Here is a 144,179-nt window from a genome sequence, read left to right on the forward strand (position 1 = left end):
ATTTATATATATAAATGTTCTGAGATTTTTTTGTTTTGCGTAACTTTTTTTTTTCACGGTATGTTATTTATATATATAAATGTCCCGAGATTTTTTTGTTTCCCTCTTGTGTAATTTTTTTTTCAAGGGATGTTATTTTATATATACTCCGCGCAGAGCCGTTACACAAATTCTATTACGTGCTTCGTTTTCTTACCAAGAAGTTCCTTTGTCCCCTTGTACACGATTCGAGTTTTGTTCTCGATTAAGATAGATAGCTTCTGGTCGGATAACATGTTAGCATATCGATCTGGTAAAAATAGACTGTATTGTGCGTTGAGCAACAGACGCACCCTGGGACCATACTGGGTAGAAACAATTGAACCGGAAGTTATCGTGTAAGGTTTGCCGACTTCCAATTCCTGAATTTTTACATACTCTACTGACAAATTTAGCATTTGTTTTAATGCTTGGAGGTCACTCATTTTTTCAGTCGTCATATCGAAGGAGAGAAATTTTCAGTGTGTGTGTTAGAGAAATTTAATTTTTTTTTCACGATGTGTGTTATTTATATATACCGAAGATTATTTTTTTCACCATGTGTGTTATTTATATATATTTTTTTTCACGATTTGTATCGAAGATTTTTTTTTGTGTGTGTGCGTTAGAGGAAGAAAGTTCGTGCTTCGGAAAACGCGATGATGTGCGTGATGATTTCTTCAGTTTTCTGTTTGGACTTACGCCAATCATCAGTATATCGTCTTCTTCCCTGCCTCGCCTCGTGCAGTTCGTCCATTCTCTTGTTTAATTTTTCCCCTGCAGCCGAAAGAAGAGTGTCGAGATCATCGCACCTCATTCCACTGATCTCCCGAAGATGGTCCTTGATAAGCATTTCACAGGGGATACGAAATTTCGGAGTTGTTCTTGCTACGTATAAAAGTTTCCCTACATCTTCGCAAGCGTGTTTGAATATTTTACATAGCAGTTCGGGTGGTAAGTCGGTTATGCAAGACATGTTGTTATTATTTTTTTTTACTGTATGTTATTTATATACCCCACCCAAGTTTTTGTTTCGTGTTCATGGCTATGGTGGTGCCCAGTGCCGCAACTCTTTCTCCCAGCGATGCGTCTCTGCTGACGAATCTTTCGAAAGCTGCGTGCTCTAACTTTCTGTCTGCTTCGTGACGTGCATCCAGATCGGTGCGAGTGGTGTTGTAAGCGATGTCGTGATCTTTGCATGCGGCGTCCAACGGATTCACACCCTTGTCTCCTCTCTGCAATCTTTTCTCGAGTTTGGTACCCGGTCCGCAGTACTGGTAGCCAGGTAAATGCATCTCGAAAGGTAACTTGTTGATGATGTCGTTCACGAGTCCCTTTCCTTCGGCCACGTTCCAGAATCTCGGAGGTAGCGTGTTGATAATTTTAATGAGGTACCCTATGCCCTTGTCGTCGTTCACGATGGAGTTGGAAAGTTTGGCGCTGATCATGTCCACGATGCCAACCTTCTCGTTGTAGAAATTACGATTGCCTGCATTCTCCTCTCCTGCAATAACCAACAACCTGTCTATGAGTTTTCTCACGTCGTCCACCCAAACGAATTCTTTGGGTAACGTGTTGTAGAGTTTGACGCCGCTGCCTGTTTTGACCTGGTTCCATATCGGTTTGATGAGATTTCTGTACTTCTCACCGCTGCTCGATTTCACCCTATTCTGCGAGGCGTCGTTGTTCTGGTACAAGGCATCCGTCATGATCAAAATTTCCTTGTAACTCTGGTAATCTTCGTCGGTGTAATCTTTCGGCTGCTTTTTGGCAACGAGTTCCCACAGTCCCACCGTACCCGGATACCTGTTCCAACTATCCTTCTCGCCTAAATTAACTTTAATGTCGTTGCCTTCGAAGGTCACCTTCGATTTTCCAATCTTCCAAACCACACCGCCGCCTTCGTTGCTCTCCATGCTCGGATACAATCCGAACACTTCATCCTTGTCGAATTTCCCCGTGCTCAGGTAGTCTCGTGCCAAAGGTCCCAACTCGATCTTATCCAAAGACGACGACGTGCTACCTATGGCTCGACGTCGTGCCGGTACGTCCTTCAGTTCGAACGGCGTCGAAGGAATGCTCGAAATGGGCGTGGGTACGGTGTAACTTTTAGCTGCAAGTGGTACGAGTTCGTTGATCAAATTTTTATTTTGTTCCGTGACGCCTTTAATTTCTTTACCTAGATCGCTGATGGCGTCGATCACAGGTTGATCTTGACGTTTCTTCTCTTCGTAGAATCCGCGATTCTCGGATTTCCAACCTTTGAAGCGTTTCGCGAGGTAATCGCGAAGCTTGAGATTTTCGTCTTCGATTTTTCGTTTCGTCATAACGTTATTTATACACGTCGTTTCTCACAACGTTGCAACGTTTAGAAAGTCGTTGATTTTGTTTCTGTATTTTCCGTCGTTGGGTTTCCTCGTCATGTCGATCGTCGCGAATCCGAAATCGTCACTGTTCCAACAGTGGGAGCAGCAGCGTTCCGAAAATTGATTGTAGTTCATGTCTCCGCCTACGTAGTCATCGTACGCGTGCTTGAGGTTGGTGTGATCTTGACGAAACAAACATATGAAATTAGCATTGTCACGTACTAACTGTTTTGGAATTTTGGAAAACGTTTGAGCTAGGAAGAAGCAATCCATTCCTTTGTGACGACCTTGTGTGAAAAAGTTGCGAATTTCATTTTGATTTTCCAGGATGACATCGTCGAACACAACGACTGAATTTTCACGACAATCGTCGAGTGGTTTTATTTCCGAAGAGAACGTTGCAATGTCCAGACCATCGTACAGTTTCATCAGTTGCTGGTATTTAGATTGCTCCAAACTTTTCGAGAACACGTACAGGTGCCTGTTCTTCCAATCTAACCAATTCGGTGCGAGGAGAAAATTGTCCACGAGCAGTGTCGTTTTCCCACACCCCGAAGGACCTACGATCAGACAGCGGATGCTGTCGGGGAGCAACTTGCCGTTCCTTTTCTTTTTTCGATTTTCCGAATCAGGTAGACGTTTCACGACATTCCACGCACTCATAGAATCACTTCGTTTGAATCGATCCAACTCGTGTCCGGAAGTCCCAGCCATTTCACCAAAAGTTTGTCGCCTCTCTTACGCAAAACTTTTTCGATAAGGTACGTGTCGGGGTATTTAGTTTTAGAGAGTTCCTCCTCGTAGAAGCGCCCCAATAAAATTTCACCGCCACTGTCCTTTATTATATACGTGTGGCGGTTTCCGGGTAGAACTCGAACCACGGTAAAAAGTTCCGTGCTCCAGTTTCGTGTGAAACCCCTGTCGAACGTTCGCTTCAATTTACTAACCCTCACCTGGTCTCCAATTTTGTATTTAGGTTTTTTTGTCGTGGGAGTGTACTTTGGACAGTATACTGTAGAAATTAAACGCTGCTCGTCGGACTTGGTAACGTCAGCTGGCTTCATGCCTATCGTTCTGTGTACCGTATTATTATAGGTATCGACGAGTTCCGGCAGAATGTCGACCCATTTGTAATTTCCCCGAAGCGTGAATCGTTTCCACATGTGTGTTTTCAAGGTTCGATTAAATCTTTCCACGATGCTGGCTTTGATGTGACTGAAGGTCGAATAATGTCGAATGTCATGTTTTTGAATAAACTTTTGGAATACAGCATTGTAAAATTCTTTACCGTTGTCTGTTTGCAAAAACCGTGGTCGTCTGTTGCTTTTGCGAAAAATTGTCTTGAATGCTTCCGTGACGCACGTCCCCGTTTTGGCCTTCAAAGGTAGAGCCCATGCGAATTTCGAAAATGTGTCTATGACTGTGAGGAGGTACTTGTTGCCCTTGTTCAATTTATGTACGTTTTTTAGATTGCCGCTACTCATCTCCACGAGGTCACTTTGCCAGAGGTCGTCGATGCCCTTGGTCACCACCGCCAAACGTTCGTAGTTGCGGCGTGCAGGTTTATGCAATTCTTGGACGATGGCTTGCCTAGACATTTTTTTAGAGATTACGTTTGAAGAGAAGCACCAGCGTGATGGGATTCAAAGAGGGGGGCACTTCGCTCGTGTTTTGAATGATCAGCTTATCGCCGGCACTCACGTCGAAAACGGTAAGATCTTCGTCTTCGTGTATTTCATATACGTTGCGCGTTTCGTTCCAACGTGCCAGAGGAATGTTTCCTGCTTTCTGGACACCACGATTCGATATCAAGGTCATGGTGGGAACGCTAGCTTTTCTGCCGTGAGACCAGTACGAAAATTCATTTATCTGAATCGTGCCATCGAGAAGAAACTTGTAGTACGGATGATAAGGATGCAACATGTACAGTTTGTTACCTTCGACGAACGTGGAGATTCTCTGTTGATTGGGTACGCTGTTGATTTCGATGGCTTGCAGAGAATGCAGTTTAGCGAATTTAGTATCGACGCTAACGAGGTTGCTGTGAAGCTGTCCCAGTGTATTTTGTACGGGCAACAAATATTCGACTATGGTATCCGTTACTGTGGAAAATGACGGTTTGATTTTCACTTCCACGTTCAACTGCTTGAAGTTTTCGTTGAGTTCTTGCAACTTGGCACCGAAAGAGGCCAGCGTCGATTCCTGCGTGGATTCCAGCACTCCAACTTGATCTCTGATGTTGACGACAATACTCTGAAGGTTCTCGACTTGATTCAATTTCGAGCTTTTCTCGGTGAGATCGTTCACGATGCTTCGCATCTCGGTAAACTGCGTGTGAAGATCGGCGACGCTCTGCGAAGTGGGCAGCGTCGACACCAGCGAAGCAAGTTCGTCTCGAATCTGTTCCACGTTCGCCGTTTCTGTTTCCAGTCGTTTCAGCATACGTGATATGTTTCTTTTCAAAGCATGTAATTCTTTGGAGGTGGGGAGATTGGCCACCCTACTCTCTAGATCGCTCAACGAACTTTTGATGTCGCTCGATTCGGATAGTGCCGTCACCGCCGTTTTCAATTTTTCCAAATCTTCGCTCGAAGGTACGCTCGTCCGTAACGATTCCAAGTCACCCTGTATGTTGTCCAGTACATGATGAAAATGGGCAAGGTTCGATTCGACGTTCAAATTTTCCAAATATTCCATCTTCTGCTGGACCGTGCTTAACGTGTCTTGAATGCTCGTCAACGCGCTCGCTTCAGCGTGAATATTTTTAATTTCTTCGTTGATCAACTCCAGAGACGCCTGAAGCGTAGCGATGGTGGTTTGAATGTGTTTGAAATCTTGATAAGCCTCCAATTGAATTTTTATGTTCGCGACGCTTTTACCGATAACCTGCAGTTCGTCCGACGATGGTAGGTTCGTCATGGTATCTTCCAAAGTCTGCAACTTGGATTTAATTTCTTCCAATGTGGTGGTGAATTCTTCTTGTAATTTGGAAACGACGACGTGCAAGCGTTCTACATCAATATCCTTCACAACGGTTTGAAGTTCAGAGAAATTCTTTTCTATTGCGGAAGTTCGTTCTTCGATTTCGAGTTTCAATTTTTCCAAATCTTCATTTTTCGATTGAAATTGCTGTAATTTGGCCAAATCATTTTGAAGCGAATCCACACTCAACTGTATATTTTGAACGCTGTCGTAAGAAGGTAGGTCAACATAATTTTTTATGAGCGTTTTCAGTTCGGAATCGATTTTCAAAATAGGGTCGAGACATTGTGTTTGGAGCGTAGCGATCTCCGACTCTAAACTTTTGTTTAAGGTCTCCTGCAAAGCGATCAAATCGCTCCTCAACTTTTTAATTCGGACATCCAACATAAGAATCTCTTCTGCATGGTCTACACGCATAGTGTTGCCGAAAATGTCGTTAGGCATTTTTGGTTAACGGTTATTTATAATAGGATAGACGATTCGCAATTCTACGAAGAGAGGAATAAGTTTGTCGTAATCTCCTAGGAGTTGAACGTAAAGACAATCTCCTGCAGACACGTCGTACGCCATGTTAGAAAGTACCTTGTCGTGCTTTATTCGAAAAATGTTCTTGCCGCTAGATATTTTGATTTTTCGCCCTTCGTTCTCGGGATTCACGGTGATCCGAAGTTTCCCGTCAATCGGAATTTCGTAGAAATGTAAATTGTTGTTGAAGACGTAAAAAATTTTGCCCACGTCCTCATCCAATTTCGTCCAAATGCTGTTGAGGTGAATAATCAACAGACCGTTGAGTTTAGTTAACATGGAAGGTAGATCTGTCGTCGTGTGGTGTACATTCTCCATGTTGGTTTGTTTTCGGAAACCAAAGAGATTCATGCTGGTTATTTAAGAAAAAATTGAGATCGTATCTAATATAAATAACACCGCAAATTAGTAACTTCATTTATGGTAGATCGTTTATGCTTGGGGTCTAATATAAATAACACCACAAATAGTAACTTCATCTATGGTAGATTATTTATGGTTGGAGGTCTAATATAAATTACACCACAAATAGTAACTTCATCTATGGTAGATCATTTACGGTTTTTTTTGGGGGTTTAATATAAATAACACCACAAAAAAACGTGCAATTTTTAGTAACTTCATCTTTTTTTTCTTAGCAAAAAAAATGGAGAAGAAGGAAGCGAAACGTGCATGTGACCACTGTGGGAAATATATATCTATTTCAAACTTGGGTAGACATCGGAAGAATGTGCATGGGGAAGGATCAAGTAAGAGAGAGCTCGATGTTGACGATCAAGCGCCACGAAAAAAGCAGAAGAGTGCCGGCGAAAGTATTCGAAATATTTTAACCAAGGAGACTTTCCAATCTGAAGAAACATCTGATCTAAACAACTTTTTTCATTCGGTCAAAAGCAAGTTAATTTCGTGTATCACCGAAGCTTTGTTGCAATGCTCGTTGAAAATCCACCTCATCGTTTCCGTCATTTACGAAAACGTAAAAGAAGAGCGAGAAACTTTCCATCATTACACTGGTGTAAAGAGTCTCCACGCCGCCGACGTCGATGAGGTGGATGCCATTTGCAACCAGATGTTTGACGCTTTGTTGAACAAGCACGAGACTTTCCAACAACGTGGTTCGGGTTGGACACTTTGCGGTTCGCCTCACACTTTAACTTTGAAGGTGGCACGATACAACCCGATGGGAGCATCCAGCTTCATCGATTTGCCTCTGGAAATAGCCAGTAAGAAAGCCATCATCAACATTCAAAATGAGGATAATAGATGCATTTTGTGGTGCATCATTGCCGATCATCACCCAGTCAATGATTACAAACATCGTTTATACCACTACAACAAGCCAGAATATCTCTCAGAATTTGAAAAACCTATGGCTGGTATTAATTACCCTGTAAATCTACGAGACATTAGTAAATTTGAGGCACAGTACAAGATAGATAAAAACGAAAGTATAGCAGTACACATCTTCGGATTAGACAAAAACAACACCATCTACTTTCTCAGACATAGCAACATTAAAAGTAATCGTGTCATCAGATTACTCCTGATCGAAGATGATGATAATTATCATTATTGTCTAATTCAGAATCTTCCAAAATTAATAAGAAGTCAAATTACCACACATCAACATAAAATTCAAGTATGCGACAGATGCCTGAGTATATTCTACGGTCGAGGAAAAAAGAATGCTGATAAAGAACTCCAAGATCATCATGAAATGTGTAGTAAACATCCGGCTACGGCTATCAAAATGCCTTCTCATGACATGACATTTTCCAACTACAAGGCGTTACTCTGGCATCCCTTGGTGATATGCGCCGACTTTGAAAGTTTCCAACTTCCACTCGCCATCTGCGAACCGAATCCCAGCGTATCGAGCACCACCGAAATTCTACATCACGAAGCCTGCGCTTTTGGATTGATGGTCAACAACACAGGCAATGTTATTTTACATCGTGGCAATGATGCTCCACAAAAATTCGTTCAAACCTTGAAACAGATGGCCATACAATTCGCTCCTCTACTAAGAGAAGACAAACCAATGGAGCCTCTTACCCAGGAAGAGAAGGAAGCATACGACCTTGCCTCTCAGTGTGATGCGTGCGAATATAACTTCACCCTCGAAAATGTCAAAGTTCGCCACCACAATCATCACACGGGAAAATATGTGGCCCCCCTGTGTAACGACTGTAATATACAAATCAAAAACCGAATTTTATTCCTGTATTCATTCACAATTTGGAGGGCTACGACGTCAAAATCTTCATAAAGGAGATGGGATGCGACGCTCAACCCATTAGCGTCATAGCTCGCACCAACGAGAAATTCATTTCATTCAGCAAGATGGTGGACGTTGGAAATGGCAATCACATAGAAATTCGCTTCTTGGACTCCTACAACTTTCTGTCTTCGAGTTTGGCAACACTTGTGTCTCAACTCACCGACAATGATTTGGTCGCCACCAGGAAATGTTTTGGCGACCAACATTTAGCACTGTTGAGACGCAAGGGTGTTTACCCCTACGAATACATGACGGATGCTTCCAAATTCTCAGAAACATCGTTACCACCGAGAGAAGCATTCTACAGTCATCTTAGCGACACCTGTTGCACCGAAGAGGACTACCATCATGCTCAGCTCGTCTGGTCTACATTCTCTTGTCAAACCATGGCCGACTATCACGATCTGTATCTGAAACTGGATGTTACGCTATTGAGCGACCGTTTTCATCTCCATCGCTCGAGAGGAATGGCAGCATATGGTTTGGACCCCGCTTTCAGCTACACCACACCGGGTTATTCTTGGCAGGCGATGTTAAAATCCACGAAGGTGAAGATAGAACTCATCAAGGACGTCAATCAACTTTTGTTTGTCGAAGAGGCAAAACGTGGTGGAATCGTCCAGTGTCCCCTTCGATACGTCAAAGCCAACAATCCATATGTTGTCGATTTCGATGCAGGGAAACCGACAAACTTCTTGGCATACTGGGACATGAACAACCTGTATGGTTATGCCATGTCCGAGCCTCTGCCCATCGGAGAATACGAATGGATGAGCGAGCAGGAACTTCAAGATTGTTTAGAATGGAGCAAAGATCATGAAAATGGATGTTTCCTGAAAGTAGATTTGGAATATCCTGCATCGCTTCATCAAGAACACCATGGATTTGCGATGGCACCTGTGATGGAAACGGCTCCGGAGAAGAAGCCGATGCTCACCTTCAAGAGCAAAGAGAATTACGTGGTGCATTATCGTCTCCTACTATTCTACCTCCAGCATGGATTGGTTTTGAAGCGTGTGCACTCAGGATTGAAGTTTAGACAGACCAGGTGGCTAGCACCCTATATCGACGGCAACACTCAACGTCGAGCATCAGCTTCTTCTTCCGCAGACAAAGACTTATACAAATTAATGAACAACAGCATCTACGGCAAGAGCATGGAAGATGCCAGGAAAAGAAGAAATATCAACTTGGTCTCCGACCCGAAGAAAATAAACAAGCTCGTCGCTCAGCCCACGTACAAGAACTTCACGATACTAAGCAACACGTTGGTATTGATTGAACGTGCTCTCCGCCACATAACATTCGACAAACCAATCGCCGTGGGAGTCGCGATCCTCGAGTTGTCGAAGCTGGCCATGTACAAGTTTCACTACGACGTCATGAAACCACGCTATGGAGAGGCGATCGAGGTGGCGTACACCGACACGGACAGCTTCGTGTACAACATCCGCACCGATGATCTATACGAAGATCTCAAAAGCATGAGCCAGCATTTCGATTTCTCCAATTATCCGAAAGATCACACTCTCTTCGACGACAGCCAGAAAATGACGATCGGGAAGATGAAGGATGAACTCAACGGCCGCATCATCACAGAGTTTGCTGGCCTTCGAGCAAAAATGTACGCCATCAAAGTTCAAGATGAGACCGAAATAAAGAAGGCAAAGGGGGTGGGGCGTTCCAGCACAAACAAACTAACCATAGAAGATTACAAGTCATGCTTGTTCATCAAAAAAATCAAACGCATGACCGAACATCGGATCACGAGCACCATCGATCAGCTGCATACATCCACGATCAACAAAGTGGCGCTTGATCCCCACGACACCAAATTGAAGCTGCTAGACTGCAACATCCACACCCGAGAATGGGGATACCATGACGAGGAAGAAATCTGCTCGCAACATTAGACTTCTGCATCAAAAAAATACGTATTATTTTTTACCCCACTTTTTTTTTTAAAAAAAACCAATCATTCACACTTATTTTTTGCATTCACTCTTTTTTTATATTTTTCTATCTTTTTTTTAAAAAAAAACAATCATTCACACTAATTTTTGCATTCACACTTTTTTTTTATATTTTTCTATCATATTATGTACACTATTTTTGAGGATATTTTTTTTTCTTTCAGATGCTGCCCCCTACGGAAACTTTTTTAGTTCTTACACATTCTATTCTTAACCAAAATTTTTTCTTCTCTTCAATCATAAAACACACACATTACACACGGAGGTCCTCTGTAGGGGGGTCATGGGGGGGGTTAAAAAAAACAACCGTGAAACTCTACAGAGGCACGGCTTTGTTAGCCGTGGCCATTAGAACTGTGTTGGGTACCACGCACCCCTGGCGGGATATTTTTTTTTTGGGGGCCAGGGATTTCCTTAACAAAAATAAATTTTGATTATCACACACACACATTGTAGAAAATCACACCTGAGAGTTTTTAAAAACAAAAAACATCATAGCAGATTACGCTGAGAGCAAGATCGTGGTAGATTACACTGAGGAAGCTTACACTAAGAAGAAACAGCAGCCTTATAGCAAAATATCGTAAGTCAATTCAAAAGTAGGTCAAAAAACGAGTTAGCATAAGAGCTAAATTTGCAGAGGCTAAAAAAATAGCTTAAAAAGTGATGCCAGAGCTTTTTCTGTTCATTTTTTCTCTCATTGTAGGTTAGTTTAGTGCGTAAAACAGATTACGCTGAGACCAAAAGCCTATTAGCAGGTCGTGGTAGATTACACTGAGGGGCGCCTTACAGTAAAGGAGGCAGCCTTATAGGAAAATATCGTAAGTCATTTCAAAGTAGGTCAAGGGCGAGTTAGTATATGAGCTAAATTTGCAGAGGCAAAAAATAGCTTAAAAAATAATATCAGAGTTTTTTCTCTCCATTTTTCTCTCATTGTAGGTTAGTTTAGTGCGTAAAACGTCGTAAAATAAAAAATAGGTCAAAGGGCCCAGCCAGAATGAAGGAGGTGGCAACGCTTGAGGCTTGCCTTACAGCGTTGCCAGCTCCTTGCTTTAGGTTAGGCCAAGATAAAAACCTTGGTGATTTTTTTGAGTGAGGAGTTGGCAACACTGCTTGAGGCTCATGCCTTACGAGTAAGAGGTGGCGCCCTTATAGGAAAATGTCGTAAGTCATTTCAAATGTAGGTCAAAAAAACAAGTTAGCATAAAAAATAGCTTAAAAAGTGATATCAGAGCTTTTTCTCTCCATTTTTCTCTCATTGTAGGTTAGTTTAGTGCGTAAAACGTCGTAAAATAAAAAATAGGTCAAAGGGCCCAGCCAGAACGAAGAAGGTGGCAACGCTTGAGGTTTGCCTTGCAGCGTTGCCAGCTCCTTGCTTTAGGTTAGGCCAAGATAAAAACCTTGGTGATTTTTTCGAGTGAGGAGTTGGCAACACTGCTTGAGGCTTGCCTTGCAGCGTTGCCAGCTCCTTGCTTTAGGTTAGGCCAAGATAAAAACCTTGGTGATTTTTTCGAGTGAGGAGTTGGCAACACTGCTTGAGGCTTGCCTTACGAGAGCAATCCATTAAGGCGAGAAAGTAGGTCAAAGGACAGGCCCAGAGTCGCCCATTCCACCTACTATGCTGGTTATTTAAGAATACGGTCAAAGTTTTTTTTTTGTAATGACTGTCAAAGTGTTTTTTTTTAAATGACTAACAAAATAATTTTTTTTTTTTGTTTTGTTTTTTATGAATCTTCTGTTGAAGATGGGCATATGTTGCAGGTTTTGTTTTCTGCTAAGCGATAGTGCCCCCACGGCAGTGTGTGAATTCCGCACTTCAGGATGCACCTCTTATCATCGTGCGCATCCAAAGCAATCTTCCTGACAATGTTGGTTGTTAATTTATGGTTGACGCTCTGGATTCGATACTCTTTTCGTAGAACAGGTGAGCGAGTTTTCAGGCATTCAACATAATTCTCGAATGCGAGATGCTTTTGTACAACCTGCCTACCTACACCCTTGGCCTTCTTGGTGACAGACCCCTCGGCCCGAATTGCATAGGCTTTGGCCCGAAGTCCAGCAAACTCAAGAATAACATCCCCGTCCTTCTCGTCCTTGTGTTTACCGGGCTCTTTTTTGTTTCGGGACGGGATGCCGTACTGGTTCGGCTGGGGATAGCCTGATGTGTCGAAAAGCTCGATGAAAGGTGGAATCGACGCTATATCCTTATATGCATCAACTGTGCGAACATGGTAGACCAAGCTGTCCGTATCTGTATATAAAAGAGAAATGCCACGATCATAATGTTTGGACAGTATACCATAATGTGTCTCAAACATATGCAACTTGCTCAAGTCCAGAATCGTGGCAGTAGTTGTATTGACTGTATTATAAGGACCACTTACAAGTGTAGAAAGGAAGAGCTCTTCTCAAGCAGATTTGCTTACACTTAAAACTAGCTCAACATGAGCATATGAGCTGTTTGCTCAAGTGTGGAACCCCCTCTAATCCAAGAATTTTGTAAAAATGCCCTCGGGAATTTCTCAGAAAGGAAGAGCCCCTACCAAGCAGATTTGTTTACACTTAAAACTAGCTCAACATGAGCATATGAGTTTTTTGCTCTAGTGTGGAACCCCCTCTAATCCAAGAATTTTGCTCAGAAAGGAAGAGCCCCCTCAGATTGATTTGCTCATACTTACAAAAGGCACTTCTGTGAGATTGTTGTCTATAAACTTGTCAAAAATTGATATTTTTTGGCTACACCTGAAATTATGCTAAACCCATACCTACCCATACATATTTATTTCAGGTTTAAGTTCAATTGGACCTCAGCCTCAACTTGCATATCCAATATTAAAACAATGCAATTCTTCTAGAATTGCTCCGTGACTCTCTCATTTCTTACATCATAAACATATGATTTTTCTCCTATGAGAATAACACTACATATGGTGTCATCAGGTAATGCCTCATGGAATTCACAGATAATTTTAATATTTGTTCTGTCATTCACCACAACCTGTTTTCTTCTTGAAGCATTGATTACAAACATGGGTCTCTGTGCTTTGAATTCATCTGGTGTGTAATACATTTCAGTATTGCCAGTAGTGACCCTCTTGAAAGCCGAAAATGCTTCATATAATTTAAGGAAATCATCCTTAGACATGTCTAAATTATAATTTTCTCTAGGAAATACCTCATTTCTGCCATTTTTAAGATATATGTTCTTGATGTTGCAGCTATCAAATTTGCTTGAATTTTTTTCCTGATTGTTGTGTCTCCCAGTCTGAAACAATACTACCACAAAATCAGGCATGTCATATTGTATGCTGGAGAATGAATTTGTGGCATCAAACTCATAATATGTACCAGATGCGGGCTTCTGTACGCATTGATATGTATAAAATTGCAGAGGAATCTGTGGATTTTTTATTATATCAGCTTTGTATTTAAGAGCATAACTGGCCTCGTATTCAACAACAGGGATTCTTAGCTCCATAGTCTGAATAATGCATTTGCCTGCATCTGGTAGGGTATTGGGCAGAGCTTCTCCTGTAGGGTTTATTGCACTGTACCTCATCAAAGCATTGTTATCATTTGCAGCTCTTCTAAATGTGATTCTTAAACCACCCTTCCACATAATTTCTTTGTAATCTGAGAAGAATCCTGGCAATAGGCGCATGGGGAACAGCACTGTGTGGTTTTTAGATAATATTTTCTCACCAGCTTCAAATCCCCCGATTTTGTAGTATGAAGCCTCGGTTTTGGATAATTTTCATGTGGCCAAAGCTGTGGAGGTAATGCCGGGATAATCCACTCTGTTTATAACAACGCCATGCTTTCTGATCTCAATTTCAGAGAATAGATGCGGCACAAAATTATCTACCAATCTTATATTTGAATTTGCCGGATAATCGGTACCATCGAGCTTTACAACATCAAATTTGATGTATAAATCTGCTCTGTGGGGGTGTATAAATCCATCCCCTACATCAAGATCAACCTCAATCTCTGTGTTGGGTTGATTTAAATTTGCAAATGTCCTCCTGTTTGGAGGGAATGATTGTAGCTCATAACTCTCAATATTTTCCATTGTATGTATTTTTATTTAAATATTAATCTCTATGATTGCAGTTGTCGTGGCTCCAGCAAAATCAACTAATTCTTCTTTTTCATTAGTGACCATCAATTCAATATTATCTATTCTATTATGACACACAGGAAAATATAATGTTGGGGATGGATTGTAGATGATGGGCTCCATAAATTCAGAATTAGGTTTGAATGTTGCAATGATGCCTGTTTGTTTGTGAGAGCCTATGCCATTTGATTTGGTGATCATACCCTCAGCCACATTGCAGTGAATATTCAGAGTCTCTATGGCTAAGAATTTGGGTATATTCATAGCAGTGTGTTTGATGCCTGGTTCAAGTTTTGTGTTGTTCTCAAATCCTAACAGCTCTCCTATAGTAGCCAGATCCACTGTTTCTGTGGCAGATACAATTTCTACTCTGTGAGTGACAGAATTTTGACTTAACACTATACCTCTGGGTAATTGAGCATTTAGAGTGGATAGATTATACTGCCCTGGAGTAATGACAATTTTTTCATCCCCTACTGCAATTGTATTGTTGTGGTGTGTAATATTAGGGATCAGGTACATGCCGTAAAATGCTCTGAGAGCTATTGTTTTGGGATACACTATGTCATCATGCAATTTGAGTTTCAATATTGAATTTTGGCTGGTGAGATGAAATACCCCCATGATGTTTCAGATACCACAAGGCTTTTTGAAAATTTTCAATTGATGGTTTATTTATTTGAGACATATATCTAAGAACAGATAAACACAAATGTCCGCAATTAACATCTTTGAAATTTTGAACACGGGCATTATTGTAATAAAGATTAGGTGATTTTAGATATTTTATTAAATTTTCAGGTGGAACACCTCCAAATGAATCAAACACAAATGCCTCATTTTTTAAATATTTAAGATAACAGATCCAGTGAGTGCCTTGATTTTTGAACTCATCCAAATTAACAATGCCACACTCTTTGTTGAGTGGTTGTTCTGGCAAAGAATCAGACATGTACACACCTCTAAAATGTTTGATGCCCAATGGCTTGATTAAAGCTTCAATATCTTGGTTTGTAAGCGGCTCTTGTTTTTTTTAAACTTATTCATGGCTCTCTTAACACCTTTGCCTTGTTTCTCCATTGCCAGGTTATGGCGCTTCTGCTCATCTAATTCTGCCCTATTCTTCTTGGCATCTATTACTGTTTTTGCTATGGCAGCTGAACCCCCAGCCAAGCTCCCAACAGCCCCGAGAGCAGCTAAGATAGCAGGGATAGTAAATATAAATCCCCCCACATGTGATTTTTTTCTTGATTGCTGTAATTTTTTTAATTGGGGGGTACTAAGCAACAATTTCATTCCATGGCCCTTTGCAATACAAGAATTTTTTTTCTTGCGCTGCTTTTTTGTTAAAAGACTGTCAATAGTTTTAAGAGATTTGAGACCTGCATAAGGTATTTGATACATAACACCCTTGGCCTTCATTGTAGGTTTATTATATACATATTCACAACCCCCACCCCAGTTTTTGTTTGGTGCTCATAGCTATGGTGGTTCCCAATGCTGCTATTTTTTCACTCAAAGATGCATCTTTGCTTACAAATCTGCCAAATGCAGCCTCTTCTAATTTCTTGTCTGCAACATGTCTCTTGTCAAGATCAGAATGTGTGTTGTATGCAATATCATGGTCTCTACAAGCAGCATCTAGGGGATTAACACCAGGATCACCTCTGTTTAATCTATGCTCCAATTTTGTGCCTGGACCACAATACTGATAGCCTGGAATATGTAGTTCAAATGGCAGTTTGTTTATAATGTCATTAACAAGGCCCCGACCCTCAGAAATATTCCAAAATTTGGGGGGTAGAGTATTAATAATTTTTATGAGATATCCAATCCCCTTAGTGTCATTCACTATAAAATTAGACAATTTTGTGCTTATCATGTCCATAATTCCAACCTTTTCATTGTAAAAATTGTTGTTCCCAGCATTTTCCTCCCCAGCTATCACCAATAACCTATCTACAAGTTTCCTGACATCATCAACCCACACAAATTCTTTGGGCAGGGTGTTGTATTGTTTGATTCCACTGCCAGTCTTAATTTGTGACCATATGGGCTTGATTAAATTGTTGTATTTTGCCCCACTGCTCGACTTGACTCTTTTTTGTGTGGAATCATTGTTCTGGTATAGAGCATCTGATTTTATTAATATTTCTTTGTAATCCTCATAATCCTGATCTGTATAGCTGCCAGGCCTTTTCCTAGTCATCAGTTCCCATAATCCAGGTGTGCCGGTGTACTTAACAAAAGCACCTTTTTCTCCAAGTCTAGATTCTGAATATACAATTATATCATCTCCCATAAATGTTACTCTGAAATTGCCAATTCTATGAATAATGCTGCCATCAAGCTCTGTGTCAGCATATAAGCCAAAAACCTCATCTTTATTGTCTTTAGGTGTTGTTAAATATTTTTGAGCAAGAAGACCCAATTCAATAGGATCCTGACTAGCCTCAATTCTTCTAGGAGCAATAGGACTAGGTGTATGAATACTGGAAAGTGGGGTGAATGGATAATCTAATATGTTCCTAGCAGCTACAGGTACAAGCTCTGTGAGCAAGTTTTGATTTTGCTCTGTAACAGTTTTGATATTCTTACCTAAATTATTAATAGCATCAATTACAGGCTGTTCTGTTTGTTTGTGTTTTTCATAAATTCCTCGGTTCTCTGATTTCCATCCCTTAAATCTTTTTACAAGATAATCTCTTAACTTATGATCATCAATGATTGGCCTTTTCATGTTTATTTATGTTTTAATGTCTAGAAAATTGTTGATTTTATTTCTGTATTTGCCACTGTTGGGTGTTCTTGTCATATCAATTGTGACAAACCCATAACTGTCCTGGTTCCAGCACTTGCTGCAAATCTTGGAAAAATCATTGTAGCTCAAGTCACCACCTACATATTCATCATGTATGTGTTTGAGGTTGGTATGGTCTTGATGAAACACACATATAAAATTGCTGTTGTCCCGGATTAGTTGCTTGGGTATTTTTGAAAAAGTCTGTGCCAGGTAGAAGCAATCAATATTTTTGTGCCGGCCCTGTGTAAAGAAGTTTCTAACCTTGTTTTGATTATCCAATATAATGTCATCAAACACAACAACAGAATTATCGAGACATTCATCAAGTGGCTTAACATCTGGTTCAAAAGTGGCAATATCCAATCCATCATAAAGCTTCATCAGCTGCTGATATTTTAATTGTTCCAAGCTCTTAGAAAAAATATACAAGTGCCTGTTTTTCCAGTCTAACCAGTTGGGTGCCAATAAAAAATTATCAACTATTAGTGTAGTTTTACCACAAGCAGATGGCCCAACAATAAGACACCTAATATTATCAGGTAACAATTTGCCATTTCTCTTATTCTGCTGTTCAGGTTCTGGGAGCCTTTTTATAACATCCCAGGTGTTCATATTATTATTTTGTTTGCATCGATCCAGCTGTTTTCCGGATGACCCAGCCATTTGACAAATAATTTGTTGCCTTTTCTGCGGATGATTTTTTCTATGAGATATGTGTCAGGCTGTTTAGTTTTGCTGAGTTCTTCTTCATAGAACCTGCCTTTGAGAATTACTCCTCTGTGATCCTTTATTATATATGTGTTAAGGGTCCCAGGTTTAACTTGAACCACTGTAAATAATTCAGTGCTCCAGTTTCTTGTAAAGCCTCTCTTGAATAAGTGCTTATATTTGCTTATTCTTACTTGATCCCCCACCTTGTATTTGGCCTTTCTTGTTGTTGGCTGGTATTTAGGATAATAAACAGTGCTGATCAATTTTTGCTCATCAGATGAAGTTACTTCAGAGGGTTTCATGTTGATTGTGGAATGGACAGAATTGTTATATTTATGTAGAAGTTCTGGAAGAATATTAATCCATTTATAATTACCCTGCAGTGTAAATTGTTTATACATAAGATTTTTTAAGGTTCTGTTGAATCTCTCTACAATTGAGGCTTTGAGATCACTGTAACTCGAATAATGTTGTATTGCCTGGCTTTTAATAAATTGTTGAAACACTGAATTATAAAATTCTTTGCCATTATCTGTTTGCAAATAGCGCGGGGATCTTCCACTCTGATTGATGATTGTCCTGAGGGCTTCTGTAACACATGTTCCAGTCTTGGATTTGAGTGGCACAGCCCAGGCAAACTTTGAAAATGTGTCTATTACAGTGAGTAGATACTTGTAGCCCTTGTTGATTTTGTCTAAGTTTTTCAACTGCCCACTTGCCATTTCAATCAAGTCGCTTTGCCATAAATCATCTATGCCCTTTGTGACTACTGGGAGTCTCTTAAAATTATGTCTGGCCTGTCTGTGTAATTCATCAACAATAATTTGTCTAGACATAATATGTAAACAAGAATATTGCAACTATGGGGTGTTCAGCAGCTGAGACTGCAGGATTTTCTAAATATAATTTGTCCCCTATCTGTATTTTAAATTCCAGAGTGCCATCATCTTCAGTATAGGGTGTTTCTAATGTATTGGGGTCTGTAAAATCCTCTAATTCTACACTGCTGATTTTCACTTTGTTGTCAGCATTTGTTATTGATAAGGTGGGGTAGTGGTGTGCCTGTGGCTGAAGCCAATATTTGATCTTGATTGGTCTCAATGTGCCCCCAACAAAAAACTGGTAATAAAATTGTGCAGGGGACAGCATATATATTTTGCCACCTGGTGTAAATGGAGAATCATATTCTTTGTTGGGGATGCTGTACAATTCAAGAATTACTGAATGTTTTGGATTCTCGATTATGCCAGTTATTTCCTTTTCTGCTGTCAGCAATCTGCTTGTTACAGATTCAAGGTGCTCATTGATGGTCCTAACAACATCATCATGGCCTGGCTTGATTTTTATGTCCACAGCAAGTCTCTTGTATTGCTGCACAATTTCTTGAAGCTGGGTGGCAAAAACAGACAGAGCATTTGCTTGATTGGATTCCATGGTCCCTAGCTGTTGCTTGATATTAGCTACAATTTGTTGCAAATTTTCAACAACTGCCAATTTTGAATTTTGAACAGTAAGATCATGGACCTGTCTTCTGATATCCTCAAACAGGGCATGCAGTTCATTAATATGTTGATTAGTTGGTAGAGTGGCCACTGTCTGAGTGAGATGTTTGATCTCTGCTTGGATATTTTTGATATCTTCTGATTTCAATATCCTATTCACTGCCCTCTTAATATTTTTAAGTTCCTGTGATGTGGGCAGATTTGAAACTGTATTTTGCAAAGATTCAAGTGCCAATTTTACATTGTGTAATTCAGAAGCATCAGCCACATTTTGCATAGCATTTTGGAGCAGGGCTATATCTGCCTGAGAGGGTGTGGATTGTTGTAAAATTTCAAGCTTTGTTTGGATATCATCGATCAAGTGATGAAAATGAGATAGTTCAGATTCAGTGTTGAGGTTTTCAAGCTTTGTGATCTGTTGCTGGACACTGACAAGGGTATCTACAATCCCGGGCAATCTGGATTCAAGTACATTTGCCAAATCACTTTGCACTGCTGCTATTGTACCTTCAAGATGGGTTATGGAACTTTGAATTTTTCCAAAATCTTCATATGTTTCAAGTTGCAGCTTGATGTTTGCAACACTCCGAGTTATTGCATTCAAAGCTTCAGAAGAGGGCAAATTGTTCATAAAATTTTCAAGTGTCTCAATTTTTTCTTTAACCTCGGCTATGGCATTGTTCAGAGGGTCCAGATTAGGTATTTGGAGTGACTGAATCTGTTCCATTAGAGTGGAAATCACTAGATCAAAATCTTCTTGTGATTTTATGCTTTTGACAATTGTTTGGAGCTGTGCCTGGACATTATTTATCTGCTCTTCCAATTGTTGTTTCAATTGCTCAGAATTGGTGGCCTGGGTCTTAAATTTGGCTTGAAGAGCTGCAACAGCTTCTTCCAAACTTTGAAAATTATCCAATGTCGCCAGATCAGTATATTTCTGAAGCAGCAACTTGAGTTCAGAATCAATTTTAAGAAGAGGGTCCATGCATTGTGATTGCAAATTTGTAATTTCTAATTGAAGACTGGCATTGAGTGTGGTTTGTAAAGCTTGTAAATCACTTCTTAATTTCTTGACTCTGACATCAAGCATCAAAATCTCATCACTGTGATCTTCATGTCTTGTATGGCCAAAAATATCATTAGGCATTTTTGATTTAGTAGTTATTTATTATAGAGTATCTGATTCTTAATTCTATAAAAAAGGGTATAAGTTTGTCATAAGATCCAGGGACCTCAATATATAAGCAGTCACCAGCAGAAACAGTATAAACAGTGCCAGAAACCATGTTTGAGTGCTTAATTCTGTAAATATTTCTCCCTACTGAAATTTTAACATCACCCTCAGGGGTTGTAATAAATTGCAATTGCCCACCTACAGGTAATTGGTAATGATTTAAATTATTGTTAAATATGTACAATGTTTTGCCTGTTTTATCATCAACATCTGTAAATATGCTGTTCAGATGAATAATTAACAAGCCACTCAGTTTAGATATGATATCAGAAGAGGGTTGTGGTGCTGGCAGCTCCATAATAGCCCGTTTTTTGAACCCAAATAAGTTCATAGGCATGTTTATTTATTTCAAATCATGCTCTGTGATTGGGCATTGATTGCCATTTTTCAAATCACAATGACCCCATGGTAAAGTATGTATGCCACATGATAAAATGCATCTCTTATCATCATGTGGGTCCAGAGCCACTTTTCTTACAACATTTGAAGTCAATAAGTGATCCACACTCTGAATTCTGGATTCTGATGTTTTGATTAAACTCTGGGATTTGAGACAATTTTTATAATCTTCAAATTGGAGCTCTTTTTCAACAGTCACTCTGCCAATGCCCTTGGCCTTTTTGACAACAGCACTACATGTTTTAAAACTATACATCTTGGCACTTAACCCAGCAAATTCCACAATAACATCACCAAGTGTCTCATCTTTTAACTTGCCAGGCACCTTTTTGTTGTGGGGTTGAATATTCAAATGGCTTGGCAATTCACTGGTATCAAAATATTTAAACAATTCAGGCTGGGCCATATCTTGATAAACATCTTCTGTTTGAATATCAAGAACAAAACTATCCGTGTCCATGTATATCAATTTTACTCTATCACCATAAAAAGGTTTGAACACATCATAATACAATATTAACATATGTAATTTGGACAATTCCAATATTGCAGCCCATACATAAATAGGTTTATCAAACTTAATTTTTGTTTTTTTCATGTTGAAAAGTGCCATATTTTCATCATAAATTCTTCTGTAATTGAAATTAGGCTTTGCAACCAATTTTTTGCTCAGGCTGGGGTCAGTAATTATTTTAACATCGGTATGTTTTCTGACATTTTCAATTGTTTTGCCATATACAGAATTAACCATCAATTTAAACAAGCCCTTATCAAATTCGCTCTTTGCAGACGTTCGAAGCTCTGTATTTGTATTAATGTATGGTTTCAACCATTCTGAGTGCCTGAACCTCAAAACTTTCCCAAGTTTGGTCACTTGAACACCATGTTTCATCAGGAACTGGAGGTTCTTGTAATATATGACATAACCCTGTTTTGGATCCAGTGTCATCATCAATTTCCTCTGTTTAGAGCCAGGTGAGCACTGAACCTCAGGAATTGGGGGCAGATCAGAAAATTTCTTGTGTAAATGATCTGGAATTGCCAGATCAACCTCTAAGAATAGGCCACACTCACTATCATCAAAACCCTGAAGATCCTCAATATTAAAATTTTCAACCCACTCAAGCCCTGCAGATGGCAGTTTTTGCATCATGGCATGACCATAGAGGCTGTTGGCATCCACATACACTATATAATTTGATGGCCGTGCTGGATCATAATCATCACGCATATATTTGTTATTTGCTCTGGCATATCTCTGAGAACATTGCACCATGCCTCCTCTTATACGTTGCTCCATAAACAGATACATATCTTGATCCTGGATCAGATCCAATGGCATTTTAGTGTTTAAAAACATTGCATCCCATGCTAGGCCCGGGGCACTGAAAAAATACACTGGGTCCAGTCCATAATTTTGCATACAAGATTTTCTGAATGCCTGCAATATATCTGCTAAGAGGGTCACATCAAGTTTCAAATATGCCATGTGATAATCACCAAATGTCCGGCATTTTAAATTGTTCCACATCAATTGGGCATGGTGATAATCATCATCACTGATTCCAGATCCTCTGATTTTGCTGTAAAACTCTTCTTGTGGTGGCAGGGAACATTCATCAAATTTAGAAAAATCTGTAACATAATCATATGGATATACACCCTTTCGCCTAATTAATTTCAGATCCTGATTTGGAAACAATGCACGTGTGATTTTGAATTGATCATCAGATAATTGAGTGGCCAGTGTAGCCAGGCTAGCAGATAAAAATCTGTAAGAATCAAGAAATCTCATGTGAATAGGAACACCATTAACTTTAATTGTTTTGCTAATAGATATATATTTCTCATCATTTTCAGCTAAAATATTTAAATTCTGCTTCTCAAACCCCTCGTACCTGATCAAATGATGGAAATCATAATTGGATGCTCCATGGCAAAATATGGGGATAAATTTTGGTCTCTTGATCTTAATATTACAGCTATTACACAGGGCCATTAAGAATTTACCATCTGTATGAGAATGGTGTTTCACCTTGATATTTGTATCTGAAAATTCAGAATCACATACCGGGCATTTTTCTGCTTTGTTGAAATCCTCAATCTGTTTCTCTGTTAAAGGCAACATAGGCTTTGATTTTAATAAGATGTTAGATGCTATGTCACGGCACTCATTTTCTATTTTATGTGCAAATATTTTGATGGCATCTGGCCCCAAGTATGAATATTCTTTACTAACAGTACCATCCTGTACAACCACATAACAAAAGCTGGAAGGTTCATGTAGCTGGTATGGTGTAATAGAAGATTCTTCAGGATCTGGATTGCAGAATGCAAGAGATTTGAGGATTGATTCAAAATCACAGACAATATATGCTGGGTGTTCCAACAAGGCTTCAAATTTTTTGAATTTGGCATTTTCATTTGGATTGGGCATCACCATATGAACAGGTTTATGATTGCCACAGTATTTCAGATGCTCAATTAATTTGTTCTTAGCAATTTCTGCACTCTCTTCACGAACCCCCCTCACCATTTTTTGACCATAAAATACAGTTAAGCATCTTCTGCACAACTTAAATATTATATTAGATTTGTCTAGTTGTGTTCTCACTAAAGCTTCAAGATTATGTTACAGAGTGTAATGATTTGTGCCATCCTCTTCAATTAAGAGCAGATCAATCGGGACAGCAGAATCAGATTCATCATCAATTGCACTGATTCTGAGAGGTTCTATTGAGCAATTGCCAGTGGAGCAAATAAATACATTAATAGATAATTGTTTGCCATTGATATGCCTGGCCCCTTTTTCAAATTTATCAATATTCTGAACAGACATTGGATATTCTAAACCCTCTATTGCATCGTCAAAAAGATGTTCATGTTGTTTGTAATAATTTATTCTTTCAGGATGCCTTGAAACTGGAAACAAAGCAGCTAATATACACCACAAAAAGCATTTCTGGTCGGTATTTTTAATATTAACCACGGCTCTTCTGTTTTTAATATTATCAGGTAATGGCAAATATGTAGAACCTTGTAATGGGCTGAATTCAGAAATATTAACATATAACCTGTGTGGAGAGCCACATAGGCTCCATCCAGACTCTTTTCCAGCAAATTCAGAGTGTTTAATATTTAATTGCTCTATCAAACTGCTTATTATTCTGTCTGAATTTGTATTTGAATATACAGGTACAGTTTCTGTTATGTGGGGCTGTGTAAATTTTGTGCCATTTGGTTTCTTATATTGTACATACAATTTGAGGGAGAGCTTATAAAAGCCATTTTGTGCATTTAGAATTGCTTGCAGATCAGGATTTATACTGTTCAAAAAATTCTGAATACCACATCTTGGCTCTGATACAAACCGATAATCCCTAAGTTGGGCATTAAAACTGCTATGGATGGGTGGTGCATAGCGTGGCTGCTTTGCTGCTCTGGCATTAAGAGGTGCTTCATGCCTCCTTTTCAGACCAGATGTGGATGCTTGTGGGGGCAATGTTGATGACTGTGCAGAACAAGTATTTTTATGTGTATATGTGAAGTATTGCATGTTATATTTTCTATTGCATTTGGGGCAAATTTTTGTGGGAGTTCTGTATTTGTCTGGGTTACAAATCTTTTGGTGTCTGGCCCAATTAGAGCTAAATATATTTTTATTGCATTGGTCACAATATTTTTGATTCGGCATTTTTGTTGTTGGTTTATTATATATATTTCCTGGGCTTCAATTCAAAATTCTATGCTGGATCAGTTGGGTTCAGCACTGTACTGTATGTATGTGTGTGTGTGTATGTATGTATGTGCATGTGTGTATGTGTGTTAATATTTCTCGCTTTGGTATTTATATAAAATTTTCTGGGTTTTAAATCTAATCTCTATGCATATCTTATGACAAGTTGTAAGGCCAATAGCCCACAAGTGGAAAATTCATTCACACTGACCTAGCACAAATGCCTGCACGAACATGCATATCTTGAATGGCAATGACCCAGCACTGAGTGTTATGTATTGATTTTTGTATAACAAGCTGTGACAGATATAAGCCTGACCCCAAATAACAACAAACAAACTAAATATAATAAATATCAGGCAACAATATATATTTAATGAAATCAAACAAGCCTGTAAGTATGAGGAGCACTGTAAAAACACATCTGTTCTCCTCAGCCACTCTCACAATATTAGCTGATGCAATATTGCATCAAAGCTGCAACACTCGGGAATTTCTGTAAGTACTGGCGCTGGGGAGAACATGCAAAATCAATACTACCGTCTCGGGAATTGTACACACTGACACAGAGGGGAATTACTTGACATATAATGTAAGAACTGAGAGAGTCACGGAGCAATTCTAGAGGAGCTCTGCATATTGCATTGTTTTAATATTAGATTGAACCTGGGGTTCAATTGAACTTAAATTAGAAGTAAATATGTGCGTATATGGGTGTGTATGTGCGTGTCTATTGGCTTAATTTCTGGTGTGGCCAATTTTGACAAGTTTATGGACAAAAATTTGGCTGATGCAATTTTTGTAAGTATGAGCAAATCAATCTGAGGGGGCTCTTCCTTTCTGAGCAAAAATCTTGGATTAGAGGGGGTTCCACACTAGAGCAAAAAACTCATATGCTCATGTTGAGCTAGTTTTAAGTGTAAACAAATCTGCTTGGGAGGGGCTCTTCCTTTCTGAGAAATTCCCGAGGGCATTTTTACAAAATTCTTGGATTAGAGGGGGTTCCACACTTGAGCAAACAGCTCATATGCTCATGTTGAGCTAGTTTTAAGTGTAAGCAAATCTGCTTGAGAAGAGCTCTTCCTTTCTACACTTGTAAGTGGTCCTTATAATACAGTCAATACAACTACTCGTGGCACCAACATAAATTGGCTTTGTCAGGTGCACCACAGGTTTATCCATGTGGACCAGAGCCAACTGCTCATTATAAATAGTCCTCGATTTAAACAACGGGCTTGCAATCAGCTTACGACATCGCTTCGCATTGGTAACCAGCCTAACGTCCACGCGATTTCTCACGTTCTCCATCGTTTTACCGAACACAGCATTGTTCATCAGCTTGAAGAAGTTTTTGTCAAGCTCCGAGGTTGCAGCGATGCGGTGGTCGGTATTGGCTTCGATGTAGGGTGCTAACCAGTTACCTTGCTCGAACCTGAGGATGCGATGAATTTTACCAATTGTAACACCTTGCCTCATCAACCAAGCAAGATTCAGGTAATGTAGCACATACCTCTCTTTGGGCTCAACATCCATGATGAGCTTGGGTTGATTCGAGTTAGGTAAACGCTTAAATTCTGGAGCAGGTGGTAACTCGCTGAATACATCATGGAGCTTCTCGGGGAATTTAATGTCCACCTCGGCAAAAAATCCGTATGTACTATCTTCGAAATTTTTCACGTCGAAATCCGAAGGATTAACCCACTCGAATCCCTTGTACGGAAGTTTCTGCTTCATGGAAAATCCATACAGGTTGTTTACATCTGTGTGGAGGATGTAGCTTGTTGTTTTAGATGGATCGTAACCGGTGGCCATGTATTGATTGTTAGCACGTGCATAGCGTTGCGTCACCTGGACCATACCGCCTCGGATGCCTCGTTCCAAAAAAAGTAACTTTTCCACATCAGTAAGAAGCTCGAGTTTAATCCTGGTCATGAGCAGCATGGCCGACCATGCCAGTCCGGGGAGACTGTAGAAGTAGGCAGGGTCTAGGTGGTAGATGTTTATTGCTGTCGCGCGAAACGCCTGCAAAACATCCGCGAGAAGCGTCACGTCAAGCTTTAAATATGCGTCGTGATAATCCCCAAAATTTCGACAACCTAACTCTTTCCACATGGACTGGGCGTGCTGGTATTCCTCATCTGTTATGCTAGATCCTCTCAGCCGACTGTAGAATTTATCCTGTGGAGGGAGCGATGTTTCCTCGAACTTGTCGGGGTCCGTTACGTACTCGTAGGGGTAGACCCCCTTACGTCTGATGAGCCCCAAACATCCAAAGTTTGGAAAACTAGCTGCAGTGATAGTCAGCTGCTCGTCCCTAAGCTTGCCTGCAAGAGCATCAAGGCTTGCATGGAGGAAACGCAGCGAGTCAAGAAACCGAAGCTCGATAGTTTCTTCCAATTCGGGGATAGACACCCACTTACTCACGCTAATGTAGCGCTCCTCGTTCTGTGCTAAGACCCTCATACGACTATCATCGTAGCCGAGATGGGGTACCAAGTGATGAAAATCGTATCTCGAGCCGTTGTGAAAGAAGATGGGAATAAAGCGCGGGTCCCTAGCTTGTAAGTTGCACGTGTTGCACCACGGACCGATGTAGCTACCAGTACCATAATGGTCGTGGTGGTGCACTTTACTGTTATCGTCGGTGAAGACCAAGTTGCAAACAGGGCAGTTGGTTGCCTCCTCGTGCCTACGCTTATTCTCAGGAGAAAGTCGTCGCATGCGCTTGGGGGACAGCAACTCCTTTCCTATCTTTTGGGCCTCCTCTACCATCCTCTGCAAGATGTGCTTGACCGGGTCGGGACCGCGATAGACATACGGCTCGGGGGCAACACGTTGGTCTCGCCGCACCACAACGTAGGCGTAACTCGAGACCTCGTGGAGTTGGTAAGGGGTGGTGGAAGAAACTTCGGGATCGGGATAGCAGGTGGAGAGGGGTTCGAGGAAGGCTTTGAAGTCTGCTACAATGATGGCAGGATGCTCTACCATGGCGCTGTGCATGCTAATTTTTTCCGTCGCATCAGGATTGGGCAGAATAGTTCGTGTAGGTTTGTTGGTATTGCAGTAACGCATGTGGCGAGCGAGCTTTTCTCCAGCGAAGTTTTCTCCTTGTAAGCTCTGGTGTTTTTGTTGTTGGTTGTCAAAAGTAATCAGACATCTTCGACAAACTTCTATGCTACCATGATGCTTGCTTTTTTGACTCGACACCAACCGGGAGAGCGAGCGAATGAGGGTGTAGTGGTGTTGTGTCTCATTCTTCATGAGCAGAAGGTTGATTTCTTGTACCTCGTTGTTGTTGCTCACGTTGCTCACCCGGATGGGGTGGACCTCATTTTTGTTCTCGGTGAGACCGTAAACGTTTATGGCTAATTGTAAGTTGCGAGCACGTGCCTCAAACTTGCCAACATCCAAAAGCGCCACCGGGTAGTCGATTCCCACCATTGCATCCTCCAACTCCGACTCGTACTGCTCGTAGTGGGTAACGCGATGCGGATGATTTTTTCTGTCCACGGGGTGCAACGCTGCCAGCACCGACCAGACGAAGCACTTGTTATCCCTGTTCTGAATATTCAGAACAGCCTTCTTTGCTTCAACATCTGGTGGTAGAGGGACGTAACTAGACCCGGACATTGGTGCAAACTGACTAAAAATAACACACAATTTATGGGGTTCACCGCATAGCGAACCGCCCGAGCCTGTGGCCTCGTGCTCCTCCTGTTTAACAAGCAGCTCTTCGGTAAACTTGTCGTAAATTTCTCCAATGCTGTCACCATCCGCCAGATGCAGCGTTTTTGCTTTCGTTGCATGAAAGAAAGTGTATCTTTCATCGGTCGGTTTCTTGTATGTGCAACATAGCGTACCGTAGAATTTAGTGGAGGAGTGCGTAGCCAGTGCATTACTAAGAATAGAAACTATCTCTGCTCGCTTCTCCTCTAAAAAGCTACGAACATCGCAAGAACCGTCCGACAATCGGACGTAATCTTCTAATATTCCTCCGAAAGCAGACCGGTCTGCTTTCATCGCAGGCTTGACGCGTTTGGCGGGTGGTGCATTGATGGAGGCTGCTTCTGCCTTCCTCTTGGTGGAGGTCGAAGGCTGGGCCCCAGATGTACTTTCGCTTAGACAAGTAAGCTTATGCTTCTTGGCATACGCAATTGTGATGTGTTTATTGCATCCGGAACATAGTTCAGTGGCAGCCAAATGCTTGCCTGGCACGCAGGTACGACAATGTCTTGCAAAATGTTGGCTTGATATGGTTCTTTTGCAAACAGGGCAACTTTTCATGGAGCGCATTTTTTTATTTTTTTTCGGGGTATGTTTATTTATATGTGATCTGTTGGTGGTAGAGTGTTTACAAAACAAAAATGCCTTATGAGAAAAATTTTGTAAGCTAATTCTAATTAGTGTTAGTTTGAGGGGTTTATTTATATATGGGTGGTGTTGTCTTCCTCAAATATGTGCTTTAGTCAACCCTATAAAAAAATAAAAAATATATATAAGAAAAATATGATTGTAGATAGAAAAAGCACAATAAATATTGCATGCATGTGTAATTCTATTTAGCTTATTTTTGCTAGACACGAATCTTCTTCAGATTTTATTGCCTACTAGTATATTTTTCTACCATTCGAGTAGAGGTGTGAAACTATGAAAATGTTCTTGTTTAAGCACTAATCATTATGTTTCCAATAGGACTCTTATGGGACGTAGAACCTTGTAACTTTGCTCTATGTATATACTAGTGCTTTTCCAACATGTTCACAAAACCTTAGAACCTTCACAGACAAAAAAAATAAAGTTTCCCTCTGTGTACATGTATAATTCGAATCCCACTGTAGGTCCAGTTTCGATTAGCCTTACTGTGCATAAAGTAGGCTTAAAACAACAAATCCAACCCAGAGTATCAACAAATTCAAAAAGATAAAGTTACCCCTGTACACTTGTATAATTTTAAACTCCAAGTTCGATACTCGGAGGAGGTGGTTCGGATCCCACTGTAGGTCCAGTTTCGATTAGCCTTACTGTGCATAAAGTAGACAACTCGCAATTATTATTATTAACACACACACACATGCAAGAGAAATAACAAAAAACAAAACTTACCTACAAAAAATCTGCTAGCAATTTAACACACACAAAACAGTAGTATAATCGCGTACAGTTGTAAAAACCTTACTCTTCTGTGCAGAAGCTTTCACATTACTGTGTTTGATCTGACCTACATCGATACCACAGAACGAAAGTCATCTCTCCCCCACCCCCCTTGTGAATGCACGTGGCGCGTTGAGCGTGTAGGGCGAGAAATATCCGCTTCCGTGCAGCCGGGCACGGAAGTCGATGTTGTCCTTGCGAATGCACGTGTCGCGTTGAGCGTGTGGGGCGAGAAATATCCGCTTCCGTGCTGCCGGGCACAAAAGTCGATGTTTATCGCGGCGACACGCTCAACGCGACACGTGCATTCGCAAGGACATGGCCTTGCGTAAAAAAAATCAAGAAAGCTAAAAATTGCGAGACCTTGCTGCCGGGCAAATTGTTCGAAATAGACGCGAAACAGAACACAGCTAAATTGATAATAAACAGCATGTACGGTCAGATGTACGAACTGAAAAATATTCCGGAAGAAATTCGATCTCACGTGAAACTCTACAGAGGTGTGGTTATCTAGAACCGCAGCCGTTAGAAAACCTTTTACTTTTTTCGGTTGGGCACCACGCACCCTGGCGAGGTTATAGGGGCCAGGAATCCTAAAAAACAACAATTATTATTTGTTTCTTTGCGTCACAATACGAAAATAATAAGAGGCACGCGCGCGCGCGTGTGTGGCACATCGTTCCCGCGAGAGAGGTTTACAAAGGTCACGATATATAAACATTGGCCCCCCGGGACTTGGAAAAAATTTACGATAAGATGCATTCACTCACCACTGTTGCCAGCTATAGGTCTCTCTCTCTCTTCATCTTACAGCAACGTTGGCATCTCTATCTTTTTTTTTTAGTTGTAGGTGGATTGCCAACACACTCTAGTTAATAATGCTACATATTATACACACACACGCACACACATACTGTGTTGCCATCCATCCATCCATCTCTCTCTCTCTTTTACGGCAGTGTGTGTTTGTTGCCGGCTCTCCTTGCCCAGTGTGTGTATGTTACGCCAGTGTAAGCCCTTGCCAAGTAAGAAGAAAAAAAAAGCTGTAGGTAGGTGTTGGCAAGGGTACCAGTAGGTTGGCAAAAATTGCTTTATGCACTGTAAGGCAAGCCTCAAGCAAGGTTGCCAGCTCCTTGCTTTAGGTTAGACCAAGAAAAAAAACCTTGGTAATTTTTTCGAGTAAGGTGCTGGCAACACTGCGAGAAAATAGGGCTCGCCTTAATGGTTTGCTCTTGTAAGGCAAGCCTCAAGCAAGGTTGCCAGCTCCTTGCTTTAGGTTAGGTTAGACCAAGAAAAAAACCTTGGTGATTTTTTTCGAGTAAGGTGTTGGCAACACTGCGAGAAAATGGAGCTCATGCCTTACAAGAGCAAACCATTAAGGCGAGCTCCACCGAGCTCCACTTTCGGGCGCAGAACTCTCTATTTGGGTCTACTTTTGTACGTACTTTGGATATTGTGTGGATAAAAAAGTACATTTTAGACTACATTTGAATCTTATCTGGACACGATTTAGATATGAATAAAACTTGTTCTTTTTTAACATTTTCTGGGTGTTATTGGAATGTACAAAAGATGTTTCCTGTTTAGAACATATTATGGAAATTTTCGTAGCATTGTATAGATATAACAGGGACTCTTTAAACATTTATTATAACTCTATTAGGACACCCTTTATATATCAAATAGCTGTATCCTTAACTTAATTGCATAATTCTTACAAAATCGTGTGTGCACAAGAAATTACTCTCCATTTGTAAGAAACATATATGGAAATACGGGAATATCATCTGGATTATATTTAGAAGAATTTTGAAAACATCAAATTCAAACTTTGTGGTGTTTAATATCCATACACCTCTCAATATCACATAACATTTTCAAACTCTCCGCCGCCACACATTATTTTAAATCCAACCAATAACACCCTTACCCTTTTCCAATATTTTTGGTATACCCCTGAACTTTAACTCCTTTCCGAAAATGTAGTATGTCCCTTAATAATTACTTCCACTACTATATAATAATATTGAAAGCAATTCCCCCATTTGCAAACACCCCTCATATATTATTTTCTTCTCGCACCCCCATTTATTCATCTTATCTTTTATCCCAAAATTTCTATAACCGTAATGGTAGATATTCCTCCAATTCTTTTTATCCTGAGTGTTACATAACCCATTCGAGATTCCTCCAAATAATTCACATTTTTGAATATCTTATTTTCCTCTTTTATCGAACCCCATCTTCACCTATTCCTCTTTTATCCTCCTTATTTTCAACAGACACCACATTTCTTACCTACAACAAACGAACAAACATTTCCCCCCACACGAAACGTTACCAGATCCTATTATCTTTTATCCCTTCTATTTGTACCTTCTATTTTCCAACATCACGTTTTCCGTTAAACATATTTCAAACAGGCACAATTCCTAGAAGATTACGCCAAAACGTTTCCCTTCTCTTCTTCAACCGTCACAGACCCATTAACAGTCGGGAACCCATATCTTCAGCCCGACAAACACGCCACACATATCACTCAACCGTTCCAGGAATTCCATATCTCTCAGCCAAGCAGGAAAGATCCCTATTCTGAGAAGAACAGTTACCTCCTCCCCAGAATGACTCATCAACGCCATCTCTCCTCAAACAACGGAAACACGTATCACTATTCCCAGACTTTCAAACTCATCAACGCCATCTTTCCTCAGACACCGGAAACACGTACTCCAATTCCAAAACATTCACCGCACGCCTTAAAAGCCTCATCAACGCCATCTGTTTTCAGACGCCGGAAATTCCGAGAAACCGTCAAACACTCGCTTTCCTCCAACAACCAATCAAAACGCTCCTCACAAAATTACAAATTCCCAGACTTTCTGGCTCATCAACGCCATCTGTTTTCAGACACCGAAAACTCCAATTCCGACCAACCGTCACCGGGAAAACCCCGAATACTTTTCCTCCTCCCCAACAACCAATCAGAATCCTCCTTACGAAATAGGCCCCGCCCATTTTATGACGTCACACCAATCAAAATCATCCTCACAAATTTCACTCCACCCATTTTATGACGTCATCGCTCACAACAATACCCCTTGCTTGCCCACACAACAACATCATCAATTGATCTTTGATCGATCATTTCCAATCAATTGATTTATCGGACTCAACGCGGTACCATATCTACTTAAATTATAAAACAATGTTTGAATAAAGGCTAAATAAAATAAAAGGCGGAAAATGTCATTTGACGCCTTAACACTGGAACACCTAACTAACTAACTCCCTAGCCTTCTTAAACCCGAAGGTTCATGGCTGCAGCAACACAGGCCTTCCATCTTTCCCTATCTTGAGCAAGATCTATATACTCTTTTCTATCCCTATCGATTTCCATTAGGTCCATCTCACCGTTGTCCCTCCATCTTCGTCTTGGCCTTCCTACAGGTCTCTTACCATCAGGTATCCCAACAAGAATCCTGTAAACTCCTCTTTCCTCTCCCATTCGTGCCACATGGCCTGCCCACCTAATTCTTCTTGATTTAATTACTCTAATAATATCTGGACATGAATACAAATTATGTAGTTCTAAATTATGTAACCTTCTCCACTCACCTGCCTCCTCATCCCTTTTAGGTCCAAAGATTTTCCTAAGGATCTTATTTTCAAATACTCTCAATTTATGTTCCTCTTTCAATGTAAGGCACCAAGTTTCACATCCAGATAATACTACAGGCAAAATTACGGTTTTGTATATTTGAACTTTTATTTTCTTAGATATTTGTTAATATTACTCCTAAGTATTTGAATTTAGAAACTGGTTCAAACGAGTTGTTATCAATAATTATATTTTGATTATTACCTAACACTTGGTTTCGGCCTGTAAGCATATATTTACTTTTCTCTTTGTTAACTTCCAAACCTATCTCTTTAGCAGTTTTGAAAAATATTTTAGCATTATTCTCAATTGTATTCACATCATCCCCCAGTAAGTCTACATCATCGGCATATGCTAGCAACTGAGTCACACCATTTAATTTTAGTCCTTCTTTAGTTTCTTTTACCTTCCTAACAGCATATTCTAAGGCAAAATTAAAGAGCAATGGAGATAATGCATCTCCTTGTTTTAACCCATCATGAATTGTAAATTTGTCAGACACATTAATACCCACACGAATTTTAATTTCTGTTTCACTAGTGCATACTTTTATCATACTAACAAGCTTCTTAGGTATTCCAAACTCTACTAATATATTATATAATTTATCTCTTTTGACCGAATCATACGCTTTTTTTGAAATCAATGAATAGCTGATGGACATTTTGATTATATTCCCACTTTTTTTCAAGTGTCTTTCTGATGTGAAAAATTTGATCTGTAGTTGATCTGTTACGTTTATATCCACATTGATAATCACCTATAATTTCATTAGCATATGGGGTTAGTCTTGTTAAAAGAATGTTAGACAATATTTTGTATGTTGTTGAGAGTAGAGAAATTCCACGGTAATTATTGCAGTTCATTTTATCACCTTTTTTAAACACAGGAACAATTATGGATTCTTTCCACTGTTGAGGGATTTCTTCTTTATTCCATATTAAACAAATTAATTTATGAATTTGACATATTAATGAATTCCCACCATATTTAATTAACTCAGCTGGTATTAAATCAATGCCAGGTGCTTTGTTATTCTTTAGCCTTTTAATAGCATCTTTAACTTCAGTCAAGTTAGGTTCTGGAACTAAAGGTTCTGCTGTGTGGACTTCATTTACTTCTGATTTAACTCCTACATGGACATTTAAAAGGTCATTAAAGTAGTTCTTCCATCTATTTAGAATATCGTTTTGGTCAGCTAGAAAATCACCGTCTTTATCTTTTATCAAGTTTACTTTAGGTTGCCACCCCTTTCTAAACTCATTTACACCTTTATATAAATCTCTCATATTTTTATTTTTGCTGTTTGTTTCAATTTCGTTAATTTTGCTTTTCAAGTAATCTCTTTTTTACTTCTAAACGTGCGGTTAACTTCTCGCTTTATTCTAATATAATTGCTTAGATTTGTATCATCAGAGTTATTTAACCACCTAAGTCTAGCCTGATTACTGGAACACCATTAAAATGAAAATATGACTTCATCAAAAGTAATATATGTATATATTGACTAAATTATATATAGCCCCTGGCTTCTCCCAAAATATAAAATAATGTGCAATATAAAACTAAAGTTATGACATGGCACATGCTTTGTTGTACATGATCAATATACAATAAAATAAACGAAAATATCTAGGATTAAATATTGATAAATATATAAAAGTAATATGTAGATGGTATAAAATATATCCCCTGGTATCAGAAAATTAACCCGACGAAATCCATTAATATCATGTCAGAAATGTCAAAAAATTGTAAAAAAATAAGAAACTGACGAAATAAAATAATTAACCCAAAATTTGGTAACGTCACAACTGTTAAAACGGACCTAGCCGCAAGTAAAATTCGGGATCATTAATATATAATAAAACAGTAAATGACATGGCTCCAATGACATTAAGATCATTAATTACGAAAGATACATAATAAAATGGATGAATAAATCAAGGCGACATAGTGACGCATTGTTAACGCTCACTAGTCAAGGTTGGTTTGTGCTTGCATACGCCTGACGTATAGCATAAATAAACAGTTAAAATGAAGTTCCAAATTAGTAATACGATAACAGTAACGGGAAAATGGGACAAAAATATTTCATGAAAATTTGGGTCGTTCGCGAGTGACTGATTCAATTTCTCCATGGCCAGTCGAAAGTCAGTCCAATCAGGAAGAATTACATTTGAAAAATTTAAAGAGGTATTAAAAAGTGGAGAAATTGCTCGAATAGCTATTTCTGTATCTAAAGCCCTACGAGTGTGGATTATTTCATCATCAAAAATCAATTGATCAAAATTCTGATAATGACAGAAAAAGGATGTTCCTTCAGACACTGTTATTGTTTTGTGTGTATTTAAATTGCCGTTTAAAGTTTGTGATTGGAGGAATTTGCCTGTGCCGGAAACTATCACTCCTGTTGGAGTGCAAACTTTCGTGAGGTGGCCCCCGACGTTGGATTTTATTTCTGTGGAACAGGAAATAGTGGAATTATGAAATAGAATTGCAACGCCCCACAGTTGCGGCACCACAAAATGCAACGCAACGTGCCACCACTCGAAACTCCAGGGTATGGAGTTGCGAATTGGCAACACACCGTTCCTTGCTCCGGCTGGTCAGTTGGGAGCACCAGTTCTCACCCAGGGTTCGGATTAAGACGATCCACCCTTCCTCCAAGAAGGAAACCACCGAATTGCGACACGTGATAGTAAATAAAATTCCAAATACTTTATAATTAAAATGTCCAAAATCTTTAATCACGAATCGCGCGCGTACATACTGATTCGCACAAGTTAAAAGTTATAATTTTGTTGGGTCATGCACGCTCGCAGGCAGTGGTAAGCAATTTATTTAACACGATAATCCGCGCACCGCCTTCACAGTTAATGGCAAGACCTCAACTGCTACCTCAAGCGCGAGGCGCAGCATAACAGATTGTTCTAACTTACAATACAAACTTATAACATAAAATAACACAAGAAAAACTGATAATTTATATACACATCAATGTTAATTAGCGATAGTAAGCTAAAGTTCAGGTTGGCAACAATTAAAAATGCCAACGTGGAAGTTTTTACATCGCCAAGAACACGAAGCGTGGTTCCCCCACTCCTAACATAAACAGCCAATAGGAATACGATATTTTATTGAAAACGAGGGAGAAATACTTTGCTATAATATTACAATATTAAAATATATATAGATATAACTAAACTGATTTAATCAAATAAATCATATTTGCTCTTGCACATAAAAATGATTAAATAAAGATTTAGTTTATAACGAAGATAAATTACTTCAATCTTGTACATTGTTGAACAAAACTCGATATTAAAAGCAATGTATTTAACTTGTGTTTAAACAACAAAATTTGCGTGAAAGGTAGCCTAGCCATTTTGGATATGAAAAACAATGAAAACGTTGCATATATTATTTGGGATACTTATTAGCCTATAAATTCTGAATAAATGTTGCAAAAATACGCGAATAATATTATAACATAAGATAAAACGTAAATATATACATGAATTATGAAAACAATTAAGTATAAATCATTTAATCCAAGTACTTAACTTGAAAGTATACGAATAAGATAAATGACAATATACAACTTAAATCTGCTTAACATGGCGGTCGTTACAATTTCAAAATGGCTGAGTATATCGAAGTTGTTTTTTTTTTTAAATAGATACTTACTATCGCATAACACAAATAATATTCGATTAAAACAATTATAAAATTATACACTCACATTACACTGAGGACATAAGTACTTGACTGATCCAAGTTTTCTTTCAAAAACAATATTTGGCATATGTAATTTATAGGTTCCATGTTAACGTCGAAACTTTGAATAAATGTAAATTAATATGCACATACATAAACAATCAACTTGGATAATATAAGATATACCTTCGTAAATATAAGCTTGCTGTAACAAAACATTTTACAGGTCTTACAATTCTTTCATCCAAAATTTATGGTCCCTTTTTGTTATTTGACTTAGTTTTTATAAAGAGCACAATCTTCATTTGACATACTTATAGCGTTGCTTCTTTGAGCTTATCAATAAATCAGTGTTTATTGTTTCGTCAACAATGGCTCTTTTATCGTGTTACAACCATTGTTGTTACATAACTCTTTAATTTGCTTCGGTCAGAGAAAAATAAACAAGACACAAAATAAAAGAACTGATTGTTACAACGCTGAAAATTCTATATATGAACAATGCTTTTCTTACAAGAAAAAGTCTTATAGTTTCGCGTCGAAAAGAAAGAGCTTTTTTTTTTCTTTGCTTGGTTTTTATCGTAGAACGTTAATGAATGCAATGTACTAGATTGTTCATCATTGTTGAACATGAAAAAGAGAATGCTTGCTGAATAAAATCTCAGTGAGATTGCGCTGATTCTTGAGTCGTTGAACAAGGAGGATAGAATAAAAAGTTCCGAAGGAGCAACACCGATATTTTCATAAATAGAATCGTTCAATAACCATATGTTTTCTGGTATAAGCGAGCCACAGCAGATCTTGAGAATTATAGGACTATATAAGACATGTACATAAACATTAAGTTCGATTTATAAAACAGCTGTTTTCCCACTTGGCACAAACTTTTTATGCGCGTCGCGTTTGGTGATTGGCATCGATAAAAGGTTTTGAAACACAGGCACCTGTTTCATTAAATTTATTTCACTCTCCACTCCGCTAAATCTTTTTCACCTTTCGGAAAATTTGACTTCATAAGCCAATAGTAAGTTAAATACATTTGGACTCTCATATAATTTACACTTCAGTTTTTGTGCATTTGCCGTCTACTTATCTTCACAGATACGATGCTCACATTTATACTATCCTTTGGCACTCGTATCACGTATAATATTTTCGGTGACGGAGGATGCATCACCTAGTTGAAGTGTCAACTTATTTACTTCAAAGTCCAGTTTGGCCTGGTAACCACATCGAAAGGAAACTCCAAAAACATGTCAGCGGGGAGATTCTTCACAACAAAGATGTTGATTTTATGCCCATCAAAATTTCCTGTGTCCACTGTGAATAAACAAACAGTCCAGCTAAAGTGGTGTTACTTTTGGAGTATTGCAGTCTATAGATATAGCTCTTTTATGTCAGTTTCTTCACTATTTGACAGGTCTATTGCAGTGCTAACATCAGGTGGTTTTACTGAGGCGGCTCGCTCCTTGCACAATCCTTGCCCAACTCGGAACGAATTAATTAGGCAAGACGAGCGTTTTCCTGGCCACTATGACCATCGAGACTCCAATAGTAGCGCCTTGTATCATTAATGGCCTCTTGCTGCTCAGGTGTTAATTGCAGGTCTTCAGTATTGGTCTCTGCGTTAACCATTGGTCTGCGCTGCGGTGAATCAGGTCTTGACCGGTTTCCATAGTTCCGGCGGTAATAGTTTCCTCTTCTGAGAGGAGTCCAGCGTCTGGTCCTGTCTGAGCGCTCATCTGTTTGCACCGGGCGGTTTTGCTGATCTAGGCGACGAGGTTCCGGATACGGGCGATATTGTCTCTGAACCTGTCGATTAGGCCACGCGTTCTGCCTAATCGTGCGCACCTGCGGCGACCTGGTATTCTGCGGACGACGAGAATTAGCATCTTCATCACGTCGTCGCTCACCACCTGCGTTATCATACTGTCTGAAGCCAATAGGTTCTTCGCACAATTCGTAGCTTATCAGGAAAGCAGTGAGATCACGAATGTTTCTGGGTGCATTCGCAAGGCACAGATGGCGTACACGGAAGGGCAATTGTTCGATAATTAGCGTAACAAATTCCGGTTCTCGCAGAGTGTCTGATAGATTTTTAAAACCCTCGTATATGCTCCAGGCATAACTTTCCATGCTCGCATTGGTCTGCCGCGAGTACCGCCGTCTTCGCAAGGCTGCCAGTTGCCTTTGCCTGGCCTCAATAGAAGCAAACTGTGCCTTAAACTGATCACAAAAATCCTCATAGTCAAGAAACTGGTCACAATATATGACAATATACAACTTAAATCTGCCTAACATGGCGGTCGTTACAGAATATTTGTTAAGCATTTTATATTATCGTGAATTGAAAGCTCCGTATGAATACAAACGTAAATAAAGGAATTAAATTTACAATGACTGTCAAGAATTTCCACGATTTGGGTTTGACCATTATGTTCCATTTTATACGATAATGGGGGAACCTTAAACCGGAACAATTTATTATCAACAAAAGTGCCAACATTTATAGTCCGATAAACGAGAGAAATAGCGTTACGAGGTAAATTTTGAGTTTCTAACAAAATATGAAAAGAATGAGTGGATAAGTCATAATTGACAAGGTAGACATTGGTTAAAGCGTAAAAGAGACCAAGATCCGTCACATATAGGGTGTCCTTAAAGTCAGAATGAAGACTCACAAAAACACGGAGCCAATCTGGAGAAATCATATGATAAGACAGTTTATTCATCGATAGATCGGTTACCATAAAATCAATACGGGTAAATAATTCTGAAGCGTGCAAAAGTGCCATTAGGTGCCTTTCTTCCGTATAGATGCCACAAAATTTCGAAACTAAATCCGCTTTAAGAGCAATAAGAGAACGTTTGAAAATTACCAAAATGTTATTAACAACTCGGAAAGTCAGGATTTCGTCTTTCTTCATTTCCTGTAATTCTGCCTGAATTTGATCTTGATTATGTTTTAGACTTGAACAGAGGAGCTAAGGTGATGAATTGAAAAGGAGTTATAAATTGAAAGGCCTGCCGAAAATAAATTCATTAAATTAAAAAAAATCGATCTTTTCCCTCGAGTGCTCCCAGATACATTTTTCCACACCCCATGGCAATTCGGCTGGCTATCGCTGGTTTTAAAATGACAAGTGAGGAAAAGTGAAATTTCGCGCAAGTATTGCTGAATACGATCATGGGTATCATTTTGAATAGCTGACCACTTAACACAGCCTGAGTGGTTATCAGTCCGAATGTTAATATCAATATGAATATTGGCAGTTGTATATATGTAATCGGAACTGTGAACCATAAGACCTTGTTGTTCGTAAAATAAACCTAATCCACTGACAAAAATATCCTCATTTTCAGTTGCCACTGTATATTGAAAGGTGGTAAGGTCGTCAGGAATATAAAGAGACACCTCCAATAAAATTGCGCGATGTCAGCCATGCTTGGTATCTGGAAGTGAGAGAAAAGTTGGTGACGTAAACAAAAGGTGTTCCAAATGTAAAATTTGTAGATTCACTTAGTAAACCAATAAAATACAGAATGACAAAATCAGGGGTCAAAAAGGGTAAAATCAGCAAAACATTTTCAAAATTGATGAGCATGGTGTGCTATATGAGTTTTGCCGGTGGGAAACTCAAAACTGAAACCATGGCAATTTAGTGAGGTATATAAAAGAAAATAAATGTATGTTTTGTATCATTTGTTCTAAACTCAAACAAGAATCATGATGCAAAATATGCCCATGGAGATTTGTCTGGCCATATTAAGCTGGATTCCAGATGTGGAGATAGCCCTCCAGCAATATCTCCACCTGGCAGGAATATCCCCTGGTTGGCGAGAGGCCCTGGAAACCTTAACGAAAAGGGTTATGTGGAAGGTGACCCGCAGGGTCGTTCGCACCCTTAAGGATCTAGATGGAATATGTGCAGCAGCCTCTGAAGCGGGATATGGGTCGCGCCATTGCGAACCCTATCTGCAACTAACGCGCCTAATGGACGAGAAACTAGAACTATTGATGTGGGTATCGGGCGTGCGGTACCACTGCGCAAAATATGGTGTGTTGGAGGTGTGAATTTGTAAATAATTTAAATAAAATGTAAAGAAAAGGAGGGTGGAGAAAGTGAGGAAGAAATATAATAACAAAACAAACAAAAAAAAATAAATGAAAATTGCCTAAAGCAAAACATAAACATCCCGGGTGTGACCCTAGGAGGTTGCCTTGGCTGGTCTTAAAACCGTTGGCAAAATAGGGGGGGCGCATTTGTCTCTCTTAGGTAAAATGTAAATTCAAAACTGAACTAATCTGGGTTATTGATTTAGAAAACATTTCTTGGCTATCTGTGAAGTAAATTTACGGTTCTGAGAATAAAGGAAAAAAATATATAAGGCATTGCGTTAAACAGAAAAGAGGAAAAACTACTCTACGTCATGCTATAGCCCGCCGTGTATTTTCTTTGTCACTTAGCATAAATGCTCGCCGCGTAAGAGATTACACTTGACCCATGACAACTGTAGGCGTCTAAATCCAGTCCTTTTAAGTTTTTAGCCTAATAAGGTAAACAAACTACTTTTTATGGTCGCCTTAGGAAAAAAAATTGAAACGGAACCGTAAATGAAACATCATGACGTCGGGCCGGGAGAAAAGGTATAGGATTTGGCATGGGCAGTCACAATTAGCCGTTTTGATGTTGTCCGACGATTTCTTCACCCCTACAAATATCCTGGGAATCACGATCCTTTCGTATGATATTACTTCAACTAAAGTCTATGACGTGTGGAAGATTAAAATATAAACACAATTACTCGCTATTACCTACTTTACAAAGATTAACACGAAATTAATCTGTAAGAAGTAATTAATTTTCATTCGGGAAACTTTTGAAAATTCTCAAGGAACGAGAAAAAAATCTCATAAATAAGCACCCTTGAAGAGGCTCTTATTAACACCTCGGTTGGAGGCTAGGAATTTCAGTGTCGAAGCCACCTGAGTGTAAAGTTCATCTACAACAAATTCCGCATCCATCCCGACACGTGACGAAAAAAAAAGGTGTCATCAAATTCTCTCTCTCTGAGACTGAAATAGGATATGTTTCTTCCGCTAACGCGAATCTGGAGCAGAAACTGAGCACCGAAGTGGCCTCGACGATGATAACTGCGAGGGAAGTGCAATTCAGCATAAAACATGAACTCGGGGAGTCTAGCTAAAAACATCTTTCAACTCTGCTGGAAGTTTGATCTCAGTCGGGGGGGAAAGAGGGGGAAGGGGGGAAAGGTATATGGCGGCCGTTCTGGATGGGCGGAGCTCCCGTGAGTGATGACCAATAACAGGAACGTGTTTTTCCTCTGCGAGGAACACGACGATAGAAACTTAGGACTGGTAACGAGGGAGGCGGTGCCAAGGGGCAAATAGGAAGAGGAAGAGAGTACCTTTCATGAACTTTTGTTTCTTGGTAAACCTGGAGTTCCTCGAGAAAAAAGCGGAGGGAAATAAAAAAGGGGAGAAGAAGGTTACTCGGCGCCCCAGGCTGCTACGAACTCGGTTGTATAACTGCTAGGGGAATGCGTGGAAAAGTAGCTTGATTATATGTCGTCATAAAACATGTTTTGAATGAAAGGGACAATTGGTTCAGAGTGAGGCTGGGGGTCGTCGGTTCGAGACACATCTACGTTTTGTATTTTCTCCGTAACTCCTTTAAGTTTCTTTACTTTAACAGGATTAGTTTGAACAGAACAGGTGTTAACATCTAACTTTAATGGATTAAGAGTTTGACATGCAACATTAAATGTATCTAGATGGACGGGGGGAATTTCAAGTGGGAAAATTTCGTTTTGAGTACCTGCTTGGTCATAAAAGTGGTCTTGAAAGGTAAAAACTGACGCAAAATTTCGACATGTAACGGGTTGGGTAGGACCACTGTGCCAAGAGTCGCTATCCGACTGGGATATATTTAAAAATTGTACACTTGAAGACATATTTACTCGTTCCATTTCCCTTGGGCAATTATTTTCCAAAACTTTTAACTTTTTACATCTTCGCTGACAACAAATGAAGGCAATAATTAACATACAAATAAAAACTAGTATTAACGTAATTACTGAACAAATGATGTACGGGTATTGGAAAGATCTTATGACCACTTCCTTGAAGGATAGGGAATTTACGTGAGAGATAAAGGCAATTAAAACGAATAAATATAGGAAAAACTGCATCTTGTTGAATTAGGTAGCTATTATTGAACCTAAACTAGCTTAAATTACCACAACTGTTATTTTTAGTTATTATTGGAAAAAATGAATTACTTTTCGGCCAAATAAATGTCAAATCAATAAATTTGATAAATCACATATTTTTACACAAAATAAATTTAAATTAAAATTTTCTCGGGTATTTTAGTTAGTTTTTAGAAACATCGCAATTAGTGCAATGCAAATAGGAATTATTCAAGGAGGGGTCAAAAAGATAATACTCAAACTGTCAGCCAGGAATAATTTAACTGAAAATAGATAAAAGAAATATATCTCGTCAAACGTATGAAACTTCACACCTTGCTTATTACTAGCACAAATTACATGTTCTAAATGAGAACTTGGTTCTCTGCTTCATTTTAGTCGGCTTACACAGACTTCTTTCTTTATTTAAGGCTAAATGTCACGGGGACATTAACATTTCTGACGTTATTAACTATAATAACGGGTCTTTTCACATACTACCGGTAGGTTTAATATACACAATAGAAAAGACAAATGTACACTAAATAACGCTCGTGCCGCTCTTTCGTTGCTTTAATTAACTAAGTGAGCTCACTGACAACATATTTAATTCTTTTCATAACTCATGCATGGATGGAAAAAATGCACATATATTTCAGAGCATGTTTATAAATAACTTCATATATAAAACATGCAATTGCCTAACAAAATAGTTTTACATCCTAGAGAAAACAGCAATGGTGCGTTCATTAGGTTTTATACGTTTGGCGAGAAAACGAATTGACGTATTGATACTTTAGGGAAATGGAACGAAAAATAAAAATAAAATAAAATATATAAAAAAATATAAAAATAAAGTCCATACAGAAAGTAAACAATTACGACATGTGCTTTGGGCTACGTATGGGCGGTTACTGGTTCGAAATCTTCCTCTTGAAGATATACAATATTCGTTTCTTCCTCACCCCTTGAAGGGCGGTGATAGCGTTTTAACCTTTGTACCGTGACTAAATCGGACACAATCGTGCCTCGTTTATTTTCATATTCCACTAAATAGGAATTGCTATTTTCCTTTCTTACTATTACCGCGGGCCCAAAATAAACACCTGAAAAGCACATAGCCGTATTTGCCTTCTGAGTAGGGTCATATAATAATACCAATTCACCAGGAGCGTAACTTGTTGCTTGATGACGTCTGTCATAATACTTCTTTTGTTACTCAAATAGTTTACGTAAATTTTCATGAGCCGCGTCTCGTGCCTTGTTTAGCCTTTCAAGTTTGTCTGTGTTTGCACTATTTTCGCAGGGATCTGCGTGAAGCATACTTTCCCCAGGGCAGGCGGGCTTCGAAACCATGCATCAGGTAAAACGGACTAAATCGACTTGAGTCGCCGCGCGTAACATTATACGTAAACACAGCTGGTTGTAGATAGGTGATCCAGTCATCATGTTTTGGGGTTACAAAATGCTTAATTATACTCTGTACAATACCGTGACCTCGTTCCTCTAAACCGGACGTATTATGGTGATACGCAGTAACAAATTTTAACTGAATACCGAGTTTAGCACTAAGTTCTTTAAATACAGAGGAATTAAATGAACCACCCCTGTCAGAGTTGAGAATTTTTGGACATCCAAATCTTAATATTATGTGCTCGTAGAGAAAGTTAGCAGCCGTTTGAGCAGTGGTATCGACAACAGGAGCAGCAATCATATAGCGGGTACCAAAGTCCATGCATGATAAAATGTATTTACATTTATTTGGGCCACTGGGAGGGAAAGGTCCCGCGAAATCTATAGCTAGGCGTTCAAAAGGGCGACAGCTTGGAAAGGTCTGGAACTCGCCTTGTGGCAACCCTGTAGAGCGCTTGTTTGTTTGACAAGATAGGCACTGGCGAAATTTGTCCTGTATAAAGCGTTTCATATAGGGAAAATATATGCGATTGAGCGCATTGTAATATGTTTTAGTAAACCCTAAATGACCACCACCACACGGGTGAGAATGTAATTGTTCTACTACAGTATGACGTAAAGACTTAGGTATACAAAGTAATTTCTTACTTCCCCCACCCATCTTATGGTTCCTGTATAAAAGACCATTTTCCAGCACATAATAAAAAGCCTGTCTTTCTAAGGGGGTTGGGCGTCATCTGCCCCCTCCAAAACTTTTATGATTTCTGAAAGAAATGAGTCCTCACGCTGGTGTTTTCCCACATCTATTGATTCATCCTGGAGAAGAAATATACGAGGTTCGCCCCGATTCGTCGTCCGGGGGTTTGGTTGATTCCCTGCTAATAGCATCGGAAATCTTTTGTGTAGATTTACAATGAACGACCGTGAAATCGTATGAATCAAGCACCGCACTTCACCTCGAGAGCTTCGAACTCAAATTACGGGTAGTAACTGACTGCTTTATTATCTGTTACAATTTCGAAATGTTTCCCAATTAAATAAAACCTAAAGGTTTTGAGGGCATACAGAACCGCTGATAGTTCTAGTTCCATGATTGACACTTTTTCTTCCCCTTTTTTGAGTGTTCGACTTGCATATGCTACAGGAAGGAAATCATTATTTGCATTTGGCTGTGTTAAAATATCCCCAAGAACTTTCAGACTTGCATCACAGTAAAAGCGTGTTTCTTTAGAGGGGTCATAGGGTAGCAAAACTGGGGCAGTTATTAAAGCGTGTTTTAAGCTTGTAAAAGCTGTTTCTTGGTCCTCCCCCATACAAATTTTTTGCCTTTGCCCAAAAGGGACTGGAGAGGTTGGGCCTTCTCTGAAAAGGATGGGACGTATCTACGGACATATGAACATAAACCTAAAAATCGTTTAACTTGTTTTGTGGTGGAGGGGGTGCGGTAAGTCTTAATAGAAGAAATAATACGGTCACTCAAGCGTAGGCCATAACGCCCCACCAAATGTCCAAGGGCGAGTATCTCAAAATAACCAAATTTACATTTGTGTGGAGAAATTTTCAAGCCAGCGTTTTGTAGACACTGAAACAATTGTTCCAGTGTTGTCAACATTTCATTAAAGGTATGGCCCCAGGTAAATAAATCATCCATATAAAAGGCGAAGTTATCACTTTGCATTCCGCTACAAGCCAATTGAACTGTTCTGTTCATCGCTGCTGGAGAAGTAATATGACCTTGACTTAAAACATTAAATTCAAAATGACCTAGGTTGGGAATAGAGAAGGCTGTGTACTGTTTACTGTTTTCTGTTAGTGGTATCTGAAAGAATCCTGAACGTAAATCTGCACTACAATAGTACTGCTTTCCGCCCATATCGTGCAAGATAGACTGAATGGAAGGCATGGCCATCGCATCGAACACAGAGCGTTTATTTAAAAAGCGACTGTCTTGAATAAAACGGTAACTTCCGTCACGCTTTTTCACAAGAATAACTGGTGAGTTATAAGGGCTTGTACTATCCCGGATTATTCCCTGTTTTTCAAAGTCTCAATGTGTTTCTTTATCTCTGTTCGCAAATGTACCGGGATCGGATATTGCTGCTTATGGAACGGCGTAGGATCAGAAAGCTTTATCCTATGTTTGTAATTGGTGGCAAGGCCCATGTCATTCTCGAACCAACTGAAATTTTTTTTGTATTTTAACAAAAGCTCTATAAGTTGATTTTTCTCATGTTCCTCCAATTGAGGATTAATGTCAAATTTGGATATATCCACTTGTGGGATATCGTCGTTTTCTGATTCTTCCTTTGTTAAATTAATTGTTACAGCACTATTTTCCTGATCCACCATTGCCAACTCACAAGATTCTGCGCCACTGATCCGAGTGCCTTTGCGAATTACAATTCTATAATTCAAAGGGTTGGATGCCCAAACAAGTTGTGTAGCAGGGTTGAGTATCGACCTTGGTACCATTATGCCAGATTTAGCCTGAAAATTTGCATCCGGCTCAAGTAAAGTTAAATTCTGATTTTCTGTATTGACTAATTTTAAAGGGATGCACAACAATTGGTTTCACAACAATTCGCTTAGAAGCCACATATTCAGGTTCAACAGTATGTACCAGCAAACCTGCCAATTTAACGGAAACATCAAAAGCTTTCTTCGAATCAAACCGAATGCGGTTGCGTGGGGGAGTGCCAAATCTGCTCAAAGCCAATTTATTGCTTTCAAAATCTAAAGTTGCATTTTGGGCTTTAAGAAAATCATTACCAAGGATGTTATTATGACCAAAATCTTGTACCACCCTGAAGGGGTGCCTAAATGTAAATCCAGTTTGAGAAAAATCTAAAAGTACAATTTCTGTAATTGTTAAACAATTATTCGTGACACCTTTAACTAGAGTTTTGATTTTAAACCTCCTAGCATGGGCAGGAATACCCTTATCACTTGTTACACTTATTTGGCTCCCACAATCGACAAATAAACCTTTGACGTTCCCCATTTACATTGGCATGTACATAAATGAGGTCTTCAGACGGGAAAGTAGAGACTAAAATCTTTTTACTGCCCGCATGTATGTCTCCATTACTTGCGGTTAATTGGCGTTTAAATGTTCTGGATTTTGAAGACAGAATTCTTGGTGGTGATCAGGAAAACCACATTTATAACAAAGTTGTGGGCCACGCCGGTCACCTTGATCGGGACGACCGCGGGGGGTTGGTGAACCTCGCCCCCGGCCACGCTGAAAATTGGAACGATTCTGAAACCGGCCGTTGTTTGAACGATAGCCTCTACTTCCCCTGCCCTGAAAGCCTCGTCTGTTGTTTGAACCACGATTGTGATTAAAATTACCCCTTTGATAATTTTGGCCTACAGTTTGAAAATTTTCATGATCATGTGACTGTATAACTTCCTCGACTTTTAACGCTAGGTTGCTGACCTGCTTAGCCAAAGCTTCTACAGTGGACGGTTCTGAAGTTGGGAGAGTCGTTTGTTGTCTTTTGACAAGGTCCAATTCAACTTGCAAGGCTTGCAGCTGATTAGTCATGTCTTGATTAGCCCGAGGTGCTGATTCCGGAGCAACCGCCGTAGTGCTAACTACGGGGTTCTGGTGAGGAATGCGCAACTCAGCAGGAGACGGAAAAAGAGTTTCCTTCTGAGCCGAATGCAAGAGCTCTTTCACCGTTCTACGGCGCATAAGGAACTTTGCTTTTTCATATTCCTTGAGGTCTTTCAAAAGCTCCGGAACTGAATTATATTGTTTTTTGTATATCTCCCTGATAAATTGCGGTTGAAGACCTGCGTTTATATATTTAAGGTGCTTATTCACAGCCATGTTAGGGTCCATGTTAAACAAGAGGGTCTGCTTATCCTTAACGTAAGATGATACCGGTTCATCGTCCCTGTGGAACCGAAAGCTGATCTGCTCCTCGATCTGCAGCTGATCAAGGGAGCCTATAAATTCTTCAATAAGCTTTCTCTTGACGTCCTCATAGCTTACTAAATTGACGCCTGGTTGCTGGCTAATTGCATTAAACCAACGGAGGGCTTCCCCACATAACAACGCCGGGAACATTTGCCGTTTTTTCGTCTCCTCCCAATTATTCAAAATCGCCGCACTTTCGAAACGATCTATGAATTTAGTAACATCCTCCCCCGAGGCACCCTGAAACTAAATGCTCTCGAAAAGGAGGGGATGAACAAAAGGTAGTTGAGCCATGGTGGGTGGGTCCACAAGAACTGGGGGACGATTATCAATTTGAAAGTTAGCCTGCGCGCGTGCGCGACTTCTAGTTAATAGAGGACTTCTGATTGGGGTGGATGAGGCACAAGGTAGGCCTTCCACATGAAAAGACGGACCAACAGCATTATTGGCGAGAATGATGAGCCTATCCAATGTGGTATCAAGCTCGTCCTCCAACTCAATAAATGACATACGGCATTACTAACAACGGTGACGTACCTTATTTAAAAAAAACCGTTAGTAGTGTAAAATACAATAGGATGAGGACAAAAATCATACAAATGAAGAGCCATATGATTAAACAGCCCGATTTGGCTACACTTAAAACTATGCCAAGATGCCTATATGCCCCAATTGCTCAAGTGTGCTATGCTGTCAATCCCAAGAATCCTGAATCCTAGTGTACAAATGAAGAACCCTAATAGATTAATTTGCCTACACTTAAAACTATGACAAGTACCTATATGATCTTATTGCTTACAGTGTGCTACTCTGTCAAAATCTCAAGAATCCTGAACTCTAGTGTACAAATGAAGAACCCTCAACAGATTGATTTGGCCATGTGTGCAAAGGCTGAATCTGTGAGATTGTTGTCCATAAGCTTGTCAAAAATTTGCCCCTCTTGATATTGTTTTGGTCACACTTAAAACTAAGCCAAAAATGCTCATATCCTCATGCTCTACAACTTACAGATCAATACAATACAGGATTACCTTGGACAAAGGCAGCTGCAAATAGAACTGTTACCTGTTTTCTTCCTAATCTTTGATCAGTTTTATGCCTGGGGCAGTAATTACTTAGCTCAGAAATACATTAGTCTGTCAGACAGTTTCGATCGGGAAAATTGATGCATTGCTTGCCCCGGGCAATAAATTATGCACGCTTAGGGGCTTTTATATTCCATTATTGCTGTCATGCATGGGGGGGGGGGAAATCTACACAGGCCTTGACACATGGCATTGACTCCAATTCACTGAAAGGGGAATAAAACTTCCATTAATATTTCTGTGTAATAGGGGGAAAATTCTTAGTAAAAGAACATTACCCTCTTGCATGACAGCATGCAAACCTGACTCCAATCCAAAATGCTTAGCTCTGAAATAATATATACACAAGTAGGACTTTCAGAATATTCACTGCACAGTTAAAATCCAATTTTGACTGTATTAGCTGATATCCAGCTCATAACTCCTGGGTCCTATACTCAGTAGAGTGTGGGCATAGCCCCATAGCTTATATGCCTTGTAATCAAGAGGCTCCTGGGTTTGAGGCCTCTCCATGGAGATGTGTTAATATTGCTGCCTTGTAATCAAGAGGCTCCCAGGTCTGAAACCTGGTAAAATGTGTAGGCCTCCCCTGATGGCAAAGTGTTGGTATTGCTGCCTTGTAATCAAAGTCTCCTGGGTTTGAGGCCTCTCCATGGAGAAGTGTTAATATTGCTGCCTTGTAATCAAGAGGCTCCCAGGTCTGAAACCTGGTAAAGAGTGTGTAGGCCTCCCTGATGGCAAAGTGTTGGTATTATTGCCTTGTAATCAAAGGCTCATTGGTTTGAGACCTAGTAAAATGTGTGAGATTGAAATACATGTAGCAGAATAATATCCCCACACGTGAGACTTTGAGAATATTCACTGCTAGCTGATATCCAGCTGATAGCTCCCAGGTTTGATACCTGGAAAAGTGTGTTGTACAACAGCATAATAGAGCAAAACTATTTCATATTGGGGATCACCAGAGCCTAGTTACTGCTGTTGTCTGGGTATAAAAGCACCAGCTCAGCCACTAGTTGCTGTTATAATTGTTTTGGCATATTTTCCATAGTTCTGTTTTTTTGGACCAAGAAATTTTATATAAACAAACAATAAAAATGCCAAACTTGAAATATTGCAATCAATGCAATAAAAATATATCTAGTTCTAATTGGGCTAGGCACCGGCATAATTGTGATCCTAAGAAATGCAGAAAGCCTACAAAAATATGCCCAAGATGCCATAAAATATTAAGCAAAACATATTACAATAGGCATAAGTGTACTTGTTATGTACAGTCATCAATATTGCCCTCACAGCCATCTACATCTGGTCTGAAAAGGAAGCATGAAACACCTGTTAATGCTAGACCGGCAAAGCAGCCACGCTATGCACTACCTATCCATAGCAGTTTTGCTGGCCAACTTAGGGATCACTGTTTTGAATCAGAGCCAAGATGTGACATTAAGAATTTTTTGAACAGTATAAATCCTGATGTGCAGGCAATTCTAAATGCACAAAATGGCTCTTATAAGCTGTCCCTCAAATTGTTTACACAATATAAGAAATCAAATGGCACAAAATTTACACAGCCCCACATAACAGAAACTGTAGCTGTATATTCAAATACAAATTCAGACAAAATAATAAGCAGTTTGATAGAGCAATTGAATATTAAACACTCTGAATTTGCAGCAAAAGAATCAGGATGGAGCCTATGCGGAACTCCACACAAGTTATATATTAATATTTCTCAATTCAGCCCATTACAAGGATCTACATATCTGCTATTACCTGCCAATATTAAAAACAAAAGAGCCGTGGTTAACATTAAAAATAATGATGAGAAATGTTTTCTGTGGTGTATTTTAGCTGCTTTGTATCCAGTTTTAAGGCATCCTGAGAGAATAACTTATTATAAACAACATGAACATGATTTTGATGATGCTATGGAGGGCTTAGAATATCCAATGTCTGTTCAGAATATTGATAAATTTGAAAAAAGGCCAGGGATATCAATGGTAAACAATTATCTATTAATGTTTTTATTTGTTCTACTGGCCGTGGCAATTGCTTGATAGCACCTTTCAGAATCAGTACACTTGATGATGATTCTGCTGTTCCGATTGATCTGCTCTTAATTGAAGGGGATGACACACACCATTACACTTTGATACACAGTCTTGAAGCTTTAGTCAGAAAACAACAAGGCAAATTCAATACAACATTCAAATTGTGTAGAAGATGTTTGACTGTATTTGATGGTCAAAAAATAATAAAAGGGGTTCGTGAAGTGATTACACAAATTGCTAAAAACAAATTAATTGAGCATCTGAAATACTGTGGCAATCATAAACCTGTTCATATGCTTATGCCTAACCCAAATGAAAATGCCAAATTCAAAAAATTTGAAGCCTTGTTGGAACACCCAGCATTGTGATTTTGAATCAAACCTCAAACCCCTTGCATTATGCAGCCCAGATCCTGATGAATCTTCAATTACATCGTACCAGTTACATGAACCTTCTAGTTCTTATTATGTGGTTGTACAGGATGGGGTTGTTAGTAAAGAATATTTATACATGGGATCAGATGCCATCAAAGAATTTGCACATAGAATAGAAAATGAGTGCCATAACATAGCATCTAATGTCTTATTAAAATCAAAACCCATGAAGCCTTTAACAGATGATCAGATTGAAGATTTCAACAATGCGAAAAAAATGCCCGGTATGTGATTCTGAATTTTCAGATACAAATATCAAGGTGAAACACCATTCTCATACAGATGGTAAATTCAAAATGGCCCTGCGTAATAACTGTAATATTAAGATCCAGAGACCAAAATTTGTCCCTATATTTTGCCATGGTGCATCCAATTATGATTTTCATCATTTGATCAGGTACGAGGGGTTTGACAAGCAGAATTTAAATATTTTAGCAGAAAATAATGAGAAATATATAGCTATTAGCGAGATAATTAAAGTTAATGGTGTTCCCATTCACTTAAGATTTCTTGATTCCTACAGAATTCTGTCGGCTAGCCTGGCTACACTGGCCAGTCAATTATCTGATGATCAATTCAAAATCACATGTGCTATGTTTCCAAATCAGGACCTGAAATTAATTAGGCGAAAGTGTGTATACCCATATGACTATGTTACAGGTTTTTCTAAATTTGATGAGTGTTCTCTGCCACCACAACACGCATTCTACAGCAAATTCAGGGCATCTGGAATTAGTGATGATGATTATCACCATGCCCAGTTGATGTGGAACAATTTAAAATGCCAGGCATTTGGTGATTATCACAAGGCATATTTAAAACTTGATGTGACCCTCTCAGCTGATATACTTCAGGCATTTAGAAAATCATCGATGGAAAATTATAAGCTGGACCCAATGTATTTCTACAGTGCTCCAGGCCTAGCATGGTCTGCAATGTTTTTAAACACTAAAATGCAATTGGTTCTGATCCAAGATGAAGATATGTATCTGTTTATGGAGCAATGTATAAGAGGAGGCATGGTGCAATGTTCTCAGAGATATGCCAGAGCTAATAACAAATACTATATTCCCGATTATGATCCAGCACTGCCATCAAATTATATACTGTATGTAGATGCCAACAGCCTGTATGGCTATGCCATGATGGATAAACTGCCATATGCAGGGCTTGAGTGGGTCGAAGATTTCAATATTGAAGATCTTCAGAATTTTGATGACAGTGACTATGGCCTGTTCTTAGAGGTTGATCTGACAATTCCTGATGATTTACACAACAAATTTTCTGATCTGCCCCAATTCCTGAGGTTGAGTGTTCACCTGGCTCTAAACAGAAGAAGCTCATGATGACTCTAGAGCCAAAACAGGATTATGTCATATATTACAAAAACCTCCAGTTCCTGATGCATCATGGTGTTCAAGTGACCAAAGTTGGCAAAGTCTTAAGGTTCAGTCATTCAAGATGGTTGAAGCCATATATTGATACAAACACAGAGCTTCGAACATCTGCAATGAGCCAATTTGATAAGACCTTGTTTAACTTGATGGTCAATTCTGTGTATGGGAAAAACCATAGAAAATGTCAGAAAACATAGTGATGTTAAATTAATTACTGACCCCAGCCTGAGCAAAAAATTGATAGCAAAGCCTAATTTCAATTATAGAAGAATTTATGATGAAAATATGGCACTCTTCAACATGAAAAAAACAAAAATTAAGTTTGATAAGCCTATTTATGTAGGGGCGGTGATATTGGAATTGGCCAAATTACACATGCTAAAGCTCTATTATGATGTGCTCAAGCCTTTTTATGATGATCGTGTAAAACTGATGTACATGGACACAGATAGCTTTATTCTTGATATTCAGACAAAAGATGTTTATCAAGATATATCACAGCCTGCATTGCTTGAATATTTTGATACCAGTGAACATTCAAAAATTCAACCCCACAAGAAAAAGGTGCCTGGAAAATTAAAAGATGAGACACTTGGTGATGTTATTGTGGGATTTGCTGGGTTAAGGGCCAAGATGTATAGTTTTGAAACATGTAGTGGTGTTGTTGCAAAAAAAAGCCAAGGGCATCGGCAGAGTAACGGTTGACAAAGAGCTTGAATTTGAAGATTACAAAAATTGTCTCAAATCACAGAGTTCAATCAGAATCCAGAATCCAGAGTGTGGATCACTTGTTGACTACAAATGTTGTAAGAAATGTGTCTCTGGACCCACATGATGATAAGAGATGTATTTTGTCATGTGGCATACATACTCTACCATGGGGTCATTGTGATTTGAAAAGTGGTAATCAGTGCCCAATCACAGGGCATGATTTGAAATAAATAAACATGCCTATGAACTTATTTGGTTTCAAAAAACAGGCTATTATGGACCTGCCAACACCAGCACCCCCTTCTGATATACAATCTATGATATCTAAACTAAGTGGTTTGTTAATTATTCATCTGAACAGCATACTTACAGATGTTGATGATGAAAAAGGTAAAACATTGTACATATTTAACAATAATTTAAATTATTACCAATTACCTGTAGGTGATCAATTACAATTTATTACAACCCCCGAGGGTAATGTCAAGGTTTCAATAGGGAGAAATATTTATAGAATGAAGCACTCAAACATGATTTCTGGTACTGTATATACTGTTTCTGCTGGTGACTGCTTATATATTGAGGTCCCGGGATCCTATGACAAGCTTATACCTTTTTTATAGAATTAAGAATTAGATATTCAATAATAAATAACCACTAAATCAAAATGCCTAATGATATATTTGGCCATACAAGACATGAAGATCACAGTGATGAGATTCTGATGCTTGATGTCAGAGTCAAAAAATTAAGAAGTGATTTACAAGCTTTACAAACCACACTCAATGCCAGTCTTCAACTAGAAATTACAAATTTACAATCACAATGCATGGACCCTCTTCTTAAAATTGATTCAGAACTCAAATTGCTGTTTCAAAAATATACTGACTTGGCCACATTGGATAATTTTCAAAATTTATAGGAAGCTGTAGCAGCTCTTCAAGCCAAATTTAAGACTCAGGCTAACAACTCTGAGCAATTGAAACATCAATTGGAAGAGTAGATAAATAATGTCCAGGCACAGCTCCAAACAATTGTCAAAAGCATAAAATCACAAGAAGATTTTGATCTAGTGATTTCCACTCTAAAGGAACAGATTCAATCACTACAGATACCTAATCTGGACCCTCTGAACAATGCCATAGCCGAGGTTAAAGAAAAAATTGAGACACTTGAAAATTTTATGCACAACTTGCCATCTTCTGATGCTTTGAGTGCAATAACTCGGAGTGTTGCCAACATTAAGCTGCAACTTGAAACATATGAAGATTTTGGAAAAATTCAGAGTACCATAACTCATCTTGAAGGTACAACAGCAGCAGTGCAAAGTGATCTGACAAATGTACAAGTATCTCTAGAATCCCGCTTGCCTGGTATTGTAGATACCCTTGTCAGTGTCCAGCAACAGATCACAAAACTTGAAAACCTCAACACTGAATCTGAGCTATCTCATTTTCATCACTTGATCGATGATATCCAAACAAAACTTGAAATTTTACAACAATCAACACCTACTCAGGCAGACATAACCCTGCTCCAAGATGCTATGCGTGGTGTGGTTGATGCTTCTGAATAAAATAATGTGAAATTGGCACTTGTTTCTTTGCAGAATACTGTATCAAATCTGCCTACATCACAGGAACTTAAAAATATTAAGAGAGCTGTGAATCGCATATTGAAATCAGAAGATATCAAGAATATCCAGACAGAGATCAAACAACTTACTCAGACAGTGGCCACTCTACCAACTAATCAACATATTAATGAACTGCATGCCCTATTTGAGGATATCAGAAAACAAGTCCATGATCTTACTGCTCAAAATTCAAAATTGGCATTTGTTGAAAATTTACAGCAAATTGTAGCTAATATCAAGCAACAGCTAGGAAGCATGGAATCCAACCATGCAAATGCTCTGTCTGTTTTTGCCACCCAGCTTCAAGAGATTGTGCAACAATACAAGAAACTTGTTGTGGACATAAAGATCAAGCCAGGCCATGATGATGTTGTTAGGACTATCAATGAGCACCTTGAATCTGTAACAAGTAGATTGCTTACAGCAGAAAAAGAAATAACTGGCCTAATCGAGAATCCTAAGCATACAGTAATTCTTGAATTGTACAGTATCCCCAACAAAGAATATGATTCACCATTTACACCAGGTGGCAAAATATATATGCTGTCTCCTGCACAATTTTATTACCAGTTTTTTTTTGGGGGGCACACTTAGACCAATCAAGATCAAATATTGACTACAACCACAGGCACACCACTAGCCTACCTTATCAATAAAAAATGCTGACAACAAAGCAAAAATCACCAGTGTAGAGTTAGAGGATTTTACACATCCCAACACATTAGAGACATCTTATGCTGAAGATGATGGCTTTCTGGAATTTAATATACAAATAGGAGACAAACTGTATTTACAAAATCCTGTAGTATCAGCTGCTGAACACCCCATAGTTGCAATATTCTTGTTTACATACTATGTCTAGACAAATTATTGTTGATGAATTACACAGACAAGCCAGACATAATTATAAGATACTGCCAGTGGTTACAAAAGGCATAGATGATTTATGGCAGTGTGACTTGGTTGAGATGGCAAGTGGACAGCTGAAAAACTTAGACAAGATCAACAAGGGCTACAAGTATCTACTCACTGTCATAGATACATTTTCAAAATTTGCCTAGGCTGTGCCACTCAAATCCAAGACTGGAAAATGTGTTACAGAAGCCTTCAGGACAATCATCAATCAGAGTGGAAGATGACCGCGATATTTGCAAACAGATAATGGCAAAGAATTCTATAATTCTGTGTTCCAATAATTTATTAAAAGCCAGTCAATAGAACATTACTCGAGTTACAGTGATCTCAAGGCCTCTATTGTAGAGAGATTCAACAAAACCCTAAAAAATCATATGTATAAACAATTTACCCTCCAAGGTAATTATAAATGGCTTAATATTCTTCCAGAACTTCTACATAAATATAACAACTCGGTCCATTCCACAATTAACATGAAGCCCTCTGAGGTAACTTCATCTGATGAGCAAAAATTGATCAGTACTGTTTATTATCCTAGATACCAGCCAACAACAAGATAAACCAAATACAAGGTAGGTGATCAAGTAAGAATCAGCAAATATAAGCACTTATTCAAAAGAGGCTTTACCAGAAACTGGAGCACTGAATTATTTACAGTGGTTCAAGTTAAACCTGGGACCCGATACACATATATAATAAAAGATCACCGAGGAGAAATTCTCAAAGGCAGGTTTTATGAAGAAGAACTCAGCAAAACTAAGCAGCCTGACACATATTTCATAGAAAAAATCATCCGCAGAAAAGGCAACAAGTTATTTGTCAAATGGCTAGGACTCCCAGAACACAGCTGGATCGAGGCAGACAAGGTGATACTATGAACACCTGGGATGTTATAAAGAGGCTACCAGATCCTGAACAGCAGATTAAGAGAAATGGCAAGCTGCTGCCTGATAATATTAGATGTCTTATTGTTGGGCCATCGGCTTGTGGTAAAACTACACTAATGATTGATAATTTTTTATTGGCACCCAACTGGTTAGACTGGAAAAACAGGCACTTATATTTCTTCTCTAAGAGCTTGGAACAATTAAAATATCAGCAGCTGATGAAGCTATATGATGAACTGGATATAGCCACTTTTGAACCAGATGTTAAGCCACTCCATGAATGTCTTGATAACTCTGTTGTTGTGTTTGATGACATTATACTGGATAATCAAAACAAGGTTAGAAATTTCTTTACACAGGGCCGACACAAAAACATAGATTGCTTCTACCTGGCACAGACTTTTTCTAAAATACCGAAGCAGCTGATCCGAGACAACAGCAATTTTATATGTGTGTTTCATCAAGATCATACCAACCTCAAACACATACATGATGAATATGTAGGTGGGGACTTGAGCTACAATGATTTTTCTAAGTTTTGCAGTAGGTGCTGGAATCAGGACAGTTATGGGTTTGTCACAATTGATGTGACAAGGAAACCCAATAGTGGTAAATATAGAAATAAAATTAACAATTTTCTAGACATTGAAACATATATAAATAACCATGAAAAGGCCAATTATTGATGATCTTAAATTAAGAGATTATCTTGTAAAAAGATTTAAGGGATGGAAATCAGAGAACCGAGGAATCTATGTCTTGATAGGCGACATGTTGCAGACAAGAAATTAGAAGAGGCTGCATTTGGTAGATTTGTAAGCAAAGATGCTTCTTTAAGTGAGAGAATAGCAGCATTGGGGACCACCATAGCTATGAACACCAAACAAAAACTGGGGTGGGGGTTGTGATAGATTAAGTAAATTTAAGCCACTTAATTAAGCTATGTAAACCCAGAATATATATATAATAAACCTACAATGAAGGCCAAGGGTGTTATGTATCAGATACCTTATGCAGGCCTTAAATCTCTTAAAACTATTGATAGCCTTTTAACCAAAAAGCAGCGCAAGAAAAAAAGTTCTTGTCTTGCCAAGGGCCATGGTATGAAATTATTACTTAGTACCCCTCAATTAAAAAATATACAGCAATCTAGAAAAAAATTGCATACAGGTGGCTTCATATTTACTATCCCGGCCATCTTAGCAGCTTTGGGGGCTGTTGGGAGCTTGGCTGGGGGATCAGCTGCTATAGCAAAAACAGTAATAGATGCCAAGAAGAATAACGCAGAATTAGATGAAATGAAGCGCCATAATCTAGCTATGGAAAAACAAGGCGAAGGTGTTAAAAGAGCCATGAATAAGTTTAAAAAAAACAAAAGAGATATTGAAGCTTTAATCAAGCCACTGGGCATCAGAAATTTTAGAGGTGTGTACATGTCTGATTCTTTACCAGAACAACCACTCAACAAAGAGTGTGGCATAGTTAATTTGGATAAGTACAAAAATCAGGGCACACACTGGATCTGTTATCTTAAATATTTAAAAGATGAGGCATTTGTGTTTGATTCATTTGGAGGTATTCCACCTGAAAATTTAGTAAAATATCTAAAATCAACTAATCTTTATTACAATAATGCCCGTGTTCAATATTTCAAAGATGTTAATTGTGGACATCTGTGTTTATCTGTTCTTAGATATCTGTCTCAAATAAATAAACCATCAATTGAAGATTTTCAAAAGGCCCTGTGGTATCTGAAGCATCATGGGAGTATTCCATCTCACCAGCCAAAATTCAATATTGAAACTTAGATTACATGATGATATAGTGTATCCCAAAACAATAGCTCTCAGAGCATTTTATGGCATGTACTTGATCCCTAATATTACACACCACAACAACACAATCACAATCATCACAATCATCACTCCAGGGCAGTATAATCTATCCACTCTAAATGCTCAGTTACCTAGAGGTATAGTGTTAACTCAAAATTCTGTCACTCACAGAGTAGAGATTGTGTCTGCTACAGAAACAGTGGATCTGGGTACTATAGGAGAGCTGTTAGGCTTTGAGAACAACACAAAACTTGAACCAGCCATCAAACACACTGCTATTAATATACCTAAATTCTTAGCCATAGAAACTCTGAATATTCACTGTAATGTGGCCGAGGGTATGATCACCAAATCAGATGGCATAGGCACTCACAAACAAACTGGCATCATTGCAACATTCAAACCTAACTCTGAATTTATGGAGCCCATCATCTACACTCCATCACCAACATTATATTTTCCTGTGTGCCATAATAGAATAGATTACATTGAGTTGATGGTCACTAATGAAAAAGAAGAATTAGTTGATTTTGCTGGAGCCACAACAACTGCTATCATAGAAATTAATATTTAAATAAAAATACATACAAAAAAAATGGAAAATATCGAGAGTTATGAGCTACAATCATTCGCCCCAAACAGGAGGACATTTGCAAATTTAAATCAACCCAACACAGAGATTGAGGTTGATCTTGATGTAGGATATGGCTTTATACACCCCCACAGAGCAGATCTATACATCAAATTTGATGTTGTAAAGCTTGATGGTACAGATTATCCGGCAAATTCAAATATAAGATTGGTAGACAATTTTGTGCCACATCTGTTCTCTGAAATTGAGATCAGAAAACATGGTGTTGTTATAAACAGAGTAGATTACCCTGGTACTACTTCTACAGCTTTGGCCACACTAAAATTATCCAAAACCGAGGCTTCTTACTACAAAATAGGTGGATTTGAGGCTGGTGATAAAATTATATCTAAGAGCCACACTGTGCTGTTTCCTATGCGCCTGTTGCCAGGATTCTTCTCAGATTACAAAGATATTATGTGGAAGGGTGGTTTAAGAATCACATTTAGAAGAGCTGCTAATGATAATAATGCTTTGATGAGGTACAGTTCATTAAACTCTACTGGGGAAGCTCTGCCTAATACCCTACCTGATGAAGGCAAATGCATTATTCAGACTATGGAGCTAAGAATTCCGGTTGTTGAATATGAGGCCAGTTATGCTCTTAAATACAAAGCAGATATAATAAAAAATCCACAGGTGGCTTTACAATTTTATACGTATCAATGTGTGCAGAAGCCTGCCACTGGTACCTATTATGAATTTGATGCTACAAACTCATTCTCGAGTATACAATATGACATGCCAGATTTTGTGGTGGTACTGTTTCAGACTGGAAGACACAATAATCAAGAAAAAATTCAAGTAAATTTGATAACTGCAACATCAAGAACATATATCTTAAAAATGGCAGAAATGAGGTGTTCCCTAGAGAAAATTATAATTTAAACATGTCCAAGGATGATTTTCTTAAATTATATGAAGCATTTACAGCATACAAAAGGCAATACTGGCAATACTGACATGTATTACACACCAGATGAATTTAAAACACAGAGACCCATGTTTGTCATCAACACTTCAAAAAGGAAACAAGTTGTGGTTAATTACAGGACAAACATTAAAATTATCTGTGAATTCCACGATACACTCCCTGATGTCACCATATGTAGTGTTATTCTTATAGGTGAAAAATCATATGTTTATGATGTAAGAAATGAGAGAGTCCTCTGCAAAATGCATTGTTTTAGTACTAGATATACAAGTTGGGCCTGGTATTCAATTAAAATATTCGGGTTAACATGTTAATACTCTGAACTGACTGTCAAGTATTTAAGCACACTTGACAGAGTATTACACTAGAGGCAATAAGCTCATATGAGCATTTTTGGCTTAGATTTAAGTGTGGCCAAAACAATATCAAGAGGGGCATATTTTGACAAGCTTATGGACAACAATCTCACAGATTCAGCCTTTGCACACATGGCCAAATCAATCTGTTGAGGGTTCTTCATTTGTACAATAGAGTTCAGGATTCTTGAGATTTTGACAGAGTAGCACACTGTAAGCAATAAGATCATATAGGTACTTGTCATAGTTTTAAGTGTAGGCTAATTAATCTATTAGGGTTCTTCATTTGTACACTAGGATTCAGGATTTTTGGGATTGACAGCATAACACACTTGAGCAATTGGGGCATATAGGCATCTTGGCATAGTTTTAAGTGTAGCCAAATCGGGCTGTTTAATCATATGGCTCTTCATTTGTATGATTTTTGTCCTCATCCTATTGTATTTTACACTACTACCGTTAGTAAAAAATTCCGCGGAGAAACAAGTCTAACATGATATTAACGAAATTCAATTTTCATTTATTTCAGAGTGAAATAAATCAAAAATTCCGCAACTCCAACCGCGATGCTTACCCTTTCAATTTTCATGTCTGTTTAGGAAAATAAGGCATGACGCTTTTCATTTCCAAAAGAAAATGAAAAGGACCGCATCAATCCACCACGTAACGTTCCAACCTGAACGCGGGGATCTTAAATAGTAATGTAACTTGCCCCTCCCGATTAGTACTATTGATGGTAGAGACAGCCCTGAACGGTCAGGTACAAATATCTAACTTATCATTTAAAAAAACTCATGATTCGGTTTAGACTGAAGTGAGCAATGCGAATGGCAGATACGGGTGTAGACTAGCTTACCCTGTTCGGTTTAGAAATAAGACCAGTAGCTCCTGCTTCTCCGATGATTCCAGATTAAAAGACCTCGTGTCGCTTTCATGCGCACCTATTTAAACCCTCGCTTGGCCTCTCGTCACCTGTTGCCAAAGGCCAGTGTTCTTACCATTTCCTGTGAAAGGCTTACCCTACACATTTCTGAGCAGGAGCTGACAAGGTCTGCCAGGGTCAATATTTTTTAATCGAATGGGTTTGCTACGCATTAGCAATATCCTTTCACTCCAATAAGATGGTGTTGAAGTTTCTTATATGTGTAATTCTATAAATGCACCTGCAAGTGTGACAGTCTCATGTGCTAAATTTAGAGTATAGTGTATTTTGTCAATGTACATGTAAATAGTATTAGTTATATTGTGGAAAGTAAGTGTTTTTTTTTAAAATTCCAATAGGGAAAATTCTTATATTCCATTAAAATGAGAGTTATGTGGTACTCTTGTAGAACATGCAATATGTAGTGCATATGGTACTCTTCTAGAACATTCAATCTGTAGTGCACATCATGTAGGTATTGGTCCTGGTGGAAAGACTGAACAGGTGGATGCAAGTGCATCTCTCCTTAGCTTTTGATCACTCAGGTGATGTAAGAAGTGTGATGGGTGGCAAGACAGAAAAAAACTATGAAATCTAATTGATATACTGTGTATCAATTTTAAGCGAAAACTAAAGAAAACTTATACATAATAAAAATCATTTAAACTATTTCGAAATTTATTGCCAACTTTAACCAGTTAGCAAAGGAATTAGTTTGGTACTTTATAAATATCTCATAATTATAAAAGTAGGAAATTATAATTTCTTTATATGTATTTAATATTAATAATAATGCATTTTTAATTATTTAGTATTTTAATTCTGTAGTGGTAAAATACAACCAGTCCTTAAGAATTTTGGCCATCCATTCATCCTCAGCGTCACGATTAGTCACAAAAGCAAAAAAGCGAAATCTTGTGGTTGTTATAATTTCTACTTTTCATGCAATCACCTACACTATAGTGCTAAGTTTAGTGAATTTTGTCGTCTTCCTGATTGGCCTGTTAAAGTTAGTAATCAATAAAAATATACTTACATAGAAAAAATCCTGATATAGTTGTATTCTCAAAAGTATGTACAATCAGTGTTCTTGCTACATTTAGCACCTAATAAAGTATAAATTGAAGTCTAGTTAGTGTTGGGCTGTAAAATGTTCTGGTACATGTAGTTACTTGAAATAGCAAATATTGGCTGTGTAACTGGTAAACACTCAAAAAAACCAACTTCGTTTCCTCGTAGTACTCCCTGAAAGTGTTTCTTCCACGCTAATAAAGCTCTGGCGTGTGTTCCTAAGCCTCCTACTAGCCTCTGTAAAATTCATATTGACCAATGCTTAACCATTCAACATGCTGTAGAGCCTAAGCTTTAAGCTTCAGTCAGTGGAATTTAGTTCTCAGGGACATATAGTGATTGTAGAATAAAAAAAAGAAGCCTCAAATAATACAGCATAACACATACAAATAACCCCTGGTGTTAATCAAACACTCAAAAAAAGTCAGTAATACTTGAAACGTATCCCGAATAAAATACTATAAGGCATGGCAAGAAAAGTTTGGCCGGTGGACTTAAGAGCCACGTAGTCATCTGCTAACATCGACTTGTCCTGTGATTTGTCATTATATTGTTAAGTAGTTATATTTAAGGGAAGAAAGAAACAATATTAATAAACGTTCAGTTATAGTACTCTTGGTAAAGGGGTTTCAGTCCTTAGACACATAATAATTTTAGTTACAGTAAAAGTTTGGCCTCTTATAAGTGCAAAAAGTACAAATATTAAACATTTCATACAGTTTATCTAGTAAGCAAAAAGCAAAAATACAATAACTGCGCAACATACTTAAAAAATAAGCAAGCCGTGATATTCTAGTGACCCATAATAAGTCTAAAATATACTCGAAAATACTCTGACATAAGATTGGCGGTTATCTGAGATCGAAATTTTCAAGCTTTCTCTCATGCATAAAGTGGCTCTAGGAATCACTAAGCCTCAATAAAAATGGAAACATGCAGTAACAACACTTGGAGAGTTCTGGTGATCACATCATATGAAAAACATGCAAGAACAAGAATATATGGAACCCTACTCATATATTTAGGAAACTTTACCTACCCTAACAGTAAGAAAATACCGAGGAAACTCTAAAATAAACAAACGTTCCTACGAACCAAACCAAAAATAGCGTAGTGGAAGTCAATAAACCCTAACAACAACAACAAGATTCAACAACTACATCAAAACAAAAACAACAACAATAATAATAATAATACTAAAAATAATAGTAATAATAAAGTTTGTGGGTACAGTTTTACTTAAAAGTACTTCTTCCTTAGTGATTAGAGAAATTTTTTAAATAAAGAACAAAACTCAAAGTTAAGAATTAAAAAATATAAATAAAAGAAGTTGAAAAAAATATCTTTGCAAGTCTAAACTGTAATAAACACTCCTGCCAGAATAGATGAAATTGTGATATTAGAGTAAAAAATGGAAATAAACTTTTAAAATAGCAAGTTAATAGTTGAAAAATGTCTTTGTGAATCCAAAATTTAATAAAAAATGTTGCCTGAATAGAAGAAATTGTGATATTAAAGTAAAAAAATAAACCTAAATTTCAGCTAAAGTTGAAGAAACACAGTTTGTGTGTCTAAATTGCCATGCGAACTCTTGCTTGAATCGTTCAAATAGCGTTTTCTGAGTAAAAATACACAAAAAATGCGAAATATTGGCCCTAACAGTAAAAACATCTGGTCAATTTTACGTGAATCCTGATGTTTATAACCCAATAATCAAAGGGTCCGTGGTTCGCAAGCTAGAAATAAGGGCAAATAGTGGTTCGCATCCACTTTAACCTGTAGATACAGGAACTGATTGTTCCTAGTTCAGCCAAATACCTTACGCCTTAGGTTAAATAATCTTTGCAATGTTACGATAGGCGGAAGAAAACATCGCGTAAATTACTTCCACAAAATAAAATTGGAACCTCAAAGAAAATCAATACATGCGTGTAAAAAATTGGCGGCACCTGTCTGCCGTTCAACTCCGGAAGAAGACCGATGGGGGACATAACAATAGAGTCGTTTTTCCCCTCGTGCGTGAATGATTGCTCGCGGTTTGGAGAGACGATGAATGCAACCTCGTAGCAGGTTCTTGCAGTATTGTTGTTCCCTTTTTTAAGAGCAATTATTATTAATAACATGCATTCTGCCCGCATACTTCGTTTTCATATAGGCTACATCGTTCAATTTCTTCGCCTTTAAAGCGAACATGTGTTATAATATCTTCTACCTCCGATCGCATCGGCACCGGTTGAATTCGGGTAAATACGGATCCATAATTACAGCTAATATAATCCACCACCGTCGCCAAAATGGCCGGACGTGACGCCTTAGAATAGGCCGAAAGTGTATTTTGTACATTGATGGAAAAACCATTAATTCCAAGTTCCCACGTCTGTATAAATCATCTGTGACTCATATCCGTCTGAAACTCATATATAAAGTACAACAATAGGCTTAGGTTAGAGTAAAAAAAACGAACTCCACAATAGTGTCTTTTGTACATTATTGGAAAAACCATTAATTCCAAACTCGAACGTTTGTATAAATCATCTGTGACTCATATCCGGCAGAAACGCATATATAAAATACAACAATAGGGTTAGGTTAGGGTAAAAACGGAATACGTAATAGTATCTTTTGTGCACTAATGGAAAACCATTAATTTCAAACTCTCACGTGTGCATGAGTCATCGATGACTCATCTCCTCCTTCACCCCCAACACGTGGCGCTAGATTAATTAACAATAGCTTCACCCCTCGAAAATGAATAAAAAAGCCATTTATGTCAATTAAAGGGTCTATTGTTTGGTCAGAAGTGTTTTCAATTCTACTGAGATGTGGGAGTGTTGTGAAAACTTCTGTGTCAGCCAAAAAAAATTAAGTTGAAAACGACGAATGTTTGGAATGATTCCGTAAAATATGGATTTTGGTCAGTTGTTAGACCTCTACTAGAAGAAAAAAATCTCAAAAGTTCACGCCCTTCTCCCCTGTGCTTATCCTCAAGCATCGGATTCACAGACTCTTAGTTACTGGCTTATATCTAAGCAGTTATTTTTTCTATTAAAATTTTGATCCTCATTAGATAGACTGAGGAAAACGTAATGTTTCGTTGTTCAATAATGCGTAACGATCTGTAGGATTTTATGTTTTGGTAATGAACGATACCCCTATAAGATTGGATCACATATAAAGACGAATTCAAAGGAATTATTTTCCGGAGAGGGGCATCGTAACAATCTGTAGAATCTTTTTAATGTTACGTACAGCGAACTCTAAAATCCCAGACATTTCGCCATCACCTTTCCAATCAGGAAATTGCTAGAACCATCTAAGGAATGAATGTCTTGTCAGACATTACCGAGCTTCCTTGATCGCCATCGTTGCAATCAGGTGTAAACGATCGCAATCAAGGAAGAGTCTACATATATCTGAGTCGGCATTACTGAGTAAATTCGATTGGAATAAATGTCTGGAAGGAGAGAGGTCAGTGGTCAGTTCTAAGTCAGTCAATCGAGGCGCGAGTACGAGGATTACGAAGAGAGATAAGAGGACGCCTTGGGGAGACCGTGTCGAGGCGAGTCGCAAGTCAGATTCTTTGTATAGTCTCGAGCGTAACCTCTCACCTCATATCTTCAGCTGTAGTGCAGAGACAAGTATACCCTTTCCAATAAGCCATGTTGATCCAGTCTTTGGGGGTTTAAAACTCAAGTGTTTTGTCTTGCCACACCCAAACGTATGTGTTTAGTCAGTACCACTTGCACCTTACCATCAGCTTTGCCATGAATAGCGAGTATGCCAATAGTTGGGGGATGAATGATGAATGAGCTACATTACCCGTAGTACGATCCCACGTGGTGATAGATGCGTGTTCTAGCGCGCAACGTGACGTCGTAACGCCTAGAGAATGATACGTGGTTGGAGATGCGGGATATCCATTTATTTCAATTCGAAATAAATGAAAATTGGAAGGATAGACAACGATACGAATGGAAGTGGTTTTCACGTTATGTAAGAAATCATCTTTCAAAATAAAGACAAGTCTTGTCCTCCCCTGTAAAATAGAGACAAATCATCCTGTACTTTTAGAATTTTCTCCATTGTAACTATCGAATAAATTATGCGACAGAAAATTATTTGGAATACAAATTATAGCCTAATTTATAAGCGTTAAACTGATATAAGTTTTAATGTATTTAATCAAGGAATCGCCATAAGATGTGTCTCCAAATAGAGGACTTCGTACCCACCATCTTGATCACTGTCCAGCGGGTAGGTCCCTCATGATTGACGAATTGTTACACTTTTTGATAAAAGCAAGAGACTTGGTAGTATAATTGTTATGCCATTTAAGGAATTTCCAGTCGAGGAGCCAATCGCTATGTGCGTGCTGATGCCTCCCACGTTCAAAATAGTCCACCGTATTAGATACTTTTGGTTTGACATTTCTCGGGAACGGTGACGCCTATCAATGTCTGGTTTTCTCAGAAGTGCACCAAATAATACAAACTTTCACACTAAATCAATAAATCAATTTTTAAAAAATAAACGATTATTTTGTGAAATACTCATTTTTAAAGTATTTTGTGAGAATAACTGCGTATTGAAAATTTTGTTGATGGTTATCTTCTTACATTTTCAGTCATATAAATTAGAGCTCATTCCAACATCTCGAATTGAGGTCTCAAGCAATAAAATTTTGTATAACTGTCATTTGTCCAGTAACTTTATAAACATAAAAATAGTATTTTAAGTATTCAGTTAATCTAAAATTTATATTAAAACTTCTAATAAATATTGTCCATTATTACAATATATATAATAATCGTTTGTTTCGGGAACATCTTTAAGACTGCTAACTAGTAGCGGTGATCGGCACAAGAAGAGAAGTAAAATGAAGTAAATCAATAATAACAATAATAATAATAATAATAATGATACAATAACATTATTAGTAACATTATTATTATTAACATTATTATTATTATTATTATTGGTACGATTATCCTGGTACTTGCCTCGCCCCCCCCCAGACAAAAATTCGTGTTTGCGCCTCTGGTCACAATCAAGAAAAAGCCTACATCACGCAGGAAAGTCACAGCACGGAGTTTCCGGGTTGTTTGTTTTAAAGAAATCGTTGACGCAAGATATCAAACTATGGTCAATAGATTCCTCTCTCCCCCATCCTTCTCTCGCTCAAGGACGACTGGTCCTCTATACCTCCCAAGAAGACATCCCTTCTGTCCCGCAGTCAAGTTCCGTTGTGTTCTCTGCCCACTGCCTGAGAAGGTTCCCTTTTACAGGCATATAAAACCTTTTTCGAGCAAGGCCTCATCCCCTTTTGCAAAGAGAATGAATGGGATTTTGTCAACCCTCGCGGTCTGAAAATTCTGTGACGTCATCGTCTCATCGGCTCGAAGAACTTTCCTTCCTGTGATATCGTGTTCACGTGGAAGCGCACATTGCTTGAGCTGAATTCTTATACAACACCTTGTGTCAACAATCCTGCACAGAATTTCTTTGTTTCTTCAAACACAGTCATTCAGAACTGCGCTGAAGGCAATGAGAAGGGAATCGGGAACCTCTCTCCTTGAAGGGGTTACATTTGCATGTAAAATACCCCTTCTTTCACCAAAATGTAGAAAATGCATAAAAAAACTTTAAAAAGGCCGAAAAATGACAAACGGTTTAAAAAGTCTAAAAAATGACATTTACTCCAAAAAGGGTCAAATAATTGCAAAAAAAATGCCCAAACAAAGGCATCCCAATTTATTCACTTACGTCTAAAATACATTCCTATCTACTTATGCAATGTTTCTGAGATACCAAAAAAAATATTAATTTGCATCAAAATCCTAGCCCTAGTTATCACATTACAACGGATGTAATATTATTGAAATTCCAATTTCTCACTACCAGAATAAATAACCTGGATAGCTATTTGGTGACTCGGACAGTACGACACCAATCAGATGTCAGCCCACCCCTTCCTTTTTCCAGCTGCACATTACAGTCGGGCCGCGATAAGAAGTGGTGTGCAATCAGAACGCAAAACGGCAGAACGTGACCAAATTCTGTCTCCTCGTTGGCTGCCATGTGGCTGGGGGTTTTCTGCGTTGACACGTTCGCACAAACAGGCGGACAGGCTAATCAGCTGTTGACAAGCTCGTTTGAGTTCGTTTGTTTGATTTCATGCCGCCTCTCTTTGCCTTCTTTGTCATTTTCGTCATTTTCGCAACTAGATACCGACCGCAGCTATTCCCGCCTATTGTTTCTGTGTACGAAACTCGCCCTTTGTTTTGTAAAGACATGGAATTTATACTTCTGTAACATTGTTGAAGCTTCAGAACGTACAAATGAAATGTATTTCTTGAAAATTAGGGTGAATTACGTATAAACAAATTACGTAGAACTTGGTTTTGTTAACACGTTTTTAAATTATATTTTGCGGAACCTACAAGAATTCACCTCTAAAACAGAATTTCACAGAACTGAGTTACTGTATTACTGAGAAGAGTATATCAAGAACAAATGATACATTTGGTACATGTGTTATTAATGCTTCGAGCTACCTGTATGTAAGAACATAAAAAATGAATGAGAGAACAGAAGTAGTTAACGTTGTTCCTTCAAATATGAACAGAGTCGGAATGAGAACAATGGAAGAGTCCCGTTGTTGACTGTTTAACCAGATGTTTAATCCTACACGTGTTTTTGTGGGCTCGCGAAAATCCTGAAGTAGGTAAATCCGGCAACGGCGCGTTACTACAAGAGCGGGTGGTTCCACGCCGGTTGCTAGCGCGTTCCGACTGTATTAAATTGTTTCGTTGTACGTGTATTTCGAAGCCCGGCCTGGGTATGGATGTTCATTTTGAATGTTCTAGTAGTAATGCACCCCTTTTGAAGTCGATAAATCAATTGATTGGAAAAGATCGATCAAAGATCAATTGATGACGCAGCAGTTTTTTTTTGTTTTTTTTTGTTGTTTTTTACGTCACAAAATGGGCGGGGCTTATTTTGTAAGGATGATTTTGATTGGTTGTGACGTCATAAATGGGCGGGGCTTAATTTTGTGAGGAGCGTTTTGATTGGTTGGAGGAGGGAATTCGGGTTTTTCCCGCGGTAGTTTCCGGCGTCTGAAAACAGATGGTGTTGATGAGTCAGAGAGTTTGGGTTGGGGAGGAGGAAAAGTATGCGACGGGGTGACGGTTGGTTTTCTCGGAATTGGAGTACGTGTTTTCGGGGTCTGAAAACAGATGGCGTTGATGAGTCACGGGTTTTTCCAGTGACGGTTGGTCGGTAGTTTCCGGTGTCTGAAAACAGATGGCGTTGATGAGTCAGAAAGTCTGGGGTGGGGAGGAGGAAAAGTAGGCGACGCGGTGACGGTTGGTTTTCTCGGAATTGGAGTACGTGTTTTCGGGGTCTGAAAACAGATGGCGTTGATGAGTCACGGGTTTTTCCAGTGACGGTTGGTCGGTAGTTTCCGGTGTCTGAAAACAGATGGCGTTGATGAGTCAGAAAGTCTGGGTTGGGAGGAGGAAAAGTTTTTGTTATGTTATTTTGGCATGTGACGTCATATATAAATCGGAGTACGTGTTTCCGGTGTTTGAAAACAGATGGCGTTGATGAGTCATTCTAGGGAATTCCAGGAATTGGGCGTGTCTGTTTTCTGTCTGAAAGGAACATGTTCGAACATGTTTTAGGTTGATGAGCCATTCTTGGAAATTCTTGGAATCGGGTGTGGTTGTTTTCTGTCTGAAAGGAACATGTCCTAACATGTTTTAGGCTCGGTCTTCTAGAGGACTATTTGAAGTGTGTTTAACGGAAATCGTGACGTAGAAAAAAAGAAGGTATAAATAGAAGGGATACATGATAATAGAATCATGCGAGGATGGATGTGTGCGGTACAAGACTGTCTGATAATGGCGTGAATTTCTACGAGGTTAGCTACGAGGAGTTCTGGGAACTTGTTCGATCTTGCGGCGACCTGGACAACGATCCAACGGCCCTGCATCGGGTGCTGAGTTATTTCCCGTTTATGTATGTAGCGATACCTGAATCTCCCTGGTGTGGATGTTACCTGTTCAACGGATTAGGAAAAGGAGTCCATCATCACTGCGAGACGTTGAAGGAGATAGAAGAGAGAAAAAGAAGAGCGGACGAGAAAACAGGATTTCCAAGTCACGGGTGTATGTGCGAACTACGTCGCAGGAAGGAAGAGGATAAGCTCGGTGAAGCTTTGAAGGAGAGAGTGAAAGAGTGGCTTTCTTTGTTGGCGAACAGAAATTCCTTGTGGTGTTCTGGCTGTGATCGTCCTTTGTTACGTAAATTAGAAGGACATCCCTGTTTCCCTGTGGTTCCTGCAGAAGGTTTCGGTGTCCGCAGACGTCTGTTCCCCGACGATCCTCTGGCTGTTCCTTTATCGCCGATACCTGGGACGCCGTCACCTACAGTATCCGATTACTTCACCTTTTATGACGTATGAGAGTGTTTACTCACCACGTCTGCAGGACTCACGCCGAGCCGTATGTTATCAATTACTTATCAGTGAATTCGAGATACAGAACATACAGAACGTGGCCTATAGGATTACGTCAGACTCCGGAAGAATTAGTGACTGCAGGATTTTACTATTCAGGCTTTAGCGACAGAGTATTATGTTTTCATTGTTCGTACGGACTTTGCGATTGGACATCCAAAGATTGTCCGATTCTAGGACATTACATGTTGGTACCCCAGTGTCCTTTTATACAGAGTGTTGCGGCGTTACATCGTAACTCCAAGAGCTGCAAGTATTGCGACAGTATAGAGACTCTTGAGAAAACGTCCGATAAACCTAGTGTGGATTCTGTGTGCAAAATATGTTTTGAGAATCCTAGCAGTGTTGTAATTCTCCCGTGTCGACATTTTGTTTCCTGCGGATCCTGTGCTTCCCAATTGAACAAGTGCGCCGTATGCCGGGGTAGCATTGAAGATACGTTGACAGTTTTCACCTGATGAACAAAATGAATGTCTGTTTTTTGGACGTTCAAGGTCTTCGAGGAGTAGGAGGAGAATTTGTGTGGAAAGAAGTCGGAATTTTAAAATTTCCTTTTGACAATGCGTTTGACTGTTTATTGAAATCTCCATATGGTTTACACTGTTTGAGTGAAAAGTATCGCCGAGTGAATTACTGGCTCCGTGCCAACAAACACGGTCTCAACTGGGGAGATGGATGGCTGCCGTATGAGAAATTAGGAGATCTGTTATATGTTGTGCTTGTGAATCAAATAGTGTACGTTAAAGGTACGGAGAAAGTGAAATGGTTTGAAAAATTACTTGGAAAAAAAGGTAAAAATAAAATATCCGTACGTAACATCGAAGAACTTGAATGTCCAAAATTGAATAGTGTGAAAAACACTTCAGGAAGATGCAAAGAACATAGCAAATGTGAAAATGTAAAAAAAACCTGTGCAGTTGAAAATGTCTGGAAGATGTACAGTTTCTATTGTAATAAGTACAAGAAATAAAAGAGTTTTTTTTAAAATATACAAATGTTTTATTTACAATCGGTAATATGGGTTTAAATACATAGCATAACACAAATGTTGTATTTACAATTGAATATGAAAGGTTTACAATACCTGAAGGGTTATATTACAATACATAAAATAACAGCGGTTGATGTACAATACATAAAAGAACAATGATTCATTTACAATGGCTATTTACAACATCAGATACATGAAAGTAACAGAACTTATTTACAATGTCAATGTCTGCCCAAGATTGTTCTCAAGATATATTTCAATCATCAGTTCGTTGTACCAAAGAATATAAAAATAGTTCACTAAATTGGGCACTTCTTTTTTTTCTGAAACCATATTTTTCTTGATGCAATATACAAAAGCCTCCATTTCGGGTTGCAATTTATGATAACGTTCGTTCCTTAATTTCTGCAGAGGCCAAAAAAGGTTACACGAAAATAAGTGTAGTTCAGAGGCTGTGAAAATAAAAGCATCGGATGAATGATGCTGATACATCGAGATACAACGTTTCCCGAAAAAATTTACAGCACTGACGGTGATATTTCCTGTAACCAAGTAATTGAATCGACGACCTGTTTCGACGTAATTCAGTAAGTCAGATTTCAAAGCCCACAGTTCTCTAATCTGCTTAGAATCGATGCGTACGGGTGATCTCCCCTGTTGCGAAAACTCCCACACCAAATTGAAAGGGGATTGCTTTTCGAATCCTATTGCCACGAACTTGTTTTTTTCCTTGTTCAGAAAATATGTGTTAGCAAGATAGAGATCTAAACACGCCTCTACGTTGTGTAGTCCAGGACATTCGATTGTATCTGGGGAAAAGCCGATCTCCCTACGACGTTTCATGAAATCACAGTCTGTAGTCAAATCTATCCCCTCGTCCATCGGTTCGTTCTTGATAGGGACAGTTTCGATTTTGAGGGGCTGCACACGTTTGCGGGTTTTACGTTTGGAAGCATCATCCTGATGGGTCATGCGTTTCACTAGTTTATCGTGTTTTTCCATTGTAGAATCCTTAGTAGGCTCCATGATGTTTTCACTAGAGCTGTCTCGACGACACTGAGAGAAAGCTACAGCAGCACACATTTATATAGCTTTTTGCATAACACGACACCGGATCGTGTGGATGGAGCAACACGATTGATCCCCTCTCGGGCACTTGGAATGGGGTAAACATTTGAAGATCTGACGAAAACGGTGTAGGATATATCCATCTTTACTGACACCGGGCGGAAATGCTTGAATGAAATCCTTGGTCGTAACATGGCGTGCTTTGTAATAAGCATACACGCCACAGTAATGTCCGCACGTCGTGGCCAATACCCCCTGTAAGGGAATGTTGTTGTAAGTCCAGACCGAGGAATGACGATTCAGGAAAGTTACGAATTCTGGATAGAAAGGATGAAATCCGTATGAATCGAAATATTCAGCAATATTGTTTTTGCCAAAATAGAAGGCCACCCAGTGTGTACCCTGGACGTTGGAAGTGTCAGTGTTTGCGATTATCAAGGCAGGGGTAGGAAACGTCCGAGGTAAAAGATCTCTCGAGTAAACACCGTAGAAAATGTTCTTGGTGGAACAGTTTTGAGATAGAATCTCCCTGATCTGCGACGTGTTCATGCTGCCTATGTTTCCGAAAACGTAAAATGAGAGTAAGATGATATTCTTCTAATATTTTGGGGACGGTTGCGTGTCAACAGGTTTGGCGGACAGTACTTCCGAAGAATCACTATTATAAATATCATCACAGGTTAACAGTTCGATGAGTTTTCTCATCTCACGTTACATATGTTTTCATATGTTTATAATAATATCTCTGTCTTTGGTCATTTCTACGAGTCCAGGGTAAAATCTGACGTCTGGCAGTCGTAGAAGCAAACGTGTGTCAACAGGTTTGGAAGTCGTCACTTTCGAAGAAACACTAGTATAATTAATATCACGGGTTTTCCGTTCGGCTGGTTTTTCCATCACAGATAGTATAATGTCTACGTCAGAACTGTCTGGATAACACTGCGAGCCAGAAACACGAGCACACATATTTATAGACAATTCGGTCTCACTGATGGAGGATAACACTTCTGTCTTTTGTTATATCTACTGCACATTCGAATTCAGCATACAGAAGGCATGTTATATTTTCTGACAGCTGGGGAGAAAATTGCATCTCGGCTCCGATGATACCTTGTTCCTGGAGACTGGTGTGCGTGTCGTTTCCTGAAGAGTCAGGTGTTATGTCGAAAATCAGGAAAAAGGAACTGAATGAACTCCTCTATTGTATATGTTGCTGCAGGAAAATAAAATGGCTGCTCGTTAATATAGAGTGTATTATCCGTAGAAACAGAAGATCCCGATGCGTCCCATTGCGCTTCCAACAGAAAATGCCAGAATTACTTAAGAACGTTTCTCCGTATTTCCAGGTCGTTGGGGAGGGATTCTTCGATGGTAGAGATCAGGTCCTCAGCACTTGCATACGTCCGAACAGGAAAGGTCACCGTTCCGTAATCTGTTTCCAAAACATTGTCGTATAGAGTTGCATAATGCAGTTCTGCTAATCCGACTTCCCACAATTCTGGAGACAGATCAATCCGTTTTGCAAGTTTTACGTTGAAATGGGTCAGCGTGTTGTTCGGAAAATAATTCTCCGATGCAGATGACGGAAGGTAAACATAGAAATTATCGTCCATTCTCGTCGAACACAAAGAATTCACTGGATCGTGGTGACGATATATTTTGATATAAATATGTTTTGGAAATTATTTTTCTGATAACTGTTTTACGGAAGATGCCTTGATCCACGAATCGAAACTAGGTGGATATCCGAGCCAGCGAACCAGGTATTCCAAATTTTTACCTTTTCCCCGGCTGTTCAAAATCTTATCAATTTTATACTCTTCGTCAGGATCCGAAAAAACTTTTTGCAGTTCATGTTTGTAAAATGTACCTTTTACAGGTTCTTCATTTAAATCGTCTAATATGTATACAGGTACAGGTGATCGCTGAACAAGGGAGTGGATTTTGAAAAGTTCTCGTGACCACGATTGTTCGTATCCCTTCTCGAAATGTCCTTTGACGACAGAGATTCGTACGAAATCACCAACATTCAGATCTGAAGACGGTTGTGAAATATGTTTGTCAGGTTTGTTGAGACGTTTCCACACGATGTAAACGTTAGACTCGTTCACATCTCGAGGTGGCATTCCTATGGAACTGTGGATAGTTGTATTGTAACCTTCGAGAAGTTGCGGTAAAATGTCTACGTAACGTCTTGTTTGTTTCGATGTGAAATATTTCCAAATTCGTTCTTTCAATGTTCTGTTGAAACGTTCCACTACACTTGCTTTCACAGGATAATTTGAAGCGATCGAAAAATTTACATTTTCATTTTTTAAGAACTTCTGGAATGTAGAATTCGTGAATTCGGTTCCTTGGTCGGTCTGTAGTGTGACGGGTTTTCGTCTGCTTCGTCCGAAAATAGTTTTGAAAGCTTCGGTTACCGAATTGCTTGTTTTATTTTTTAGCGGTAATGCAAAGGCATATTTTGAGAATACATCGATCACTGTCAGAAGATATCTGTATCCATCGTTATGTTTTTGTATCGAAGTCATGTCGTTGAGATCAGCTTCCCAAAGCATGTCTATGTTCCACACATTGTAATGATTCCGGAGGAACCTTTTTCTCGCAGGTTTGTGGAGAGTGTACGTTTCCTGGTGCATCAGCCATTTTTTCACCGTATTGCGGGATATATTTTTATCCCGTACCGCGTTCCATAAACGATCTACAGATGAGAATGAAGCACGGTGTCGGGGATCGTAATATATTTTGGTGAGGATTTTATCGTGTTTTAACTTAGGGACTCCCATGACTGATCTCTCTGTCTACGGCTTTTTCTCAAAGGAACCAGCTTGTATGCGTCAGGTGTTCTCAGAAAAGGTGTAGTTTTTCTGGAAACACGGACGGCCACTTTCTTCTTCTTTTTCTGTTTCTGTCGATGAGACGGTCCAGGGCTTTCCGTTGACGACGCTGAGAAGTTCAACGTCTTCGGATCAGGAAGTGTTTTTTCCTGACGTTCGTCTATCAAATGTTGAGCCGTAGATTGGTACTCGTCGATGATATTTTGTAACTGATGACGTGTATTACGGGGTAACGTCTCTGCTAGGTTCGGAGGAAAATACGTCGATCCTGGCGAAATAGTAGACGAATCGTCGTTATCTTGAACAATAGGAATTTGTAATGGTTCTTGGGATTTTCGACTCAGCCATAAATACTCGTCCAGTTCTTTTCTATAAAGCCGCCATTTTTGATCGTCTGTTATATTTTTCATTTTCAGAATATCATTCATTTTCTTATCCAGAACGGATAATTTTTGAGTTACAGACAAGTCGGAACCGCGAATACGTGCTAGTTGTTCCGGTGAAAGGACGATCATCTTTTTGTAAGAAGATGCCATTTTTCAATGAGGAATGAGAGTACCGAGAAGACCCGATAACAAAGACCCTAGAAGTAAGGGTAGAAATCCTCCTTTCTGCACAAGAAGTTTTCTTCTTTTTTCGATGTTCACTTTCGGTTTCACGAGATTGCGTAAGACCGTCTTGTAAGGGGCCAGACGACGTTTTGTGGACGGTTTAATCTTCACGTTTCCTTTTAAAACGTTCAGGCAGCAATCGCTGATGAAACGGATTGTCTTCTTCGGAGCACTTTTCAGCAACGATTTACGGAGTTTGGTCGGTGAATTTTTCAACACGTGCAAAAAAGGGGAATTTTTCTTGAAAGAAGTCGAATTCCTGTTAGAACGTGATTTGGTACGTGTCTTCCTCGTTCTCCTCATCTCGATGTTTTAAACATTCCTGAGGAAGATATGCAGTTGAGTAATTCTGGTTAAAAATGTCTGTCTGATAACGTAAAGGATCCGGTGTTGACTGTGAAAGATCAATATACAAATAACTGAAAGGTTGAGTGGTAGCATCTATATATACTTTTCCGAGTTCCTTCATGCGGTGAGGATGAAGTTGTCGTGCAAACACAGTGAATTGGTTCATATCTCGCGGATTCTTAAAAATAACGAAATGTTTTACGTTCAGCGATATGTCTCTGCAATTTTTCCCTTGATGAAAAAGATTCTGTGTTATGAACACCACCGAAATGTTTTTGTGATGACTGCCTTTTGTGAAAAGGTCAGCGACTTTTTCTCCTTGAGCAACCATCATAAGATCATCCAGGATTATGAGAGTAGGGGTTTTTCCGTTCCACGACTGCCAATCGACGATACCTTTATGATATTGCACATCTCGAAGATTTTGCGGAATACTGTTCTCCTGATCGTAACACCATATGATTTTCTTCACGGTTCCATCGACGAGATGAACGATGGAGTCGACCATATTTGTCACAAAAGTAGTTTTTCCACTTCCTGATGCTCCGCAGACCATCATGGTGAAAGGATGGGAAAGTTTAGGAAACATGTTTTATACTGGAGATTTGAAGAAAAATGAAGATCTGGCACATTCTAAACACATTTTATACACTGACGGTCCGATGAAGGGTTCAAACTCTGGACCACTAAAGCCATATTTTAGTCAGCACAGTATCCGAAGGGATACGATAAATGTTCATCGTCGAAACGTCGTTTCAACAGTACAGGCTGAAACAGCTTTTTTTCATATGTACTGATTACTTGGAACTGTTTTGTTCTTCTGATCCTGAAAATATTTTCGACCATAAGTTCAGGTTTTTCATCGTTTATCATATCGCACATGGTATCGAAATTGACCAATTCCGATGTGGAGGTATTCAATGTGATTCCTTTCACTTTACAGATATACTGCGGTTCGGAGAACGGTTTTGTTATTTTCATGCTGTAACTTTTCGGTCCCGTTGAGACAAACTGTTCACAAACTGCATCGGGTCCGAAATCTGCCAATTCATCAGTGAGTTCTCCTAGTGCGTCACCTGTCTGTGGGTGATACTCCATTTCAGGACTATCTACGTAAATTACAGAGTCTGTATCACAATAACATATCCTATCACCCAACTTTTCGACAAGTTCGTACAGTTTCAGACGAGCATGGCATGTTGTGAAGGCTCCGATAGGAACATTTACTTTCCTGTTCAGACTGACAGCCTCTTCAACATATTTCCAGTTCACTAAAACGGTGTCCTGATTGATGAATACGACTCCTCCGATCATTATATTTGGATCAGTCATTTTATCGAGAAAATCTTTCGATTCCTTGATGATGGTCGTCTGGGAAAGGTTGTCCCGTTGGCAGAACTTGCCCCATAAAGAATTAAGGCAAAGTTTAGCCAGAGTACGTTTCCCGGGATTGACTTCGATACTGTTTTCTTCCAACAGAATACCCTCCTTATCGAAATATTTCTGTATGTACTTCTTTTTATCCTCGTCGTTCTGACACCATGAAGGCCAGCCGCTCGCTTCCTGTTTTATTTTCAAGAAGGTGTTGACATAACCAGCAAAAAGTCCTCCAGTTTTTGTGACAGGGTCGTACATCGATGTTTCATACTTCCACACTTCCGACACTGACAGTACTCTGTAGCCTAAACTGTAAGCTTTACGCACCTCGGCGATGACCCAAGTCCCCGAAAGTGTGCGTTGTTCATCGGAATGGCTGCACGTACCTTCACATTTTAATCTGATAGCACATTCGTTACACAAGACAAACATCAGTTTTCCGTGCATTTTTGTAGGTAAAAGAGGATGTAAAAGGGCTTTTTGTGGCAGAATAGTACATTTTATGAGCCCCTCCATGTTCAAAACCTCATTCACCGAAGGAATAGAAGTTCCTAGAAATATGGTAGGATGACCGACAGGATAGGCACAGTATTTGTTGACATAAGGGTACAAACTTGTAAAATCATAGTACTGTAATTTCTCATTTTCCTTGATTTTGTAATACGTCCTGACTGTTTCAACTCTTCCTCCATATAAGGCGTCTCGTGGATTTAAAGGAATGCAGCAGACGATAGGATGCGTCGATAGATGTCTATCGAGTTCAGGATCGGCTTTCAATGTTTTGTTAAAATCACATTCCCACATTGTAACGAGACGGTATCCTTCAGAACGTAGAGCCTCAAGTTTACGGCATGTTGTCTCGTATCTGAATGCTGCTGTGTTCAACATGTCGTTATATTTCTGACTGTTACTATCCTGATCTGTTTCTTCTTCGTCGTCGTTTTTCGGATACATATCTCTGTTAATTGATATGCAGCGTTGACAACCATGCCAGTAGCATCCAAGCGCCTCGTACACTGTCTGCGTCTCCTCGTGATAGCCGTCCACTTTGTAACGTCCTCCTATGACATATTTTTCACGAGTACGTCCACCGTGAAGAAGTATTACATGATTCTGTTCTTCAACATAGGTTAACCATTTCAATGCGAACTTGGACATCTGATCTGCATGATGGTAACCTCCTTTAGGGATTATTCCAATAGTGTTAGACGGCATAAATTTCTGTCTGTAAATTAATGAACAGGCAGATGCTATCGTGATGCAGTCCCTGAAAATGTCTATTTTGCATATGTCTAGAAAATTCTGCCTCAACTTTAGACATCCTTGTCTCAACAGGGTCACATCCTTGATGCAATATTGGAGAAGTTCGTTTTTGTTGTCAAAAGGTATATTTTTTTCACATTCATTGTTGTACCAGGACATGAAACTGTGTTGATCTTCAACCGTTTTCATATATTCATATCCGTATGCAGAAGGAGGAGGTGGTGGCCCTATGTAATTTCTATTCTTGTAAGTGTTCCACAAATGCGGATAATGTCCTTTCTGCACAGGTAAACCAAACAGTTTTGAAAATCCTGCAAGATTTGACTGAACATAGTTGAGACTGTCTACAAAATGGAGATTTTGGTATGTCATGCAGACAATTTTGGTACCATCTAAGATAACACGAGGTTTCATTTCTCTTTCCAACATTCTCCGTAATAGAAATGTGCAATCGTAACCTCGTGCATTGTATGCACAGATGGTTATGTTGGAAAACTTATGTTGCAATTCCAGGTAGGACAGGAATGTATCTACAGGGTCATCCCAGAATATAAACTGCCTTGTTCCACAAACAGAACATGGAGCTGTTAAATCCTCTCTTTTGTGACATGCGTGACAGGCTGTCTGCACCACGATAAGATTCGGAACATGAAGAAAAGTTTTTTCTTTGTCAGAATAAGGAATATCGGTGTAGCATTCGAAGTCGTAAAACACAAATAGAAATTTTGAGTTCTGTTTAGGTTTCGGTATAGGCATGTAGCAGAAATAATTTACGGGTTTCACACAATTACACACAGTACAATATTTCATGTTGCATCTATGTACTTTCTCATATCTATTGTTTGTGAGAATAATTCTGAAACATCGGGGACACTGTTGTATTTCGCTACAGACAGTACCGTTTCGGAATGGTGTAGAAACATGATTTGTGAAACACTGTTCATTTCTGAAATTTCGGTGACATGTCTGACATGTTCTACGGACACCTGGATCAGGTACACACGGTGGAGTTGCACGGCACATACAACATACTTGCTTACACATGTGACTATGAGGTTTACCAAATATGAGCTGGTTACACCCATGGCATTCTTGTTTTGCCGCAAATGCTCCAACACGGTTCACTATCACATCATAATGTTGTCTGGTATTATCATACAGAAGGTATATAAATTTTGAAACATGTTCAACCTGTCCTTCAAACAGAACATCTTTAGCATCACGAAGATTGTTGTATACAATGATTTTATGATCTGTGAGAACTTGCTGAAATTTTCTCAGTTCAGGAATTCCGCTTCCGGCACACGCATTGTCAGTCAGATCTACATCTGCTTTGCGCATAAGTTCGAAAACAGGTTTAAGAAGATTTCTATTTCTTCGATACTGTGAATAGGACGGATCATTATCAGCATGGGCTTTTCCTATGATCAAAGCTTCAGCTAAACAGAGTGGTTTCTTTCTATTCGGCACACCGACGACACTTCTTTTTTGCGTGCTTAACATGTAATTAGGTAAACAATATGTTCGCTTACCCCCACCTCCGACAGGTATGTTGACATGATCAGCTCGCAAAATTAAGCGATCTGTAGCAGTGAAGGTTTTCGCACTTTGCAATATTTTGTACATGATGTTCCACACCATATCACTTTGTAACTGGTCACACCTATGCCACCCGATGTAAATATCTTTCACGGCGGGGTCAGATATGTTAGATAGAGTTAAACCTATCTTGTCTTCATCCTTGGTGTCTTTCTTAACGTAGGTGAGAAGATTTTCGACACCTTCACGGATCCATATGTGAGGATCGACATTTTCTGGAGGGTGCGAGAAACTGAATTCCACACGACGCCCTTTGGAACGGAATTTGGGATATTCACGTTCTTGAATGTTATGTAATATTATGTTCCCTATTTGTTCACGAGACACTGTATCACGTTTTCTTTTCTTACCTCTTCTATCTGATACAGAAGCATTTTGGGATAACAGTTCTGCTGAGGGTAAAGGGTCCGGTCTCCATGACGGTCCTGGTAAAGGTTCCGGGTCTGATCCGGATGCGGTGTTTCTGGAAGTTCCTGGTGATGTGACGGCTATCTGCTTCTCCTCGGCAACTCTGGATACAGGATCGGGTGTCGATGACGGGTCTGGCGACTCTTCGGAAATATCTCTCCATCCTTCTCCGGTAAGATCGGGTACGAATGATGTCACGGTCTGTAGTAGACGGTCATACTCCTCTACTAGGGAGATACTTTCTCCCTCGATGATTTTTTGCGCGATGATCGTCAACACTTCCCGCAACTGTCCATGTGTTGTGTAATATCCATCACGATAACGTGCTAACAGATCGTCAGCGGATAACTGTACATCCATGATCGTACGATGACTGTTTCACGAACACTGTGTTGTGGAGAGAACGACTTTCTTTATATACGCAAGCATGACAAAGCAGTTATTTCCGTTCCTAACGGTTCTACTGCGGCTAGTTAACCGTCTTCACCAGATGTTTTCGTGGCAGATATGACAACTCATGTAAAATTCTCAGAAATCGTCAAACGTCTTCAGCAGATGTTTTTCTGACATACGAAGGCTCATATAAATTCTCGGAATCAATTAACCGTCTTTATAAGATGGTTTTTAGCAGTGACACATTCTGTTATTCAACGCAGATGTCTTCCTGACTCATATGAGTTGCAAAAATCGAAATTTTCAAATCGCTCTAGCTCCTCCCCTAATTGACGTAGAGCGGATCTGATTACATATTCGTAATCTGCACGTCGAGACCTTTCGCTAGAGTGGTCGGAAGGTGGGTCTACGGTTGAAAATAAAGAAAGTTGGAAACCGCCGGTCCTAGAACAATGAAACCTGGTTCACCGGAAAGGGGACTTCACTCCGAGTCCGACAAGCTATCGATCACCCTCCTAGCTCAATTAGGAGCCGAGCTACAGCGATTTTAAATTTTCGCAAAAAAAAAAAAAAAAAATCAAATTGCTCTAACTCCTCCCCTAATTGACGTACAGCGGATCTGATTACATATTCGTAATCTGCACGTCGAGACCTTTCGTTAGAGTGGTCGGAAGGTGGGTCTACGATTGCAAATAAAGAAATTAGTAAACCGCATTGCAAAAAATGATACCAGATGTCCGTCTCTATAAGGAAGTCTTGTTCGTAGAACATGTGCTGACACGGAACAAGGAACTTCTGTGAAAATTATCAAGGAACTGTTGTGCCTCACAAAAACGTCGTGATCTCATATGCAGACTTCTAACGTACGTTGCAAAAAATAATTGCAGATGTGTGTCTCTATAAGGAAGTGGATAGAATTCCTTCTGCAGGCATCCTTCCCTCCAGTTCATCTCCTTTTCATCTGGGTAGCAACATGGATGGCCAAGATTTATTACATGTTGTAAGTACCCTTTTACATTTCACAACCAGGATTCGAATCCAGAGTCTCCGTCGACATTTGCAACCATACCAGAGTGGGATTCGAATCCGGGTTTTCTTTATGCAAACATTGGCAATTCTAGGATTCGAACCATGTCTGGAGGGTTTCGAATCCGGTACCTCTTTTATCAAAACAGTTAATTTCAGGATTCGTGGTACTTTTTCATTAAACTTTTGGGGTTTGTATCCTGTCTTAGGCATTCTAATATAATACTATTTATATACAAAAACAATATTGTTCTGTACAAAATCTTTTATTAACACATTGAACTTCTACAGAAAATTACAAGTTTTCTACATATACAAACTTTTTATTTCAACTCGTACTACAGGTTATTAGATATTTTTACATATTCTGTTACACTGCTGGTAGATGTTAGTGTATTAGTATGTGTTTGTTACTCGTTCAGTTTTCTTTTTTTCAACATCTCCATCATTCGTTCATGTATATTTTCCCCTGTTTCCCCTGTCTTCTTATTTTTACCCTTCTCATTTCTCACACCTTTAAACACCTCCATCAATTCGAAACATATTCTTAAAGATAGATGGGAAGGTACATATTGCGCTCTTTGTATATTCTCTACAAAATCGCCAAACACTGGCGCATCTCGTTTCTTGTCAACAATGTAAGTAAATATTTTGACCAAACAGTCCACCGATACCTCGATATCTTTACATGTCTCTTCTAATTTTGCCAATAACTCTTCCGCCAGTCCATTTTCTTCACAGAAATTCACATAATTGCCGATGTGTTTTTGAACCTGTCTTCCATGTGTTTTACTCCATAAGTTTCTTCGTTCTGTCGGACCTGCTGTTGTCTCCTTAATATCGCCATACACCAAATTGAATCCGAGAGGGAGTGTCGACATCTGAAATTAGACAGAAAATATGTTAATTATGTTAAAGGCTCCACGCCAATCTCCGTCGGTATAGAGCCAGGTAATTATTTTTCAGTTTATTTCTGATAACATTGTTTATTCTAGCATGTGCTACATATCTGATAACTTTTCTTTCTAGCCGATATCTACATGGAACGGAATCTATTTTAATTCTTATATTTTGTTTTTCAGAATGCGTAACCGAAATGACACTAGAGCCAATCGGCAGCGCCAACTGGTGCCTCCTGTTTCTCCTTCTATTTCAAGAATATATCAGATTTATATAGACGAAAAGTAGACTACCAATAAGCGAAAATCACATAGTCATTACGATTTAGTCGTCGCTGGAATTCCTCCATGAGGGTTTCATGGTAAGAGAGAAATTTTCGCCATTGTTAAAAATTTAGTGTGACTTCTCCGGAGGCGTTGCTGATTTCCACTTTTATGTTTTCTCCACTGCCCTCGAAGGTGAAGTAAAGTTCTCCTATAATGTTTATAGATCTGAAGCTGTCTTCTCGTGTGGGGAATCTGTTCTTGTAAGTGTCGAAGATCGCATCTGATTTGTACACGCATGATGGGTACTCATCGCTATTTAGGACAATGTAATTTTTTACATGTCTGAAAATCAATTCAGTGTCGGTTATCAATGTTGTAGCGGCTTTCTGGTTCCATCTTGTGTTTTTTATGTGTATCGCTAGTAGACTGCAATGCTTAGTGATTTTGCTGGATATATATATCCCACCCCTAGCAGAAGAGGACCGGGAGCCCACCCCCACCATCGATCACTGTTAAACGTCATCCTCTTCTGCATTAAACTGTCTGCTTCAAAAGAAAGATGTATCTATGTTTACGATTCTCACTGTGTGAAGGTGCTGATAGTCTTTGACCAGCGATTTGCATTGTTCTAGGTAGAACACTAAAACTAAATATTTGTCTCTTACCTTTTCAATTTTCTTCACTCTCGCAACAGATGTGCCAGTCTCGGTTATGATCTCCGGTCGGTAGGCTTCGATCAACAGTTCTGCGGTACGTACACAATTTTTCTTTTTTATATAGTACTGTCTTCGTGACGTATTTTCGAATTATATTCGGCGCGCATTGTTTTGCGCAGAGCATCCAACGCCCACGTGCCTCTCCTATCTTCTTCCTGCCCTGGTACACTATGCACAGTCACCCCCTCCGTGAAACCTACTTTTTTTACTCTATTTATTTTCTTTACATCTAGACGCTCTGTCTCCTTTATCTCTTTTTGCCGTTTCTCCATCACTCAAATTCATCAACGGTCGCCCGAGAAAAACATCTCCTCCCCAGAATGACTCATCAATCTAAAACATGTTCGGGCATGTTTCAGACCACACCCAATTCCTGGAATTTCAAACTCATCAACGCCCGCCCGAGAAAAACACCTCCTCCCAACAATGACTCATAAACGCCATCTCTCTTCAAACAACGGAAACACCCAAATTCCCAGAATTTCTGACTCATCAACGCCATCTGTTTTCAGACCCCGAAAACACGTACTCCAATTCCGAGAAAACCAACCGTCACCGCGTACTTTTCCTCCTCCCCACCCCACACTTTCTGACTCATCAACGCCATCTGTTTTCAGACACCGGAAACTCCCGCGGGAAAAACCCGAATTCCTCCAACCAATCAAAACACTCCTTACAAAATAAGCCCCGCCCATTTATGACGTCACAACCAATCAAAATCATCCTTACAAAATAAGCCACGCCCATTTTGTGACGTCACAAAAAACTGCTGCGTCATCAATTGATCTTTGATCGATCTTTTCCAATCAATTGATTTATCGACTTCAAAAGGGGTGCATTACTACTGTTCTCATATCAATTTCATCATATCATCATTCATCCTCATCGCCGTGATTAGCCAAAGTGGCAGAAAACGACGAAAATAACCTAATTCAATCAATTGAGCATTCAACACTTTCGAATCTGCCCACCCCCCACAAATGCTTTGTGTGAGCCTGACATACGCCCCCCTTTTTCAAATCAGTGTTGAAATGGCGACCCTCGGAAGAAGTTTCACCTACGTAGGTGACGTCACAGCAGACCCGTAGCTATAGGGGGGCAGAGGGGCAACTGCCCCTTCAGAGAGCATGCTTTGACCCCCCCTGTAAAAAATACAGAATACATATCTACCTGCAATTCTCACTAATCTTTACAATTTGATCCTTTATTACTCTAGCAACATAACAAAGAATTGATTTTGTGATTTATGAAGGTATATGGGATTCCATATAATGTCGGATCAGGATTTGGGGGGAAAAAATATCTTCCAGATTCAAACTTCGGGAAATGATTTCTCAATTTTCAGTATGTAGATAGTTGTGATATTTTGAGTAGTCTTGTATTAAAAGTGCCTAATATATTTGGATGTTTTTCTTGGATGTTTTTCTTGGATGTGTTGTTATGAACTGCATATTTTTTTTGTTTCCCAAGTCTACCTTTTGGTAATAGCGATTCTTGTGATAGAGAGAGGGAGTGACGTGAAATTGATGAAGAGACACTCACAAACAGTGCTGCAACCACAGGGGCCAGGGGCATTGTCCTCCCCAATCTTGAACGGAAGTCCAATCTGGGAGGGGGGCAAACATTGAAGTAAAGAAACATGACTAGCAGAATCTAAGAATAGTAGAACAAAATGGATACTCAAGATGAAATTAGTTTTCAAGTGTTTCTTGCTATTTTCTTCCAGACGGCTAAGGGCACTTGCAGGGGACAATGAGGGTCAATTGCTCCCTCGATTTCAATTTTTTTTACAAATAAAAGTACATTTCGTAAAAGTTTCTTGCTCACTTCGCTCGCAGGCTCAATGTCTGCTATTCTTATAGTCCCAAGTTCAGAGCTATAGCTAGGGGGCGCCGGGTGTCAGCCCTTGGAGCCAAAACGATTTAAATTTTAAAAAAATATTAAAGAGAATGGCATGTTCCCCGTGAAATTTGTTGCGCCCTATTAAATAAATATTGTTTTCAGTTTGCAAATATTTGGTTCTAAAGATTATCCTGCTCGCTTCGATCCCAATATGATTATTTTCTGTAATGCATTCTAAATTACCCGAGAGAGAGGTAAGGCCAGATATATATTTCAGACTGTTGCTGCTTAAATGCATGAACAATTCTTTTGAGGAAATGGAGCGTTCACATTTGAAAGACAATTTATGTATTATGATCATGTAATGTATTTAAATAATATATATATATATATATATATATATATTAAAGAAACTTTGAATACGTACACAATTTAGCGTTAACATGTTGCATATGTATTTTCTTATTTTATGTCGCTCTATGTTACATATGTTTAAAATATATGTTGTCTATATGAAAGTTATGTACAAAATAATAATGTTCTTCATTATTCTTTCCTTGAAAAATACAGTTTGTGTGTTTGTTTTCCATTATTAGCTAATATGAACGTGTTGGAAAAATATTTCAAATAATTTGTTCAAACACAAATGCTTTAGCACCGACTTCTAACCCCTTTTGCATGATTTACGACGATAATAACGTCTTTTAATGCTACTATTATTACTACCACTACCACCACTATATTACTATTATTATTATTGGCACGTTTGTCCTGGTACTTAACCCCCCCTCTCTAGATAAAAAGTGGTGGTTTCGCACTGCTCACAAAGAACACTCATGTCCAGGCTCGAACCTGTAACCCCTGGCTTCGTAGTGTGTTATGTAACCATCCCACCATGTAGGTCGGCTAGTGAAAGATGTGGGACAGCTTACTGGCTCAAATTATTATCAAACAGGATGAAAATGTGGTAGTGTTTCACAATTATTATTTCGGTTAGAAAGAGATAAAATTTGTAGTTTGATAGGATTACACTAAGCATGTTATGGAGTGTAAATATCAATTTCAAATCTTTCTCTATGCAAACGCATCAAATATGATAAGCAACATAGGTGTGTGTTATGATATCCATTTTATAAAGGAAAAGTTAAGTTTTAACCCTGACTGTTTGCATGATATCGTTTCAATAGCATGTTATATATTGCTCTCAGTATTTTAAACGGCAGTAAAAATAAATGACATTTGCAACTACGAAGCTTACAATGGGATTGCATACATTAAGGACAGAAGATGCCTATTTTGATTGCTTGTAACATCGAAAGATGAATTAGAGGCGCAAATAGTGACTGAGAAGAGTTGCTTGCCTTGATGTCCTGTACACACTGTGAAAGTTGTCGATGTTATCAGGCGGCACCTTATGAATATAGGTTCAAGAAAATGACAAGTGGAAAAAGGCTGCAGTGTAATAAATAAGATAAAAATCTCTCAAATTATGTTCTATTTATTTTCTTATATTTATAATATTACATTCTGTCTGTAGCAGACGTTGTCTGTTAAAGTACCTCAGGCACAACCTAATTTTTTGACAAATAATTATGTCAACTCTTCTTCTCTTCTCCTAATTTTATTCATATATCTTAAGCCATTGTGAGACTGGCAGAAATTATTACCAGAATAAAAATCCCTGATATTTGGGGTTTGTACTCTTCTGCTCAAAAAGTGGTGACGATAAGCGGTCCAGAGACTTCGTGCCGCGGAAATGGGGTAAGGCGAAGGAGGCCCCTTATATCGTTCGGTTTCGTACCATAGTCATTAAGAAAGGTATTTTTCATAATGTGAAGAGGATACAGCATTTCCCTCTATAAAACTTGATAAAACTTGAAACATTAATGATGACACTGTAATCCAAGAAGTCGCTGATCAATCAAGGGATTCCTATTTGTTTGTCAGGCGTCAAACACATGGAAGGTATTTCAACAACACAATATTTTGCAAAATGGTTAACGTAGGCAAAGATTGTCTGAAGTGATGCAAGAGTCTTTCATTTTAAGCAAATATAATCTGTGGTGGAGTAAGAGACCCATGTTTTAATGTTTTAGCAAGTAAGCCTAAAAAAATATTATAAATGTTTACACAATTCATCAAAGTGTAGATAATATGTAACCATTATTATTTAATTAATTCTATTTTTCTTGCCTAACACAACACAATGGTGTTCTTGGATTCTCGTTAGATTCCTTTGTGCGTAAAAATCTTGCATACTGGAAACTAGAGGGAAACATTATGAAACACGATTTATAAACGTCTTCCTTAATCAGTTCTGCAGAGAAGCCCAAAGCTGTTGGTACATATTAATCGTCTATTAACATTATTGACCTGTAAATATAACGTAGATACAGTCCCGATTAGCCTATTTATGTTAAACTTTATGTTTGTATACTTTGGTAGTCCGAAAAGGTCATTATCGAAATATTGTTATTTGATGTTGCTCGAACTTTTTTTGTTCGTTGGAGTTTCAAGATATCATCCCTTTCCTGTTACTTATCACTCTTGGAGGAGGGGGAGGGGGATCTTCCAATGCAACACAATATATTAAAAATTTGCCCCCTCTAGGATTGACTTCGCCCCCGTACTAATAATTCCGGCTACGGGCCTACGTCATAGAGAAACTGGCTCTGGCGGGATTGTAAACACCAGAGCTGGGGGGAAAAAAAGGCCTGTAGGACCTTCAAAAGCGGGCCAAACCTGAATCAGATCCGCGAGCAGTTTGGGCATCGGGGTAATGGTTGCGGTCGTAAACTTGGGAACATTATGACAGTGAGTGAGTTCTAACTCAAGGTTCCCCCCCTCCTCCTCGAAGCCAATGCGTCTCTATTTTTCCACAGAAAATTTGAAACTGAAACCTGCGAAGATTGACATAACAGCTACTGAAGTGAGCCACGAAAGCTCAATTGATCATGATAATTAGAGACAGTGGCGTAGTGGCCGCCCGGCATTGCAGGGTGTGGCGAGGTGTAGAACCAGCCCCGCAATATTCTTTCTCTCTCTCTGCTTCTGAAATTTTATATAGATTAGAAATTCAACAGGAAGTGTAGCTTATGAAATAATTTAATTTACGAGACAGAAATCTGGTTTCCAGTAACATACGTATGATACGACATCTTTGATAATAAGCAGGGCCGTTCTGGTTCGGCCAGAGGAGCCCGGCTAACTTAACATATGTGTCCCCTCCGAAATGCAGAATTAACTTCCTTGCTCGCAGATGGACATCTATAGGAAAAAATGCCTTATCTCATAACTAGACCTCGGATTTTTAGGTTCTAAAAATTGTGCTTTTAGGTTCCTAAAATAGGCTCTAAAAACCCTAAAATAGGTTCTAAAAATCCTGAAATAGGTCCTAAAAATCTTAAGTTAGGCTCGAAAAATCCTGAAGTAGGTTAAAAAAACTTAAAATAGTTCAAAATTTCTGAATACTGCTGATTAGATATAGTCACCGGCAATGAAAACGGGACACGTATATCCTGAAATATGCACTATCTTGCATAACGTTATGTGTGTTGCCTAACCTACGGCGATGGCAGAACTTAACACTTGAAATTTGTTATTAAAATCCACTCATTGGCGTATAGTTAGGCACCAATCTGTTTTCATGTTATCCACAGTCAAACTCCGCAATTTTGTCTGTGAGGATCATCTTATATTCTTAAAATCTTTCAACAAAAATATGGTGAGTGAAATGTTAGTTTGCAAGGCGTGAATGCCACAAAGCATGGAAGTGACGCGAAAGTGAAGACCACACTGATCAGACCACTTTGTATTGCACAGGTAACAGTGGAACCAGAAATTTTGCTTTGTTTATAGCTTTGAAAAATCACCATGGGCTTGGAGGAAAGGAAATCGACAGAGAGTATGTTTCAAACACGTTCGTCATTGAATTTTCTCGTGACCAAACAAAGCAAATGCCTCTGTGTGACATAAAAAGTCTGTAAAACCTTTAAAAATATATAAAAACCTAAGAAAAGGTTTGATTTAGACACATAAACTTAAAATAGGTTCTAACAAGCAAAATAGGTTTTTAGGCACTACAAAACTTCATCAGTTGTTGAGTTTTTTAACGAAACGCTGACATAACTTATTATTCCTTGCATTCCTGTGAAGGAAAAAATAGGTTAAAAACCTAAACTCCGAGGTCTACTCATAACTTTGTAGCTTCTCAGATTGTGGTGAGCGTATGCATAAAATGTCTACAGTTATGAATCTAGTATAGAAAGATTCAGTTACTCAACCAGTCGTTGCTTTGTTGCTGCACAATATAAAGAATTAAATTTGATAAATCATGAACTTTTATCACTAATTTTAATTTTAAGTGTGGTATTTGTATGTAACTTCACATCAAATATTTTCAAAATGGCTCTAAAACTTTTTATATTAAAATAAGAGCTGAAAAAATTCTCAAATAGTTTACACCTGTACCATGTTACTTCAAAGTGGTCCCAAAGCTCAGTAGGATGTGGAGTCGAATTATCCCTTTGCCCTAAGGGTTCACAGCGTATGGGTTAAAGGTTACCATTATTTGGGGCATTTTGTGAAGTTCATTTTCCTTCCATATTGAAATTCTGTGGACATTTCCTTCTTTCCAATTTTTATTTTATTTTATGATCTACAGTGCTCGAAGTGGAAACTCCTATAGCTGGTATGCTTGGTCGAGGAGGGTCTTTGTGTAGATCAGCATGGAGACAATGAAGAAGTGGGGGATGATTATGCAAATTATCCTAGCAGGAGGGGATGGTTAATGGAAATTTACATAACTGGGGGAAAAGCACCCCTCTGCACCCACAACTCCAACACTGATGATATATTAATATAAAAAGGTCTTTTTTCATGAAATATATCGAAAAGAAATGCTATTGTTGAAATTATTATTAATAATGTCCACTATTATTAAAATTGAAATCCTTTTCGGAATTCAGTCTTTGCGATCGACTTTCATTGAGTGACGAATTTTCAGTGAATGAGATCCCATCACCGCCCTATTACCCGTCTTTCAAAGCTGGAGTCCGCCCTATTTCCGTCTACTAGATTCCAATTGATCTTGTGATGCTTGGTTACAACTGGAAATCGAGAGGTCCAGTTCAACCCCCAAAACAGAAATGGGAAGTTTGTTGAATACATTTCTTACTATTAGTATTAGAAAGCTAATGTGAGGGGATTACTTTATATCATACATTTTAGTCCGATGAGAAGGTCCGGAAAAATGCAGATAGATACCTGAAAATTTTTTAGATGCAATTTTTGCAATAGAAAACAATATTGATTTAATAGTGCGCAATTAATTTCACTGGACGCCATGGCATTCTCTCTTTTACAACTTTTTTTAGATCATTCGGCCCCAGTGGCTGACTCCCGCCGCCCCTCTGAACTTGATGAAAACAAGAAAAGCAGATAATGTGAGCGAAACAAGCAAGAAAATTTTACAAAATGAATTTTTATTTGCATGAAATTTGAAATCGATGGGGTAATTGCTCGCAATGATCCCCTGTCCCCCCTGTAGTTGCGTCACTGTATAATGCAGACATATTTAAGCAACATATGTTTTCTTTGGATATTTTAGGCTCACTGCCATTGTTAGTCAACCTTAACAAAGACTGAATTAATTATTGTCTTCACTACGACACAACTGTTGTACGTGTCTAGTCACCTTTGATGCGCACACATTCTTGATAAAGATATCCACTAAATGAGCTGGTGGGGGGAGTTAGAAACTGGTTTTTACAGAAGTTTTTTATTGTGTGCCTGTTTATTAGTCTGGCGACTGTGAAGTTTTAGGATACTTGTTACGTATTGTGAGTTTTATCTCTACCCCCATGACTCAACAGCTCTCAAAGGGCCTTGGCCTATCTCCTGACTGCCAGTCTCCCTCCCACAATCCTACCTACAGGTGTGGAGATCTTCAACTGGTAATGGGGTGATGTGGGATCAGCACGTCGAACCCTCAGCAGTTATAGTAGATTTCCGAGACTGGGTTACGCTACTCACTCGTAGCTCCCCAATTTCCTCACAAAGGTGAGTTGCCACCGTCCTATACACAGGTCGAGAACCCAGGAGGACTCGAACCCATGTCATCCCGCAGTCGGAGTCCAAAGCACAGCCCTTTAGACCACACGGCCATGGAGGAGTATTTTATCTATGGAGTAGATTAAAAAATGCTGTATACAAGTCATATCCACACATGTTGAAAGAACTGAAGCATGACATTCACAAGGAATTACCAACATTAATCAATGCAAAGTGCAGCGAGTTTTGGGTAACTTCATCAAAAGCTGTATAAAATGTGTGGGCAACGAAGGCTCCCAGTTTCTACACCTTCTTACATAAATTCTAAGTAAATAAATTACTCTTTAAACTAGTTATGGAAACTTGCGCACTTGATTCACAGACAGTCTACAGTGCCGACATACGGCTGCGAAGCACCTTGTTGTCTACACTTCAATGGTTTGCTCTGTAGCTCTGCATATTAATTTTTTTTAAAAGCAGATCTGTTTCTAAATTGACACTCTAACACTGTGTTTCCGTATTTACTAATTTGGGACTTAGAGTGGCCCAAGTTTCTTTTGTTTTATTGCGATTTCATCATGCTACAAATGCACTTTTTACATGGTTCGATTTCGATGTATATCTGTTAACACATACTGCAGAGTTTTAGCAATTACTTAAGATTTTGTTCAATATATGCTTTCGTGGTTAGGTTAGGCAGGTAGGTTTGGTTCCCTTAGCATTGACATAAAGTCCCTAAATGCATTATACTAAGTTTCCGATTTACTTCTACATTCATTCCCATGCTTCTACGATATTTACTGTCGCTTGTCGACGGAGAATATTTTGTCCATGAGAAGTGCGTAAGGTAATTTTCAAGTTGTTTTTTTCAACATAAATAACTTTTTTCGAGTCCAAACAGTGCTCATTACTTTAAGGAAGGTTCAAATTTCATGTGACAATGATTTCCAAAATTCTACAATAATTAGTCTTTGTGCTAGGAGAAATCATAAAACATTCGAAACCGTTACCGTCACTCAATATTGGAGTTGTTAATTTCTCTTGGCTATTGATTGGTATGGTCCCTAATACACATATAAAATAATTCCTAATGAAGATTTAGATCTTGTTACATGTGTATATTCTTCACCGTCTGTAACTTTGGACAGGGTACCAGGGAAAATTTTTCTCTGATATTCTGTGAAATTCATATGGAGCCGTCAAAGGCATTAAGCAACACCAAGTGTGATAGTTTGAAAAAAATAATTATTTTTGTCTCCACATTGTAAGATTCACTAAAATTTGAGAATTGTGTGTGTGTGTGTGATGGAGGAAGCTCCTTCTCTTTCTCCTTTCTGTTCATTCCCCTGTCTGTCTTCCATTTAAAAGAGCCATTCATGCAATTAATAAAATCGTTAAGGAACACTTCCTTCGCACATACTTGGGCAAAGAAAACAAATCTGAACTTCTGAAACCAAAATAATAATGAAAGTTGTGCCTGAAGGGAGTGATTTTATTGTCAGCTGTACCTGTGAAAAGCTGAAGTGACATTACAGAAGGTAAAGTGACTCTGTGGAATACTTTTCTTAACTGCTGTAAAATTTCTTCCCAATGAACTTCCATAGTATTCCTGTATTCATGCAGTCACATGGTGGATCACATTTGGACATTTTTAATCATTCGCGAAACAATGGTTATTTGCCTTAACAATAAATATAAGTGGTGAAAGAAGGATGCAACTTTTTTTTTACTTAAAATTCTGACGGGACCTCGAGGCAAAATGTTCAAAACCGTAATGTGCTCTAAAATCAAATTACAGTTGAAAATTGAAAAAAATGAAATGTGTATGCCATAAACAGTAATAATTACATAAAGTTATGACATTGTAGTTTCGATTTCTACTTACTTAATTGCTATTTGAAACAAAAAAGTAGAAATCGAAACTACAATGTTGTAACTTTATTTAATTATTACTTATTACTGTTAAGTGAACAGGGAGGGGCAACTTGAAGGACTGGCAAATTATGGAAGTTCCTTCTGACTTTGGGTTTATTTTCTTATGATGAGAGTTGCAATTCTTTTTTGCATTTTTTTACTAAGCTGGAAGATTTATTTTTGTTGAAAATTTTGGTGTATATATCAAGACTGGCAATCCGTTGACATGTTCCTTGGTATTCTTTTGTTATTTTTATGCATCCTTCTTGAAGAATGACAGAAGCTGCACTTAATATTATTCTTGCCAGACATGTCACCATTCGTGGCAGCTACGTGAGTCAAAGCAGCGGTATAGCAAGGTAACCCACTTTGAAATACCGCTACAGTGTCATCCTCACAATACAAACATCTGGTCTACAAACTAACAGATGATGCATGTGTGTTCTGTTTTCTATTATATGATTGATGGCTGTGTGTATACCTAGACCTATCTGTAGTGATGATGTGATGAGCAGTCCACTGTTGTAGGTCTGACACACGAAACCTATCTGATGAATCTATCTTCTGAACAGAATGCATAACTGCATCTGTCAGAAGCTTATATCTAGGAAAAGAAGGATTGAGTCCATCCTGGGAAATCTTTCTGCAACTCAGAAATCTTTTCCATTGACAAGAGAGCTCCTGGGCAAATGGTGAAAGACCTTTATTGAAAATGTGTGCTGTCTCATTGAGAACAGTTATGTGCGAGTCACCTTCTGCAGTAAACAAATTGCTGTGGTGGGGTTAAATCCCTGAGACGACAATGGAAACATCAGGACAGCTGCCACCAACTGCCTGTACATATCCAGAATTCTCCTCAAGGAATAGCAGGGTGTGTTGCTGGTCCCATGTGGAGACAACAACATAAAATAATGGAGTTATCTCCACAAATACTTCTTCCAGATCTCGTAACTTGCATCCAGGAAAGCAACACCTGGGACACATACTTCACCTGTGAGTCTCCTATAACTACACAAGATATAGGAAGAGGAGGCTGTTTCTGCAGAAGAGAAGATTATCAACTATTCATCATGAACTTTTTTTCTCAGTAGGTAACAAAAGCCATGTAATCAGGAAACTATCAACTTACTTTATGTTTTCAATTTTATGTAAAGGTCCTAAACCTAAAAACTGTCAACAACTTCTAAGTTTTAACTTATTTTATAGTTTTAAGTTTTCTATAAAGGATCTAGAACTAATAAAGAAGGGAAAAGGGCCCAGACATTAACTTACCATTCAAGAAAGTCAATAAAAAGTCAAGAAATTTTTCCTATCACAATAACTGATTGAATAATAATAGTATAGGGTTTCATGATAGGTAAAGGTAAATAGCACCCTGTCCTGTGCATATAGCACTGTGCCATGAAGGCCTTATACTGCCCCTGCATACAACAAAGGTGCCATTGTGCTATGTTAGGGTTTGTTTAGATATTGTGGTCACTAATAGGGGGATTATATATTAATGCCACTGTTTACGGAAATACCAAACAAAGTCCTGTTACCTCATCCTTTCTCTTTTTTTCTGTCATTCAGCCACACCACAAGTGGAACCACAAGGGACGGCGCCAGAATTTTTCGACCGGGTGGGCAGAAGCTCTATATTGATCAATTAGGGTGGGCAGCAACTCACAGGCATTATGTGAGTTTGAATAACATATATTCCCCTCTCTCTGTCTTTCTCTCTCTTTCATTCGAGATTTCCCTCTTACCTTGTGTAGAAAGCGATTTGAAAGCAAGGAATTCATCAAACACAATCATCGTATCCAGTAATTCGTATCTTTTTCACAGATTATTTGTGCTGTAAGTGTGACCTTTTCGTACACACTCAAATGTCAACCTTGCTCCTGAATAGTACACCCTGGAAAATGTATTCTTGTAGGCAAATTAGTCTCTGGTGCCTGTAACCTCAGTCAAGATATTCCTTTTGGTGTTTTGTGTCTCCGTGCTTGTTTGTGTTCGTCCCTTCATGAGGTTCGTCTAATTACCATTCAACCTTCTGTCACCAATGGTCAAAACTAACAGAAAATTGACTTGAAATATAATAACGAGTGAGTCAAATCAGTCTTGTTTACTTTCCACAAATAGAGTATCAACAGTTCATAGCACTTCGAAAGTTGAGGTAGTAATTTCAATTCCACAATGTTTCATTTTTTTATCAAAACAGATAACTCCGCCAACAACGACGTTGCTTTATACATGTGTCAAATATTTTGGTTCGTACGTGAGAAGAAATAGTTTAAATCTCAGGCCAGTCCATGGGCGCCTGGAAGGGGAAGAAGGTGACAATGACAATGGGGATGCCCCCATGGAAAATGGATCTTACCATAAACTTATTCATTACACACATATTTCATTCACAGTAATTTATGTTAATTATTGGAACAAGCGAGCTTCAATTTAAATCAGTGTTTCATTGAGGGGGCAGCACTATTAAGGGGGGAAATATGTCTTGTTTTTCCCCCAGAACAAATTACCATGCTTGCCCCTCCTTGGAAAAAGTTCTGCGGACATCCATGGGTCAATCATAATAATAGTGTAATCCACCTGTTAGATGGGCGCATCTCATGTTACGATAAAATGATACGGTTGATGGATTTCTTTATGTATATCGTCTCTCCTATCACATAACGCTCTCGCCTTATAAATAAGTGGTCCTGGCTTCGATTCCCAGTGGAAGGCCAATGCACACTCGTTAAGACTGCAGTTTATAGTGACATTAGCCTATTTCAGCATGTGGACTTAAAGAAAAAATCACTACTGGTCACTACTGGATTATTTGCAATTTTTTTCTTTAATTTGGCTGCCTTATTATAGGTCTCTGAGACCCTCGAATCAAGCTTTCTTTCCACCCCTTTCTTCCTCTTCTTTGAAATTCATGTAAGTCAATCATAAGAACTGCATAACTGATAGTAAAAATTTATATGTTGGAAGAGAACTTGTAAACTAGCCACTAATTATATCAGTTCAGAAATTCTATAGATTTTTTCAAAACCTACAAAACTTGGTCACCTCGGTATGGTAGTGAATGTGAATACTCCTTATTAAGTAGCCGCCTCCCGTAGCCAGGTTGGTTAGCACAGGGGTGCTGGGTTCTGGGTTCGAATCCTGGCCTGGGTATGGATGGATGTTTGTGAGTGTCCACTCATAAATTTAATCATATCATCACTCATCCCCATCCATTTTCGCAAATTAGACAAAAGTGGCACAAAAAGCGAAGTAAAATAAAGCAAATCAATCAATCGTCATTAAGTAGAACAAATTAAAAATTGTTAGTTTAGATACATTGCATTATTTGAAGATGACAGCTATGTAAAAAATGTGATATAATAAAGAAAGTGGCACATCAAATTACCCCGCGGAGTGGTTATCGCAGTGCGCTATGATGCAGGGGTCCCGATTCGAATCCCGGTCTGATCATGGGTGTTTTTGTGAGTGTCCATTCATCACTTTCATCATATCATCATCACGATTAACCAAAAGTGAAGATAAGCAAAGTAATTTTTTTAAAAATTAATTCATCAAACATAAAATCCACATGTCTTTTTACTGGCAATTGCAGTGTGGACCCAATTATAAAGGTCAATATAATTTTATGCGTATCTGGAGGAAGCAAGGCGAAGATGATGTTTTATTTTTTTATTGCTTATTACTTTGATCATACCCAGGCCGAGATTTATGCGGAGGGTCGGTGCTGACAACATCAAGAACTCACTCCCATCTATACACAGTTTCAGTTAGTCTATAACCTTTAGCCCAAGTCATGCCAGATGGTTAGTTATATGTTTTAATATTTTTCTACATTCCAAATATCTTTTTTTCTTCGAATAATTTTTTTCCCATTGAAGGCTGGGAGCTGCAACCCTCCAAATCCTCCTAAATTCTGATTAACTCTTGATCATAAACCTTACAATTGTGAGTATCCCACAAAACTTACTAAGCCTGGTGATTGCTTCTAATCATAGCAGTGTTCGTTAGATCACATTTTAGAAAAAGTTCTGATAGTACCTTTAGCTTTCCAATGACAAAATTGAGAAAGAAAAGCTTAAATTGATTTCAGTCAATAGGATATTTACTCAAATTTTCGTAAACTTACTTACTAGACAAAAGTTTCGCCAAATGACATAAAAGCTCGTTATGGAATGAAGCTAGTGAACTTTCAAGTATCGACAATATTCACAAGTAAAATATGCATGGAGTGAGGATCAGCCTATACTTAAAGAACCATTTACATTTCCTAATTGTATATGTATTGAATTTCATTGGGTGGGCAATCGGGTGGGCACAGGAATTTTTGGGTGGGCGCTTGCCCACCCGTGCCCACCCCTGTCGCTGTCACCACATCTTCTCGAAACAGGTAACGAATTATGTGCTTCCATCTGTGTGACGTTTAGGCACTCACTTGCTTTGAGTCTAGCTGCTATCCTAGAATAAATCTCGGGTTTGGTGACTCGCATGGGCTTGAATGCCTTTTAGATTGGAACAGTAGAAAATAACCTAACTGCCACTAACTTGTTTGTTTTTGTACACATGGCACACTTGTTTTCTTGCACACACAAAGGTTTCTTTCTTTAAAACTGAACACACCGAAAGAGGGCATCTGTTCAGGATGGAAGGTATAACAGGCACATAACCTGTAAAGTAACAAATGTATGATGTGTACAAACATTCAATATTGTTTATTATTTTGAATAGATACTAGTATTTATTCAATATTTTAAATGTATACAATATTTTATTTGTTTTTTAAAGGATCATTAGTTCCTACTTTATTCTTGATTTTTGGATGGGGATATCAACCAAAGCGAGTACAGGCAGGCGAATACAGGGTTCCCACACACCTGGAAAACCTGGAAATCTCGGGGAAAATCACATAATTGATTAATGAGTCACATTGAAGTACATCTGAAGGGTTAGAATATGCTCCTACCTGTTGATTTTCTTCACACAAGCTGCTTGAAGACATAGGCGTGTAACATATATTTATTTTCCATTACAGATTAATTGATATTGTGTGCATTTGTAAATTTCTGTTTCTCAAAAGTGTGAAAATATTTGCCACCTCATTCTCGTTCTCTCTCTCACCGAGAATAAGTCATCTTAACTCTGCTTCGAATCTGACACAGCCGTCTCACACATTGCCATTACTGCAAGGGCTAGACCCTCTGCTGTGCCATACCTGTAATGTTGTATTAAGTGTTTGGCACATTCTTCTCGCATGTGCTGATTTTAATATCCTCAGACAAAGTTTTAATGTTCCCAATGATTTATCATCCATCCATGTTGAGAGATGATGACAGTGTTTTACTAAATGTTTTTATCTTTTTGGGAAGAGCGGGCCTTTTACACTGTTTCGGTGGAAGTTTTGAGACTATCTTTGCCTTTTTTAAAGTTTGTGTTTCTCCTGTGGGAGTCCCTTTACAACTTGCATTTTTAATCTTTCTCCAAGTTTTCATTACACCCTTTTTTTAAAATATTTTAAGTTTATGGTTTTTAGATAAAGGGACTTTCCCCGTATATTTAAAAGGGTGCAAAATGGCCACAAAGGCCGATGCACCCAAAAAATTTAAATCAATGAGTCAGCTAGTCCAACTCATCTCTAATAACAATAATAATAATAATAACAAGGTGGTTATATATGGCTATAAGGGGAAATGGAGGCTATTGTAAAAAGAAAATAATAGTACACTGTGTATTGACTACTCTGGAAATGAATTGAAGATTCTGGAAAACTCCAGAAAAATACATTTTAAGTTCACATGGGAACCCTGGTGTACTTATTTTTCTTCCGCAAAAAGATGAGAATGACAACACGAGTTCCACTGGCTGCGAGTTCAGATGTCAGAGCCTCTAGTCTGCCAAATGAAATCCAGGGTACATAATACAGTAAGTCTTAATTCATTTTTTTGTGTGATAATTTGGCATGTAATAACCCATATGAATGTACATAAAATTTGTTTTAATGAAGATTTATTAATATAAGCAGTAAAAAAAACCACTAATTTTATTTTATAGAATCTTAGAACACATGTGAAGCTTCAATTTGAAAAAAAAAAGTTGTCATGATTACTGCAGTGCCTGTTAGTGACAATGCAATTTTAATAATGCCAGATGTTGATACAAAAAAATCAACTTTATTAACAATACAAAACTTTTTTCTGACTCTCAGTGCAAGGGAATCTTGGTTGACAAGTTTTATGGTAGATACATATATCTATGAAATTTAGAATGAAAAACGAAGTGATATATAGATTTCTCTCTCAGATTAACTCTTTCTGTTAAGCACTGCAGGGCAATGATCGATCTCAACAATGATCGATCTGTGCAAAATTCTGAAACTTTAGCCTCCTGTTTCTCAGTAACTATGAGGTGTAGAGAAGAAAAAGTTTGCCTTGGTAGTATTAAAAAATGCACAAAGTTTCATGAAAATCTGAATCGGTGGTAGCATTTTGAATTTTTTTCTGGGTGATTTAATGTGTAACCAGTCAGATTTAATTATATGTGTTTCTGGTAAAGAAGAGAATATTAAATATTAAGAAACTGCAAAGTATTTATTTATAAAATTATGTTTTCAGTCTGCAATAATGAATTTGGAAACAAGTGCGAAAAGTGGTAGGGTACTAGGTACCATTTTGCACAGGTGGATGTAGATATTTTTTTTTTCTAGGAGGGGCAGGCATAACACTGGGAGTATAATGTGCACATCTTAAGTCCCAGGACACCCATTTTTCTCTCAAACGGATGCAGTAATGACAAATTCAACTTCACCTGGGTACATTGGGGTAAGGGACCATGTGTGAGGGTGCTATTGGGACAACCGCCATATTGGATCGAAGTCAAATTTTTCAAATGGCATGGCCTTGTGGATTATCAAAACACATTAGAATTTTCCAAGGAACGCAATGCTGTAATTAGTTTTGTGATAGCTGTAACGGTACAGAAGTTATTGACACTGTAAAATTGCAACCGAGTGCTGCGATACCCACCGGTATGTTCAAGAGGATATGCTCAATGTGGTTTCCATTGTGACGAACACACACCCCTGGACTTTTTTGTATGCGGTTACTTTGAAACGGCTTGAGTATGCCAAGAAAATCCGTGACGCACACCACTTTCACTACCTTATCATGTTGGCCTGTTATCAAATACCCCCACAGATGCTCATGTGGGTCCATGCAGAGTGGATCTCACGCCTCAAAGATTGTGTTCGACACAATGAAAACCACATTGAGCACATCCTCTAGAACATACCGATGGGTACCGCAGCACGTGGTTGCTGGCTTTCAGTGTCAATAACTCTTGTACCTTTACAGTTATCACAAAACTAATTACAGCATTGTATTCCTTGGAAAATTCTAATGGATTTTAATTCCCAACATGCTCCCCTTGTCATTTGAAAAAAATTGACCTCGATCTGATATGGCCGACTTCAAGATAGCGGCCATGTCCCAAAAGCATCCTCACATCCTTACCCTGATGTACCCAGATGAAGTTAGATTTGCCATTACCCCATCCATTTCAGAAGAAAAAGGGTGTCCTGGGACTTTTGAATCACCCTGTATATTCCCATCAAGGCAATGTGACAAAAATGTCCCTTCTAGGCACCTGGAGGCAGTTTCCCCTTCTCTTTTGCCACCGTGAAATAACTGTCCTTGTCCCCCTCCCCTTCCCCACTTTTGGCACCTAATCGCCGATACCTACTGATCAGAATTATTCAGATAATTCAGTTCCACAAATTAAAAATGTTTTCAAATTTCCTTTATTTTCTTAAACCAGAACCATTGAATAGCCAAGTTAATTAAATCATACGCATTAGCAATTATTATTACAATTGTTTAACCTCTCTACAAAGAATCGTAGTGAGGTTAAAAATAAAAAATAAAAACATTTTCACCTGGTAGCCAGTAGCTGCGATTGGGTGCCAAAACTAGGGAGCAAGGACAATTTACGGTCTCTTATTAGACAAGTTTGAGCTTTTTTTCTAGGTCCACTTTTAGGCACAGATATATTAATTGGGACTGGACTGGACTGGACTACAGTTTAAAGTGGGATCCGAACCATTATATGCCTCCACCGGGTCTGGGTAGACAAGGCATAGCATTAAGAGGCCACAGTGCAGGAGAAAAGTGGAAATAGGTGTGTGTGTGGGCAGAGGCCACGATTTTTTTGTCTGGGGGGCAAGTATCAGAATAAACGTACCAATAATAATAATTTTAATAATGTAATTGATTTGCTATATTTTACTTTGCTTTTGTACCACTTTGGCTAATTTGCGAAGATGGGAAGGAGTGATGATGTGATGAAATTGATGGACACTCACAAACATCCATGCCCAAGCCGGGATTCGAACCCAGGACCAACATTATTATTATTATTATTATTAATAATAATAATAATAATAATAATAATAATAGTAGTAGTAGTAGTAGTAGTAGTAGTAGTAGTAGTATCAAAGACGTTATTACCCTCGTTAATTATGCAAAAAGATGGTAGAAGTTGGTGCCATAGCATTTGTGTTCGAACAACCGATTTCAATTATTTTTTTCAACACGTTCAATTTCACATAAATAATGGAAGACAAGCACACAAACTATTTTTGAAATACACAAAATGCTTGATAAATGCATTCCAAATATTATTCTTTTTTACATTAACATCTAACTTTCATGGACGATATATGTTTCACACATATGCCACATTTAGCGAAGTGGACATAAAATCGTGTATGTATTCAAAGTTTATTTAACACATATTATATATAACATATATTATTTAAATACATTACACAACCAATTCATCCATTTCACAATAAACCAACAGCAAAAATTACATAAATTGTCTCTGAAATGTGCACGCTCCCTTTCCTGAAAATAATTATTCATGCATTTAAAAGAAAATCAATTAAGGCAAGTCTTATTTCTCCGTCTGGTAACACAGTGCAACAAATTTGAACTTTGTGTCTTGCCGCAAGATGAAAGAAGGTGTTCTTTACTAAATCAAATACACTGATTACGAAAATGAAATCAGAAATTTTCCTTCACGTACCAATTTTTCTGGAAAAGATATGCCACATGTACCACTTAGCCTATATCTTATATAGTTAGCAATATATTGTAATTCACGAAAACCAAAGTTGCAACTTTCACGACACTTGGAAACGACTCCATTACAGTACAGGAAGAACCTGTAGCTGGATAAAATACAGATCATGGAACAAAGTTAGTTGTCTGTATTACAAAACATACGAGAAAGCTGCAAAAAGCTTGAAATGTACCTAAAAGTTAGAAACGTGTCCTGGAAACTTTCCGTTTGTGGGTGGATGGTGAAACGTCTTGTAGAAGTGTCGAGCAGTAATCTGCAAAAAGGTTTGGTGACCATCATCCCTTATATTGTCTTTCCATGGCAGCGATATCTTGGTGAAATCACTCACCATGTTCGTCACTCACATCTCCGAGATTAGGCAGGAAAAAATCCAAATGAGATTGCAGGAAATGTATTTTCAAAGACATGTTGCACCCCATAGCCTTGTAACAGTCCAACATATGTTCCGTCATTTCCCTGTAATTGTCAGACCTGATCCAAGAAATTTTTGCATACATCTTTGAAGGCAAGCCAAGCTGCCTTCTCAGTATCTGCCAGCAACTCTTCAAAGGTTATGTCTTTCATCAAGTCACGAATCTGAGGCCCAATGAAAATACCTTCTTCAATTTTTTCAGTACTAATCGCAGGATATTTGGACAGTAAAAATTGAAAACTTCTGCCATCTTAGTCCATTGCTTTCACAAAATTCTTCATGAAGCCCAATTTCAGATGGAGCGGTGATAACAGCACACTGCCTTTGTGAACAAGGGGTTCATGCGACACATTTTCCACCCAGATTGAAGCTTTCTCTCGAAGGCCACTGTTCCACTACATAATGGTCTACGGTCCCAGTGACACAAGAAACAGCAATAGCAATATTTTGTGTAATTAGTCTGCATTCCCAGCACAAGATCCAGAACTTTGAGATCACCACAGATTTTCCATTTGTGGTTCGAATAGCCAATATACTTCAGAAGTAGTCTCATGTTCTCGCAGGTTTCTTTTAACTGAACGGAATGGGCCACTGGTATCGAAGGTTCCTCATTTCCATTATGCAAGAGAACAACTTTGAGACTAGTTTTTGAGGAATCTATGAATAGGCACCATTCTTCCGCATTGTGAATCATTCCAAATTCTGTCATTACAATATACCAGACTCTCTGCTATTGAGAAAAAAGTGGAAAGACCAAGCTGTCGTTTACGGAATGATATACTAGTGTTTGGTTGTAGCAAATTTTTCTCTTGAAGACGAGACCCAAGTAATTCTGCTTGCCTTTTTGAAAGATTTAGATCTCTTACAAGCTCGTTAAATTATGCCTGTGACAATGGCTGTGGGGCTGTGATGTAGATGGTGTGTAATCAAGATCTTCGTGATCTATTGGTTGGTCACCACTTCATCTTCCAGTGTCCATTCCGCTGGTGGTTTTGGAACTGGTAGAGGATGAGAATGGGTAATTGGGCGGATTGCAGATTCCAAATTTGGATATGAAACTGTGTGTTTTGATTTAATTGAGATTCCAGTTACTTTCGTTAAACAAAAGTAGCAATCTGTTATGTGGTCTCTAGGTTCCATCCACAACTGTGGTACGGCAAATGGCATAGATGGGTGGGTTCCATGCAACCAGCCTCTTAAATAGCAGGAGCAACGTGAGCAACAATAGTTCTGTGGTGCCCAATAATTAACCTCATCTACCTTTGATTCAAAATACAACTCGTACGTCTTTTTGACGAGCAGGGAAATGGGATGTCTTTGGGAATTCATCGTAAACTCGCCACACACATAACAGAAATGGTTTGGTGAATTAACACACTTCCTAGACATCGCAGACCACAAGAAACACGTGAACACGCACAAAACAGTATTCTTCACGTTAGGGGTTTTACACGACACACACTGCAGGAACAGACACTGCATCATTCCACTAGCAACTGACTGATGCAAATAACTACAACTCCACTCTACTTCAACCTTCAACCAAGTGGCTATCTATCCCTTCCCTCTCCACTCCCTCCCCTATGCACTGTCGAGCTCTAGTAACAGGCTGTGCTGACAAGCGCCGCGACAACAATAAGATGCAGTCGTGCGCTGATAAAATTTCGTTTCCAGAGAAAAGTTTAGGTGATAGCGAAAAACGGTTTTCACTATCGTCATCAGGGCATTGAACTCCATTGGAATCACATGTTTTTCTTTTGCGGCAATTTTCATTGTCGCACAGCGTAATTTACAATGCATTACAAAGAACAATAACAAATTGCGAGCAAGAAAGTTTTGGATCCAATTTTTTTCCAGGCTGAAATCAATATTGAATTAATAGGGCGCAAATAATTTCACGGGATGCCAATACATTCTCTCTTTTACAACATTTGTGCCTCCCCGATGGTGTAGTGGTACCATCGTCGCCTTGTGATCAAGGGGTCTCGAGTTCGATACCCGGTAAAGGCAAATTGCACAGTGGTTCGGATCCCACGTTAAACTGTAGGGCCAGTCTCGATTAGCCTTTCTGTGCGTAAATCAATCAATCAATTTTACAACTTTTTTTCATTTAGAAGTTGTGGGCGGTAATTGCCCCCTGCATTCGTATGTTATTTTGACATACTTAAACATATCCAAAATTACTAAAATCATAAACAAAGTAGCTACTACATAAAGATAGTGTTCCAAATGTTTGTATCAAAAATACTTAACATATATTGTTTGTTTACTTATAGAATGAAATATATGAAAGTATTATTTTATGGAAACAATGCAAATTCACTACAGTGTCAAAATTCAATGAAGAGTAAAGAAAACAATTATGTGATTGGATATGAATAAATATTGCTACTTTTTTAGTTAAAGTAACAATATGATATTGAGCTTTCCCGGTTTTGCAATTAAATATGTACTAGGGGTACGTGAGATTGATTGAGTGATCGATTTGTTGTTTTAAGTTCACTTTATGCGCAGATAGGCTAATCGAGACTAGACCTACAGTTTAAAGTGGTGGGATCCTAATCACTATGCCATTTGCCTCTACCTGGTATCAAACCCGGGACCCCTTGGTTATAAGGCAACGACATACATCAGAATGAAAACGAAAATGGACATGTAATAGTGTTTACATTATGATTTTGTAGGACAACATCTGTACTTCAGACTAAGGAACAAATATTGAAAGAAAAAAAATTATACTTTCCGTAAATAATTTATGCCCCAGGCCCCGTAATGCAAGGTTATGTTCTGCCAAATACTTAAGGACATACAGTATTCGTTTGAAGATCTCACACTAGTCCTGCTTTTCCTGTGAAATCAACAGTCCCTGTTGCTCTTCAATAGTTATGTTTTTCTGCATTCTAAATTCACATTCGGTCCATTTTTTAAGGCATTGAATTTGGCTTTCTGATATTTCATGGTTTTGTAGTCGATAGCTTAAATGCCTTCAAACATCGCAGCCTTCATTTGCCAGCATGCCCCCACCCTTCTCCCCAAACAGCTTACTACAAAAAGGAGAGACAATTTTATCTTTCCTCTTCGAGTACACCAACCCTTCTGTCGACCGTTTCCCCATTTTGCATAACACGCTTATAATGTCCAGGTGAAAAGTGTAAATTATCACCAATAATTGGGTAATTATAATTTATGATGCGAATAGGGTCCTTTTGAATGACTGAATCAAATCCGGACATGCTTAAAACTGAGGTTCACTCACCTGGATCTAAAAGCAGAGACGATCTGTCACCTGGCTCAGAAGATGTCATGAAGCATACCCCCCACCCCCCTCGGGTACAAATAGTTTGGCATCTGGTTCAGAGAAGAGCTACAGCCGCCTCTGATACATACGACTTGGACTATATCGCGAACACACAGGCAAAATATTGATTGCCGCCCCATGTGGAGGAGTGGTTAGCACATCGCGCTATGACGCTAGGGGTCCCGGGTTCGAATCCTGGCCTGGACATGGATGTTTGTGAGTGTTTATTCATCAATTTCATCATATCATCCCTCATCCACATCTTCGCAAATTAGCCAAAAGAGGCAGAAAAGACGAAGTAAAATAAAGCTAATCAAACTATATTTATTGCTACTTTTCTATTTTACGCCACTTTTCTGCCTCAGTTAAATCGTAACGATGAGCACGAATGACGCATATATAGAATTGAAGAAGAGACACTCACAAAGGAACATCCAATTCAAGCCCACGTCAGGTTTCGAACGAGTGCATTTCTTGAGAATTAGATATTTGAATAGTAGGAATTAAAAAATGGGATGATATGAGTGAAGCAAACGAACTGAACTTATCTTTAATCTCGAAATTCTTCACAGTAATGCTGCTACAAACAAGTCCGTGGCGCAAGAGCCGTCTTAGGGGCACAGCCTGCCACTCAGCTTTTCTTTGGATAACCCGTGGTGAGCGCATCGAATTCCATCGTCACGGTAATAGGTACGCTTAAATTTATTTCCTTAATATAAAATAACGTTATCCTAATTTCATTTAATCATCATTCATCATCGTCGCCACGATCAGGCCAGAAAACAGAGAAATGCATTTTTATCCTTTGGGTGCCTATTTGCCTATTTCATTCAGAGGTTTTTGCTGACTACAAATCCACACCCCCTACCCATAATTCTCGAAAACAAGAGCGTTACATGCTTTGCACTAATGGAGTATTTATTACACACTCGGTAGATGGTTTCATCTTGCCGCTGCGGTTGTAAACACGAGAGGTTGTAGTAAAGAGCTCAGCGGACCTTCAAGGCTTTGATGCCGACTCTTGTTTTCGTCTTTTCGCAGAACGGCACACCCTGAATTTTGTTGGGCCTCAGTTTGCAGACAAATAACCATTTTATGATTCCTGTCCTGGGTCGAACATTAGGCACGAAATCAGGGAAAGTTGGAGTCACAAATGGGTCGGCGAATTTTCACTGGTGGCTTGACAAAAGGGGACATAGTTGTCCGTTAGCAGAAATACAACTTTGTTATGACGCAATTTTTCTTTTCACAACAATTATGTTTTTCGCGGTGGCACGCGTCGCACATCCCTAACGGCGGCCCGGGCTATATCACGCACAATAACTGGTTCGCTGGTAATCAGAAGCTATCTCCTGATGTTTCCGGGTTCGCGTAATTTGTTCTTTGTGAGTGACCCTTCAGCAGTTCCGTCTAATCAACATTCATCCTCATCGTCCCTGTTAACTAAATGGTGAAGAACGCCAACGCAAATGGAATAAATTAGAAATACATAAATAAGCGTATTAGTATCTTCCAAAATCAATGTCAAATGAACTATCGACATGTCAGATTGAACTTGTCCATCACTGACTGTGGCGTAGCGGCTGCCCCCGCAATGTCGGGAGCGCTAAATTGTAGGGGCCCGCTATGTTCTCTCTCTGTGCTTCTGAAATTTTATATAATCCCAAAATTTAAGCAGGTTGTGTCGTTTATTTTAAATAAAAAATGGTTTTAAAAAACAGAAAACTGGTTCCCAGTAATATATGATATGACGACGTCTGCGGTATTGTCTGAGGGACCCGGGTAACTTGACATATGGGTGTCTACCGAAGTACAGAATGAACTTACTCACATATGGCAATCGGTAGGAAAATTCTCTCGTCTCGTACCTTTACAGTTACAAAGTTTATCGTGTAACGTTCCCTTTCAGGGCTGCCAATATTCCTATCAGCACATATCAACAGGTGAATGACTATGAAGAGCGACGCATAGCGTTACGCAAAATTGGGAAGGAAAACATAACAACTGATGAGGGAAAACGCTCAAAATCAAAATAAAACAAATACCATCCTTTTGAAATCATCATTGCTTAGCTGCATGGCTGGGGAGAGACCTGCGCTCGATCGCCAGCTCTAATCTTCGAAGGAGACGAAGAAAGTGAGCGGAATCATCCATCGCGACACTTTAGGCTGCTCTCATACTGAACTAGGCTTTGTGGCGGTTCCTCTCTCGAACCTTTAGGCCACCCTCTGTCGTCAGCGTCCTCGAGCATAAATCGCCTTCGAAAAACTATACAATCGCAGCTATTACATTTAAAAAAATCACGAAGACAAAGCGTCCATCCTCATCTTTACCTTCCTATTTCTTCAATCACCTTTCAATATCCTATGTCATCTTTTTCTTCACCTCGGCTAAAACTCAGTGGGCTAATGGGATACTCTGACCCCTCTCAGGTACGGGTATAGTAGTACAAGTACGTGGGATATGAAGCTTCGACTGTTATGTACTAAATCATTTTACAGGCTATGGAAAAGGGAGATTTTATAAATGAATAACATCTGTTTCTGAAGAAAGGTCTGCGTCTTCAGTAGGCTTCTTTATGGGCAATTATTTTCCTGAAGATGGTTTATTTCCAAGATACTTTTATAAATTTACATCTTAGTTACAGAACATATTTCCTTCTTATAATTAAATCCACGCGACGTTTGCAGTTTATTTACATAATATGGATCAAGCTGTCATATCAGTTATATAAAGACGACCAGGCGCTTGCTTGGAACTTTATGAACGCTCCTTGACATAATGAAGCATAGCTTTAACATGACTGGCGAAGGTTTTAAGTATTGACTCCGATTTTAATATAAATTGGACATTATGGGCTGGCTTCAAGATATATGTAGAAATACAAACTGCGGTAATTCGTAAAATATTAGAGACATCGACTTGATATCGGGTATGGCAACATGTTAGCATGTTCACAGGGCGAAACCTAACCATGCCAGATATCAATAATGAATAACTTGATCAAATAATAATAATCATGGAGACGAAATAATCTGAACTTATTCTTCCGTATGATGGCATGTTAGCATGCCCACAGGGCGAACCTACTCATACGGCCGAATAACATTAAGTCCTGTTGCATAATGCACATCTTACGTTTAAGTTTCGAAGAAATCAAACTGAAGTATCACGAAGTTGTGAGCAATCGTAAATTAACTTATTCTCACGCATGGTGACATGTTAGCATGTCCACAGGGCGAACCTACCCATGCGTCAGAATAACAGTATGTTCTGAGTCGAAATTTAACATTATTTTGTGAAAATTTTATTTAAAATTTCAGAAAACTTCAAAATAAAGTTGAAATGAACTTATTCTTTCGTATGGTGACATGTTAGCATGTCCACAGGGCGAACCTACCCATACGACAGAATAACTATGTCTCTAAGCTAATTTGGGAACGAATACTGAGTTCTTGAAACCTCCCATAAAGGGAGCTGAGTATTTAAGATGTTAATCCATCGGAGTCGGTGATGAAAATGCCCCTGAATTAGGTTCCGTAGCTGTATTTATACCCCCGCATGTCAAGCAGAGCGCCTCCCGTGACACAAAAGATAAACATAGCTACAGCTGTGATATGCAGAACTAATTTGTGTATAATGGCAATATTCTAAAGATTAAACAGTATGTTCCATAAGGTTCATTTTTCTATGTCTAAAACAACAATTATGATCCTTGAACTTTCTATAATATTATCTACTACAAAGTTGTCACATTCTTAAAAACTTCTTTCCAATGTCCATAAGGCTTATATTACTAATAACTCCAACTGAAATTTAGCTCTTATGGCTTTCATAATACAAGTAGTTTGATTCTAAAACTGAGAACACATACTTTTGACTAATTGTCAACAATGAAAGCTTTTGCTTTCAAGAAGCTTGCAAATAACAAATTCTAAACTTCTCGAATGATAGAATTAGGTCATTAGTTCAAATATTAAATAACTCATCTTTCATAACGTTTTTAACAGTGAATATATAAATTAAGAATAATATTAAATATGACCGAATCCTTGATATGGTTCGGGAGGATCATATCAATCGTAAACGTAGCCTCAATATGAAATTGAAATAAGATCAGAGATAAATATCCCACATTGTCCACACCCCTTATGTTTTACTTCAAAGGGGCCTAAAAAATCAGGAGGTGGAGCCCGGCGGAAATTATCCCTTTTGCTCTGAGGTCCAGTTGCCCTTATTTCGCAAAGGGTGTATACAGTGCTCGAAGTGAAAATTCCTAGCTGCGAATTTTCTTGTTCGAGTTAGAGGATAGAAGGAAGGATCGTCACATGGATCAACGTGAAGACAATGCAGAAGGTGGAGGAGGATGCTTATGCAAATTATCCTAGCTGGGGGATGCTTTATGATTTTTTTCTGCATCCTTTACACCCCTTTCCCTCTTTCACACGCTCTTCGAGCACTGATGATCTAATAACAAAATGGTTCTTGTTTCATGAAAACGTCTCAAAGAAATATGAGTGGTCTATCGGAAAGAAATGGCATCGTTAAAGCTATGAATAATAATATACGTCCATTAACATCAAAATTAAACACCTTGCCGTACGGCAACATCTTTTTTTTTTGTGAGTGGCCCAGTCTTTCCAATCGTCATTTCATTGAGTGACAAATTTTCAGTGAATAAAGTCCCATCGCCGCTTTATTATCTATCTCTCAAGACTGGAGTCCCTTGCTATTTTCTCGTAGAAGACTGCAATTGACCTTGTGGCGCTAGGTCACCATCGACAATCTAGAGGTCCGGTTCAACCCCCAAAACTGAAATGATAAGTTTTCTTGAGTATATAACTATTTGTATAAGAAGCTTAATGTGAAGGCTGAAGGCGCGTCCACCTCAAAGTCCAAAAGAGGAGGGCTTCTGGGCTTACTACCTATTAATCACTTTCCACAAACAGTATTTATATATGTGTATTATATGTAACCTAATTGTTTCTTTTAAAAATGTTTCGAGCCAAAAATACAAATGATCACGAGTAAAATATTTGGCTGTGTGAAGTCTCCCGAAAATTGATCCTGTCTGTGCCACTGCAAGATAAAATATTTCTAAATTCGTTATAAAGTTATTGATCAGAGATATAGACCATCTAGATTTAGTTCCGAGAAACACTGATATATAGCCTATGTCGATGACAAAAAATGGGAAGGCAGGGTATTTGCGGTAAAAGTTAATTTGATTTAAACGGCGGGGGAAGGGGTACCTAACTATTGTTATTGTACGTCTATTTATTTTTATTCACTAAGGGGCACCAATATTATACTTGAAGGGGGGCTCCAGGGAACTGCGCTACGCCACTGATCACTGGCATACATTCATAAGATTCAGCCAATGAATTATCCCTGCATACAGAACACACCTTCATGTCTTAACATAGGCTCTATTGTGCTTGAGATAGAGCGATGGGCTCTGCTGAACACAGGTGCAAGCATTCAGAAATATAGCGAATGTGTAACTTATTATCATTTCCTAAAGGATCAACCTCAGCCTCCACAAACCGCTGTTCATGTTATATCGGCGTCAGGTGTGGACGCGGATATGCAACTGCCTACTCAAACGAATTCTTATTTTCGGAAGATGTGATCTGGTTTTGTTTTCATGCGTAATATCCTTGCGAATGTTGTCGATTCAAAAAATGTTCACAACAGGCATCTTCGCTGTTCTTTGATGCAGGATTAGTTTACTAAGAAAGGCTACGAAAATCGTTGCAAATATCCTGAAGCTTAAAACCTGTGAAATGGAATAAATTTAAACTTTTTTCAAATTCCTTAATTTTATTTTTGGCAAGCAGATAGTATTTTCAGTGCATTTACACCAAAATAATTAATATTTACTTGAATAGAAGCAATGCAAAATCAACTGACATCATCCCTTACTACACACTCCATACCACTTTTGATGATACAGATATCTATATCATACAAGTAAAATGTACAGTATTGAATTCTAGTGCATACTGTACATTACACTCCGGCCGAAGCAATGAAACTCCCCTTCGTACACAAAACTTGGAAGCTGTTAACGATTGTTGCAGATATGGAAGGAATGTGAATGATTCATCAAAGTCACAGATTTCTGTCTAAAGGGGAGGCCGTACGGCTTTAGCCTTAGGCAGAAATGCATGGCGAAACTGGTTGGGGGAGGCAAAATCGAACTTGGGGATTAACTTTGGAAAGGGGGAGGGGCAGAATCGACAAGTTGTTTACCCCATAGAAATAGGACAGATAAACTTATAAACCCAGAGACATAAACCTATATACGTTTATCTGTGCAAATAGCGTCCACTACTATTTGGTATTTAAAATTACTCTTTCATTCTTTGTTCATCAGAAAATGCCCTGAACTTGTAAATTTTACTAGGCCTGAAAATTTCAGGGAAGGAAAATGACCCTTTTCCTCGTCAAGTTCCCCATACATTAAATTTTAACCTTAAACTACATGTCAGTGAAGGAAATAATACATTCTGCAAAAATCTACACTATCATTTGTTGGTTGTTTGTTTGTTTTTTAACTCAGAAACGCAAAATTTAACTCAGTGATAAAACACCTTTGAAAATCAGTATCTATTGATACGTTTCTTGTTTGTTTGTTAAACCGTGGACGGTGCATAGAGTCTCGTCGCCATTGTTACCTAGTTTGTTTTTAATTTAATTATATTTTATTTATTTTATTTTTGCCGGAGACCCATTTTGGATATCGCCGTCATTTTCAACTTTCCTCTGAGACCGACACAGCTTTACAGTTGTAAGTACGGAATTACGTACAGTAAATTAATACGTATTAAACAAAATAACAGTAAGTAAGGAATGATTGTCTCATCAGATTTCAATTGTGCATTGCGGAGATGGAAATGCTGGACGTTAGCTACTTCCTGTAGGAAGTGGGTGATCGGCAGAAAAGTCCCGCTCCCGCTAATGAACCATTCCTTCCAACACCTGATGCTGGAAATAATAATGGAAAAGAATAACATAGATCTTGACAAGAATAATAAATCTCTTACATGTCTTCCTTGTCACGTACTGTCTGTTCCAATGGAACAGATTTGCAAATGACTTGGAAACGACCACTAAAGTGAATTCAAACCCATTTCTCTACAAAGCTTCGGGTACAGAGCTCCCAGGAAACATGATCAGTTGTGTCCTGCGTCTTTGTCGGAATCTTTGAGCCTGTTATCTGAAGGAGGGAAAATGATTCCAAAAGGTTTTGGAACGGGTAGTATAGCCAGCCACAACGGTACCATATATTTTCAGTTTTGTCCCTCAGAGCCTTTGCTTCCTCATTTTCGCGATTCAGTGTTGCAGACTCCAAAGCATGGTGTTTTATAATAATAGAAATAACACTAAAATAAGGTCACTTAAAAATAATAATAACCCTTATTTTCACACTAAACAGCGAAAAATAACATAGATTGTGCTGCAAAATAACATATTTTGAAACATATCTATTGAAGATAAATTGTTAGAAATTATTTTTATAATATATTTTTTCAAAGCTTTGGTTTTCTCTCTAATATTCAATGAATTATACAGACTACTACCTATCATAAACTTTAAATAAGATAGTTAAGAGAAGCAACAAGTATTCGTTCCATGAATTTCGCTACTTGATTTTTTTTATTTTATTTCAGTTGTGTATTTATGGTTTGATCTTAGGATATGATAACTTTCGTTTCCAGCAGCACCCATTATTGTACGTTTCATGTTTGCCGAAGAATCAGAAAATATAATTTTTAAAGTGGGAAATAATGGACATTACGTTTATTCATTCTCAGCATATTTTGAGAATCTAGTAAATGTCTGGCTCGATATTGATTGATTGTTTTAAAATTAGTTGGTGCGTGGGCAGATGTGGCCATTTTGCACGCCTAGCTCGATATATCATCGGAAATAGGACGTGACAGTTGTGGTAGAAGGAGCCTCAACTCTCGTGAGAATAAAAGAGTGAAGAATGAATGGTGAGAAGAATTCTGTATACCTTTTGTACTAATCTAAAGGAAACTAGCTACGCACCTGAAGAATCCCTGTCAGGATTTCCTTCACTTTCACTTGTAGGTACAAATATACATGCTGCAATGTTGGAGACATAGGGTGCACAGATATTTTTTTATTATTATTATTATTATCATTATTATTATTATTTTGCAACAGAGTTAAAATTTATTTCTAGCACATTGATTGCTTGTGTGACTGATTCAAATATTGTTTCATACATCTTATATATAGTATAGAGCCGAGTAGAATGACAGCACTATGTTCCTACGCGTCAGCAAAAATTTGATGCGACTGGTGTTATGTTACATCCGGTGTAGCGGGGTACGAGCGATTTTATTGTTGAGTCAGCAGAACGTGTCTGATCACGTTGAAGACATCGGAAGCGGTGGGGGGAGGGGGACAATGGATTTGTCACGTTGTTTCTTGATGTATGCTAACCTAACACGTGCGTATGTTTGTGTGTGTGTGGAGGAAATGCGCGCGCAACCATTGCGTATGATGCAAACACATGAAGAAATGATTTAAAGATGGCGCCGAAGGTGTTGTACCCCTAAAGTTTAGCGGCTAAGGTTATTGCTCTGTAAAACAAGAGGCGTCGAGGGTTCCATTCCTGGTAGAGTCAATATTGATCGATTGATAGATTGAGTTAGTTTTTTTAAGTCCACTTTATGCACGGCAAGACTAATCAGGAGTGGACCTACAGTTGAAAAGTGGTGATTCGGACCACTATGTGCCTCCACCGAGTATCGAACCTGGGACCCTTTGATTACAAGTCGACGATAGTAGTTGTATTGGTACTATTATAAACTCAGGAAAGTATGAACCCCCCTCAGGCAGATTTGCCCACACTTAAAACAAGCTCAACATGCCCATATGAGCTTTTTGCTCAAGTGTGGAACTCTGTCTAATCCAAGATTTTTGTAAAAATAACCTCGGGAATTTCTCGGAAAGTATGAACCCCCCTCGGGCAGAAGTGCTTATACTTACAAAAGGCACTTCTGTGAGATTGTTGTCCATAAATTTGTTAAAAATATGCCCCTCTTGATATTTTTTTTGGCCACACTTAAAACTAGGCCAAGATACACACAAACACCCACCCACCCACACACATATACACACATACATACACACACACCCACACCCACCCACACACACCCACACATATTTACTTCCGGTCCACTTCCGGTTCACTTCTGGTCCACTTCCGGTTTGCCTACTTCCGGTCCATTTGTGGCCAAGTTGTGGACTATTTCTGGTTTATTTATATTGCATCATGCTGTGCAACAAATTATTATCCAGCATAGAGTTTTGATTTGAACCCCAAGAAATTTTATATAAATACCAAAGCCAAAAATATTAACACACACACACACACACACACACACACACACACACACAAAGCACAGTGCTGAACCCAACTGATATTTATTATCCAGCATAGAGTTTTGATTTGAACCCCAAGAAATTTTATATAAATACCAAAGCCAAAAATATTAACACACACACACACACACACAAAGCACAGTGCTGAACCCAACTGATATTTTTTATTAAGCATAGAATTTTGATTTGAATCCCAAGAAATTGTATATAATAAACAACAACAAAAATGCCAAATCAAAAATATTGTAATCAATGCAATAAGAATATATCCAGCCCCAATTGGGCCAAGCACCAAAAGATTTGTAACCCAGACAAATACAGAACTCCCACAAAAATATGCCCCAAATGCAATAGAAAATATAGCATGCAATACTTCACATATACACATAAAAATACTTGTTCTGCACAGTCATCAATATTGCCCCCACAACCATCTACATCTGGTCTGAAAAGGAAGCACGAAGCACCTGTTAATGCTGGAGCTGCAAAGCAGCCACGCTATGCACCCATCCATATCAGTTTTAATGGCCAATTAAAAGATTATCGGTTTGTATCAGAGCCAAGATGTGGTATTAAGAATTTTTTGAACAGTGTAAATCCTGATGTGCAGGCAATTCTAAATGCACAAAATGGCTTTTATAAGCTGTCCCTCAAATTGTTTACACAATATAAGAAACCAAATGGCACAAAATTTACACAGCCCCACATAACAGAAACTGTACCTGTATATTCAAATGCAAATTCATACAAAATAATAAGCAGATTAATAGATCAATTGAATATTAAACACTCTGAATTTGCAGCAAAAGAGTCTGGATGGAGCCTATGCAGTTCTCCACACAAGTTATATGTTAATATTTCTGAATTCAGCCCATTACAAGGATCAACATATCTGCCATTACCTGCCAATATTAAAAACAAGAGAGCCGTGGTTAATATTGAAAATAATGATGATAAATGTTTTTTGTGGTGTATTTTAGCTGCTTTGTATCCAGTTTCAAGAAATCCTCAGAGAATAACTTATTATAAACAATATGAACATATTTTTAATGAAGCAATGAAGGGTTTAGAATATCCAATGTCTGTTCAGAATATTGATAAATTTGAAAAAAGGCCAGGAATATCAATGGCAAACAATTATCTATTAATGTATTTATTTGTTCCACTGGCCGTGGCAATTGCTTGATAGAACCTCTCAGAATCAGTATATTTGATGATGATTCTGCTGTTCCGATTGATTTGCTCTTAATTGAAGGGGATGGCACATATCATTACACTGATACATAATCTTGAAGCTTTAGTGAGAAAGCAAATAGACAAATCCAATACAATATTCAAGTTGTGCAGAAGATGTTTAAGTGTATTTGATGGCAGGAAAATGGTGAATGGGCTTCGGGAAGTGAATGCAGAAATTGCCAAAAACAAGTTAATTGAGCATCTGAAATACTGTGGCAACTATAAACCTGTTCATATGGTGATGCCAATGCCAAGTGAAAATGCAAAATTCAAAAAGTTTGAAGCCTTGTCGGAACACCCAGCATATATAGTCTGTGATTTTGAATCAAATCTCAAACCTCTTGCATTCTGCAATCCAGATCCTGAAGAATCTTCAATTACACCATACCAGCTACATGAACCTTCCAGCTTTTATTATGTGGTTGTACAGGATGGTGTTGTTAGTAAAAAAGATTCATACATGGGAGCAGATGCCATCAAAAAATTTGCACATAGAATAGAAAATGAGTGCCGTGACATAGCATCTAATATCTTATTAAAATCAAAACCTATGTTGCCTTTAACAGAGAAACAGATTGAAGATTTCAACAATGCAGAAAAATGCCCGGTATGTGATTCTGAATTTTCAGATACAAATATCAAGGTGAAACACCATTCTCATACAGATGGTAAATTCTTAATGGCTCTGTGTAATAGCTGTATATTAAGATCCAGAGACCAAAATTTGTCCCCATATTTTGCCATGGAGCATCCAATTATGATTTACATCATCTGATCAGATATGAGGGGTTTGACAAGCAGAATTTAAATATTTTAGCTGAAAATGATGAAAAATATATTGCTGTTAGCAAAATAATTAAAGTTAATGGTGTTCCTATTCACTTAAGATTTCTTGATTCATACAGAATTTTATCTGCTAGCCTGGCTACACTGGCCACTCAATTATCTGATGATCAATTCAAAATCACATGTGCCTTGTTTCCAAATCAGGACCTGAAATTAATTAGGCGGAAGGGTGTATATCCATATGATTATGTTACAGATTTTTCTAAATTTGATGAGTGTTCTCTGCCACCGCAACAAGAGTTTTACAGCAAAATCAGAGGATCTGGAATCACTGATGATGATTATCATCATGCCCAGTTGATGTGGAACAATTTAAAATGCCAGACATTTGGTGATTATCACATGGCATATTTGAAACTTGATGTGACCCTCTTAGCTGATATATTGCAGGCATTCAGAAAATCTTCTATGCAAAATTATAGACTGGATCCAATATATTTTTACAGTGCCCCGGGCCTAGCATGGTCTGCAATGTTTTTGAACACTAAAAAGCAATTGGATCTGATCCAAGATCAAGACATGTATCTGTTTATGGAGCAATGTATAAGAGCAGGGATGGTGCAATGTTCTCAGAGATATGCCAGAGCAAATAACAAATATATTTCTGATTATAATCCAGCACGGCCATCAAATTATATACTGTATGTGGATGCAAACAGCCTCTATGGTTATGCTATGATGGATAAACTGCCATATGCAGGGCTTGAATGGGTCGAAGATTTCAATATTGAAGATCTTAAGGATTTTGATGACAGTAATTATGGCCTCTTCTTAGAGGTTGATCTGACAATTCCTGATGATTTACACAACACATTTTCTGATCTGCCCCAATTCCTGAGGTTAAGTGCTCACCTGGCTCCAAACAGAAGAAATTGATGATGACACTGGAGCCAAAACAGGGTTATGTCATATATTACAAAAACCTCCAGTTCCTGATGCATCATGGTGTTCAAGTGACCAAAATTGGCAAAGTCTTGAGGTTCAGGCACTCAAGATGGTTGAAGCCATATATTGATACAAACACAGAGCTTCGAACATCTGCAATGAGCCAATTTGATAAATCTTTGTTTATATTGATGGTCAATTCTGTGTATGGCAAAACCATAGAAAATGTCAGAAAACATACCGATGTTAAAATAATTACTGACCCCAGCCTGAGCAAAAAATTGGTTGCAAAGCCTAATTTCAATTATAGAAGAATTTATGATGAAAATATGGCACTTTTCAACATGAAAAAAACAAAGATTAAGTTTGATAAACCTATTTATCTAGGGGCTGTAATATTGGAATTCGCCAAATTACACATGCTAAAATTGTATTATGATGTGTTGAAGCCTTTTTATAAGGATCGTGTAAAATTGATGTACATGGACATGGATAGTTTTGTTCTTGATATTCAAACAGAAGATGTTTATCAAGATATAGCACAGCCTGAATTGTTTAAATACTTTGATACCAGTGAACATACAGAGATTCAACACCACAAAAAAAGGTGCCTGGCAAGTTAAAAGATGAGACACTTGGTGATGTTATTGTGGCATTTGCTGGGTTAAGGGCCAAGATGTACAGTTTTGAAACATGTAGTGGTGCTGTTGCCAAAAAAGCCAAGTGCATTGGCAGAGTAACTTTTGAAAAAGAGCTTGAATTTGAAGATTATGAAAATTGCCTCAAATCATGTAGCACAATCAAAACATCAGAATGCAGAATTCAGAGTGTGGATCACTTATTGACTAGCAATATTGTAAGAAAAGTGGCTCTGGACCCACATGATGATAAGAGATGCATTTTATTATGTGGCATACATACTTTACCATGGGGTCATTGTGATTTGAAAAGTGGGAATCAATGCCCAAACACAGAGCATGATTTGAAATAAATAAACATGCCTATGAACTTATTTGGGTTCAAAAAACAAGGTATTATGGAGCTGCCAACACCATCACCCTCTGCTGATATAATATCTAAACTGAGTGGTTTATTAATTATTCATCTGAACAGCATACTTACAGATATTGATGATGAAACAGGCAAAATATTGTACATATTTAACAATAATTTAAATCATTACCAATTACCTGTAGGTGGGCAATTACAATTTATTACAACCCCTGAGGGCAATGTCAAGATTTCAATAGGGAAAAATATTTATAGAATTAAGCACTCAAACATGATTTCCGGCACTGTTTATACTGTTTCTGCTGGTGACTGCTTATATATTGAGGTCCCTGGATCCTATGACAAGCTTATACCCTTTTTTATAGAATTAAGAATCAGATATTCAATAATAAATAACCACTAAATCAAAAATGCCTAATGATATTTTTGGCCATACAAGACATGAAGATCACAGTGATGAGATTCTGATGCTTGATGTCAGAGTCAAGAAATTAAGAAGTGATTTACAAGCTTTACAAACCACACTGAATGCCAGTCTTCAATTGGAAATTACAAATTTACAATCACAATGCATGGACCCTCTTCTTAAAATTGGTTCTGAACCCAAATTCCTGCTTCAGAAATATACTGATTTGGCCACATTGGATAATTTTCAAAGTTTAGAAGAAGCTGTAGCAGCTCTTCAAGCCAAATTTAAGACCCAGGCCACCAACTCTGAGCAATTGAAACAACAATTAGAAGAGTAGATAAATAATGTCCAGGCACAGCTCCAAACAATTGTCAAAAGCATAAAATCACAAGAAGATTTTGATCTAGTGATTTCCACTCTAAAGAAACAGATTCAGTCACTCCAAATACCTAATCTGGACCCTCTGAACAATGCCATAGCCGAGGTTAAAGAAAAAATTGAGACACTTGAAAATTTTATGAACAATTTGCCATCTTCTGATGCTTTGAATACAATAACTCGGAGTGTTGCAAATATTAAGCTGCAACTTGAAACATATGAAGATTTTGGAAAAATTCAAAGTTCCATAACCCATCTTGAAGGTACAATAGCAGCAGTGCAAAGTGATTTGGCAAATGTACTAGAATACCAATTGCCTGGGATTGTAGATACCCTTGTTAGTGTCCAGCAACAAATCACAAAGCTTGAAAACCTCAACACTGAATCTGAACTATCTCATTTTCATCACTTGATAGATGATATCCAAACAAAACTTGAAATTTTACAACAATCCACACCCACTCAGGCAGATATAGCCCTGCTCCAAAATGCTATGCAAAATGTGGCTGATGCTTCTGAATTAAATGATGTGAAATTGGCACTTGAATTTTTGCAAAATACAGTATCAAATTTGCCTACATCACAGGAACTTAAAAGTATTAAGAGAGCAGTGAATCGCATATTGAAATCAGAAGATATCAAAAATATCCAAGCAGAGATCAAACATCTCACTCAGACAGTGGCCACTCTTCCAACCAATCAACATATTAATGAACTGCATGCCCTGTTTGAGGATATCAGAAGACAGGTCCATGATCTTACTGCTCAAAATTCAAAATTGGCAGTTGTTGAAAATTTGCAACAAATTGTAGCTAATATCAAGCAACAGCTAGGGACCATGGAATCCAATCAAGCAAATGCTCTGTCTGTTTTTGCCACCCAGCTACAAGAAATTGTGCAACAATACAAGAAACTTGTTGTGGACATAAAAATCAAGCCAGGCCATGATGATGTTGTTAGAACTATCAATGAGCACCTTGAATCTGTAACAAGCAGATTGCTCACAGCAGAAAAAGAAATAACAGGCATAATTGAAAATCCTAAACATACAGTAATTCTTGAATTGTACAGCATCCCCAACAAAGAATATGATTCTCCATTTACACCAGGTGGCAAATATATATGCTGTCCCCTGCACAATTTTATTACCAATTTTTTGTTGGGGGCACATTAAGACCAATCAAGATCAAATATTGGCTTCAACCACATGCACACAACTACCCTACCTTATCAATAACAAATGCTGATAACAAAGTAAAAATCACCAGTGTAGAATTAGAGGAATTTACAGATCCCAATACATTAGAAACAGCCTATGTTGAAGATGATGGCTCTTTGGAATTTAAAATACAAATAGGGGACAAATTATATTTAGAAAATCCTGTAGTATCAGCTGCTGAACACCCCATAGTTGCAATATTCTTGTTTACATATTATGTCTAGACAAATTATTGTTGATGAATTACACAGACAAGCCAGACATAATTTTAAGAGACTCCCAGTAGTCACAAAGGGCATAGATGATTTATGGCAGAGCGACTTGATTGAAATGGCAAGTGGACAGCTGAAAAACTTAGACAAAATCAACAAGGGCTACAAGTATCTACTCACTGTAATAGACACATTTTCAAAATTTGCCTGGGCTGTGCCACTCAAATCCAAGACTGGGGCATGTGTTATAGAAGGCATCAGAACAATCATCAATCAGAGTGGAAGATCACCGCGCTATTTGCAAACAGATAATGGCAAAGAATTTTATAATTCAGTGTTTCAACAATTTATTAAAAGCCAGGCAATACAACATTATTCGAGTTACAGTGATCTCAAGGCCTCAATTGTAGAGAGATTCAACAGAACCCTAAAAAATCATATGTATAAACAATTTACCCTGCAAGGTAATTATAAATGGATTAATATTCTTCCAGAACTTCTACATAAATATAACAACTCTGTCCATTCCACAATCAACATGAAACCCTCTGAAGTAACTTCATCTGATGAGCAAAAATTGATCAGCACTGTTTATTATCCTAGATACCAGCCAACAACAAGAAAGGCCAAATACAGGGTGGGTGATCAAGTAAGAATCAGCAAATATAAGCACTTATTCAAAAGAGGCTTTACAAGAAACTGGAGCACTGAATTATTTACAGTGGTTCAAGTTAAACCCGGGACCCTTAACACATATATAATAAAAGATCACCGAGGAGAAATTCTCAAAGGCAGGTTTTATGAAGAAGAGCTCAGCAAAACTAAACAGCCTGACACATATCTCATAGAAAAAATCATCCGCAAAAAAGGCAACAAGTTATTTGTCAAATGGCTAGGACTCCCAGAACACAGCTGGATCGATGCAAACAAAATAATAATATGAACACCTGGGATGTTATAAAGAGGCTGCCAGAACCTGAACAGCAGAATAAAAGAAATGGAAAATTGCTACCTGATAATATTAGGTGTCTTATTGTTGGGCCATCTGCTTGTGGTAAAACTACACTAATGATTGATAATTTTTTATTGGCACCCAACTGGTTAGACTGGAAAAACAGGCACTTGTATATCTTCTCTAAGAGCTTGGAACAATTAAAATATCAGCAGCTGATGAAGCTACTCTATGTGATCAAAAGTATCCGGACACCCACCTGAAAATAAAGTACAAGTTTGGGCAACACTCCATCGGCAACACTGGCAGTCAATACAGTGTTGGCCTATCCTTAGCCTTGATGACAGCGTTCACTTTCACAGGCCTACTTTCAATCAGGTGCCGGAAGGTTTCATGAGGAATGGCAGCCCATTCCTCACAGAGCGCCAAAATGAGAAGAGGTATTGGTGTGGATCGGTGTGGTCTAGCACGAAGTCGGCATTCCAAAACATGCCAGAGATGTTCTATGGGATTCAAATCAGGACTCTGCGCAGGCCAGTCCATTAGTGGGACGTTGTTGTCGTCAAACAACTCCCCCACAAGCCCTGCAGTATGGACGGGTGCTCGGTCGTGTTGAAAGACACAATGGTCATCCCCGAACTAGTCTTCGATGGTAGGCAGCATGCAAGCTGTTAAAATGCCAACGTAAGCTTCTGTTCTAACATTTCCATGTAAAGCAACAAGGGGGCCAAGCCCCTTCCAGGAGAAACATGACCTCACTGTAACCCCGTCACCTCCGAATTTCACTGTCGGCACTATACAAGCTGGTAGATGTCGTTCACCAGGCTTTCTCCACACACACACCCTACCATCGGATAGCCACATTGTGTACTGTGATTCATCACTCCACACAACGGTTTTCCACTGTTCTATGGTCCAGTTTCGACGTTCCTTGCACCACACGAGGCGGCGTTTTGCATTTGTATGTGTGATGTTTGACTTATGGGCAGCTGCTCGGCCATGGAAACCAAGTTGCCGCACCTTGCGCCAAACAGTAATGGTGCTTGGAGTAGATCCTGATGCAGTTCGGAATTCCTGTTTGATGGTGGCGATGGATGATTGACGGCAATGCTCTACGACCCTCTTCAACACTCGAAGGTCTGTGGAGGTCAACATGGAAGGTTATCCTGCACGTTGTACACGTCCCTTCACTATAACATTGGAAACAGTGGACAGAGGGATGATTAGGAGGGTGGAAATCTCACACACAGACTTCCTATACAAGTAGCACCCAACCAACTGACCACGTTGAAAGTCTGTGAGTTCCTCAGACCATCCCATATTTCTGTCTCACACTGTTTTCAGACTACTGAGTTCGCTGACTATGTGTTCCACGAGGTAGATGCCAGTACGGTGTCGCCCTCTATGATAAACACACGTTTTGAGGTGTGTCCGGATACTTTTGATCACATAGAGTATATGATGGATTGGATATTGCCACTTTTGAACCAGATGTTAAGCCACTTCATGAATGTCTCGATAATTCTGTTGTTGTGTTTGATGACATTATACTGGATAATCAAAACAAGGTTAGAAATTTTTTTACACAGGGCCGACACAAAAACATTGATTGCTTCTGCCTGGCACAGACTTTTTCAAAAATTCCGAAGCAGCTGATCTGAGACAACAGCAATTTTATATGTATGTTTCATCAGGATCATACCAACCTCAAACACATACATGATGAATATGTAGGTGGGGACCTGAGCTACAATGATTTTTCTAAGTTTTGCAGTTGGTGCTGGAAGCAGGACAGTTATGGGTTTGTCACAATTGATATGACAAGAACACCCAATAGTGGCAAATACAGAAATAAAATCAACAATTTTCTAGACATTGAAACATATATAAATAAACATGAAAAGGCCAATTATTGATGATCTTAAATTAAGAGATTATCTTGTAAAAAGATTTAAGGGATGGAAATCAGAGAACCGAGGAATTTATGAAAAACACAAACAAACAGAACAGCCCATAATTGATGCTATTAGTGAATTAGGTAAAAATATCAAAACTGTTACAGAGCAAAATCAAAATTTGATCACAGAGCTTGTACCTGTAGCTGCAAGAAACATATTAGATTATCCATTCACCCCACTTTCCAGTATTCATACACCTAGTCCTATTGCTCCTAGAAGAATTGAAGCTACTCAGGATCCTATTGAATTGGGTCTTCTTGCTCAAAAATATTTAACCACACCTAAAGACAATAAAGATGAGGTGTTTGGCTTATATGCTGACACAGAGCTTGATGGTAGCATCATACATAGAATTGGCAATTTCAGAGTAACATTTATGGGAGATGATCTGATTGTATATTCAGAATCTCGTCTTGGAGAAAAAGGTGCTATTGTTAAGTACCCCGGAACACCTGGATTGTGGGAACTGATGACTAGGAAGAGACCTGGCAGCTATACAGATCAAGATTATGAGCATTACAAAGAAATATTAATAAAATCAGATGCTCTATACCAGAACAATGATCCCACACAAAAAAGAGTCAAGTCTAGCAGTGGAGCAAAATACAACAATTTAATCAAGCCCATATGGTCACAGATCAAGACTGGCAGTGGAATCAAACAATACAACACCCTGCCTAAAGAATTTGTCTGGGTTGATGATGTCAGAAAACTTGTAGATAGGTTATTGGTGATAGCTGGGAAGGAAAATGCTGGCAACCACAATTTTTACAATGAAAAAGTTGGAATTATGGACATGATAAGCACCAAATTGTCTAATTTTATAGTGAATGACACTAAGGGGATTGGATATCTCATAAAAATTATTAATACTCTACCACCTAAATTTTGGAATATTTCTGAGGGTCGGGGCCTGGTTAATGACATTATAAACAAGCTGCCATTTGAACTACACATTCCAGGCTATCAGTATTGTGGTCCAGGCACAAAATTGGACCATAGATTAAACAGAGGTGATCCTGGTGTTAATCCCCTAGATGCTGCTTGTAGAGACCATGACATAGCATACAACACACATTCTGATCTTGACAAGAGACATGTTGCAGAATGAAGGCCAAGGGTGTTATGTATCAAGTACCTTATGCAGGTCTTAAATCTCTTGGGCCTATTGACAGCCTTTTAACCAAAAAGCAGCGCAAGAAAAAAAATTCTTGTATTGCCAAGGGTCATGGGATGAAATTGTTGCTTAGTACCCCCCAATTAAAAAAATTACAGCAATCAAGAAAAAAATCACATGTGGGGGGTTTTATATTTACCATCCCTGCCATCTTAGCTGCTCTCGGGGCTGTGGGGAGCTTGGCCGGGGGATCAGCCGCCATAGCAAAAACAGTAATAGATGCCAAGAAGAATAGGGCAGAATTAGATGAGCAGAAGCGCCATAACCTGGCCATGGAGAAACAAGGCAAAGGTGTTAAGAGGGCCATGAATAAGTTTAAAAAAAAACAAGAGCCGCTTACAAACCAAGATATTGAAGCTTTAATCAAGCCACTGGGCATCAAACATTTTAGAGGTGTGTACATGTCTGATTCTTTGCCAGAACAACCACTCAACAAAGAGTGTGGCATAGTTAATTTGGATAAGTACAAAAATCAGGGCACTCACTGGATTTGTTATCTTAAATATTTAAAAAATGGGGCATTTGTGTTTGATTCATTTGGAGGTGTTCCACCTGAAAATTTAGTAAAATATCTAAATTCAGCTAATCTTTATTATAATAATGCCCGTGTTCAAAATTTCAAAGATGTTAATTGTGGACATTTGTGTTTATCTGTTCTTAGATATATGTCTCAAATAAATAAACCATCAATGGAAAATTTTCAAAAAGCCTTGTGGTATTTAAAACATCATGGGGGTATTCCATCTCACCAGCCAAAATTCAATATTGAAACTCAAATTACATGATGACATAGTGTAACCCAAAACAATAGCTCTCAGAGCATTTTATGGCATGTACTTAATCCCTAATATTACACACCACAACAACACAATTGCAGTAGGGGATGAAAAATTTGTCATCACTCCAGGGCAGTATAATCTGTCCACTCTAAATGCTCAATTACCCAGAGGTATTGTATTAACTCAAAATTCTGTCACTCACAGAGTAGAGATTGTATCTGCTACAGAAACAGTGGATCTGGGTACTATAGGAGAGCTGTTAGGCTTTGAGAACAACACAAAACTTGAACCAGGCATCAAACACACTGCTATGAATATACCTAAATTCTTAGCCATAGAAACTCTGAATATTCACTGTAATGTGGCAGAGGGTATGATCACCAAATCAAATGGCATAGGTACTCACAAACAAACTGGCATCATTGCAACATTCAAACCTAATTCTGAATTTATGGAGCCCATCATCTACAATCCATTCCCAACATTATATTTTCCTGTGTGCCATAATAGAATAGATTATATTGAATTGATGGTTACTAATGAAAAAGAAGAATTAGTTGATTTTGCTGGAGCCACAACAACTGCTATCATAGAAATTAATATTTAAATAAAAATACATACAAGAAAAAAAATGGAAAATATTGAGTTATGAGCTACAATCATTCCCCCCAAACAGGAGGACCTTTGCAAATTTAAATCAACCCAACACAGAGATTGAGGTTGATCTTGATGTAGGGAATGGCTTTATACACCCTCACAGAGCAGATCTATACATCAAATTTGATGTTGTAAAGCTCGATGGAACAGATTATCCGGCAAATTCAAATATAAGATTGGTGGACAATTTTGTGCCGCATCTATTCTCTGAAATTGAGATCAGAAAGCATGGCGTTGTTATAAACAGAGTGGATTATCCCGGCATTAGAGTCCAGCGCAGATAATTCTGCCGTGCGATGCGCGAAACAACTATAGAAGCAGTGTTGCTAATGGAGCAGATAGAAAAATCGCTGCAGTGCGCCGATGCACAGCTGTTACGTACAACAATAAAATTAGAGAATTCAGGTCTATCTAACGTTGAGTTTTAAACGTCATGCATTATACCAGGACTAGGATTAATATGTACTAACAAGTGGCTTTGTATGTAGCTACATACATATGGACTAAAAATTCGCAAAATATGAACTAACACATAAGTAAAATTACCAAAAATGCTGCAAAGAAGACTTCTTCATACGATTCCTTATTTGAGTGATTTCAAACAAAATAAAAAAATATATATATTATTTTTCATTGCATTAATGCACTGGTGGCGTTCTAACTTTTCACTCCCAAAACCCGTATACACTGGTATGGAACTGCAAGGGCAGATAATAACATGCCAACGTGTTAAACCGCTACAATTGCACCATAACACTCCTCCTGAAGCAGTATTATTATTTCCTCTCTGAGATCGGCGACAGTCGGTTGCCTTTGTTGTACATTTACAAAGGATGCCGGCTTCCACAACAATAAAAAGTACATATACTGCCACTAGACGATAAGCTGCGCGGCTTTTTCTTTTGTTATGAACCAGGGCCGGCGCTAGTCATTTTGCCTCCCTGGGAGGTGGCGGCAGATGCCGCTCTATTTCGACCCCCCCCCCCGGTCATTACGCAGCAACGGAAAATTGAAAATCAATATATTCCTAACTAAAACATCAAAATATAAAATAAATAATGAGACTTCTTATGCTATTTCAATACTATTCAGCGCAAAAGAATATCTCGCTCGATCACAGTTTTCAATAGGCTTATTTTTTTCTTCTCTTCAAATTTTGCCGCTCTGGGCGATGGGACGGTTCGCCCTCCCCTTCCGCCGGCCCTGCTATGAACTTGGTCACCCATCAAAGCATGGCAATTTTAACACAGAAAACAATATGTATCGCATTAAGCAGCAAAAATGACAGCCTCCTCTATGCAATTTCTACAAGAACACGTGCCGGAGCCAGAGTTGAAATGATGTTGGAGCCACATAATTTATTTATTTTGAATAATTCCAAAATTATGAAATATGAACAATTTGTTGCTGCTGTTCGCTGCTCTCTTGCCAAAATGCTTTATTGGGATGCTAACACCATGACTGGCTTCCTCCTTCATGAACTCGTGCACGTTGCTTAGAATTTCCCGAGCTTGGCTATGCAAGGTTTTTGATTTCAACTTCGACAGAACTGGAGGCATTATGGAATTTAACGTTCATTAGCAAACACACACTTTTACATACACACACGCAATACACGCACACAACGTCAAACCGGTCAAATACTTAGTATAAAATAAAAATATGGTGCTTCCAATCCAACAAAACTCACCGCTACTTTACCTGCCTTTTCCCCTTCCGTGACAGAAATAGTGCTTCATTATTACAGTTGGCAACACTAGTTACTAGCTAGCCAATGAACATGCACTGCATAAAAGAAGCAAGCACTACGCCGTGCTATATTGCCACATTAGCGTCCCTACCGAACGGTGGGAACCGCGAGCTGAAGCGCTATTCAATTGTTTTCAATGATGTTTGCGCGAGTGTGTCCAGGAATGGAATGACAACGTGGCAACAATAGCGAAGGTTTTCGAGCAGGGTAGAACACATAATGCTAAGAGAGGGAGACGAAACGAAAATTCGTTTCTACGCAACGGCAAATTTACGTGTGTGGCACTCTACCTCTACAGCTTTGGCCACATTAAAATTATCCAAAACCGAGGCTTCTTACTACAAAATAGGTGGATTTGAGGCTGGTGATAAAATATTATCTAAAAACCACACAGTGCTGTTCCCGATGCGCCTATTGCCAGGATTCTTCTCAGATTACAAAGAAATTATGTGGAAGGGTGGTTTAAGAATTACATTTAGAAGAGCTGCAAATGATAATAATGCTTTGATGAGGTACAGTACATTAAACTCTACAGGGGAAGCTCTGCCTAATACCCTACCTGATGAGGGCAAGTGTATTATTCAGACTATGGAGCTAAGAATCCCGGTTGTTGAGTATGAAGCCAGTTATGCTCTTAAATACAAAGCTGATATAATAAAAAATCTACAGATTCCTCTACAATTTTATACATATCAATGTGTACAGAAGCCCGCATCTGGTACTTATTATGAGTTTGATGCTACAAATTCATTCTCCAGTATACAATATGACATGCCTGATTTTGTGGTGGTATTGTTTCAGACTGGAAGACACAATAATCAGGAAAAAAATTCAAGTAAATTTGATAACTGCAACATCAAGAACATATATCTTAAAAATGGCAGAAATGAGGTATTTCCTAGAGAAAATTATAATTTAGACATGTCCAAGGATGATTTCCTCAAATTATATGAGGCATTTTCAGCATTCAAAAGAGTCACTACTGGCAATACTGACATGTATTACACACCAGATGAATTCAAAGCACAGAGACCCATGTTTGTAATCAACACTTCAAAAAGAAAACAAGTTGTGGTGAATGATAGGACAAACATTAAAATTATCTGTGAATTCCATGAGGCATTACCTGATGACACCATATGTAGTGTTATTCTCATAGGTGAAAAATCATATGTTTATGATGTAAGAAATGAAAGGGTCACAGAGCAATTCTAGAGGGGCTCTGCATATTGCATTGTTTTAATATTAGATAAACAAATTGAACCTGGTATCCAATTAAACTTAAACCAGAAGTAAATATGTGTGGGTGGTTGTGTGTGTGTATCTTGGCCTAGTTTTAAGTGTGGCCAAAAAAAATATCAAGAGGGGCATATTTCTAACACATTTATGAACAACAATCTCACAGAAGTGTCTTTTGTAAGTATAGGCACTTCTGCCCGAGGGGGGTTCATACTTTCCGAGAAATTCCCGAGGGCATTTTTACAAAAATCTTGGATTAGACAGAGTTCCACACTTGAGCAAAAAGCTCATATGGGCATGTTGAGCTTGTTTTAAGTGTGGGCAAATCTGCCTGAGGGGGTTCATACTTTCCTGAGTTTATAATAGTACCAATACAACTACTGACGATGTCAATATTGAATGATTTCGATTAGCCTGTGTGTAAATAAAGCCAACAAAATGGTTGAGTTCGAAAATCGAGTTGGGTTAGTGGTTAATGTTGTCACCTGGCAATGAAGAGGTCGCGGGTTCGATTCTCTAGGTAGTTAAATTAGGCCAATTGTTTAATCCCGCCATTATAGGTTCCGATTAGTCCATCTGTGCATAAATAGTGATTGAATAAAATCAATATGGCGGCCTTGGGGTAGTGGTTAATGTTGTCGCCTGGTAATGAAGAGGTCGCGGGTTCGATTCTCTAGGTAGTTAAATGAGGCCAATTGTTTTGTCCCGCCATTATAGGTCCCGATTAGTCCATCTGTGCATAAATAGTATTTGAATAAAATCAATATGGCGGCCGCGTTTTGTGTTTAGCGGCGGCGGTGACCGGGGCGCGGCGCGGCGCGGGCGCGGGGGGGGGGTGTTTTTTATTCCGCGAGATGTTTTAACCAAGTGGTTGAGGGTTCGATTCCCAATGTTGGTGAAAATTGGATATTCAATTGTATTTGTTTAAAAGTTCCGATTAGCTTTTTGTGCACAAAGAGAAAATGAACTAATTGGAAATAGGATGTTTATGCTGTAATGAAAAGGTCCCGGGTTCGATTCACAATGTCAAATTGGCTGATAATGATGTTGTTTTTTTTAAAAAAAAAAAGAAGTGTGTTGAGTCCCCATTAGTATTTAGGCAGGAACAGATATTAAAAATCAAAACAAAATGCCTTTTGATTACAACGCAAAGACTTTACCGCTAATGTATAAAGATAAATTAGAATCTGTTGTTTTGCCGTGTGGGGCCCCAGTACCGATTAGCTTAAATGCATAAAGAGTAGGTAAAATAAGCAAGATGGCCGTCACTATTGTTTTGTGATCAAAGAGGAGTCACAGGTTCGATTCAATCAAAGGAGGCAAGATTCTATGTTTCAATTCCATGTAAAAGTCTAAAGTTATGTTTCGATTAACCTCAATGCATAAAGAGGAATTAAACAAAAACAAGCAAAATGGCGACAGATGTGATAAAAGAAAAATTGAATTAGTTTTTTATAGTGACAAGAAAAAATAGCGAATCATTGTTAGAAATAGAATGAAAATAAAGATACTTGCCTTTGCGTGTCCAGCGCTGTGCAGAAAAGCTCTCATGCTTTATCTCCGACAAGTCCACAATACACATTTTTTTTATTGTATAGTTAATTATTAATGTTGTTATTAACACAGATTCTTACCAGTGTGAAGAAAAGCTCTCATGCTTTATCTCCGACAAATCCACAATACACACTTTTTCATTATGTAGTTAATTATTAATGTTGTTATTAACACCGAGTTTTACCAGTGTGAAGAAAAGCTCTCATGCTTTATCTTCGACAAGTCCACAATACACACTTTTTCATTATATAGTTAATTATTAATGTTGTTATTAACGATTGTTACCAGTAAAAATATAAACCATGAGGATTTTTAAAGGGGTGATAAGTGAAAAAAAGCCAAGACATATATTTTATCCCTGTTTATTACCAATATTTACAAAATTCAAAAGAGCCGCACACACACACACACACATACATATGTAAAATGTTTATATTGTGTCACCAGTTTATCAGCATGTTATTTAACAAGTTTTTATTCTTCAAGTTTGTTCACTCACCCACATAAGGAATTGTGTCACTATCATATCCATTTTCTGCTGCAACCACTGAATTAAAATGTTTCACTATTTTTTCCACAAGCATGTTCTCGCAAAAAACAAACACTTCTTTGGAAAGTCTTTTTCCGTCGATGTTTTGTATAGACAAAGGCTCAGGTTTTGTACATCCATGTAGATGGGAAAGCACAAACTTCTCCTTATTACATGCATGGACAGGGGAAATATCTGTGCAACCGAAACATTGTTCGCGAAGGTCGAGAATGCAAGATTCCACACAGTTTCCAAAATATGATTTCAGATACGGCGACACTGTTTCACACATAACTTTCGCATGCTCGATGCACACAAATATCTTCATAAAGTTCCGCCACGAACTTTCTGCGATGAACACTATCTCCAGGGAACCGTAAGCTGGTTTCTTACCATTTGCGATTTTTGGAAAATAACTCTAAATTCTATACGTACAACACTCATCAGATACAAAGTTACGGGTCTGTGTACTGTGGGCATTACTGTTTTCTGTATTTATTCCATAAAGCCTCTGGTAAACCCATGCATAAATTTCAAATTTTATTCCCAGTACCGATAAAAAACGACAATATTATAACAACTTATTTGCTGACTCGTAAATTAAATTTATAATACTCGGTACGTATACTAGAAAATATTGACAGTAAATACTGTTTGAAATTTTATACAAGTTACATATAGTCCTAATAGTATATTAATAATTTTGTAGCGTTACAGTTTACAACAGCTTACTTATAATATTTATCTTGTTTTGTGTCTTTACAGAACAATGACGCAATATCACTAATTTCAAGGGGGTTCTTCAGAAAGAGAGCCATCAGCATTTACCTGAAGAACAAAAACAAGTAACTAGTCTTATACGCCAGTCGATATTATTTGATCACGTCTACTATTTGAATGCTTCGAAAACAAAAGTTATCTCAATCGGACTTTCCTCTCATCTGGATTTCCAACCTGTGGTCAGGCTACACAGAAGCGGGGCGGCCGGTGTTGAACTACAGTTGCAGGAGTGGCACGCTCTTCAGGAATTGTTTCCAGTAATCGACAATTACATCGCTATTCCAGGTGAGCAGCCTCGTGTTTCCTACCCACTAAGTGAGCAACATGAATTGCTGATAACCACACTGTACAATCGCCGTCAGATCATTATAAGGAAGAAACCAGCTTACGGTTCCCTGGAGATAGTGTTCATCGCAGAAAGTTCGTGGCGGAACTCTATGAAGATATTTGTGTGCATCGAGCATGCGAAAGTTATGTGTGAAACAGTGTCGCCGTATCTGAAATCATATTTTGGAAACTGTGTGGAATCTTGCATTCTCGACCTTCGCGAACAATGTTTCGGTTGCACAGATATTTCCCCTGTCCATGCATGTAATAAGGAGAAGTTTGTGCTTTCCCATCTACATGGATGTACAAAACCTGAGCCTTTGTCTATACAAAACATCGACGGAAAAAGACTTTCCAAAGAAGTGTTTGTTTTTTGCGAGAACATGCTTGTGGAAAAAATAGTGAAACATTTTAATTCAGTGGTTGCAGCAGAAAATGGATATGATAGTGACACAATTCCTTATGTGGGTGAGTGAACAAACTTGAAGAATAAAAACTTGTTAAATAACATGCTGATAAACTGGTGACACAATATAAACATTTTACATATGTATGTGTGTGTGTGTGTGTGCGGCTCTTTTGAATTTTGTAAATATTGGTAATAAACAGGGATAAAATATATGTCTTGGCTTTTTTTCACTTATCACCCCTTTAAAAATCCTCATGGTTTATATTTTTACTGGTAACAATCGTTAATAACAACATTAATAATTAACTATATAATGAAAAAGTGTGTATTGTGGACTTGTCGAAGATAAAGCATGAGAGCTTTTCTTCACACTGGTAAAACTCGGTGTTAATAACAACATTAATAATTAACTACATAATGAAAAAGTGTGTATTGTGGATTTGTCGGAGATAAAGCATGAGAGCTTTTCTTCACACTGGTAAGAATCTGTGTTAATAACAACATTAATAATTAACTATACAATAAAAAAAATGTGTATTGTGGACTTGTCGGAGATAAAGCATGAGAGCTTTTCTGCACAGCGCTGGACACGCAAAGGCAAGTATCTTTATTTTCATTCTATTTCTAACAATGATTCGCTATTTTTTCTTGTCACTATAAAAAACTAATTCAATTTTTCTTTTATCACATCTGTCGCCATTTTGCTTGTTTTTGTTTAATTCCTCTTTATGCATTGAGGTTAATCGAAACATAACTTTAGACTTTTACATGGAATTGAAACATAGAATCTTGCCTCCTTTGATTGAATCGAACCTGTGACTCCTCTTTGATCACAAAACAATAGTGACGGCCATCTTGCTTATTTTACCTACTCTTTATGCATTTAAGCTAATCGGTACTGGGGCCCCACACGGCAAAACAACAGATTCTAATTTATCTTTATACATTAGCGGTAAAGTCTTTGCGTTGTAATCAAAAGGCATTTTGTTTTGATTTTTAATATCTGTTCCTGCCTAAATACTAATAGGGACTCAACACACTTCTTCTTTTTTTTAAAAAAAAATAACAACATCATTATCAGCCAATTTGACATTGTGAATCGAACCCGGTACCTTTTCATTACAGCATAAACATCCTATTTCCAATTAGTTCATTTTCTCTTTGTGCACAAAAAGCTAATCGGAACTTTTAAACAAATACAATTGAATATCCAATTTTCACCAACATTGGGAATCGAACCCTCAACCACTTGGTTAAAACATCTCGCGGAATAAAAAACACCCCCCCCCGCGCCCGCGCCGCGCCGCGCCCCGGTCGCCGCCGCCGCTAAACACAAAACGCGGCCGCCATATTGATTTTATTCAAATACTATTTATGCACAGATGGACTAATCGGGACCTATAATGGCGGGACAAAACAATTGGCCTCATTTAACTACCTAGAGAATCGAACCCGCGACCTCTTCATTACCAGGCGACAACATTAACCACTACCCCAAGGCCGCCATATTGATTTTATTCAATCACTATTTATGCACAGATGGACTAATCGGAACCTATAATGGCGGGATTAAACGATTTGCCTAATTTAACTACCTAGAGAATCGAACCCGCGACCTCTTCATTGCCAGGTGACAACATTAACCACTAACCCAACTCGATATTCGAACTCAACCATTTTGTTGGCTTTATTTACACACAGGCTAATCGAAATCATTCAATATTGACATCGTCGACTTGTAATCAAAGGGTCCCAGGTTCGATACTCGGTGGAGGCACATAGTGGTCCGAATTACTACTTTTCAACTGTAGGTCCACTCCTGATTAGTCTTGCCGTGCATAAAGTGGACTTAAAAAAAAACTAACTCAATCTATCAATCGATCAATATTGACTCTACCAGGAATGGAACCCTCGACGCCTCTTGTTTTACAGAGCAATAACCTTAGCCGCTAAACTTTAGGGGTACAACACCTTCGGCGCCATCTTTAAATCATTTCTTCATGTGTTTGCATCATACGCAATGGTTGCGCGCGCATTTCCTCCACACACACACAAACATACGCACGTGTTAGGTTAGCATACATCAAGAAACAACGTGACAAATCCATTGACCCCCTCCCCCCACCGCTTCCGATGTCTTCAACGTGATCAGACACGTTCTGCTGACTCAACAATAAAATCGCTCGTACCCCGCTACACCGGATGTAACATAACACCAGTCGCATCAAATTTTTGCTGACGCGTAGGAACATAGTGCTGTCATTCTACTAGCCGTACTCAGATTTCTAAAAATGGAATAGAATTTGGTGTATCCTGTACAAATTCACGCGTTCTGCTTCTGGTAATCTGTAGAAAAAATTACATGTGTTTTATTTCAAGCGAAAAATTCACTTCCTCAAATAAAATTGTAACCCGACAAGAAGTTAGAAATGGACTCTGCATAATGGAACCAGACACATAACTTTATTTGTATATTTGGATTGCTAAACTATACTTATTATGTCTAATTTTCTTATACCTGATCAACTTCTAAGAGTATTTTTACATTAACGTAAAGAGGGTACAATATTAATACATGACTGTAAGGGAAGAGAAAGTGTGTGTAAAGTAAAATTTATGTAGTGTGTACAGCGTACAGCTCGCACAAGGAAAATGCAAATAAATACAAATATTATTTATTTTTCTAATTTTATGGAGTAATTTATATACAAGGCTCTACTATGTAGTGTATTTAGTACAAGTATTACATTTTACAGATATCGCTAATACAATAACAGGATAAAGTAAGGTAATTTGGTGATAATTGTTCTAACGTATGCCGCCGCATAACCTATACATTATGCTCTGTCCAGGGAATCTCAGGAGCGAAGGAAAGCAACTCTGCACAAGTCATGACGTGAAAGGGCTCAACCAGTGAAAACATGCCAGGGAACGGGATTTCTTGGAGGGGAGAGAAGCAACTGCAGTTACCAGCAGCGTGTACTGCTTCGCTCCTCGCACTCGCTTTTTACCCTTATGCGCGGCCTTGCTCCAGAAGATTGCCTGGATAGATTGTAGATGAGATGACTCGCGATGCCCATCATGAAGATGCATTTGTGAAGACAGTCCCAACGTTGTCACTTCAACTCACTCATTGCCAGGCCCAGATTTATGTGGAGGCTAACGTGAGCCCTCCCCCCGCCCCTACTCCCCCGTGTTCGATTAGAAGTAAACGTGGAAGGAGGGTAAATTTTCAGAGCTTCCTATTTTTACATTTTGAGATTGTTGCCTGATATGTAGTTCTTCGGAAGCCAAAGGTGCAGGCAGAATTTTTTCGGAGGTTGGAGGTGTCAAGAATTCTTTATCTCAAACTTTATGGCCGACTTATTTCCATATCTCGAGGGTTTCTGTGAACTATTACTTCTATCGGATTTTTTGTTTAATCAGATAAATTTCACAGTAAGATATTTGCTATTTATGTATATGGTAAACCATCAAAAATAGTAATTTAATGCCTTCAATACTTTCATATAACTTTTAGAAAAAAAAATGTTTCGCCTACAGACCAGGGTAATATTACATAGATTTATTTTACAATCATCGATTTTTAATGTAAAATGTAGTACAAAAGTTACATGTAGCCTGTTTTATTACTGTGAATTGACTTGAAATTAATCGATAATTATTACTTCAATTTATAAAATTAATAACAACAATGGCGGAATGGAGAAAAAGTCATTCCCTCGTTAGAAATTAATTTAAACATACAGAGTTTGGAAAATAAAATGTGGGAAGGGCAAAACTCCATGACTAGACCCCCTCCCTCCTCTTCTTCAATTCGAGCACTGCCTACAGTCAATTATAACTTCTGAGGTAAATTATGTCAAATCGTTAGTCATATTTTTACATGAGAGTTCAAATATCATCCTTTTTCTTCGTTGTGTGGCCTCTTTGAAAGCAATTTTTCCATAGTGGAGGGGAGACAGCTGAGTGGAGAAGATAATTTAGAACTGCATAATTTGTATGCATGTCCACATTATTAGAAAAATTAAATCAAGAAAACTTTCGTGATCAGGCCATGAGGCACGAATAGGAGAGGATAGAAGAGTTTACAGAATTCTTGTTGGGAATACCTGATGGTAAGAGACCTGTAGGAAGGCCAAGACGAAGATGGAGGCATAACGTTGAAAATAACTTAAAGTAAATATGTATGGGATGGAAAAGATTGTACTGATCTTGCCCAGGATAGGGACAGATGGAAAGCTTTCGTTGTTGCAGCCATAAACCTTCGAATTTAAGAAGGTTAGAGTCTTAGCGAGTTAGTTAGATTTTAGTGAGTCCTCCAAATTTGATGCTCAGTCCCCCTACCAAAATTCCCGATATAACCTAAGATTTAACATTGATATTCCCCTCTTTCCATCGAAAAATTTTCAATCTCTCGCACAGGAATTTGCCTGACAATTTAAGACTTAATATGTCACCACCACCACTACAACCAAATAATATATATCACCCGTTATAATTTCCTTGGCAGTCTACACATTTCTATTTATAAAGCAGCGATGCTCAAATGATGGCGTAGTTCAACTTCTGTCCAACACAGGGCCTCGCGCTCCTAAAGTACAATTCTATCGAATTGTTTATTCATTCATTCATTCCTTGTGAAAGCGTGATCCCATTCAAATAGAACGAGGAAGAAAATTGAAAAAAAAAACAAAAAAAAACACAACTACTACATAAAACGATTGATTGATTATTTTGCTTTTCTGCCACCTTTGGCTAATCGCGAAGATGAGTATTGTGAAATTATGAAACGACACTCATAAAGAACACATGTCCTGGCGGCCTGGATTTTATCCTGGGACCCCTGGCGTCGTAGCGCGCTGTACTAACCACTCCGCCACGTAGAAGTGATTTCAAACGGGTACAGCAAGATATGGCAACAGCCAATAATCAACATTATTGCTATAAAAACATGTGAAAATATTTTTTTTTTCCGCAACACAGTTGAATTTCTTGATTCGGAAAACGGTGTTCACTTTTGGCAAGTATTTGTCACTCTTATGCTACCACTACCAGTTAGTTCAAGTTCGCCGATAAGGAGCAACAAGCAACACTTATGTTGTTTGTGACCCTGCCGCTTTCTACTTGTTTCCTGTCATAAACCACTGCTCGAGAGGGTGCAGGTACTGTAATATGGTCCCCAAATTTGAGGACATGCCGCCCTTCGTGTCCTTGGAAACTTCACCACATTGGGTATGTTGTTCTTCCCTTTGTAACAAACATGTCCTCATAAAGATCTGGAGATACTTCTATTTTTACTTCCTGAAAGAAAACACCTCCCAGAGAGAGGACGCTTGCTTGTTCAATGTTCCAAAAAGTTTCAAATCTGTATTTGTATTTGCAACACAAGCTTAAACCTAATTCGCATTTATTTCACTGTATTAACATGCATGAAAGAATGTGATTATATATATAGAAGGTATGGCTTGGGTATGGCTGCGCATGGGTAAATACTTCCTTGAAATAATTGTGTCCATCAGAGACAAAACGAAAGTAAATGGAACAAGATGGGAGAATAGATTAGAAAAGAATAAAGAGGAAAACAAGGAAAGGGAAAAGAAGTAAGAGGAAAATCGGGAGTGTAAGAGAGATGGGGATACATACGTCTTACGTACACATACATGGTCTTACATTTGTACTGCCCACCCTAATCTATCACTATGGAGCTTCTGCCCACCCGGTCGAAAATTTCTGGCGCCGCCCCTGGTTAATTAGGACTTGACCTAGAGTTTATAGTGGTATCCGAACCACTATGTGCCTGCATCGAGTATCGAACCCGGGACACCCTGATTGCAAGGCGAGGGCGTTAGCGTTATTTAGCTAATAAGGTACGATGTACCCTGATACATAGGGCCGTATCAAGGTTTGTGGAGACCCCTGGGCAAAATGTTTTGTGGAGGCCCCGCATTTTTTAATCATTTTTTCAATAGGAGCTTTATTAGCTCAAATTGTTAACCAACAATTTTCAGCAGTTGAAATGGTATACCTGAATTTAGAATCAGTAGTCATTCACAATCGAACATATCGCAGATAGGTTTGCAGGGAGAATAGCTCACTAAAATAAAGTTACAGGACGATAATTGTAGCGCTATAGCAGCAGCAAAATTCTGCCTATTATGAAGAGTAAACACCGTAACTACAATATATAGTAAATACTAAGGGGGTTCAGACGGAAACAGAGAACTGAGCAGTAGACTGTACTTACGTACATAATTTATTATAAATGATATTATTTACAATTAAGAGTAAATATGTCACTACATATGCACGGTCCATCTACTGGACAACTACCGACAGGTTCATTTTGGAAATTGTAGTAACTACACTTTCTTCAAGAAAATTCCCAAAGTCTTAACACTTATAGTAGACACACTTTTCTTGCCTTTTCGCCGAAAATTCATCTATTATATCATCGAAGTCCAATTCACGAAGAAGTTCATGTTCAATGCTTAATAAACAAAGATTGGATAAGCGATCCTGTCCCATGGCAGCACGAAGCGTGTTTTTCACTCATTTCATTTTTGAGAAAGCGCTAGTATCTCCACATTTCTTCCCCTAGAAAAACTCACAGTTCTAATACGATGTTATTAACGAAAGAAAGTTATGTACTTCGTAGGATTATTTATTATCTTAATCTATCTGAGAATTGGTTGATTGAATAAGTGTGCCTTATTTTCACACCACAGCCAAACCAATCCATGGTATAAAGTATACTGAGCTTCAGATATCTACAAACAGATCGACTGAGAGCTGTGCTACAATTTGATCCAAAAGAGTGTAGACATACGACAATATTGAAGTTTTATTTTTATTTTTAAAATACAACTTCTTATGTAATTTTTCACAAGCATAGCCATGTGGATAAAATATTTTTTTTTGGTGGAGGCTCTTCACGGCTTCCTCTTGGTGGGGGTCCCGGGCCAATTGACCCAGTTGCCCATAGGTTAATCCGGCCCTCCTGTTACGTGTTTTTATGTTTTCAGTGTACCTACCCGCACGCGGAAAGAAATTGGTATTCATACTTCGCTTAACTTTGCCCCCTAATATAGCTAGAAATCGGCACCTCTGTTTTCCGGTGCTGCTTTGCTTGCTTGATTACTTGTTTTAATTTTTTCCCTCTAAGTTCTACCTAAATGAAACTTTTTTACAAACATATTTTTGATTTGGTTACATTTTCCATTTTACCATTCCATTCTTGTCTCTTGCCGACCCTCCGCGATTTAGGGGTTAGCACATCGCGTTACGAGGCCAGGGGTCCTGGGTTCGAATCCCAGCCCGGCCATGATTGTTCTTTGTAAATGTTCATCAATTTCATCATATCAACACTCAATCGTCCTCGTTGTCGCGATTAGCCTAAACAGGAAGAAAAGCAACGTAAAATAACAATTGCACAACCAGTCTTGTCTCGCGTATTCACCACTCTCCGCTCTTTTTACAATGTGCTGTAGTAGGTCTACTGTGCTTTCTACATCCCCGTTTCAAGATAATATGATGGTTCGCAGCTCGACTAAAGAGACACTCTGTGGAGATCGCTTGGAAGCCAGCCAGGTTCATTCTGGAACTTCTAATACGTCTATTGTCTATCAGGGGTCATTGAAGGTCATGTACCTAGTTCTATGCTCAATAATATGCCCCACGTTGCACTATTCATTGACATGTCCGATATTACAAATGCATTGCACAAATATGAGAAAATAAATCAAATCACACATCATGAATGCAGGGAAAGTTACTTGGAGGAGAGCGGAGGGGCAAGGGGGTTATTGGCCATTTGAAATGAGTCTGACTGATGACAAATAATAGCAAAAAGAAAGTCTCTGGGTATGACGT

Source organism: Lepisma saccharinum, chromosome 17 (assembly GCF_977018435.1).
Source record: "Lepisma saccharinum chromosome 17, izLepSacc3.1, whole genome shotgun sequence".
In the NCBI taxonomy this organism is placed as follows: Eukaryota; Metazoa; Arthropoda; class Insecta; order Zygentoma; family Lepismatidae; genus Lepisma; species Lepisma saccharinum.